General features: G+C 41.6%; 2 protein-coding genes across 3 annotated transcripts in view; one reads left to right on the top strand and one right to left on the bottom strand.

Moving 5' to 3' along the window:
* LOC125933102 (pecanex-like protein 2) overlaps positions 1 to 21,414 on the bottom strand; it is a 98,740-nt gene extending 77,326 nt beyond the window's left edge. The window contains exon 1 of the mRNA XM_049645982.1: positions 21,165 to 21,414. Coding sequence (XP_049501939.1) covers positions 21,165 to 21,317 — 153 coding nt within the window. The 5' untranslated portion in view covers positions 21,318 to 21,414. The remainder of the gene's footprint in view (positions 1 to 21,164) is intronic.
* A 26,712-nt stretch (positions 21,415 to 48,126) lies between these two features.
* Positions 48,127 to 109,391, top strand: MAP3K21 (mitogen-activated protein kinase kinase kinase 21). Of its 2 annotated transcripts, none has more exons than XM_049644996.1 (10): positions 48,127 to 49,182; positions 66,793 to 66,973; positions 72,830 to 72,978; positions 73,835 to 74,010; positions 83,209 to 83,449; positions 90,955 to 91,077; positions 100,138 to 100,288; positions 100,649 to 100,746; positions 104,496 to 105,281; positions 106,611 to 109,391. In XM_049644996.1, the coding sequence occupies exons 1-10, from the start codon at positions 48,360 to 48,362 to the stop codon at positions 107,003 to 107,005; spliced, it is 3,123 nt and encodes a 1,040-aa protein (XP_049500953.1). In that variant the 5' UTR covers positions 48,127 to 48,359; the 3' UTR covers positions 107,006 to 109,391. The 2 variants fall into 2 exon arrangements, with proteins under 2 accessions (XP_049500953.1, XP_049500951.1); XM_049644994.1 differs by having other exon boundaries at positions 106,608 to 109,391.
* The last annotated feature ends 34,788 nt before the right edge of the window (positions 109,392 to 144,179 follow it).

Genomic DNA, 144,179 nt, shown 5'->3' with positions numbered 1-144,179 from the left:
GAGCCCTCCCTGCGGTACCCTCAGAAGTAGGCCAGCCTTGCCAATATTTTTAAATGATGAGGTGCGTGGAATCGAGAAATCTGACTGACCGGTTCTCCAAAGACAGCCTTACTCCTATCTCTATCCTTCGGAGGAAGACGAATGGAACACGTTCTCTTAGGCCTACGACTTGACTGCTTTGGGTCTGCTGTCGGTCTTCAGATCTGCTCTTTGAGCTCCTGGGCCTCTTCCTTTGTGTGTGGCTTTCCTGGGGGAAACACTGGATAGAGAAGTGGCAAAAGTATGGATGGTCAAGGCCGTACTACAGGCAACGATAAGATGGAAAAACAGCCAAAGGTTGCAGAGGTAGATTTGAGGCAGGGGCATGAAAATAGGAATCTGTGTAGGCTGGAATGCTCTGAAAACCACTTCGAAAGCTGGTATCTGCAATTACCTAATCCTCGGTCTCTCTCTCTCCTCTTCTCATAAAGAATATTCATGGTGGGGGCACCTGGGTGGCTCAGTTGATTAAGCGTCCAACTTCGGCTCAGGTCATGATCTCATATTCCGTGAGTTCGAGCCCCGCGTCGGGCTCTGTGCTGACAGCTCAGAGCCTGGACCCTGTTTCAGATTCTGTGTCTCCCTCTCTCTCTGACCCTCCCCCGTTCATGCTCTGTCTCTGTCTCAAAGATAAATAAACGTTAAAAAAAAGAATATTCGTGGTGGACCGCTTAATCAATGAATGCCTAGTACAGTCAAGAAATCTAGATACATGTTGTCTTTTCCATTTCAGATGGTCACAGTAAGAAGTAACATTTCATTTACATGTTTAATGTTCACTGACCTCAACAGGATGAACCAATCAGTAAACTCATTGAAGGCAAAGAGATGTCTATCTCGACACAATGATAATCTCAACCGGGAATCTGTACCGATATTGAGTGTGGATCTCATTGAATATCAATGTCATTGTTGCCTAACAGAAAGAAATGTGTGATTTTGAATTTAAAATGAGAATTTAGGGGCATCTGGCTCAGTCGGTTAAGCGTCTGACTCTTGATTTGGGTTCAGGTCCGGATCTCACAGTTTGTGGGATTGGGCACCGCCTCGGGCTCTGTGATGTCAGCGTGGACTGGGATTCTCTCTCCCTTCCTCTCTTCTCCTCCTTCTATCTAAAGACAGATAGATGCACTCTATCTCTCTCTCAAAATAAATAAACATTTAAAAATAAAATAAGAATTTAATAATGTGAAAGTTTACAAAATGTAAACTATAACTGATCAATTCTATATTTGATACATAAATCTAAACTTGTACCTTCATTGTTCATAAGGAATTTTAAGTACCCTCAAGACCCAAATGATAGGAAAAATGTTTAGTGTCATGAAATTTCAAGTGTGTTTCAGTTAATATTTAAATGCAATGGATCAAAATATTACATTTCTTCATTCTTAAGCAATATTCTTCAAAATCAACTAATGAAAAGACTACAATCAGTCATTGCACAGTATGTTCAGCATGTCTGGCCCCCACTCCTTAAATGCTACTGTGACATTTAATTGAAATGCCACTGTGATAATGTCATTGAGATGGACCTCAAAATGCTCCTTACAAAAACTGCCAATGCTTCTTGGGGGCGGTTATCTCTCCCAGTCTAAAAGAAGTGGACCTACTTAACAATAATATAAGGAGTAGACAATATCACACTGCAGTGAAGGCCACTAGAGTCACGGACATCACCCACTGATATTATATAATGATCAACCTCCTTCTTTGAGCCTAGAGTTTCTCAACCCCAGTGCTATTGACATCTTGGGCTGAGTAATTCTCTGTTGTGGGAGTTGTCCTGTGCACCGCAGAAGGTAGAGGCATCCCTGGCCCCGGTTCCAGTAGCAAATCCTCGAGTGTGAAAACCAAAATTGTCTCCAGACATTGCCAAATGTCCCAGGAGGGGTTGCAGACTTGGTCTGCTCACTGAAAACCACTACTTAGCCCCATAAATATATATGTGATTACCTTGCACCAAACACAGAGATAGAAACCTAGTCCCTATGCTCACAGAGTTCAAAGTCGAGATAGAGGAGGAGACAGGTACAAGGTGGAGCGCCCAGTGCTGTAACTCTGGCCCACTGCAGTGCACCTGGCCCGAGAGGCGGGGGTGAGAAGCCGGGGAGAACATTCCAGGGCAAGCTGCTCTCTGTGAGAACTGGGAAGGATACTGAGGAAGGACAGGCACAAGGCAGCCCATGTGAAACCACAGAGCCTTCCAGGAAGAGACACAAGGCACACTCCAGGGGGGGCACAGCGGTACCACAGGAAGGGTGTCACACACCACAGGCTTAGGGATTCGATCTTCATCATGAAGAAAGGGCAGAGAAGGCTGTGTAAGTGTGGAAGGGAAAAGCTGGTGTCTGCACTCCACAAGGTCACCAGTGTGCACAGGAGTCTGGACGGAGTGGTGAGGAGACCGGAAAGGGGCTGACCTACTTCAGGACTGTTGCGGAGCTTAACGAAACCATCCGTGTGGATGCCTGCTGTCCCGCATAAACTGTGATTTTTTCCACAAAATCACCTCAAAAACCTGTAAAGTATGATATAAAGTACAACTGATGGCCCCTGCTCTCCTATGTCAGCATGAGAAACTCCAAAGACGCCTCTCGAAGAAACATCTGAGACGACCAGCATCTATGGCAGGATTCTCAGAATAAATGAATAATCCTGCAAGGGGACGACTACTGGGAAGGAGCTACCATATGGTAAGTTGCTATATTTTTTTTTATCTTAAAAAGTTATTATTTATGGAAAACAGTATGGCAGTTCCTCCGAAAGTTAAAAATAGAATAACCATATGATCCTGCAATTCTATTTCCACCCAAAAAAAAAAAAAAAAAAAAAAAAATGAAAGCAAGGTCTCAAAGAGATATTTGCTCATCCATGTTTCCAGCAGCATTATTCACAATAACGAGACATGGAAGGAACCCAAGTGCCTGTGGAAAGATGAATAAACAAAATGTGGCCCATTTATACAGTGAAATACTATTCGGCCTTTAAAATGGTAGCAAATTTTGATACACGCTGCAACCCAGATGAATCTAGGGGACATTATGCTAAGGGAAATAAGCAATCACACACACACACACACAAGTACTGTGTGATTATGCTTACATGACACAGGAATCAAATTCACAGAAAGGGAAAGTAACATGACGCTTACCAGGCACTCAGCAGAGGGGGGATCCGGGGAGACGCTGTTCAACGAATACAGAGTTCCAGGTTTGCAAGACGAAAACTGCTCTGGAGATTCGTTGCACAACCACATGAATATACTCAACACTACCGAAACCCGACTCTCAAAAATGATTAAGGTGGTAAAGGTTTGAAGTTATGTGCGTTTCACCACAACTTTTAAAAGTAATTATTATTTTATAGCACTTGAGATTAAGCACAGAATTTTCCACCTGGGAAATATGAACACATAGGTCCCTCTGCCTGAAAATAGAGGCTCAGCAGGACCAGTCCCTCAGAAAGCTCGCCGATTCTCCCAGATTTCCTCAAGGTCAAATTACATCCACTCAAGTGTCTGTTGCCCAGAGTAAGCGACAGCTCGAAGCCCCGCAGAGTTAGCTGGGCCAGAAGAGCGACCACGCTGCCACCTCTTATTCACTTAGCTCCTCACAAGGACGTGCTGGAGACACACGGTCCCAGTGCTGTGCCTGGCACCGGGGAGGGAGCCGAGAACCAAACACGCACACGTCTGTCTGTCTTCAAGGAGCTTTTGTTCTAGCACAGCCTAATGACAACTAATTACAAAATTAATTAACTTATTTATTTTTGCCCAACAAGGGGACCTAACGTAGTCTGGAGTGCCAGGGAATGATCCTGCGTGAAACTGGCATTTCAGTTGAGCACTGAAGAATGAACTAGAGGTAACTTGGAGAGGCGAGCGGGGAGATGCGAGGCCATGGGAACAGGTGCAAAAGCTATAAAGTGGCCTCAGAGATGTGAAGAAGCCAGTGCAGCTGGCTGCCCTGGGGAGGGGCTGGTGGAGAAACGATTGAGATGAACATGGAAATATGGAAAGAGCCGGAGGACACTGCCTGCTGCAGGGCCCTTTCAGACCTGCCGCATCCCTGCTGGGAGGCCCCTGGGGGCTGGCTTGCTCATCTCCCCTCTCTACTCCCCAGCTTCCCTTCCCAAGCCCCATTTTTACCACATCACTGCCCTATGCAGCTCTCTCCAGCACTTGGTGGATTCGTTACAAACCTTTTCACATCAGAGCCCTCTTGAGCCTGCAGCTTCTTGATCATTGCATAACAAGGGTATGCTGTGGGGCCCTCCACTGAAGGCAAAGCCCCAAACCAACCTGGCCTCAAAGAGTAAACTGTCAAGGCGGTAAGATGAGATGATCACACCAGGGTGGTGTACAAATAATACAGAATGGCGCACAACTGAAAGTCTCACTCAGATAAACTGTCCTACCTGAGCATGAGGTTGTCCAGTTAGAGAAGGTGGAGAAATCACAGAGAATGGGAGCTGTCATTAGGAGGCCTCACAGGGAAGTTGGGCTTCGAGCATGATGCCAGAAAGATCACATGGGACCCGGAGTGGGAATCTAGGGAATCTAGGGAATCTAGGAATCTAGGGAATCTAGGAATCTAGGGAATCTAGGGAATCTAGGGAATGGCGGGTGCCGGGCATGTGCCATTAGCACAGACACAACAGGCAAAGCCATCAGAGTGGCTTGGCTCTCAAGGGAAAGAGAAGACAATGAAATGCAGAGATAGACTGTTGAGAAGGCCCACATTGCAGAAGAAAGGGGGAAATGAAGCCACACACAGAACACTGAGAAGCAATGAATGACAAATGCAGGATGAGGAAAGCCAGAATACACCTTTCTCTGCAACATCACTGGTTATGTTTACCGTTCTTTATTGATCAGTTGCTGAGTAAATGGTTTAGGGTACACCGTGTGTTAAGCACTCTGATTTCCAAACCAGCTTATTATTTGTGCCACTCATAGAAGGTTATCTCACTTTTATGGACTCTCCTTTCCGGTAATTGTAAACTCCTTGAATGCAAGGGCTGAGTCCACTCTTTGCACATCCTGCAGTGCCTGACCCACAGTCAGCACTGTGCGCTTTCTTGGCTTCAGCAGTTATGTCAGGCCCTGGTCTCCCTCATTTTCAAGGCTCCCAAACAATGGCAAGGACAAACTGTGCTTTCCTCAGGAGCTGACAAAGCCAAGTGCAGGGAGAAGTCGCAAGTAGCTGACTCCTGGCAAGGTTGGGATTTCCACCCTGGGCTGCTTGACAAGGTATTCCTGAGATGACAGGTATGGGAGGTGTGGAGGGAGAAAGGATACCGTGGCAGAGACGGCACATCAAGGAAACCAGCACCTCAAGAGGCAGTTTGCTACCATGATGGGAAGGGGGACGTGGTCCCCAATCTCATGAGTCAGCGAGGAAAGGTCTTCAAGAATTGTGCCTGATGGTGGGAATACAGGGTGACTTCTGCAAGAGGAAGTGGAGATTTCTAAGAAGTGAAGGTTTTCTGACAACCAAGAGATATGAGTAGACATTCATCTCTTTTTCAGAGTCAGCTCTCCTCCAATCCTTTGCAGTTTGGGCACGTGGACGCCCTCCACTCTCTTCCATCCTGGAGCCAACCACAGTCCACTCGCAGGTCTGAGAGCAAGTCTTGCTAACACAGCAGCTACTCCAGGGAATAGAGACGAGCCCTTTCGGCATCCAGGATAGATCCCATATTCTGACATTAATGTCTGGTCCTCCTATAGGATGCATCCCACTCCTAAATGCACATCAGTATATTGTGATCTCACGGGTGCTCAAATTGGCCCATCTTTGACCAGCACCTACAAGTTTGCCCCCACATCCTTTTAACATAACTCTAGTATTTTTCAATAGCTTCTTTGACTTTAGAATCCTCTTCTACATTTTCTGGCCCAGACCGGGGATGTGTCATTTCTCCAAAGAGCGCTTGTTCCTTTTAGAAGGAACCAGAATGTGAATGTGAATCTGGTTTAGAGACCAGAATGTGAACATGAGATTTGCACATTCTTCTTGGGTTATCATTGCTTCTAGGTGTTTTAATAGAGCTAAAAAAAATATGTATTTTTTTAAGAAAAAAATAAATCATGGCTTCAGATGGGTATTTACAATTCATATGAAAGATGACAAGGTTCTATGTAACTTTTGTGATTTGATTTATATGTTTTCTCTTATTGTCAAAATCTTGAGTCCTAAAAATATTAACAGGATCTCTTATTTTATTTACCCATATAAATATAAAATTTCAAAATAATAATATAACATTTTATTGAGGGCATTAAGATAACTGAATTCAATTTAAGATTTCTTTGTGGTTCCTTTATCTCTAGGCTATACCCCTGTAGGCCTAGAAGCTCTGTGTTTAAAGTCATTTGAAATATTTTTTTAGTATGCCACCAAACTATGAAACAAGTTCATTTCTTATTTCCAGCTCTGTTGCCTTCGCCCCATTCTTTACCTATATATTACCCCATTCTTTACCATTCTTTCCCTATATATTACTTTTTAAAAATGTATCCTTTCATTGTGTCTTCTTGAAACATTAGCAACTGGATATATGCTTTATTTTTCCTTCCTCCCTTTTAGTCTATACATAGATCCTGCTTTTTTTCGACAATAGTAGGTCCTCAAGATTATTCTTATAGTAGCCTACTTCCTCATCTGCTTTTTTTTATAAGTCCATGGCACTCTGCTATGTGGATGCCCATAGTTCCATCAACCAGCTCCCTATCAATGAAGATCTGTTTCTAGTCTTTTGCTGTAACAAACAGTGCTTCAGTGACACATGTATGGAGTCCATACATGCCTCCAAATTTTTAAGAAGGGCTATTTAAAGTACATTAGGTTTTACCTTTTACATCTCTGCTACCTAGATATGCCAAAGTCACATTATTTTAATATGCACTTCTTGGATTCTTAATAAAATAATCATTCACATGTTTATATGGATGTATGTATATTTCTTTGTGTCAGCTTTCTATTTATGTCACTTTTCAAGGTGTTTATATTTTTTTATTTATTCTTACTTATTCATAAGAGCCATGTGAAGATGATAAGTCCCATGAGGACAGGAGCCAGGTCTGAGCTCCTGACTTGTTCTCCATTATATTCCCAACACCCAGCCTGCTATCCAGCCAACACTCAAAACTATCAGCGAATAAATGAATACTTACGATAGTAATGTATGTTTACATGCTTTAAATTTTTCTCAATTTCACAATTCGCAACTTGGGGAAGTTATGTAGCCTTTGCAAATCTCAGTTTTTTCTGTGAAATGGGAATAATAGTTCCTAACAGGATTGTTAATTGTTTTATTTAGTACATTTTCTGAAATGTAATAAGCACTCAAATGTTAGTGTCACTTATTATCATCAACCTCATCTACACATGATTTCATATTTTACCACGAAATAAAAACTTCAGATTTGGTGTTTTGAGATGGAGCTAACGGCAACGGAGCAAATGTTTTTATTGCCTGCATTGAGCATCAGGAATGTTCATCATAATACATAATAAGGAAAAAATAATTATGATATAAGCCAAGGCAGTTGTTTTCTTGGAAAACTATTTGTGTCAGGGATGGCTCAGGGATAATTCTTATATTCAGGGATTTTTATTCTTCCCTAATTATTTAGTATCTAGTTGTAGTCTTGAAAGGAAGAAGATGTTCTCAAAAGTGAGGAAGGCCAGTGGCAAATGAGCATCGGTTCTCTTGATTTCCTTTTGAAATGGTAAAGATTCGGAGGAAGGAATTAAAACACACACATGAGCCAATATAAAAAAGTACAAGGTCACTCACAATCCAAAACTTCTATATTTGCTCTCCATATGTAAGATCACTCAGTATCAATAAATGAGGTAAAATCATTTTATTTGATCCAATGGTATTTTTAAAGTGCAAGTATCCCATGATGCAGAAAAAAGTTTGTAATTATTCCACGAATGCCACGAAAATACATAATTGCCACATAAATAATAAAAGAAATGTCATCTTAGAAACAACAGCAATTCGAACTTTAAGGAAATCCAATATAGAGAGTAACACCTCGGTTTTCAAACTCCATTTTTAATGATCTGGATCCTGGCCACAACATTGCGGTGAGTCCATTGAACTGGGCCTGGCCTCAAACTGTATCAGCACAACCAAAACTGTGTCTTTTCTTACCAAGTTAGATTGCATCGGGGGAAAGAGCAGTCTGATCATCCCCTGTGCACGAAGCACCACACCAGGGACCAAGGGGGATTCAAATCGCATCCCCACCCTCAAGATTCTTGCAAAGTTGGTGGAAGGATAAACTTTCCCTGAATCCAAACCTCTCTCCAGATACTGTGCCATTTCTCTGCTTCCTGAATGGAAGAGTCATCTTTACCAGCTGTCTTCATTCTTTCACCTCCCATTGCCTCTTAAACCCTGGCTTCGACGCTCCAGCACTCCACTGAAAACGATCTCGTCAGTGTCTCTAAAAGTAAACATTTAATGCAAGACGCTCTCCAGCCTTTTCCTTGCCTCACTCATACTACCTCTTTGCCCTAGGTCTGTATGTAGAGCTCCTTAGACTTCACCTTCCGATATGTAATAAGCACCCAAATGTTAGTTTCACTTGTCATCACCATCAGCATCCTCTATGCATCATTCATCAATACCGCGGAACAGTAAATTCAGATACGGTATTTTGAGAAGAAGCAAAAAACAACAGGGCAAATGTTTTTATTGCCTGCATAGTCAGGTAAAGAGTTGGAGATCAAATCTTTGCTCCTTCTACACATTCTCTCTTGGAGTTCTCACTCAGTCCCTTGACAGTAAATATAATCTCTACATTGAGGATTTTCAAATCCTTATCTCTAACTACTCTTGATCCCTTAAGCTCCCCGCACCTATATCCAACTATCAATTGAACATCTCCACTTTTACATCTGAAAGGAAACTCCAAATCAACACATCTAAACCTAGATGTGTGGTTGCCCAACCCTTTCCACCACCTGTACTCTCCTACCTTTCCCATCTTAGGCAATGGTACCTCATGCACCTGGGCTCAAACTAGATAACCAGGTGCCACGTTTGATTCGTCCCTCATCCTCACTCCTCCACCCCCCAAGCCAACTTACCACTAAATCTTATCAAAATACGTTCACATTTCTCCATCTTAATGCTACCACCATCTCCTGGCTGGACTACTAAAAAAGCCTCTGAACCTCCCCTCTGTTCCTGCTCTTTCTCTAATCCACTTCCCACTCAATAGCCAGGGAAAATTTTTAATAAAGAAAAACAATGTATCTTTTACATGTGTTTTCTGAACCATGCCAATGTTTTGTACTTCCAAAAATTATTACATCAACAAGGAGGAAGGGGGAAAAAAACAGAATTACGTACCCACAGATGGACCGAAATGTATATGGAACTCATGGAATAACCACAAAAACAAATCAGAAAATAAAAACAAAGAAGGAATCCTGTACAAATATTGAATCATTATGTTGTACACCTAAAACTAATATAATTTTAAACCTCAATTAAAAAATTTTTTTTCAAAGAATTAATCCAAGTAACTTTAGAACACAATACACTCACAGCACATTATTGGTGTATTCTTTAAAAAATAATAATAATAGGGGCGCCTGGGTGGTTCAGTAGGTTAAGCGTCAGACTTCGGCTCAGGTCACGATCTCACGGTTTGTGAGTTTGAGCCCCATGTGGGGCTCTGTGCTGACAGCTCAGAGCCTGGAGCCTGCTTCCGATTCTATGTCTCCCTCTCTCTGTGCCCCTCCCCCACTTGTGCTCTGTCTCTCAAAAATAAATAAATGTAAAAAAATAATAATAAATTAAAAAAATAAAAAAATAATAATAACTAAAAGCAATCTTGAACTTTACTAAAAGATTTTGTTTGGTGGTGGTATAGGAGTAGTACTTCCTGTGTATATTTCAAGGCTGAAAAAATGATAGTTTGGCAACCAGAACTCTCCTTGTGGGAAAAAGTAGATACAAATATGGAAGGAGTAAAGGAGAGTTAGAATCCTTTGATTTGGATCAGATTAAAACTTTCAGAATAAACTCTCAATAGATGGATGGATGGATGGATAGATAGACAGATAACTAAGCTCTCCCAGGTCTGTCTACTGGAAGGACCCAGAGCAAAGACAATCCAGTAGTAATGAGCACAACTACTGTTGCCTTAAATCTTGCTTCCCGAAGCCATTCCCCACTAAAAGGATCCAGTCTCCTTAGAAAAATGGCTGCTTTTTTCAGGGCTGGGTTGGGAAAGTATAAGCTAAGCCTGACTACCGTGGTGGTCCAGAGAGCAAGAAAGTACTCTAAACCTGCTGGGGACATAGCCAAAGGATTAAAGAACTGCTCAAAGAGGGTCTTACTTGCCAAATTTTGTGTAATTTGAATATCAATAAGAATGATCATAGGAATAGATTCTAACCCATTGAATTAAAAAACATGAATCTAGGCGCACTAACCAGCACCACAAAACTACAGAGGCAGGGGGAAAAGGGAAAGGTTTTCTTTACAGAAGAATACCAATAAATAGAAAATCACTATTTTGCATCCACCATTGCAATAATTATTTTAGGCAAGAATTAATTTATGTTACTATCATTAAGTGACAGTTTGGGGGGAATACAGTACTATATACAGCCTCTAGGTTTCCCCTCACAGGTAACTTATTAAATACAAAGGGGAAAATAGGTACCTTTATAATAGAGAAATGTAGGCGATACCACCTTAACCAGCGACCACACTTAACAGCCCCGACAGTGGGGGGGATGATATCACAAGCGAGCCTACAATGTTATTCAGGACAAGGATACGTTACTTATGCAGATTTCATGCCAAAGTAAGCATAATCACACATCTAATCTCGAGAAATGATCCAAAATATCTAAATTAAGGAACATTCTGCAAAACAACCTTCAATGCCACCAAAGAAAACAAAAGGGCTGGAAGAACTCCTTCTGGAACAAAGTCCAATTATGAGACGCGAAAACTAGAAGCAAAGTATGATCCTTGATTAAATTTTGGTTCCAGAAAAACAAAACAGAAATCCCTAGTTATGTAGGGCACCACTGGGAACACAGGAGACTGGATAGGAATTATACATTAGATAACAGCATTACAGCAATAAAACTTCTTTTGCATGTGATAACTGTGTGGGAGAATGTCCTTTTCCTTAAGACATACCAGCTGATGTTTTTAGGAAGAAAAGGTCTCAATGCCTGCAACTTATTCTGAAATGATACAGCAGAATCAAAACTATATAAACATATAAAGAGAGCGATGAAGCCAATGTAGGAAAATATTCAGAACTGGTGAAGCTAAGTGAAGGGTAAATATTTTCATTCACTATTTCTGCAACTTTTTTATGCACAAGAAATTTTTCAAAAATAAAAATTGGGTAATAAAAAATCATATCCATTTGACCCAAAACACACACACACACACACACACACACCCCAAACGAAACAAACAAAACAAAAAAGCCAGCATCCATGTGTCTCACTGTACTGAGAATTATATATTCAAACTCCTCATGGTCTACCCATTTTTGCTTGGCTAACTCCTTAGGCATTTGTCAAATCTCAGATCAGAAGTCATTTCCTCGGGGAAGCCCTCCCTAAATACCAAAGTCAGGATAGGGTCTCCCATCTTTACTATATATAACATCTTGTACTTGCCATGTAATAACAATTATCATTGTTCTATTTATGTCTATTAACATTTATCTGCTAACTTCATGAGGAGAAATACCAATCTATCTTCTGCCTGTTGTTTTCCCCAAATCCATCAGAACACTGGCACTTAGTTTGCCATCATAGACATAAGTGCTGCCCAACAAGTATGTCCAATTCCTTCCTCACACATGATACAACTGCTCCTTCCTCTCCCTCTGGAGTTGGGTGTGGCCATGCAACTTGCCCTGACCAAGAAATCTGAGTGCACAAGTATTTGCCATGTCCAGGAAGGGGCTTCAAAAGCTACCGCTTGACCCTCACTCTCTCTCCCTCCATCACGGTGACTGGCAATGATCAGCCAGGGTGAGCAGACCCCCAGCCAACCCAAAATGGAGGTTCTATTAGCCTAGGTGCCTACATGCTTGCGACGAGGAGGACCCCCAGCTAAGCATGTCCCCCACCCCCTACTGATCATGTTGGACATATAATGTGAATAAAAAGCAAACTTGATAAAGCCAAAGAGATTTTAAGGTTATTTATTGCATCGGCACAAACTAGCACATCCTGATGAGTGCACATGTGTTCAAATACTCAATGAAACTTAATACAGATAGCTAAATACTTGCACTAGGTTAAAGATCATATGAAAACCTAAGCATTCTTCATAGGGGACAGGTTGAACAAATTACCCTTTACTCAAACTGTGTGAACATTAAAAATAATGATGCAGCTTTTTATGTACCAATCTCCAAGATGTTCCATGAAGTGGGAAAACAAGAATACGTACACACAAATGACTGCATTCTGTATACAACAAAATATTCATTTGGAAGTGTTGACCAAAAAGCCAAGATAGAAGAGAAATTAGATTCCAACCAATTTCTGGGTCAATCTAGAAACTTCTAAATGGGTCGTGAAAATGAACGAGAGGACTCCAAAATCTCTCCCTCAAAATGAGGGTGCAATACAATCCAGAATGAGAGGATTTGTGAAGATATTTGGAGGGAACTTTGGTATTCCGTGAGTCCTGTATCTCTGCCTGCCATAATCAAGACAGAAAGGCTTCAGTGGGACCACTCAGAGACTTAGTGTGGGTCCCCCACAATCTGGGTGGGGGAGTGGGAAGCACAGTAGACTGGTGTCTGACTCCTTCCCAGAAGAGCTAAAAGATGAGAGACCAGTCGGCTCGCTGCTCTGATCAGGGACGAGGGGGATGTTCCTACGCTTGAGGTTGGCCTTCCCTCCCAGAGTCTGTTGGGAGAGGGCATAGGAGAAATCATAGGAGGCTATGATTTCGAGCCTGCAAGAATTTGCTTTAGATAACGTCCAAAAGGGCTGCCAGTGTAGAAAGGCCCTGCAGAAGTCGCTGGGGTGGACTTCCCATTCTGAGAAACTGTGGAGGCGGGACGGAGATGAGGCAGCTCTCCTCGTGGAACTGAAAGGGACAAAATACCGGCACAGAGAACAGGGTCTGTGAAGGACATGGGGAAGGGCTTCGCCAGAGAGGTTCAGCTGGGGACATGTGCATCCTTGTCCCAGAGCCGGCCTACCACTGTGCCAGTCAACAAAGAGCTTTCCTGCTCATCGAGACTAAAGACGTCAGCAACATCGACCAACATGTTAGGGAGGAGTAGTAGGAAACAGCCCTCCTTCCTTTTACCCATTCCTGCCCGTAGAAATGACTGAGTGCTTGAAGCTTTGATTATCATACAGAACTGGACATTCTGAAATCTCAGTCAAGTCTGTGTCAAACTTTTATTTTTTATTTGTTGGACTTTTATTACTTGCAAGCTGAAATCCCGGGGATTGCAACTGCTTTTATCTAGGAGTAGAGAACAAACTCTCTAGAGAACAAACCAAATGGGCAACAGAGGACAAAGAAGGCTGCTTTATGATTCAGCCCAGTATCCCTCATACCAAATCTCCACCGGCCTGCATATAAAATATCCTCCGAACAACACACGAGAGACTGTGTGTGATGGTAGCCTCTCGAATGACGTAGTAGAGACAAGAGTCCAGGGAAATTAACTTTTCATTAGATGGTCTTTTGCACATTTTCAGTGTTTGTGTCTCTTCATGCCAACGTGCAGGACATACATGCCCATGTTGTGAAACAATGGCTGGGAGGTAAGAGTATGGACTGTTGGGACTCTCACTCTGGTTAGGTCACAACTGGCCACACATCCTCATGCATGTTAACCACCTTCTCTGTGCCAATGCCATCAACTGTAACAGGGGAATAATGGCAGCACCTCTCTGGGTTGTGAGGACAAGATGTCGGAGTGCAGGCAAAGCTCTCACAAGAGGGCCCACCTTAGATGTGTTTGGTGAGCGTTGGCTGTTGCTACTGCCTATTCCGATAGTATATAATAATAACATAATAAACGTTACAGGGGAAAGATTCAAAAGAAAACAAGGGAGAGGAGACGGGGGGGTTCAGTCAGTTAAGCGTCTGACTTCGGCTCAGGTCATGATCTCGTGGTTCGTGAGTTCGAACCCCCCGTCGGGCTCTGTGCTGACAGCTCAGAGCCTGGAGCCTGCTTCAGATTCTGTGTCTCCCTCTTTCCCTGCCCCTTCCCTGCTTGTGTCCTCTCTCTCTCTCTCTCTCTCTCTCTCTCTCTCAAAAATAAATAAACATTAAAAAAGAAAAGAAGGGGAAAATCTGAGTACCGCTAAGAACTAGCCCATTTTTTAGCTTCTATAAGATGTGGGAAAGACAAATGGGAATATGGTTGGGTAATACTTAAAAGTAACCATCTGAGGGACCAAGAGGTTAAAATCAGGAGAACAGCAGTCACTTGATAAGCATAAACTTCCCTACACATAAATAAATAAATAACACCAAGGGCATTAAAGTATTAGACATTACAATTGGAAAAAAAAAATATCTGAGGAGAGTGGCATCCAAATATAACTAGGTACTAATTGGGAGAAATCTCAAAAAGCTCTCAGGGAGGTGGAGGTGGGCTGGGAGACATAAATTTAACCACCAGAAAATTAGTCATGAACTTGAAATACTAGAACAGAAAGAAAGGGGGGAAAGGCACTATTTTTGGAGGCTGCTCCAGAGGCCGACATCCCAGGACCAGGCAGATGCTGGTTCTTTTGCCACAGAGACAAAACACAACCCGCCCACAACATCCATGTGTCTGAGTGGCAGAAGGCCAGGATAAGTAGGAGGAATTTTGCAGAAGGTGTCAATCATCACTCAGGAGAGACTGAAGATGACTGCCCTGAGCTACCCCAGGGATGGAGGGGCATCCCTAGTCCAAGGGCTTACGCCAGGAAAACAAAGCCCTCATGGAGCCAGGAAGCCAAGACCTTTGCACACATCGTCCAAACAGCCGTTGGGAACAGCACGATTTTAAAGACAACTGCATGGGATGGCGTTGAGCCCAAATCTAGAAGGCTTGGGTCTGCACTTCCGTGGAGGCCCAGGGCCAGGAAAGAATGCTTTTAAGCATCCATCCGCAAGATTTGGCTGCCTCACCTTGAACCCCAATCTGTTTCAGGCAGGTGAGGGCAGGAAGCAGGTGAGGGCAGGAGGCAGGTGAGGGCAGAAGGAAGGAAGTTCAGACATGCCAGTAAGTTATGGGAACGCGCAGAGGTTCATGCATCTCAGTGTGTGAATGAATACGCCCCCGGAGGTAAAAGCACCAAAACTGAAAGCATGGTCCATGTGATCCAACAGCAAAGAAAGCCTTTCTTTCAGGGACATCTAATATAAACGCTAGGACTGACCATGAGAGGGAACCTTTGAGAACAGCAGCCGGTGAAGTAGCCCAGCAAAGTAACAACAATCAAGCCAACGCGGCCAGGCCTGCTGTGTCAGGCTGGGCAAGCTGCATCTTGCACAAAGGCCTCCAGCTGACAGGATCCAATGGTGGCTGGAGTCTAGTCCCCAAGTCCTGAGCCAGGAAGAGGTGGCTTTTTGAACACACCATCTTCCCATAATTCATGCAAAGGCGTTTGATACGCTAGAAGTGGGAGTGGAAGGAGGGATACAAAGAAACAGAAAACCCAGGGAAAACTAATTATGTATCCAAATGGGCAAGTGGCTACAGACTACAATAGGAGAGTCCCCCACCAGGTGTAACAAGACCCCCTAGCAGGCATGGTTTGCTGACTTGCTCTCTAGTGCGATACTAGCACACGATAGGTAATCCCATTTGTTTCGTTTTGTTTTTAATTTTTCTCCTGCCTCTTTTATTTCCCAGTGTATGTTTTCATTGATCTCTTAAGAGTTCTTGGGGCTGGAATGGAGAACAATAGCCTCAGGCAATGCATGGTCTGACCTTTGCAGAGGTCTTTCCTTCTGCCTTTCCTGGTTGCATTGGGTCAGATTCCCATGAGTGAGCAGCACAGTCACAGAAGAATCTCGACTATAGCTGCTTATTGAGAGGAAGCCACGGAAGTGGGTGGTAGGGAGAATATCGGACTTGGAGTTCTACCACCTATGAGCCTAGAGGTCTTGGGTAAATCATTTTATTATTTTTTTATTGTAATTTTATTTTTTAAAATTTACATCCAAATTAGTTAGCCTCTAGGGCAACAATGATTTCAGGAGTAGATTAGTGCCCCTTACCCATTTAGCCCATCCCCCCTCCCACACCCCCTCCAGTAACCCTCAGTTTGTTCTCCATATTTATGAATCTCTTCTGTTTTGTCCCCCTGTCTGTTTTTATATTATTTTTGTTTCCCTTCCCTTGTGGTCATCTGTTTTGTCTCTTAAAGTCCTCATATGAGTGAAGTCATGTGATTTTTGTCTTTCTCTGACTAATTTCACTTAGCATAACACCCTCCAGTTCCATCCACGTGGTTGCAAATGGCAAGATTTCATTCTTTTTGACTGCCGAGTAATACTCCACTGTATATATATACCACATCTTCTTTATCCATTCATCCATCGATGGACATTTGGGCTCTTTCCATACTTTGGCTATTGTTGATAGTGCTGCTAGAAACACGGGGGTGCATGTGTCCCTTCAAAACAGCACACCTTTATCACGCGGATAAATGCCTAGTCGTGCAATTGCTGGGTCGTAGGGTCGTTCTATTTTTAGTTTTTTGAGGAACCTCCATACTGCTTTCCAGAGTGGCTGCACCAGCTTGCATTCCCAGGTAGGTAATCCCACTGGATAATCATAGCAATCAGAAATGAAGTGGTTCCTACCAAAGAAAGTCTCTAACACTAAATTAAAAAGCAGAACTGGAAACAGCAAGTCTGGCAAAAAGAAAAGGAAAGGGAACATAAAGCTATAGTCCTAAAATAAAAGACAGGCTTTCGGTGTGAAAATCATATACAATGTTGCCCTCCAACGGATCTCAAAGAATATCAAGTTTCCGACCCATTTTTTCCACTCTTCAACTCTTGTTCTACTCACGTTGGTCCTACCACCACCAGGATAATCAGAAGGCCACTTTTTGAGGGCCTACTGCTTCAGGGAGTCTCTCCTGTGTAGCAGATGTGGCCGCACAGTGCTGTGGAAAGGCCAAGGACTGGGATACAACAGGACCTCAGCGAAAATTCTGAATTTTACCACCTATAGTCTATATGGCCTTAGGCAGGTAACCTACTCCCCTCTGGATTTCAGTTGCTGAATCTATAAAATGAAACCCATACACCCCTTATTACAGAGGCTGAAACTGAGGCTTGGAGAAGTGAAGTGACTTGCACACTCACACAATTGGTAGGGGGTAGAGCAGGGATGCCTTTGGACACTAGCCTAGTGTCGCCAGAACAGGGTCAGCATCACGCCCAGGGTATTCCTGTTCTAACGCTTCACATGAATGTCCGTCTGTTATCTCACAAGAATAAGCACAAGCCCCCGTGTAGTAAATGACAGTTTAAATATCTCTAATGACAAATGCGTCTTTCAGTTCGTCCGAAAGAAAATCAGATCGGTAATAAATCAAAGTAAAACTCTTTCCAAATTACCCAAAGTGGCTTCATGTTTATAGTTCTGCATTTTTTAGCATTTCCCAAAAAGATGTGAATAACTTATAAATGCTAATAAATAATCTACTTTCCACATTATCAACCAGGCCTCAGGAAACTCGAGGGCTCAGAGATAAGTTTGCCTCAATAATTAATAATAAAGTTTTAATTTACATACTCCAAGCCCCTATCAAATTGAAAGCTATGGATTCTCCCTACAGCAGAACTACCTTAGTTAAACATGTTTAAACTCAAACTGCAAAACTCAGGAAAGTTCAGGGCCCCTTAAATAACAGAACTTCAAATAAGCCCCTGCTATCAGTGAGCAGTCAGGTAGTTTGTTTGGACTAAGTTCCTGTAAGCGGAAAAAACTGAAAAAGATGTTAGCAACCCCAGGCAGCCCTGAAGCTCAGAAGAATATATTTAAACCTCAAGACTTAGTGGCACAGAACCCTCTGCTGAGGAGGGAGGGTCTTTTATTGCTAAGGTCAAATTCAGAGACCAGAAGACCAGAGAAACAAAGGGATAACCTGCATTTTTTAAAAGATAGGATACATTTAAAAAGTAGCAGGACAACAAATGCATTCACATAAAATTATTCTATAATAGGTCAAAGCACACTGGCAAAAAGATACAAAAATTTTGGTATAACTGGTCTGATCCAAAAAATCCAATATAAGAGTAAGCTGATTTAAGGTATCAGTTTTTTACTTCCTAAACTCTTGAGATCTAGCCAAAAAAAAAATTATTTTAAAATAGCATTAAAGGGGCGCCTGGGTGGCGCAGTCGGTTAAGCGTCCGACTTCAGCCAGGTCACGATCTCGCGGTCTGTGAGTTCGAGCCCTGCGTCAGGCTCTGGGCTGATGGCTCCAAGCCTGGAGCCTGCTTCCGATTCTGTGTCTCCCTCTCTCTCTGCCCCTCCCCCGTTCATGCTCTGTCTCTCTCTGTCCCAAAAATAAATAAAAAACGTTGAAAAAAAAAATTAAAAAAAAAAAATAATAAAAAAATAAAATAAAATAGCATTAAAGAGGAACTTAATTAAGGGCAATTTCCTATTTACAAATACAAGTTAGAATCAAGCTACTCAATAAAGCATAATTAGATAGAAATTAAGGATTCTGATCGCAGGCACACATCAAATCTTATAAGAAGTTACGTAAAAATGAGCCCACATACCTAAAAAAAAAAAAATCTGTAGAAATATACATTACATGTAAATGTGGTTGTTGCTGAGGAGTGGGATTAGAGGTAGAATATATATTGCTTTAATTATCAGAAATACTGAAAATATACAGTGAGGTAGACAATATAATGTTGGATGGAACAGAAAGATACAGGTTGACTTCATTGCCACAAGTTTATTATATATGAGATCACGGTTAACCAAATGCAGGACACTTTGCTGGATGCACTGTGAAAAAGCAAGATGAATCAACAAAATCAAAACCCATGATCTAGAAGCAGAGGTACATGTTCCAGCAACTAAGTGCGAAGCAGAATTCAAAATGTGCTATTGTACCAACAGTAAATACAGAATGGGGTAAAGGCAAGAGAGAAGAGAAGTTAATTCTAGCTGAATGGAAATCAGGGAAACTGAGACAGAGAAGGATGGAGAGATTATGGAAAGCAAATGATGAGAAAAGGGCAGGGGGAGGGGGAGGAAGCCCAGCTCATATTGAACAGTCATTATGTGCCAGGTACTGAGAAGCACTTTCATTCATTCATTCATTCAACCCTCATATTTGCCCTATAAGGGGGGTACTATTATCCTTGCTTTACACACCAGAAAGCTCGAACTTGCTCAAGCTCACAGAGCTAGTAAGCACAAGAACCAAGATTGAACCCAAGTTTGTGTTCCTCATCACCCAGCTACGCTGCCCCTCCAGGCAAAGAGAAAACATCAAGACCTACGGGCCAGGGAAAAACGATGAACAAGGTCACAGAAGAAGAAGGAAACTTAACATGTTGAAGGGCATCCATGGATCAGCCTCTGCATCTCAATGCCTTTTATACAAAAATTTACTTGCTTTTCCTGAGACATGATCATTATCACATCCGTTTTAAGGCTGAGAAAACTAAGGTTTAGATAGGTTAAACATCACGCCAAGCAGCTACTCTGCAGCAAAACAGAAATTTAAAACAGGTCTGTGTCCATTCCTGGGTCAAGCCAGACAGATGGATGGCTGTATGTGCAGTGTCTCATTTAAGCCCCTAAACAACACCGTCCATCTGGTAGTATTGTTTTTCTCATTTTACAGCTAAGAAAATGAAAAATAAGATAATGTAAGCAACTTCCCCAAGGTCATAGTACTGGTAAGAGGTGGACCCAAAATTTAACTCGGGCAGCCTGATTTCAGAGTTAGAATTCTGACCCTCTGGATAAACCGCCAGAAAGAGGAAAACAGGAGCCAGATCATGGACAGCCTCTAATGTTGAACTTGGAATTCATCAGCTGTGCAAACTCACTGAAGATTTTTGCAGGGGAGAAGATGATTAAATTTCATTTTAGGAATAAAGTCTTTCAACAGAGCTATCAAAATTAGATTCCTTGGCCCAGAACATTGAATAAGACATGGAACCCTTTATCTGTACAGCTTCTCTTCAGATCGAAACATTGTTTCAATTAGGTATATTTAATTTACCCAAGAAGGTCATGATGTAGTTATTCTGCAAGCGCTCAATTATGGTAACCTATTAAAGTGGCAAGCCCCAGCTAGGTACTGTAATGCTTAGCGTAAACTACATTAGATTTACCCAGTAATATATCTTCCTATAGATTTCTTTACATAATGGTGTGGAAATCGAAAGTTGAGTGCTTGATCACTGAACCTGCCTTCTCAAAGCAAAACAGGAAAGGAGGGGAGGGGGCTTAGAAGACCAACAACTGAAATAGGTTTGTTTTTAACATTTCATTTTGCATTTTGGCCATCATGCCCAGCTAACCAGCCAGAAGGCCTAGGATTTTCCACCTACAAAACAGGTTCAACATCCCCCAGCCACAAGCAGAGTCTGACTCATCCTGACAGTCAGCATCAATTCTTAATGAGTCCCAGGGCCCCCAAAGTCCTTTCTACTTCTTTTCCTGCCGACGAGTCCCTGTCCCCCTTTCCCTGTACTTCCTCTGTCCCCAAATCCCGAGGGCCGTCCTCATTCCACCTTTTCTCTTTTCAATTGAGGTATAACTGGCATACAATGCTATATTAGTTCGTGGTGTATAACAGAGCGATTCGACATTTGTATACATGGCGAAACCGTCACCGCGGCAAGTCCAGTTACCGTCTGTCACCTTACAAAGTTAATACAATATTACCGACTGTGTTCCCCACGCCGTACATTGCACCCCGTGACTTACTTCTCTTATAACGGTACGTTTATACTTCTTCATCCCATCCCTTAAGAATCGCTGCCAGCCCTTTCCATCACGAGGCAGACACGCAGGTTGGGGTGGCTTTCTCCCCCTCTTCTCTCCACCCTCACGTCTCCCCGGCTCGAACCTCCCCACTCACCAGGTGCAAGGCCAGGGGCAGCAGCAGCAGGAACAGCCACAGGTAGAGGTGGCAGCTGTTGGTGAACTTGCTCTGCTCCGGGTCGTGGTACCAGCCGCCGGTGAGCGCGGCCCACACGCCCTGCCGGAGCAGCTGCAGCGCCTGGGACACCATGCCTGCTGCGCCCCGGGGCCGGCGGCGCCCCGCTGCGCTCCGCCCGCCGGTCCCCGGGCGCCCTCGGCTCTAACACCCAGGCCCGCGGGCGGCGCCACCGCCGCCACCGCTGCCGCCGCCCCCTCCCCCCCCTTCCGCCCCGCGACTGAAGCTCGAGCTGCTCTCCTGCCCGGACCCGCGAACCGCGGCGCCGGAGCCGGCTGCTGCCGCGGGGCAGGTGGGCGCCATGTCCGAGGGAGGAAGGATTTTCCCATGGTGCTCTGAGGCGGCCGCTCAGAGGATGCTCCAGAGGCCCCGCCCAGCGCCCGCCCAGAGTCCCTCCACAGGCCCGCCTGCGGGGTGGAAGGATTCCTGAGCCCCTCCAGCCGCTCTGCCTTGGCTCTGCTCTCTGCCCCTTCCTTTTCCTCCCCATCGTCTCACCACGGGTGAGAAGGGCTGAAAAATCAAAGATGTCCTCGTGCAGAAGAGACCATCCAAAACTTGTGCTTTTGCCTTTTCCCCTCCTGCTGCCTGCACCAAAAGGTTTATGTAACACAAGATCCTGTCACACATCACTCCTTGTAATCCGCCCCCCACCCCGCCCCGCCCCGCCCCAGCACTGGCACAGTTTCATTCTCCTGAATTAGCTGCTGGCCCCCGGCGTTCTAGTAGTCAGCCTAAGCCCCGCCTGTGCCTTTGGCACTGACCTTTCCCCCTCCCTGACCTTTTCCCCTCCTCCCCTCTGTTATCCAACTTGGCACGTCAAAAAGATGACCATCTTCCTGGAATCATTTCAGGAGCCTCGGTTAGACTTGTCTTTTTGTATTATGCCTAGAATATAATCCCAGTCATCAATCGACTATTCAGAACGATAGTCTAAGTCTTTCCATACTGTTTAGATAGGAAGCCCCACTAGAAGGTACCAGTGAACTAGTGATCTTTAAGGTTTTATACTGTTTTATAATTTACAGTAGATAAATTTCAAATTGTCTTCTGAAAACAAGCTTTGGACAAGAGACAGAGAAAAGGGAACTTGCCTTGCTTAGGAATAAGCAGAGGAAGCCCTGTGTTAGTTAGGGCCTTTGGGAAAGAGCAGGGATTGGAAGGTTCCATGGTCCTCAGATATGCCTTTCCTGTGTCATCTGCCCCAAACACATCCCATTTCGTCTCTGATATGGGCACCTGTGTGCGCCCTGGCCGTGTTCTGGTGCGCAGCAGCATTTGCTCGTGGCTGCCTTAGCCAGGTCCAGTAAAGGCATCCCAGCCTTCCTATGCTGAAATGAGATAATATGAGGTCTGTCCTAAGGAGCAAGTCTAGAACATGAAAGCCCACTGGGTTACAGCCAAAGTCTCACTAGTGTGTGTGCCGTCAGCCTTAACCACTTTTTAACCGACTCTGCATTCATCTGCAGGAATGACTAGCCAAAATGTAATAATTCTGCTTTTTGTATTGGAATGATAATTTTCTCAAAGCCAAGAGGATGCCTGTTATATGGCTCAATGCTTGGAACCTACCAGGTGCTCCATAAATAGTTCATGAATGAATCAATCAACCAACTCCACAGGAAGACCCACACTAAAGGATCACTTTCTTTTTTTTTTTTTTTTTTTTTAATTTTTTTTTTCAACGTTTTTTATTTATTTTTGGGACAGAGAGAGACAGAGCATGAACGGGGAAGGGTCAGAGAGAGAGGGAGACACAGAATCGGAAACAGGCTCCAGGCTCCGAGCCATCAGCCCAGAGCCTGACGCGGGGCTCGAACTCACGGACCGTGAGATCGTGACCTGGCTGAAGTCGGACGCTTAACCGACTGCGCCACCCAGGCGCCCCTAAAGGATCACTTTCATGTGCATGGCTCCAGGAGGAGTGCAACAGGTCCGTTCCCGCACTAAGGGAGTGCCCTTATTCATTTGTGTCTGCCTGGTTCATCAAATATTTATTGAGCACATTCTATGTGCCAGGCATTTTGCAGAAGACTGAGAAAGGGAACATCAATAAAACATAATTCTTACCATGAAGGAGTTCACAGACGACAAGAGGACTCAGGCAAACCAACACAGACTTGCAACAAAATATTCTGTGTGCTATAATATATACAATTGTATACATGTATCCTGTTGTGGGAGGTCACCAAAAGGACGTGATCCCTGATTGACCTGAGAGCTGGGCCAGGGCTACCCGAGGCTCTTAACCCCTCCCACACATACCCCAACCCCACCCGCATACTTGGAATATATGTTTCATTCACCATTTTTCCACTAGGACCCACATCAAGAATGCAGATTTGAGAGAGCAATGTGTTATTGAGACCATCTGGACCGTTTACACAACTGAACCAGGTTAAGGCGTGTGGATAAACTTAAGATTCTGGCGGGCAGGTGCAGATAGCTACCCATCTCGCAGCCACCCAAGACAAGCCATGTGTATAAGTTCCCTTGCTTATTAAAATTGCCACCTACCAATCTAGAGTGGTCTTGCCTCTTTCTTTGGTCTCTCCTTGCCCTCCGTGTATGGGGGCCAGCTTCAGATTTCCCCCTAGAACCCCCAAGGGTGCAAGGTCAGTTTCATGGATCATGTGAAGTTCTTCAGAATTTATCTTTGGTGGGGCGCCTGGGTGGCTCAGTCGGTTAAATGTCCGACTTTGGCTCACCTCATGATCTCACAGTTCATGGGTTCAAGCCCCACATCAGGCTCTGTGCTGACAGCTCAGAGCCTGGAGCCTGCTTCAGATTCTGTGTCTCCCTCTCTCTCTGATCCTCCCCCACTCATGCCCTGTCTCTGTCTCTCTCTCTCTCTCTCTCTCTCTCTCTGTCAAAAATAAATAAACATTAAAAAATTTATCCTTGGCAATAGACAGGCATTGAAAAGCTTTAAGCCTGGATGTGACATAAACAACAGTGCAGGGGGAAATGTTAAATACCTGGAACAGCAAAAATGAATGTGATATTGAGGGATTAAATGTGACTTAGGACTTAGCAACCAATTCAATGTAGAGATAAAAGAATAAAGTAACTTCCGGGGCACCTGGGACACTCAGTCGGTTAAGCATCTGACTCTTGGCTTTGGCTCAGGTCACGATCTCAAGATTTTGTGAGTTCGAGCCCCACATCAGGTTCTGCACTGGTGGCACAGAGCCTGTTGAGGATTCTCTGTCTGCCCCTCCCCCATTCTCTCTCTCTCTCTCCTTCTCTGTCTCCCAAATAAAATAAAACTTTAAAAATTATGTTAAAAGAAAGTAATTTTCTGTTTGGGGGTGGGGTGAAATTAATCAAGTTAGGGAATGTTAGGCTGTGTAGCAGGGAAAAACAAAAACCAAAAAATTACGGCTCTGAATTTTCCTGGGGACTTAGCGGGGGGGTAGTGTGACGATGGTCTTTGGGGCTTAGCAGAGGTGTCTCAAGTGGGGACATAGACTTGGGGAATTCCAGGAAAGGGAGTGACAGACTCCTGGAAAAGAGTGTGGAGTAGGAAGCGTGGGGGCTGTGGATCACAAGGGTTAAAGCAGGCGGAAAGAAGGAAAGAGAAGAGGAGACCAAGGAGGGCCTGTTATCACCAAGTAACTACAGAGGGAAAGAGCAACTCCAGAAGGAGATGGTTAATCGTGTCAAGTGCCCCAGAAGAGGCCAAATACAGAGTGAACATTGTCGTTAGGAGTAATCCATGCTTTCTGCAGCTCCAGGATTGAAGGTAGTGACATGGGCAGATACCTGATTCATTCTCTTTCATAAGAGTGAGCATGTTCTGAAGAAGCAGAAGCGACCAAAATAAGCAACTCTTTAGAGGACCTGGGGGTAGGTGTCAGCGAAGTGCTCCTTTTAACGAATTGGCTTTTAATACAGGGGAATGGGCGTCTGGGTGGCTCGGTCAGTTAAGCGTCCACCTCGGGCTCAGGTCATGATCTCACGGTTCGTGGGTTCGAGTCCCGCATCGGGCTCTGTGCTGACAGCTCAGAGCCTGGAGCCTGCTTCGGATTTGGTGTCTCCCTCTCTCTCTGCCCCTCCCCTGCTCATGCTCTGTCTCCCTCTGTCTCAAAAATAAACATAAACAGTTAAAAAAATTAAAAAAACAAAAAACAAAAAACACGGGAAAAAATAAGCATGTCTCTTCTCCACCACTCTGATTTTCTTGGGTGGCCTAAATCTACTCTCCTGGCTTTAACTATTATGCATGTGTTAATGACCTGAAGTCTTTATATTCGGCCCTGACTTCTTTCCTGAACTTCAGATTTATATCCCCTCGGAGGCCCCCCAACCTCAGCATGTTCACACTCATTGTTCACACTCAGCATGTGTCACTCACTGGCTTCTCCCTTATTGGCAATTCTCCTGTTGCACCTTCTGTATTTTGGTTTTTTAAAAACAAAACAAAAACAAAAACAAAAGATCTCACATATTTATTACTGAACCAACCTACTTGTCCAGAAGCATAGCAAGAGAGGAAAATCATTTCCCCAATAAAACATGTCTATTGTTCAGGTGGTGGCGGTGTTTACAGTGTGATAGGGTACGAGCATGAGCCCTCCTGCGGTATGAATACATGTGCCATCTCCTGTGTGATCCCTCACAGACCCAGCTTGGTTCTTCTCCATCCAGGGCTTCCTCCTGGAGTTGCACCTGATTTCATTACCACTTTTCATCCAAATCCCCTGGGGAATGGGACCATTCTGCTTTTGTTTCTCGGCCAGGAATTGCTTGATCCTCAAAGTCCTGTGAGAAGACACAACCAGGAACAATCAATCGCACATACCATGATGGCAGAGAAAAGTGTGCCTTCTGTATTTTGGATCGTAATCACTTAGAACTGGGGATTTAGAGGCACCTGGGTGGCTCAGTCTGTTGAGTGTCCGACGCTTGATCTCGGCTCAGGTCATGATCTCACAGTTTGTGGGATGGAGCCTTGCGTCAGGCTCTGTGCTGACACTGCGGAGCCTGCTTGGGATTCTCTCTCTCTCTCTGCCCCTCTCTCTCTGCCAAAATAAATACATAATTTTTAAAAAGAACCAGGAATCTACCCTAGATCCCCCTTCTCTCCCATCCCTCTTTCTCTTAGCAACTCATCCAGTCAATCATCAAGTCTTATCAATTTTATCTCCAAGAGACTATTACTAGATACGTTTCGCTCTGTCCCTACAACCACTGCTTCGGGTGAGGTCCTGAGGATTTCTCACTTGAACTATCTCAGTGGCTTCCTGATGGGTTTTCATTTCTCCAACTTAACCCCCTAGGTCAATTAATGTCCATCCGGGAAGAAAAGAAAAGAGTAGCTCTTGGCTTTTAAGCAGAGATGATGTGACAGGGCAAAGGGAAAAGCTGAGACAGGAAATGATGGATGATGAAGAACCTGGAGATGAGCAAAGGCAGAAGCAGGGCTCCTAGGACCGGAGGTGGTACTGTCCGAACTGAGAAGCCAAGGATTGGCAGCAGGAGACAGAGCCATGGCAGTGCAGGTTGGAGAGAGTCGGAGCCTGGAGGATGTACAGCTGCCTCAACAAATCCCACAACAGGCAACAGTGGGGGTAGGGATACATGAATGCCCTGACTTCTCTCCTCCAGACTTCCAATCTCTACCTCTCCCTTCCATTGACCAAACCTACCTGGAACTCATGATGCATGGAAGCCTGGGGAATGTGGTTACCTGCATAAAGAGTAGAGCAGGTGAAGGGGAAGCCTAAGTGATTTACATAAAATGTAAATCCAACCTCGCTACCCCTTCTTAAATTTTTTTTCCATCACACGCAAAAACAAACAAACAAACAAAAAGCAGTTAAGGGCCCCCCGAGCCTTGTCCTCACCAAATCCCCACGACCTCATCTCTGGAAACCCAAACTACTTATATATCTTTGCACACACCATGCTGCGTCATGCCTTTCTGCTTTTGCTGATACTGTTTCCTCAGCAAGTCAACATATGTCAACATACCTATCACACACACACACACACACACACACACACACACACACCTGTGCATGGGATTTTTATTGGGATTATAACTGAATCTACTAGTTAATTTTTAGAGAATTGACATCTTCTTAATTTTTTTTTTTATTATTTATTTTTGAGAGAGAGAGAGAGCAAGAGACAGCAAGCACAAGCTGGGGAGAGGCAGAGAGAAGGAGACACAGAAGCCAAAGCAGGCTCCAGACTCTGAGCTGTCAGCACAGAACTCGGGGACTTGAACCCACGAACTGTGAGATCATAACTGAGCCAAATTCGGACGCTTAACCAACTGAGCCACCCCAGTGCCCCTTGACATCTTCTTAATATTCAACTTTTCCGATGATGAACAAGATGTAGCCCTTCATTTATTAAGACCTTTCACTAATATTTTATAGTTTTCCATGTAGAACTCTTGTACGTTATTTATTGGCACCCAGTGTGGGCCATGATCCAATTGACTAGGGCTGAGGGAAGCAATGTAAAAACTGAAATATTAGGGAACTGAGATTAATTGGAATTGAAATACTAAAGTTTATATGGGAGCTGGAACACCACCTTTCCATGGCCAGAGGCATATCCAGGCTCCTCATCGTGTAGGAATGGCCTTCGAAGTGAAGTGTGTTTGTCTAGCCCCTAATGTAGGCAATAGAGCTGGAGAGAGGGCAGTGACTCAGCTGTGTTTGAGTCACCACAACATAAACAGTGGAGTTAGGTGCAGCAAGATGGCTTTGCAGAGCAGTAAAATTCCTAATGTCCTTGGCTTCCCGAGGCTCTTTCCCACTGCTTCCCCTGTCAACTGCAACTCTAAATGGATATCAGCACCCTGAGGATTTGCTCCAGCAGAAGATGACAATATGGCTACGCCAAAGAGCAGTGAACAAACATGAGCAGTCTAGAGCCCCGGGCAAAGAAAGGCTGATGGAGGCGTCCACGCCAGCCTGTACCTTGCTGTGCCCGCCCACTGACCCTAGTGAAGGGGTCCTTATGCTGCTCAATGGTCCATGCTCTTCATCTGCCAGTCTCCTTTCAGTTCATGGGCCCCGTTGAGGCTCATTCTTACTCACTAACTGTTATGGATGGAACACTCTTTGGACTCCGAGAAGGCTCTGAGTGTGGGCAAGTAGGAAGAGGTTGTATCTGCCAGAGAAATGAAATAGTGATTAAAGCATTTGTCATAGTCCTAGGAGATTAATCCTCATTAATTTAAAGAGCCTCATTTATAACTATGAGCAAAAAATAAAAAATTTTAAATTACCAAAATAATTAAAGATTCAAAAGCTAACCACTCTAGGAAAATGCCCCCCATGAAAATAGGGCACCTGAAGAAAATAATAATAAGAGGTCCTTAAACATTAGAATTCATATTCTCCATGAGATTCGAGGGAATATTGCATCGATTAAAAACAAAATAACAAGACATTATGAAAGAGGAGAAATTGGAAAGGAGAAGAGAATTTTGGCTATTAACAGAGCTTGTGATTATCATATACAAACATTTTCAGAAAAGAGAGAAGGAAGAATGCTTATGAACTCATTCTATGGGGCAAGTATTTCCCTGATTCCAAAACAGATGAAGACATGACAAGAAAAGAAAACCTCAGAATATTCGTTATTCCTCTATAACAAAAACAAAATCCTCAACAAAATATTGGCATTCTAAATCCAGTAACATATTAAAAAAATATTAGATACCATAATTCTGTAGGATTCTTCCCAGGAATTCAAGGATGGTTTAACATCCCAAAATCAAGCATTTGAGGGTGACCTTAATCTATGTGTTGCAGGGCACCACAAATGTCTACCACACTCTTGGGTACGCATTCTCAGAGTTACCAGAAAATGTGCTTCACTAAAATGAGTGACTATACTAGGGCAGAGAAAGTTATGGAACATGGGAACAAACTATGGAAAAAAGGAAAGGAAAATAAAAAAGAATTACTGTCTACAAGCTCACAAAACAGCATGCCTAGAGAATAACCCATCCAGACAAAGAATTAAGATGTATTTTGAATACAATGCCGGTGACAATTTTAGGTCTATTTGAATATTTCACTTCTTTTGACTTTTTGGTAAATCAAATTTTGAAAAAGTTTGTCCATCTCGTCTAAATTTTCTACTTTGTCAGCATAAAGTTGTTAATACCATGCTCTTGTGATTTTTTTAAGAGCTGGCATAAATACACAATGATGTGTGCCTTTTCATTCCCGAAATCCATTATTTGTGCCTCCTGTCTCCTTCATGGTCACTCATCAGGGATTGAGCAAATTAACCAGAACAAACATTTGACTGTGTTCATCTTCTCTATCAAATTTTTGCTATTTTGTTATTTTACGTTGTCAATTTGTTTTCCTGGCTTTTATTGTATTTGAGCGTAATTTGTTCTTTTTCTAATGTCTTGAGGTAGATGCTTGGCTCATTTGTTTTTTTGCCACAGCTCCTAATATATTGTTGAAACTATGTAGTTACATACAGCTAAACCTATACAGTTAAACCTATAAATTTTTCCCTAACCATTGTATTAGTTGCACTCTATAAATTATATATATACATATATATATATATGTATATATATAAATACACGTGTGTATATATATATATATATATATTGTGTGTTTTATATATAAAATATATATATATTTGCTATATATATTTTGTATATATATTCATTATATATATATATTTGTTATATATATTTTCTTGGGCATATATATGGACATATATATTGTATATACATATTATTGTTCAGTTCAAAATATTTTCTAGTTTCCATTGGGACTCCCATAACCCATGGGTTATTTAGAAATATATTGCTTTAGAGATATGTAGGTATACATATATATGAGAAATTTTATAATAATTCATGATTTCCCATTTAATTCCAGAGAACATACTCTAAATGATTTCAATTATTTGTTGAGACTTGATTTATGACAAAGTATATGGTCAGTTTGGTAAATCATTGTGTGTGCTTTAAAAGAATGATTTATAGGGGTGCCTAGGTGGCTCAGTCTGTTGAGTGTCCAACCTCAGCTCAGGTCATGATTTCATGGTTCACGGGTTCAAGCCCCGCGACTGGCTCCATGCTGACAGCTCAGAGCCTGGAGCCTGCTTCGGATTCTGTGTCTCCTCTCTCTGACCCCTCCCCTGCTTGCACTCTGTCCCTCTCTCTGTCTCTCAAAAATAAATAAATGTTAAAAAATAATAACAAATAAATAAATAAATAATTGATATGCACATTTAAGATTCGGTGTTCTATAAATGTCCAGTGATTAAATCTGATAATCATGGAGTAGGTTTTATTCTATTGTGAAGAAAGTTGAGGAAAAGGAGTTGGGGGGAGGAAGGATAAGAAGGAAAAAAAAAGAAAAGAAAAAGCAGAGCAGCTGTTACTTCTTTGTACCACTAGGTGGCGCTAGAACACTGCTGCCAATACAGTAAAATACAGTACACTGCCATTATTCTAAAGAGGCAAAGACTTTTTTTTTTTTTTTTTTTTTTTTTTTTAATTTTGAGAGAGAGAGAGAATGAGCTTGGGAGGGGAAGACAGAGAGGGAAACAGAGAATCCCCAGCAGGCTCCATGCTATTAGCACAGAGCCCAATGTGGGGCTTGAACTCAGGAACCGTGGGATCATGACCTGAGCTGAAGTCCGATGCTTAACCGACTGAGCCACCCAGGCGCCCCTAAAGAGGCAAAGACTTTAAACAAAAGGTGGATTCAGTAATCCAGAAATCCACCAAAATTACAGTTCTACTTTTCAACCTGTTTAGTTCGTTCATGTCTTGTGAAAGTCAGTGCGTACTGTGCGTGTGTTTTGTGAGTGAATATGACATATTTATTAAACTATTTTTTCTTGAACTTCTGTGCAAATTAGTGGCCCCGACGAACAGAAGAGAAACACTGAAACTCAAGGTGTATTCTCAATTACTTAAAGACATTTTCAGAGATAAAGGAGGATTTTTCTTGGACATTAAAATGACACATCAGGCCCCTACCCCAAAATGACCAAGAACAAAAAACCTGACATTAACAGGGATCCTAAGGCAGTCGACATCTGCATTCCCAGAGTAAGGACTTTGGTCAACTCACTCTCCCACAAAACTGATGAAAATAGAGGCACAAGCAACATCAATCATTTCAGAACCCTGGAAATTAACCAAAGCCATGGACTGAACAGCAAATCCTCTGTCCACGAGAAACTATTGAACTTAGGTAAGACAGTGGGGTCTGTGACATTTTAACAGAGGCCCTTGCCATCCTTCCTGCATCCCAGGCCCAGTGACCTGCAGGTATAGACAAGAGTGTCTTTTAGGCTGACGTGAGAGGACACCAGACAATAACTCGAATCCACACAGAAAAATAAAGGACGCCAGCAAAACTAACTACACAGATAAATATAAAAACATTATAAACATGCTTTTGTTTATAATTTCTTCACGCTCACATCTATTTTCAAAGGCAACTATATAAAGCAAGAATTACCGGGGTGCCTGGGTGGCTCAGTCGGTTAAGCATCCGACTTCGGCTCAGGTCAGGATCTCGCAGTATGTGAGTTCGAGCCCCTCCCTGCGTCGGGCTCTGTGCTGACTGCTCAGAGCCTGGAGCCTGTTTCAGATTCTGTGTCTCCCTCTCTCTCTGCCCCTCCCCCGTTCGTGTTCTCTCTCTCTCTGTCTCAAAAATAAATAAACGTTAAAAAAAAATAAAGCAAGAATTACAAAACTGTGATGTAGAGCTTATCATACTATAAACATGAAATGTGCATGAAAAGAACAGCATAAAAGAAGTGGGAGGGAACAGAGTTATATGAGAGCCAAGGTCTTAAATAATATTGTAATGAAATTAATATTCATCGGACTTAAATTGTTTTAAGTGGTGATTTTAATCTCTACTATAACCACTAAGAAACTAAAATTTAAAGTTACAGTAAAAGAAAGTATAAGGGAATTAAAACGGCATACTAGAAAATATCTACTTAGCAATAAAGGAGGCAGTAATGGAGGAATAGAGACACAAAAAAGACAGAACATATAAAAACAAATAACAAAATGGCAGATGTAAATCCTACCTTCTCAGTGATTACACTAAACACAAATCGATTAAGCCTGAAATCAAAAGGCAGATTGGCAGAATGGATTAAAAAGAATTAATCAAATGATATGTTGCTACGGAACACACCCCTGATTCAAAGATACAAATAGGTGGTGGGGCGCCTGAGTGACTCAGTTGGTTAATTGTCCAACTCTTGGTTTCAGCTCAGGTCATGATCTCACAGTCCGTGATATGGAGACCCATTAACAGTGCAGAGCCTGCTTGGGATTTTCTCTGTCCCTCTCTGTCTGCCTCTTTCCCATCATGCTTGCACTCTCTCTTTCTCTCTCTCTCTCTCTCTCTCTCAAAATAAATAAATAAACTTTTAAAAAAAGGTACAGGGGCACCTGGGTGGCTCAGTTGGTTAAGCATCTGATTTCAGCTCAGGTCATGATGCCACAATTCATGAGTTTGAGCCCCGCATCGAGCTCTGTACTGACAGCTCAGAGCCTGAAGCCTGCTTCAGATTCTGTGTCTGCCTCTCTCTCTCTTTACCCCTCCCCCACGCTCTGTCTGTCTGTCTCTCTCTCTCAAAAATAAATAAACATAAAAAAAATTTTTTAAGGTACAAATAGGTGTAAAATAAGAGTTGAAAAAGACACAAATGCAAACAAAGAGAGTCTGAGTGACCACACTAATATCAAACGCAATAGACTTTGAGACAACAGCTGTTACTAAGAAAAAGAACATTTATAATGATAAAGGATTAATTTATTAAGATTTAACAAATATGAACATATATGCACCTAACAAGACAGCCGCATAACAGGAAATAAAGACTGACAGAATTAAAGAGAGAAATAGGCAATTCAATAAGTACAGTAATGTACTTTCAGTAATGGAAAGAATAACTACACAGAAGATCAACAAGTAAACATAAGTCTTGACTTCTGGATACGTTGTGGACATCCTGTATAGGCAGTGGCGACTTCCATCCAGAATTTGCTTTAGATGTCCAGATTCATGATACCTCACAAACACCAAGAAGGTATGAAAATTTTATTACTTCTCTAATTAGGCTTTCTGCAGAAAACCTTAGGTCTCCCCAAGCAAATCTGTAAAGGGCTCAAGAGAGTGGAGAAAGGAGGGGTGCCTAGGTGACTAGTTGGTTAAGTGTCCAACTCTAGATTTCAGCTCACGACCTCACAGTTTGTAAGTTCGAGCTCCACATCGAGCTCTGCCCTGGCAGTGTGGTGCCTACTTGGGATTCTCTCTCTCTCTCTCTCTCTCTCTCTCTCTGCCCCTCCCCTGCTCTCTCTCTCTCTCTCTCTCTCTCTCTCTCTCTCTCTAAGTAAATAAATTAAAAAGAGAGAGTGGAGAAAGGAAATTGCTTTTGGGTTTTTTGTGAGGAAGGAGTGGGACCAGGGTGAGAGGCCCCACATATAGGCACAGGTTTGCATGGTTTGAATCTCCTACTGGTTCCAAAGAAAGGATGCCTAGCCTTTCTTTACAGATTACCTGAATGTAGGAAAAAGAGACAGTGAAGGTAAAGCCCAAAGGCTGTGAGCAGTCAGTAACAACTGCTGGTGAGGATGTGGAGGAATTGTAGCACTCATACACTCCTGGCGGGAATTCAAAATGGTGCAGCTGCTTTGGAAAACAGTCTGGCAATTCCTCAGTATTAAACATTAAATACCATACAACCCATCTCTTCCACTCCTAGGCTTATACTGAAGATGAATGAAAACATATATCCACGTAAAAACTTGTACATGAATGTTCATAGCAGGATTATTCCTAATAACCAACAAAATGGAAACAAACCAAATGCTAACTAACAGATGAATGGATAGACTCAATGTGATATGTCCACACAATATTATTTGGCAATAAAAAAGCATGAAGTACTGATACATGTCACAACATTGATGAACTTTGACACAGTGTTGTTATACAAAGTGAAAGAAGCCGATCACCGCATGTTGTACGAGCCCAGATCCAATGATACGAAATGTGCTGAATGAGCACACCTATATAGAGACAGTGAATTAGTGGTTGCTGGGGGATGTGGGTATGAGATCAGGTAATGGGAACTGAACGTTAATAGGTACAGGGTTTCTTTTCAGGGAGACTAAATGTTCTAAAATTAGATAGTGGTGTTATTTGCACAACTTGTGAACATAGTAAACACCTCTGAACTGTGCACTTTCAATGGGTGAACAGAATGGCATGTGAGTTACACTCAACAAACAGATTATTTATTTTTTATTTTTTTAACCTTTTATTTATTTTTGAGAGACAGAGAGAACACGAGCAGGGGAGGGCCAGAGAGAGAGGAGGACACAGAATCCAAAGCAGGCTCCAGGCTCTGAGCTGTCAGCATAGAGCCTGACGCAGGGCTCGAACCCATAAACCATGAGATGATGACCCGGGCTGAAGTCAGACGCTTAACCAACTGAGCCACCCAAGTGCCCCTATACTCAATAAAGCAGAATAAAAAGAAACACATAAAACCAAACCAAAATATATGCCACCTTTACACTATAGTGAAGGGTTAGTTTAGATTCTGAGGATTCATTTTCCTTTGGGGTGTTTACCAATGCTGGCAAAAGTTAACTTGCACTGAGGACGCTGTGATGGTAAAGGGCACCCAGAGGGCTTCTGGGATGTGGAAATGTTCTGTATCTTTAACTGGGTCATGACTGCAAGGGTGTTTGCTTTACAGTAATTAATTAGGCTGTGTATATATGTTTTATGAATTGCTCTCTCTGAGTGCTCTATCTTAAAATAGTAATCTTTAAAAAGAGATAGGTTCTAGTAAAGTTATAAACTTCAAAGATGAGGAATCTTTGGGTAACCTAACCAAAAAAAAACAAAAACAAAAACCCAAAACAAAACAAAACAAAAAAAAAGTCACCTATTAAGGGAAAATATTAGATTAGCCTCAGATTTTTCTTCAGAATCATATAATGTGAAAAGTTGATGACATCATGGTTACAAAGTTCTTTGGAAAAGATCAGTGTAAGTTTTTGCTACTATTATGGTAGAGCTCAGAATTTTATAACAGATAGTAATGGTTTCCACCCAATAGTCTCCTTGGGCCAGGCACTATTATTAGCTTTTTATATGCATTAATTCATTTAGTCTACAAAACAACTCTTCAAGGTAGAAGCTACAATTATTCCCCCTTTTATAAATGAGAAAATAGGGGCATCTGGGTGGCTCAGTAGGTTAAGCATCCGACTTCAGCTCAGGTCATGATCTCACAGTCCGTGAGTTCAAGGCCCGTGTCAGGCTCTGTGCTGACAGGTCGGAGCCTGGAGCCTGTTTCAGATTCTGTGTCTCCCTCTCTCTCTGCCCCTCCCCTGCTCATGTTCTGTCTCTCTCTGTCTCAAAAAAAAAAAAAAAATTATAAATGAGAAAATAAGCATAAATAGCATAACTGATACTTATCAACCATGTACCCCATTTATATAGAATATATCATCATTTCAGACATTCTGGTCTGAATTTGGTCATATATTCATAAAAGAAAATATCAATAAGAAGAGGAACAATACAAATAATATTTTCTGATCAGAATTTAATAAAAGTAGAAACTAACAACCCATCTAGGAAAAAACAAAACAAAACAAAACACAACCCCTATCATCTAGAAATTCCAAAAGTGATTTCTTAAAATCCTGTTGGTTCAAAAGAAGAGGTAAAGGTCACCACAATAGAATACCTAGAAAATAATAAAAACATGGCCTATCAGGACCAACAGTTACAAAAACAGGTAGGGTTGGGGGCGCTTGGGTGGCTCAGTCGGTTGAATGTCTGTCTGACTCTTGATTTTGGCTCAGGTCATGATCCCCGGGTCGTGGGATCGAGCCCCGCATCAGGCTCTGTGCTGAGCACGGAGCCTGCTTAAAATTCTCTCTGTCTCTTCCTCTGCCCCCTCTCCCTCTCACGTGTGTGTGCGCTCTCTCTCTCTCTCTCAAAAAGTAAAAAATAAAAAAAGTACTATTCAAAGAAAATTTTACAGCTCTAAATAATTATGCTACTAAAAGTGTTTACAGGAGCCCCACTGGTAGCCTATGATCAATGGCTACTGTCCTCCTTCTGAAACAGTCAATGTTACACATAGATTAATTCTTACTGAATTAATTTATAATTCTCACTTCATATTTAAGACACAAAGATAAGTCATTTAACATACACAGACCCCCTAAAAATCAACACCAAAAGGCCAACCAGAAATGGGTAAAGAAAAAAGAACTCATAGTTCACAGAAAGGGTAATTCAAATGACTCAAACATCTGAAAAGATGTTCAGTCTCAATCACAATAAGAAATACAGTTAAAAACTATGGAAAACAAATGGTCCCCATCAGCTTCCCTTGCTTTTGGCAAAGAGCAAAGTTCCATTTTGCACTGCGTTGAGGAGGGTGTGGGGAACCCCATTGCTGGTGGCAATGCAAAGGGGTACAATCTCTAGGAAGGACCATTTAGCCAAATCTATCAAAACAGATAGTGAACACCCTTTTGTTCAGCGAGCCACTCCTGGAAACTTATCTTATTTGTATGCTGGCACTCCTGCGAATGGCAAATGTACAAGGATAGTCCCTGCAGCACTTTTCGTGACAATAGAAAATTGGAAGCCACCTAAATTTCCATCAAAGGACATCATTAAGGTACAGTATACAGTGAGGACTATGTAGCCGTTAGGGAGAACGAAGCAACTTTCAAAGTTCTGCTACGACATGATCTCTAAGATATATTAAGTGCAGGGGTGCTTGGGTGTCTCAGCCAGTTTAGCATCCGACTTGGGCTCAGGTCACGATCTCCCGGTTTGTGAGTTCAAGCTCCATATCTGGCTCTGTGTTGACAGCTCAGAACCTGGAGCCTGTTTCAGATTCTGTGTCTCCCTCCCTCTCTGCCTCTCCCCTATTCACGCTGTCTCTTCTCTCTCTCTCTCAAAAGTAAATAAACATTAAAAAATTTTTAAGATATATTAAGTGAAAATAGATATAAAATAGTGCATAAATAAATGTATATGTGTATGAATCTATCCCTGGAGAGGTACAAATTTAACTCTTAGGCAAAGAGATGGATGGCTAGGGGTTGGAGGGCATGTAGGAGAGAAATTTTGCTTTTCAAAGTATCCTTTCATGTACATGATTTTTAAAAAATACATATGCAGAGCACCGGGGTGGTTCAGTCGGTTAAGCGTCCAACATCAGCTCAGGTCATGATCTCAGGGTTCATGAGTTCGAGGCCCCCTAGGGCTCTGTGGTGACAGCTTGGAGCCTCCTTCGGATTCTGTGTCTCCCTCTCTCTCTGCCCCTCCCTGCTCACGTTCTGTCCCTCTCTCTCAAAAATAAGTAAACATTAAAAGACTTTTAAAAATTAAAAATAAAAAAATATGTATGCAAAAAATAATTAGAACACACACAGAAGATTTCTAGGATCCTAAATATGGAAAATGTGAAAAGATAGAGGTGTCTAATCAAAAGAACAATAAACTGCTAAAAGAATATTAATGTCACTTGAAAAACCAGGCTTGGAATCCATCCAAGAAGGGGAAAAAAACAAAAAACAAAAAAACAAGGTTTCTCATACAAAGGTTAATATTAGGGAGAACTAGTATCCAGGACAAGGAGAAGCTGAGACTCAGATTTTACCTGTTGAATAATAGCATAATTTGTCAGTATTTTTTCAAGACGCTTAATTTCAAATGTTTGAAAGGCTGAGGTTTCTTTTCTTTTCTTTTCTTTTCTTTTTTTTTTTTTTTTAAGGGCATTCTTACTGTTATTCTAGAAAACCAGTTTGCCCAAGAGCATGATCAGATAAGAAAACACCCTTGAAAGAGATACTTACTGGAAGTATTCCCTCACTGAACCCTCAACTAGAAGAGATTAGAAAGACTTCAAATAATCCGGTGATTAAGTAGCAACCACAAAACAATACTTTGCATTGATCTGGCACAAGACCGTCTTCAAAGTCTTTTATATTCATCAGGTCCTTCAGGCTAACAGCACCAACCCAGTAAGGTAACACTAACGCCCTTAAAATCAGGAAGTCCACACCATGACGCAGATGCTGTGGCTTTAGGCCCTGGAAATTTTTGCAGACAATAAAACTAACATTGAGGCATGAGAAAGAGCAGCAACAAGAAGGGATTAAACCGGAGTAGTTACAACTGGTAGGTTCCACACTTGCGTTTACAGCAAGGGAAGGTCAGCTGGGTTAATATAAGAGTTCTGAAGAAATTTCTGCAGAGATTTTTTTTTTTAAATGTTTTTATTTATTTTTGAGATGGAGAGAGCCAGAGCATGAGCAGGGGAGGGGCAGAGAGAGAGACACACACAGAATCCGAAGCAGGCTCCAGGCTCTGGGCTGTCAGCACAGAGCCCGACACAGGGCTCGAACTCGCAGACCGTGAGACCATGACCTGAGCTGAACATGACCTGAGCTGAAGTCCGACGCTTAACCGACTAAGCCACCCAGGCGCCCCTGCAGAGGTTTTAAAAGACTGAGAGTAAGTCTTCACTTCATGAGAGGAATCTAAACTACATAGTTCAGTACTGAATTAGCCTATGCTTAAGCATTAATTAGAAAGAAACGCTTGCATTTACTTAGTGTTTTTCTTCGAAGAATTTCAAAAGAGTTGCTTAGTTTAGTTACTCCATTAATTCTCATGGTATTCATCAAACTCTTTTTTTTTTTCTAATTTTTTAACGCTTATTTATTTTTGAGAGGCGGCTGGGGTGGCAGGACAGGGGGAGACAATCCAAAGCAGGCTCCAAGCTCTGAGCTGTCAGCACAGAGCCCCATGTGGGGCTTGAAGTCACAAAGGGTGAGATCGTGACCTGAGCCGGGGTCGGAGGCTTAACCGACTGACCCACCCAGGCGTCCCTATATTCATCAAACTCTTAACAGTCTTCTGATTTTATATATAGATTTTAAAAATTGGCGAGTGCAAAAGCAGCTCAAGGTCACTACCAGGATCAGTAGTGTCTGTAGGCTTTTGTTGTGTATCCCAAGCTGGTTTAGGTAGTTTACACACCAAAAGTAGATCTGATAAGCAGGAAACCATCATTTTCAAAATGAGTAAGATAAAAGAGGCTAAGTTTGTTCAGAGTAGAAAAGTCAACTCACAAAAGCAGACCCATGAGTCCAAGAATCAGACATTCTGATCAAGAACATGAACTTACTGTATGTTCTGTAATGTATGTACATAACAAGCTGCTGGCACATAATAAAAAGTAAACAGCAAAAATAAACCTATTATTCTATGGTTTTTTTCACTAGTATCTTTCACTTAGATCTTAGTGAAAGATCTTTTTCTAAAAAAATCATCTCTGTTCTTTGTGTCCCCTGTTTAATATTTCTAGCAGGTTATGAAGAATCAGCCATTATATTTGAAAAGAGTCCAGTAAACCACAAATGAGACGAATTTTGGTGGGACAAAATGTACAAAAATGGTTACTCAGGCTGGAATGGAAACCTTCCTATCTCAGGCCCAAGGTCACGAGCTTTGTAGCTTTACCTCAGAAGAGCTATCTCTGAGGGTTTAAAAAAGACCTTGGCTGTGTGAAACGACTCGGATTTTTACATTGTTGTATTACTCAGTGAAGTCGTTCATTGTCCATTTGAGCAGCCCCGACCGTAATCTGTAACTTTAAGCGCGGACAGGCAAGGCTCCAGTCTTGTCCAGTGATTAAAGTGCCAGAAATTCTAAGACATCACGATTACTCTAAAGCTGAAAGCCTGCTGAAACTTTGAGAATGTTTAGGAACCTGACACACAGACTGAAAGCTTCAGTCCAAAGCTTCAACACTGACCATACAGGCCAATAAATGTTACCTCGTTATGGTTTGCTGTGTCATCATCATCACCATATTGCTATTATTACTCGTTTAAGCCCGCATCTTTAAACTCACAGACAAGAAGCCAGAGAGCCAGATGCGAGAGAAAAATGCTAATTTACCATCTCAGCACATTCACAAAGTACTTCATGCTCCTTTTTACTCACACTACATTCATTTGTGGTTGCTCAATGACAATTTTGAAGCCATGAACTGGGCCTTCATGAGAGCGTGAAAGTCAAAGTGTACTGTGAACTCCCTTGTAGTATATGTTCAACTGATCTGTCTTCAGATAATTGGTGTCCAACTCCTTGATCTCTTCCAAGTTTTGTTCGATCTCACCTTCTCAACAACAAGGCCACCCTGACCTCCCTACTGAATACAGCATGCACTTACTCATTGTGGCTTTGCCCCATTCCCGATCCATATTTTCCTGTGCTCTTTTTTTATTTTATACTGGAGTTATCAAATCCTAATAGACTATGTAATTTATTTATTCTATTTCCCGTCTACTGATGTTAAGATATAAGCTTCATCATGACAGAGAACTTTGTCCTGTTCATTTTTATATCCCAAGTACCTTGATTACTTCCTGACACTCAAAAAAAAAAAAAAAAAAAAAAAAGGTATTGAACGATGAGGCTATTCACTCTCTGTATTCTCTCCTGTCTTTAACCGCAACTTATTTGTACCGTTACTTGGTTTAACTGTAGCATAATTCATGATAGATGAATAAGAAATCTGACGATACCAGAATAAAATTACAATAATTTGTCACATACATGCATAATTTGGTTTGCTCAAAAAGCCCTATGTTTTGAGATGTGACAGGCCCAATAGCCTTGGCAATGACCATTCCAAATTTTAACTCCGACCACCTTGTGCAAAACGTTTATCTTTTGTTGGCAGATGAAATTGATTTTTGGCATAGGAAAATAAACCAGATGCACACTGGTGAAACACCACACAAAAGATCTCCGAAATGTAATCCACGTAAGTCACAACAGCTGGCATTGGCAAAATTCCAGGATATCAATCAAAACGCTTTCTGTCTTAAAAAGACTGGCGCACTACCAGATACGAGCAATTAAATTGCACTGTTCATCGTCTTCCTAATGTTCTTTATTTCACATCTAGAAGTATAAAGTTCTGAGAAAAGAGAACCAAAAATGCTGGGAGACTTTTTTTTAATCCCAAATATTTTTCCATTTTTAAAAGAATTCACACACATAGTTCTTGAGGGAACATATTTTCCTTACCCCTCCTTCCCACCTCTCCAGGGTGTCTCACCTCTGGTCATGCGCAGACACCACGGCCCATCTTTAACGTTTTTTCTAATCTGTCTTCCTTTCGCTGCTCTTCCCAAGAAAACACCCTTTCCTGTGTCTGGAAACCTGGGAGAGCTGGTCACCTTGCAAACAACCTCGCCTCTCACTGATCCCCACCATCTTTCAACTGTTCTGCCACACCATACATTCCACAAATTTGGCCCTCTCTCAATATGGCTGTTTCCTCGTATCTGTTAGCCTTGACTCTAAGATCCTCGATGGCAAAAGGGCCTCTAAATGTACTTTCACCACCATCCTTCTTCAGCCTTCAAGGTTTTCAGCACAGACTACATCTCAGATCTACTGAAGCTGAATTTTAAATGTCAGCAACCTTCTCTACATCGATTCCTCTTGGGTCATGGCTACCCAGTGGGTAGATTAGGCACCCCCCTCCCAAGAAAGGGATGATATTTTCCGCTATTTGCTACTGAAGTTCCTTCAAATGGGAAACTGGAAGTCAAAGCAGATAGGAGAGTCAACATTACTCTCTCTGCTTTTTGTCTTCAAGTCTAAGTCAAAGCCCATGAGAAAAAGCCAGATTTTCTGGTTTAATGTGAGGGTTTTCTGCTTGTTTGTTTGTTTGTTCCGTTTTGTAGACTTATTGACTTTACTGCCATGTTGCTGAAATGTCCTAGCTTCATCTGTACCAGCCAGCACTATACCAGGATATCGAGCAAAGGGTCTTATGCCCCTATTTGAATAAAAGCCTAATCAGCAGAACTGATTTTTTTTTAAAAAATCCTCCCATTAATTTAGGACAATTCTAAACTTTTCAAATCTCAGGACCCCTTTACATGCTTACAAGTTATGAAGACCTCAAAGAGGTTCTGTGTATCTTTCTGTATATATTTGGTGTATTTGTGTTCTAACTGTCAGTAATGTCTATAGTGGAATTAAAACTAAGAAAATTGTAAAATATGCATTTATAGCTTTATTTTAAAATAACAACATGAAACCCATCACAGGGTAACATGTAACATATTTTTATGAAAAAAAATATTAATGTTTTTCCCCAAACTAAAACGTATAAATAAGTTGACTGGCATTGTTTCAGGTTTTTGTAGATCTTTTTTCTACCTGGCTAAATAGGAGATCGCCAAATTCTCTTATGTGCTTCTTCATTCAGCTTGTTGCAAAATATTGTGCTGGTTGAAACATATGCAGAAATTCCAGTCTCATACAGATGAGTGATTGGAAGAAACAGAAGTATTTTTTTAACTTTTGATTGAGATAATTATAGATTTGCACACAATTGTAAGAAATAATATGGAGAAAGCCTGTGTGCCTCTCTCCCAATTTCCCTAGCATAACTATAGTATATCACAACAAGGACATCAACACTGATACAATCCAGCGAACTTATTTGGGTCTCAGGTTTTACATGCATTCATCTGTGTGTGTGTGTGTGTGTGTGTGTGTGTGTGTGTGTGTGTAGTTCTGTGCCATTTTTTCACATGTGCACAATTGTGTGACCAGCATCCCAGTTCAGATACGCAATAGTTCCATCACACAGGTCTCCCACACTAATCTCTTTCTCCATCTCCCTAACTCCTAAACACTGCTAATCTTTCCTGAGACAGAAGTATTTTTCATAGCCTTTACAGGGAAATCATGGACTTCTCTAATACTATCCCCAAACTGGACAAGTGGTGGTCTTTTAAAGACAAGTTACAATGTGGAATCTGAAATCATTATGGAATGCTCTTTTTTCCATTTATGGTTTTGTGATATCAAAAAGATATTGGTCTTTGGGAAAATACTGGCTCACTGAGCTAAGCAGGCCTTTCAAATGATGGCTTATTTCATTGTACAATACCAAGAAATCACATTTCTTAATATTACTACCAACCCTATCAGAAAACGCTTTAAGTGTCTGGGAAGTTATGGAGCTAAGGAAAACAGCTACAAGTTTTGCAAAATCCTGACTTTTCTTGCAAGCTCCAATTTTATCATTGGCAACACATCCCTTCAGTGGTTTTTCCATGAGATAATAGTCCTGCTGTGTTCCTTTTCTAGAAAATGTCTTCCAAATATTCAAATCTGAATAACTACAATTTATCACTCATTCTTTCAAATAAAAATGGTATCGATGAAAAAAAGTGATCAAAGGATCACTGAAGTGCTTTTTCTTAAACGGCCATCATATTTGGGTATGCAGCACAATTATTTATATATATTTCCCATTATGTCACAGAGAATGTTAAAGACCTATACTCAAAAGTGAAGATTTAATACAATTACTAGTTTTTACTGTTTTATCAAGGGCATTTCAAAGTGAACCTGGCATTTTTTTTTCTTTTACTACAAGTGTGTGTCATTGAAGAACACAGTCACTACTTGTGCAATTTGGTGTCACTGCCTTGATTCGCTGCACTAACCATCAGTGCAAATGTCAACACAGTGAAAAAGGCAAATATTTTGGTATAATCATGAAAATAATTTTGACCTTGTGGACCCCCTGAAACAGTCTCAGGGATCTCTTGGGGCCCACAGACCACACTTTGAGAACAGCTGACCTAAGATAAAAGGGGTAGTGATAATTAATTAGAGGAAGATTCTCCAAAGAGAAGATGATTCTTGAGGGTTGATTCTCCTTCCCGAATCAACCGCAGACTGATACAACTTTTCAAGAGAACAATTCCATAAAGCCATTCTCTGGTTTCCCTAACACTAATGTGTTGCCCTCTTTGTCTGATTCCTTTTAATTTTTTCCCTTGGTTCTTCTTTTTATCAGCTTCCATTTACATGTATTTGTCACCAAAGTTCTGTCTTAGCACTCTGCTCTTGAGTTACGATGGTCTTCCTGGTAGAATGTGCTGGGCTAGACAGAGGGGGGGATGGTTATAGCACACATCTCTAGGTAGTGCTATTTCCCCAACTAAAGATTTGGGGGGGGGGCAGTAAGAAAAAAGACACAAAAGTAACAAGTGATGAATTTTAGGATCATCCAGTCCAGGCAGACACCATCAGGACAGTTTGCTGCTCAGAGGTCCGAGATGGGGAAAAGGTCCCAGGGGATCACATGGCTGGTGGTTCAAGGAGGTCTACAGGAAGACTCTGGATTGTGGTATTGAGACTTATAATCACTCAGTACTCCTGTTAGTATCAAGTGTGTGAGTCAAGAGAGATCTCCAGTTTAGCCAAGTTAGAAGGCTTCACAGACTGATCCGTCTGGAACTGGAGAGGAGGGGGGAGTCCTGGCAGGTAGCAGAGTCCCTGAAGGTTACGAGGAGCCTGCCAGGGTAAATGAAACTGTCACACTGCTCAGACAGGCACACACGGGGTCCCCCTGCTCCCTACATGGCCTAGAATAGTTCCCTACAGTGTGAGACATCACCTTAGAGAATTACTTCCAAAATTCAATTCCCTGCACCTCTGATCTCCTTTCTGAGTTTCTCATTCTCTGACATTCCAGCTGTAAAACTCAGTACCCCCAAACCATCCCAAATTTAAGAAGTCAAAGAATAACCATCTCCTAAAACCATTTCCTAGGTCATTTGACATCATTACCTTTCACCTACTTCCTTAAGTTAGAAACCTGGGTGGAGTTATCTTGAACACTTCCCACAAGCCCTCATCCACAATTCTAAAATCTGAGAAGCTCCAAAAACCAAAACCAACTTTGTCAGGAGGCATTAGAAGTCATTTGGCAACAAAACTTGACATGAAATGACATGAGGCTCTTTTGGGCTTTATTTATCTCACTTGGTGAGTTTTTTGTTTTTTGTTTTTTACATTTTGGGGCAGAAATATCCATGTGTTTGATTTTGCAGTGCTGTCCCATCCCGAATTGAAAGAGTCAGTATTCAAATATGTACTATATTGTTAAGATTCTAAACCCTGGCACTAAAATTCTAAATCCCCAAATTCTAAATCCTGGCACTTTTCTAGACCCCTGAGTTTGGGATGAGGTCCTGGGGGCCTGTAATTGGTGATGAAGCACTTTTGATTCTTCTCTGCATATTGTGTCTGGCACTGGGCTGTTTCTTTCCTGATGCCAGGGCCGTGGGTTCCAGCCCCCCCTGCCCAATTCTCCCTTTTCCTGTCTCAGTGGTCTCTCTCTTTGTTCTCTTGCTTCTCACCTCGCCCTAGTCACACCTATTGCTTCCATGTTTGCTAATCTCATCTTTACACAGTTTCAATATAATCACATCACGGCTCTGTCCTGAAACATCAGGGCTCCCCAGCACCCCCAGCCATGTATTCCCAACCTCGGTCATTCCAGTACAACTTTCTTGATAGCTGCTATATCCATGTGCCAACTGTACTATTTTAATTATGTTTCCTTTTGAGTTGACTTTTTGTGTGTGTGTGCTTAATTTGTTTGGGTGAGAACCTTAATTTCAGTGCTGCAAATGGAAAACCCATGATGCTAGTCGTATATAGAAGACAATCATAAATGTGAGTACTCAAAAACCAAAACGATTAGAAACTATGTTTGTCAAAGGGACCAGAGACTGGCTTGCTCTCTTTTTTTAAAAAGGGATATTAGGGGCGCCTGGGTGGCTCAGTCGGTTAAGCGTCCGACTTCGGCTCAGGTCATGATCTTGCGGTCCGTGAGTTCGAGCCCCGCGTCGGGCTCTGGGCTGATGGCTCGGAGCCTGGAGCCTGCTTCCGATTCTGTGTCTCCCTCTCTCTCTGCCCCTCCCCCGTTCATGCTCTGTCTCTCTCTGTCTCAAAAATAAATAAAATGTTAAAAAAAAAATTAAAAAAATAAATAAATAAAAAGGGCTATTAATAATAAGAGGACTATTACTATTATTGGGCACTTACTATGTGCTAAGCACCTTCCACACCTTTACATCCATTATCTCCTTCAGTCTCCCCAACCATCCTATGAGGTAGGAACTATTTGTTATTATTCTCATTTTACAGATAAGGAAACTGAGCTGCAGAGAAGTAAAGTGACTGTGTTCAAAGTCACACAGCCAGTAACAGTATAATTGAAAAGACCATGACTTTCTCATTATATATATAGCGATATTATTATGCCCTATCCTCCTCAAACCCAAATCGTCTCTTCATTTGCTGCTGGTAAAGGACGCAGACTTCAGGCTGGCCTACAACAGGACCCTCTCGTTCCTTTAGAATTTTTATAATTGGGCTTTCTTCTTTCTAGTCTCATCGCTTGCCATAGTAACCTCTTGACCTCTAGCAGCGCCCTGAGCGTAGTATTTATTTGTTCTCTCTTGTTTATGTGGACATGGCCTGAGATGTCCTTGTTCCTCTTTGCTATTAATCCCAGCCATAGTCGGCTCAAATAACACACCACAAGGCATTCCCCAGTGACTCCAGGCAACAGGAAGTGCTTCTTCACCTTGAGCCCAGGACAACTGGTTTATTCTTCTCTTGTGGAGCTTTCTTTATTCCCTTATCATTCTCTAGAGAAGGGGCTTTGTAACTTCCAATCTTTAGCATAGGGGCTTAGACCGAGTAAGTGCTCGTTAATCATTAAATGAGAAATATTGACACCTGGAAGGTTTCTTCCCACATCTCCATCAATAGAGACAGGAGACCCACTTCTGTCTAGGCCTGTCACCATCAGGACAGAAACTGTAAAAGGGGGGTAGAACAGGGGTGGGGTGGGGTGCCAGGGTAATGGGGCAGAGAAGGGAGTCTGTGAGTCTGGGCAGGGAGAGAAGGCGGGCTATGTCTCACAGTGGCAGACCATTTCATGAGAACTCGTCATTTTATTCCTTTCCACAGCCCTTCTGACCCAGTAAACTCTCGAAGATGATTTTCTTAAATAATGAAAAAATTACAGAGAAAAAAGTATGTTCATACAGGAAAATCTCAAAGTTCCTCCTTATCGCTAGCCTTGACATGCTCCCTGCCCTCAGACATAAAAGCTTCACTTTCCATCTCTTATGAGCTTATCTATCCTTCCCTGCACAGAGCGAACGGATAAGGGTGGAGGCCCTGCTTCCCAGAACGTTTCTGTACAGAGTTCGTCCCGAGCGAAGCGCCAGTAAACACCTGTGAATGAACAGTCAGCACAGCAGTGAAGGCTGGAGCTCTGGGCACAGACTCCCTCGCTCTACTCGCCTTTTCTGGGAATGTCTGGCCAACGCTTCCTAAACCTGAAACTGTGGGTTCACAGGGGACAGGGGGTTCTTTCCCACTCGAGGGACCAGTAAAGAAAGGCAAATGCGGGACTGATTATCTGTCAAGAAGAATGAGCTTCGGGGCCTCTACAACCTGCAGCTCACTGCGCGGGGGATCCGTAATCTGGTTAGTTCTGGGCTGGGCGGTGGATTTCCAATGCTCGCAGTCCGGGAACTGATATGGAAAGGCTGATACGGATTTGTTCTGCGACCTGTTCTGAGATGCACTGTGACTCTCCCAGAACTGCGACCTACTCCCTCGCGTCACGCCCCAGCGCCCCGGATCCTCCTCAGCCGCTGCACTGCTTTTTGGAGAATTGTGGCCTCCCCGAAGCCTTACCCTTGGCTTGACTTTTCTGGAAAACCTCGTGCACCCACTGCCGGCTCCGCCTCCCGGGCCAAGTGGGCGCGGCGCACCCAAGCCCCTGAGCGTCAGCGGCGGGGGCGGCCCCGGACCCGGGGTCTGGGCGGGCCGCGAGGGGGCGTGACGGGCCAGCGCGGTGGGCAGGTCCCGGCGGGGCGGGGCGGGGCGGGCCCGGAGGGGCGGGCCCAGGCCGCGGCTAGGCCCAGCCTGCCACAGGCCCGCCGCAGGCCCAGCGCGCCACCATGGTGCGACAGCGCCCGCCACCGCGGGGACCGCTGCAGCAGCACAGGCGACCCAGGCGGGACGGGGACCGACGTCGGGGCCTACGGGTGGTGGGCCCGTGAACCCCCGCGTCCCGACCCCCCCTCCTTGCCGGACCATGCGCGCCCCCAGCCGCCCCGGAGGCTGAGCCCGTCGCCCCGCTCCGCCGTCGCCCTGCCGGCCGCCCCCCATGGCCTTGCCGGGCTCCGAGGGCGCGGCTGACAGGCCGGTGTCCCCGGCCCGGGGCGCCCCCGCCGGCTCCGCGTCGTCGTCGTCCGCCTCCTCCGGCGGCTCGGCCTCCGCCCCGGCCGCGGCGGGAGCGGGGCTGTGGGCCGCTCTGTACGACTACGAGGCGCGCGGGGAGGACGAGCTGAGCCTGCGGCGCGGCCAGCTGGTGGAGGTGCTGTCCCAGGACGCCTCCGTGTCGGGCGACGAGGGCTGGTGGGCCGGCCAGGTGCAGCGGCGCCTGGGCATCTTCCCCGCCAACTACGTGGCGCCGTGCCGCCCGGCCGCCAGCCCCGCGCCGCCGCCGCCGCCGCCGCGGCCCGGCTCGCCGGTGCACATCGACTTCGAGCGGCTGGAGCTCAAGGAGCTCATCGGCGCCGGCGGCTTCGGGCAGGTGTACCGCGCCACCTGGCAGGGCCAGGAGGTGGCGGTGAAGGCGGCGCGGCGCGACCCGGAGCAGGACGCGGCGGCGGCGGCCGAGAGCGTGCGGCGGGAGGCGAGGCTCTTCGCCATGCTGCGGCACCCCAACATCATCGAGCTGCGCGGCGTGTGCCTGCAGCAGCCGCACCTCTGCCTGGTGCTCGAGTTCGCCCGCGGCGGAGCGCTCAACCGCGCGCTGGCCGCCGCCAACGCCGCCCCGGACCCGCGCGCGCCCGGTGCGCGCCGCGCGCGCCGCATCCCCCCGCACGTGCTGGTCAACTGGGCTGTGCAGATCGCGCGGGGCATGCTCTACCTGCACGAGGAGGCCGTCGTGTCCATCCTGCACCGGGACCTCAAGTCCAGCAACAGTAAGTGGGCCGGGGAGGTGGTGGGCGGGGAGGGGGGCGGGAGACGCAGCCTGGCTCGGCGGAGCCCACCGCGCGTGCCAGCCCTGGGCGGGCCCCCGGGCGTAGAACCAGGTGGAAGGAGGCTCCAGCAGCACCTCCTGAGCAGGCCTTTCGGGGCCCAGAGATCCCGCTAGACCTTGGTTACTTGCTTTGGGGCAGGTGACGCACTCACCTTGACTTCGTTTTGCTGCTTTTGGATGCCTTTTTTAAAAAGGCAGCTCTGTCTTGCTTGATGACTAAACAGTTGTTAAATAGCTGGATCTCCTGGAAACCCCACGGTGCCGTTTGGCCTTGAGGTACAATAAGTGGCTCATTTTATGGAACTGCAAACCGGGGCCTCATAACCTGGGGAACCCATGGCCCTCCTTGTCGGCTTCATCAAACTCCTCCTTTCCTTCCGCTTTACGAGTGCTGAATTGAAGTCGCTCTTTACCACTTTGAATATGGCTTCGTGTCCTTTGACAGTTTCCAAAGAGTTTCATTCAGACGTCTCTGCACAGAAAGTGGGATTTTATCATTGGTTTGGTAGCTTGAGTGTTGATGACAGGTCTCCAGAAAATAAACACCGGTTTGTGCCATCATGCACGTTTAGGCTACCAGCAAGCGCGTTGTCCTTGCACACGTACTTGAAATCTTGAAGACCTGGCCTGTGTCCTTTACTTTGTTTATAAATCAAGATGGATTTTTCTAGCTGTCCATAGAGAACTGACAAATGGGCTAACCCCGAATCCTGTGAAATTTCACCTTATAAAACTGGGAATGGGATCGCTGTTGAAACTTGGTTCTTTAGCATTGAAGATCCCGTCATATTCTTAGGATGGGATGAAATCTTGTGAAAGATTAAAGATGCAGCCAGAACTGGCATTGGCCTACCGCAGCCGCCTGTCTTTCAACCTGGTAAAACCTGCTGGGACAGGCGCTAACCCAAACGGAAACATTGTCCTTCCCCAAGTCTGCAGAAAAAAGAGTGACAGGAAGAAATGATGTATTTGTTTCATGTGTGTGGATTCTTTTTCCTATTCAGAATTCTTCCGCACTGAAAGTTATTTGAAAATGACGAATATCCGACTTTCATTATGGGAATCAGACTATTTAAAGTGTTGGTACCTGCAGGCAAGCATTGGATAGTTTGTTTTAGTTTTTGTTTTTTTTTTTTTTAGGACTCCTGCCAACCCCCGATACAAATTATAGTCTTATAGTTTGCAACTACTCAAGTGTCAGAAGCAAATTCAAACAAGATATGGCATAGAAAAATGGCAGTGGTCTTGTGTTCTGAGTTTGGACAGAGGTCACATGGAGGACCTAGGATTATTTACTTTTGGACTACATGTTACAGTAAAGACAACACAATTTTCAATGTACTTACTTTTGTAAATGCTTCAAACCTGACAGCGTTCACTACCAGTTGGTGCTTATTTCCTGGAATATGCTTTCCTTGAAGGATAGATAGGTCTAACCTGCTGCAGAACAAGGTGTGTGTGCACAGTCTGTGGGTTCCATAAGTTCTCTCCTCCGTGATGTCCTGCAAGTCCTTATCTGCTGGTTATTTTCTGCAAAACCTGGTGTTTTAAGGACAGCAAAAAAGAACATCATTGCTTGCTCTGCCTGGGCATTTGCTGCAGTTCTGTGATACACGTGGAACCTGCCATTCTACAGGCTTACTTACCCTGTTGAAGGGCGTCAGTTACCAACGCAGGCAAATAGTTTGGGTTAGGTTGATCCTTAGACCAAAAAAGTAAAGGGCCTGTAACTATTACTTTGCATTATCCTTAGTTTGTCTTGTCTTGTTGGATGGTGATAATGCTTGAGGTCTTCATGAATCTGTTCATAAAGGTAGAGTACGTTTGCTAGTATTTGTCAAAGCATAGATGGGGAGAATAATCCATGTTCCAATCACCAACCTTTTTATATGAATTAAAATCTTTCATAGAGCTAATACTATTAAGTAGTAAAAAGAAATAACATGACCCTGGAATAATAACATGGTTAAGTGGTTTTTAATGACAGCAGGAAACTTGAACAGTGGCACATAGACTCCTGCACAGGAGTGGATGTATCATTTGGACGTGGTTATATGCTGCAACTTAGTTTTTGAAAGCATTTTCACTCTCAGAATAAATTGCCAAACTTCCTGGAGCATTTTAATTTCTGTAACTGTCAGGCAACGCTGTCTTTGCTTTAAATTGTTGTACTTTGAAAAAGATGTGATTGGCTTGGTCGTTAGCCTAGCCAAGTACTTGTTACAGTAGGACCATTGCTATAGTTTTTAAATTACTATAATGTGGATATTTTTAATAGGTCCCAAAATGTGCAAATCACAGTGCCTAGCACATTGCCTTATCCTCACTTTCTGGTCTTATTTATTCAATGAATAAATGCAGATACTTTGGGAATTCTCTTGTGATCTGTGAAGCCATAACTTTTTTTTTTTTTAAGTTTATTTACTTTGAAAGAGAAAGAGAGAGCATGAGCACAAGCAGGGTAGGGGGAGAGAGAGAGAGAGAGAGAGAGAGAGAGAGAGAGAATCCCAAGCAGGCTCTGCACTATCAGCATGGAGCCCAGTGCGGGGCTCAAACTCACAAATCACGAGATCATGACTTGAGCCAAAACCAAGAGTTTAACTGACTGAGCCACTCAGGCACCCCTGAAGCCATAACTTCTTGTTCAGACGTTTGAGTGTTCTCAAACGTGAAATTCTATTACAGTGTGTTTTGTTTGAATTTATTGGTTATTTGCTAATGGTGGTAGTGAGTTAATGATAATGTAAACAAGGTTTTAAAAATCAATATTGAATTTTATCTTCATTCTGGAGCCTACAAAGAGCCAGTGTAAAACTACCTGGAACCAAGTTAGTTGAAATTATTGTTTAAAACAAATGTTTAAATTTGTCATAGGAAGATATGGCTTTTGTTTGGTATTTTTTCTTTCCTCTTTTCTCATTGGTCTTTTTAAGTTTTATCATATATTTGAGGTGGGGTTTATGTTGAAATCATAGCTGTGTTGTGTTGGAATCAACTACTTTGTTCCTTTTCTAACAGCCAAAGATTGAAAGTTGAGCCAAATTTAGCGCGTTTTAAGCATCATTTATGTTGTTAAAACATGCTAGGCCCTGTCACTCCTGGGGTGCAAAGCGTGTAGAAAATGCCTTGCCAAGTCTGTATGCAACAACTAGAGAACAGTATGAGGCAACATGGGGTTCCTATGAACTTGGCCAGTTTTCCACCCATGCAGAGAAGGGAGAAAAATCATTGAGCGTTTATTCAGTAAACCTTGAGCCCTCCCCCTCCCCTTCCCCAGTCACTACTGGGCCCTAGGGACACAGTGGCAAACCCGATGACAATATCCCTGCTGGCACAGGACGCAGCCTAGCGAGAAAGAAAGACGGTAGCCATGCAGTGGCAAATGTGAGTGAGTACGGTCAAGAGGATTAAGCATGGTGATAGCAGGCAGTGATGGGGCGGAGGGGGAGGGTGTCACTCAGACAGGTGGTCCAGGGAAGCCACTCTGAGGAGTGACACAGAGACGTGGGTGAGGAGGAAGCATGAGTCAAGCAAAGATCCAGGCAAAGGGAGATTGAAGCAGCCCTGAGCCTCCCTTCCCAGGGAGAGGGGGGAAGACCAGAAGGCTGAGGCCGAGGGTCGAGCAGGGGTAGGCATGGTGGGGCTTGCGGCCGTGACCCATGGGGGGGTTCCGCTCTGAGTGCTGACTGTCTGGAGCCTGGAAGCATTCTGTGCAGAGGAGTGTTGGGATCGGATGGTGTGTTTACAGGATGACTCTCGCTGCTGTGGAGAACGGACTTGAAATTGGCCTACGCGGAGGCTGTGGAGGTTGCTCCTGCCAAAGAAGGCATTGGTTTCACCCAATGGAAGTCGTTTTCAGGGAAGTTACCAAGGAGGAGTGGAGACAAACTAGTACAGTACACGAATCACTGAGGATTGCTTGAATTATTGGGATTGAGTCTGTGTTTTGTTTATTCTGGCGTGATTCAGGATTGAAGACAAGATTATGTGGCATAATTTATGTCTGTCGGTTCGTTTTTTAATACTGCTTACCGAGTTGTGGTGGTGGTGCTCTTAGCAGAAAACAAATATCTCGTGAGAAACTGAGCCACAGATTTTGGTAGCTACTTGCTTTTATACTTTTCATTTCAGTGATTTTTTTTATCCTGATCTTTTTTTTTTTTTTTTTTTCTTTTGTGGGGACATTTTTTTTTTTTTTTTTTTCAGTGGCATTTTCTATTATATAATAACTGATAATAAAGTTTTTTACCAAGGGCAATTTAGAGCTCTCCCTAAAACAAACTACAAAAGGAATTTTTTTCTTTTCTTTCTTTTTTTTTTTTAGTTTTTCTTATTAGTACGGTGTAAATAAAGGAACTATTTGAGAAAATTATAGGAACTGTCATCTCCAGATAAGGTGCTTAAATAGCTCATCAGAGTGATTTGGAGGAGCTATTAATTACGCTATTATCAGTTAAAAGACACGCATCTTCTTCCTTCTCTCGTCTGTTCTTTTATTCCAGACGTGTAGCTTCATGCCACAGCCTCCTTCTACTCCAAGGGGCGCAGGAAGATGAGTACAGATACCCCAGTGGTGGCAAGGGCTAATCTCATTCTGAAACAAACAAAAAAAAAAAACCAGGTAAAGGATATATTTTTAGAACAATAGCAATGATGAAGGGTCCCCACATCTTCCCCTACCATTTTCAGACTTGCATATTAAAAATAACTAGGCCATGGGGCGCCTGGGTGGCTCAGTCGGTTGAGCATCCAACTCCAGCTCACGCCATGATCTCACAATTCGTGAGTTCGAGCCCCATGTCGGGCTCTGTGCTGTCAGCAATGAGCCTGGAGTCTGCTTTTGGATTCTGTGTCTCCCTCTCTCTGCCCCTTCCCCGCTCATGCTGTCTTTCTTTGTCTCTCAAAAATGAATAAACGTTAAAAAAAATTTTTTTTTTAATAAAAAAAATAACTAGGCCAGCACTCATTTTTTTATAGCTGTTAGGGTTGTGGGGGGGCTGTCAGGTATTTGGTTCTGGATCATGCAGGCTGACTCCACTCTATGCATCTGATCAGATCATGCTTGTAGTCGTTGTCAAGTGGATCAAAGCCTAGTGAAGGAAAGAAGAGAAGGGAAGACCACTCCATCCATTTCAGAAGGTGTCTGAAAGCCCTGTTTGCACTCAAGGGTTGAACTTCTCCAGGACAGCGTAGCTACTGGCGGGAGCATTGCCTTCCACCTCTGTCAGACCTGGGTTCGATTATCAGTGTTGTCATTTAGGAGCCGTGTGACCTTGGGCAAGTTGTATAACCTCATTGAGCCTGAATTTCTAGATTTCTGATACGGTCTGCTGAATTCCTCTCTTGGATGCAGACAGAGTCCTGGAGAGGAAATCTGTTTGATGTTTCTTTTACTCATCAAAGGCGTTTGTGGAAAAACTGGCATGAAAACAAAGGACATTTTTAGGGAACCAAGGGTAGTCAGGTGCAGCTAGAATGAAGGGCAGTCAAGGAGTTTCGTGGGAAGGAAACAGGCATTCAGCACGTGGCCAGCAGTGAGTGAGGGCCTTGAACGCCATACTAACATGTATAGACTAACAAGAGGCAGCCATTAAAAGTTTTCAGGAAGAACGTGGTCTGGTCGGCTGAAAGGTTAACATTTGTACGGAAAAAAGAAACACGAGCCTGGGATAATTTGCTTTATGACTGTCCTATCCTAGCTTATCAGCAGGGCAGTAAAAATTAAAATACTTAGACACTGGTTTGACGTAAATTGTTTATCATTTATGACTGGAGCCTGGTTTTTATAATCACTGTTTATTTGGTGAGTTAGTTGAGAGCATTTTCTGTCTCTGATTCACTAGAGTTAGGAAATAGTGACCAGATTTACCATGCCAGGCTGATGATTTTCATTCCAAGTGTCAGTGACTGTCCCCAAACCCTCCCCAGCCTTGAGGAGCTCCCAAAAGGTGAAACACCTCAGTAAGGAATGTCAGGGGGCAGAGCAAGGGTTCCTACACAGGCTGGCAGAACTGTGCTGGTTTTATTTGGGAGCCTGAAGCAGATTTTTACAGTTGACTTCCAATCAGTATGAATTTAGTTATTTTTAAAAATTCATCTTGGGGTGCCTGGGTGGCTCAGTCATTTGGGTGTCTGACTTCAGCTCAAGTCATGATCTCGCGGTCAGTGAGACTGTGCTAACAGCTCAGAGCCTGGAACCTGCTTCAGATTCTGCGTCTCCCTCTGTCTCTCTGCTCCTCCCCCACTCGTGCTGTCTCTCTCTGTCTCTCAAAAATGAATAAATGTTAAAAAAAATTTTTTTTTAAATTCATCTCTCTTGGGGCGCCTGGGTGGCTTAGTCAGTTAAGCGTCTGACTTCAGCTCAGGTCATGATCTCCTGATCCGTGGGTTCGAGCCCCACATCAGGCTCTGTGCTGCAGCCTGGAGCCTGCTTCAGATTCTGTGTCTTCCTTCCTCTCTGCCCTTCTCCCACTTATGCTCTGTCTCTCAAAAATGAATAAATGTTAAAAAATTTTTAAATCATCTCTCTCAAATGCTGCTTCATCTCAAGTGCTTTAACTAAGCAATGGCCCTGGGGCATCTCAGTGGCTCAGTTGGTTAGGCGTCTGACTTCAGCTCAAGTCGTGATCTCAGAGTTCGTGAGTTTGAGCCCCACGTCGGGCTCTGTGCTGAAGCTCAGAGCCTAGAGCCTGCTTCAGATTCTGTGTCTCCCTGTCTCTCTGCCCCTCCCCCGCTGATTCTCTCCCCCTCTCTCTCTCTCTCTCTCTCTCTCTCTCTCTCTCTCTCTCTGTCAAAAATGAATAAACGTTAAAAAAAACAAAACAAAAAAACCACCTAAGCAATGGCCGTAATAGGAACGATGGCTCACACTTATCTAATGCATCCAAAGTACTGGCACTGCCCAAACCTGATTCTCATTTATGCCTCACAGCAACCTTTTGACTGTCCCCATTTTACAGATGAAGAAACTGAAGCCAGGGTTTACTTGCCTTTGTCAAGGTCCCTTGTTGAATCCAGAGCCTCTGATCCCAGAACTTGAGCATTTATCTTCTCCATCTACTGCCTGGATGAACAGTTCTCAAATGTTTATCATCAGGACCCCAAAGAGCTGTTGTTTACGTGGGTTATAGCTACTGATATTTACCAAGTTAGAAACCTGAAATGATAAACTTAAAAATATTTAATAATAGGGGCGCTTGGGTGGCTCAGTCGGTTAGGTGTCCAACTCCGGCTCAGGTCATGATCTCATGGCTCGCGAGTTCGGGTCCCGTGTTGGGCTCTGTGCTGACAGCTCGGAGCCTGCAGCCTGCTTTGGATTCTGTGTCTCCCTCTGCCTCTGCCTCTCCCTCTCCCCTGCTTGTGTTCTGTCTCTCTGTCTCTCAAAAATAAACATTAAATTAAAAAAAAATATTTAATAATAGAAGAATAGCATACCCATTACATAAAGCATTTTTAATGCGGGGGAGGGACCTCTTATTTTCCAAGACAAACTGAGAAAGGAGAGAGCGGCATTGTTTTACGCTTTGGAAGCCACTTTGTGGCTTCTGCAATCTCTTGCCACCGTGAGGATGCCCAGGGACCCCTGGGCCATACTTTGAGACCCTCTAGGCCAGACGATCGGTTCTGTTGGTAACGAATGGCACTCTGGAGCAGCTGTTCGTACACCAAATGTGGTATCGGAAGCTCCTTGTGAGCTTTTTTTTTTTTTTTTTTTTCAACGTTTTTTATTTATTTTTGGGACAGAGAGACAGAGCATGAATGGGGGAGGGGCAGAGAGAGAGGGAGACACAGAATCAGAAACAGGCTCCAGGCTCCGAGCCATCAGCCCAGAGCCTGACGCGGGGCTCGAACTCACAGACCGTGAGATCGTGACCTGGCTGAAGTCGGACGCTTAACCGACTGCGCCACCCGGGCGCCCCTCCTTGTGAGCTTTTAAAAAGTAAAATCCCTGGTCTCGTTTTTGGATATTCTGATTTAGTTGACCGTAGTCGGGAACAAGCAATGAATTTTCTTCTACCATTTTATTTCAAACATCTTGAAATACGCAATTGAAGGAACTTTAAGCGAGCATTTATACACTCTCCTGCCATTAATGTTTTGCTAACTTGCTTTAACACAAATTTAACTCTGTCCATTCATTAATCAATCTGGGCTTTCGATGCAGCAATATGTTTTTTAAAAGGCTTCTGGATGATTTCAATGCGGCACCAAGTTCGGAAATTGTTCTCCGGGCCAGATTTGTGGGTTCCTTCTTGGTGGTTTTCTGGGTTGATCTATAAATTCTTCCATGAATACACACTACATCTCAAGTCCAGTTCACTGTCTGATGAAATTGGATGGTTGGTCATAGAGGACACCGGGTGAGAGTCTGGGTGTCTTCTTCTGGGCTTGTGTCTCTGGGGAAAGGAATATCTTTAAGCATTTGGCCTTTGACGTTGGGTGACAAATAGTGTCCTTGTGGTGTCGGAGGTCTGCACCCTGACTCCACGGCTCACCAACTGTGGGCTCACGGGCACTGACTTCCTGAATAGGGTGATGTGAGGATAAAGCGAGATAGTGTACTCCTGGGGTCGGCGCCCTTTTCCTGTGAAGCCCCAGACAGTAAATACTTAAGGTCTCTGTTGCAGTTGGTCAGCTCTGCTGTTGTAGCTGAAAGCATCCACAGACAGTATGTAAACAAATGAGTGTGGCTGTGTTCCAATAAAACTTTATTTACAAAGTAGACATTGGGCTGTCTACATGGGCTGGACTTGGCCCGTGGGGTGTAGTTTGCTGACTCCTGGCATATGTCAAAGCGTTGAGGAAGTAAGCTGTAAGACACAGTCTAAGTGTAAGCTGGCGAGGAGACTCGTTTTTGTATGTTACTTGGAAAGACTTTGAGTGCTTTAAATACTTCCCAAAGTTGTTGTGCGTGAACTCCTTGATGCCTAAAAGTTTTCTACAGCCTCAACATCATTATTAGTCATTCTGCGGTGTAGAGTATCGTGTAGTCATGTATTTATTCATCTTGGGGGGGGGGTCTTTTTGATTTGGCTGATTTGCTTGATTGGGACGAGCCAGCAGCAGGAGGACACAGTCTGGAGCTTTGTTCTCTGTACAGGTGCTGCCATCTGCGTGCCGTGGCAGCTCTGCTTGCAACTTGGGTTGATAAGTTGAGGGTCAAGGAGGAGGCACGAAGAACTGTGTTGCTATTGTAACCGTTTCACCACCGGGTTTCATTCCTAGTCCAGTTCTCTAAGCTATTGGCCAAAGACCAAATCACGTGCCATCTGGGGGAGAGTCTTGACCGCACGCAGGAATGTTTGAGTTCTTCCTGGCATAAGGTGATTTGAAGGAGCGCATTGGGTTTCTGCTTTTCTGCAAACGTTGAATCCAATAGTATGAGATATGTGACTTTCTGTTCACTGATATGTCAGTGTAGCATATGGTGGAAGAATTCCTCCCTCCGTTTGCTTTGTCACCTACTTTGTGAAAAGACCAAGGTGACACAAATACTGAGCTCGATTTTCACACAATGAAATGTAGGAAGTTTTCTCATTCAAACTGAGTATCGTATGTGTCCAGGAAAGGGGCTGTACGGTGGCTTTTGGATTGGGCGCCAGAGCAATGAGAAACTCTATTTTCGCTGACCACATCTGCATCTTCTTTATAGAAGTCCATCTTGTATTCAGTAAGCTAATGCACTCTTTTATGCAGCAGTTATTTATTGGTTGTGGACTCTATGCCAGGAACTTTCCGAGAGGCTCTTGGTGTTCAATAGTGAGCAAAGCAGGAACGCATTCCTCCACTCCTGGAACTTCCATTCCAGTAAAACAACGCAGATGTTAAATAATAAATCATAAAGGATGTAGCATGCTGGAGAGTTGATAAACCTCAGTTTGAAGAGGGTGAATCTGTTGAGGTGAGAGGTTGAAGTTTTAGGTTGGATGGGTAAGGAAGGCCTTCCAGAAAAGGTGGGTTATCGGGAAAACCTGAAAAAGTGAGGAAACGGGCCATCTGGAAAAGAATACTCTCACAGAGGGAACAGAGCCTGCAAAATCCCTAAAGCAGGAGGCCAGTGTGGCAGGAGAGGACTGGAGCAGAACAGTAGGTCGTGAGGGGGTGGCGACAGGGTCGTGTAGGTCTCCCAAGACCTTTGACTTTACTATGACCCTGGAGGGTTTCTAACTGAGAATTGGGATCTGACTCATCTTGTAACAGGACCTCACTGGCTGCAGCTTTGAGAACAGATCGAAGGGAAACCAGGGCAGAGGTAAATACTTGGGAGTCATCCGCATGGAAATGGTATTTAAAGCCCTGAGGTGGGCTGAAATTATCTGGGGAGTGAGTAGATAGAAGGACCACAGATCCAAGACCCTAGTCCTGGAGGTCTGCAGTAATTAGAGATCGGGGAGATGAGCAGGAACCAGAAAAAGGAGCGGCTGGCAAAGAAAGGGAGCCCCAGGGAGCGGGGGATGCGCCGGAGGTCAGCGAAGAACACGTTTCAGAGGAGGACCATCAACCGTGTCAAATGCTGCAGACGGATAGGAATTCAAATAACCGTCCTGTTGTAATTCTCTGTAGAACAGTCTTCCTTTCCTAACACTGTTCCAGGAGTGTGGAGGTTGACTTGGTTTTCTGCGGTAGCAGCTGACCTCACGTGAGAAAGCTTGTAACAGTTCATCTCCCTCACATTCATTTTCCCCCCATACACTAGGTAGCTGTTCATTTAACAAATACCTACCGAGCATATAAAAATGCCAGTTGCTGTGTGTGCAGCATAAGTAAGTAAGTAAATAAATAAATAAATAAATAAATAAGGTGAACCAGGTGTAAATTCTACCCTCCAGTCACTTATAATATCATCAGAGAGAGGAGAGGGACAAGTACGAGAAGACCTTAAGTGTAACGAGAGCGGCACTAGAAAGTAGAAACTTCTAGCTGAGGTCTTGCAGGAAGAACCCAAAGGCCGTTATTTACTGACTCCTGTGCGATCTGAGCAGGAGAGTGAGGGAGTTGTGCTTTTTTTTTTTTTCTTGCTTTTTTTTTAGAGAAGGGAATTGGAGATTCCAAAAGGGTTATAGACTTGGAAGTGGTCTCCCAGTGGAAGGCAGTGCTGGTGCCCTGATGCTTATGCAAAAAGTGGGGTGCCTGCCCCGTGTGGTTTTTATGGAGGGGAGGAGGGGAGGGCATTCCGTACAGCAGGTGCTAGGGTGCTGTGCTGTGTTTTCCAGAGGTGGGCACCAGTGCCCAGAATTGTTAGGATGCGGGGTTCATTTTAGAGGGCACCAGAAGAACTGGAAAGGTCAGATGAGGTCCAGAGGGGGCTTGAAGGCCAGGGGGAAATTTTAGATTTGCCTCTGCAGATCTAGGAGTGGCTGAGTGGTGTGTGTGTTGGGGGAGGCGACAAGGTGCCAGTGGGGGAATAGATGGAAAGAAATGTGTGCAGATGTGGTCCTACTTGGTAAGCTTAGAAAGTCATCACTTAATCCCTCATAGACGGTTGGTTTCGGACTTGAAATTCTCAGTCACCTTCCCTAGGCTGACAGAAGCAATGTGTATTAATGCTATATTCTTTCACACTTTGCTTTTGTCAACCTGTTCTCTTTCTTAGGACTTTTGTTTTGATTCTACATTTCTAGTTAAAGATTAATTGAGACTACCCCATTTGGCTCAAATGGAATTTGGACACAGCAATCCCATAAGTGGTGAGAGAACAGAATGGATACAGTGTAATTGCTTTTAAAAAAATATACATTATATGCGATAATTCCGAAAATAGCAATGTGAAACTTCAAAGGAGCCGGAAAAAATCAAGTGCCTCATGGTCGAATAAGTAGAGTAAGTACAAGGTTGTAAAGGCTGATTGTTCACGAACAGGGCTAACAAGGGTCAAAAATCTTCACTCAAGTCTCACAAAAGGGGGCTCAAACGCTCGTCGCTAGGTTACTAACAAGAATTTGCCATTTCTGGGGCCAAAATGTATTCGCCTGGTCCGTACATTCTTCTGGCGGCTGGCTGGTGTGCTCCAGACCCTTCCCGGGGCATGGCAGGAAGCGGAAGCTGGCCGCCGACCTTGAGGCCTTAGGCTGAAACCTGGCCAGGTGCCCGAGTCCACCTGTCGGGACACTGGCTATTTTTGGTTTCGGTCACTTTGCCCAAAAGATAAGGAATTTCAGGAATTCTGCTGCACACCTCTGAAACAGAATCCAGAACAATGGGCCTTTCATGGAAGTCTAAACGTTTGACATTCAGAATGTTATTTTAACTTGTTTTCTGTTCAGAGTGTGGAGGCACTTAGCTCCCGTGGAGACTTTGGACTGGAGGCCGGGTGGGGGGAGGTGCCCTCAAACCTTCACTACAGAGGCTGCTCAGGGCACATTCAGCCCTGACATTTACTTAGAATGCAATCAGTTTTAAATTCTTAATTTTTTTGACATTTTATTTAATTTTGAGAGAGAGAGACAGAGCACAACTCGGGGAGGGGCAGAGAGAGAGGGAGACAGAGAATCCGAAGCAGGCTCCAGGCTCCGAGCTGTCAGCACAGAGCCCGACAGGGGGCTCGAACCCACGAACCACGAGATCATGACCTGAGTGGAAGTTGGAAGCTTAACTGACTGAGCCACCCAGTGGCCCCTAAATATTTTGTTTTTGGTTCTCACTGTTCTGTTTTCAGTTATTCTCAAGGGTTGCCAAGCTTTCCCTGGGGTCTGGGAAGGTACAATCATCTTTATGCCCGTTTTCATCAGTGCTCCCTTGTGCCTTCCAATGTGGATGTTTGTAAAAGTGAAGACGTGTGTGAAAATGTCTTAGAAGCCAATGTTTTATAGAACTGCAAGCCATTTTGATTATTAATTTGGGGTCTTTTTGGTGCTAAGAATAACCATTGTTTAAAAGTGAAATTAGTGGTATTAGAAGCAGAAAAATGAAATACTGCTGATAAAGTAACTGACTAACTTGGTTTTTGGTTTGTTTCTGTGGTTGAAGTATTTAGGGTTTTAAGGGATCCGATATTTATTTTTCTTGATATTCGTGGGGAATAAGGACTGAGAAGTAAATATACCCTAAGCTGATGTGGGAGGAAGGAAAATTAAAAAACCCATCTCTTAAGCAGTCTACAAAATGAAATTTCTGGTTGTTTTGCCCCCTTCTTACAACCGGTAGCTTTCTCAGTAGAAGCTTTCGCAGAAGACTGGGGAAGTAGCCCACAGACAGAACCTGAGATCTGGCCCTGTGTTGTAGGCGCGTGCTCTTGGATAACATTTCTAGACTGTACACTCGGGATAATGATTCCCACTCCCTAGAATAGTGTAGAGATGAACTGACTCTACATAGGAGAGGCTCTGTAAATGGTAGGCAATTTTCTTCGTATTAGCACTGGTGATAATTATCATTAATATCAGCTAGTCCATTGAGCATTCAATGTAGAGGGTACTTTGTTAGGTGACATTGGGGGATACAAGGGAAATCTATAAAATTCATTTCCTAGGATTAAGTAGCTTTGCACGTAAGTTAGGGCCATAAGTCTCAGGTGAAAAGATAATGGGCAGAAGAACATGATATGTGGATAATGGATGATTGGAAAGATGAAATGGTCATTATCTTGTAGGATGCTCTAGAAGGTTTTCCTCCGGAAGCTGGACCTTGAGAATAGGTACAGTCTAGATGGACAGAAGGAATAAGAGGCTATATTCCAAACAGAAGGGAGTCTCTCCCCCACCCTTCCATCCTTCACTATATAGTACAACATCGAATTTAAAAGTAGGGAAAATGGTAGAATTTTGGTCTTGCTGCTCACCGTCAGGTCATGATCTCATGATTCATGAGTTAGAGCCCCGCACCGGGCTCTCTGCTGTCAGCGCGGAGCCCACTTGGGATCCTCTGTCCCCCCACCAGCCCCGCCCCGCCCCTCCCCCCTCACACCTGCTCTCGCGCTCTCTCTCTCTCTCTCTCTCTCTCTCCCCCCCTCCCCCCTCCTCTCTCCCAAAAATAAAAGCCCTTAAAAAAAATAAATCTAGTGTTGGCTCTCTCCATTTGCATGAACTCTTTGACTTTTAGGACTGTTTAATTTTGTAAACATTTGATGATATGCAGATAAAATGCAAATCCACTGCAAAGTGAAATCTCAAGTCTTGAAAAAGAGTCGAGGTTCCCTGAAGTCCATGAAGGTGATTTTGAAAAACTTACTAAAAACATTTTCAAACCCATTGATAAAGGCTGTGTGTGTGTGTGTGTGTGTGTGTGTGTGATCTTTACAATATGTTCCAGTGGTCTTAGCATCTGACGTTCTCATCTCTTGCTTATTGCGACCTTATGGTGTACCTACTGCCCCCATTCCCATGACAGGCAAAGAAACAAAAGTGCAGACTCCAAAGCAAGCAGTCTGGTCCTAGAGTGTGCACGTTCTTCCTCGCTGTGCCAGACCGCCTCCACCGAGATCTGTTGATAATTAGCCACTGATAGGAAATCAGAAAGAAAAGAATGGTCACCTGAATGGAGAGAGATTTCTAAAGGATAAAGGAAGCTCTTGTGAAAAATTGATAAAAGCTGTCATCTGAGCTATGTGGTTAGTAGTCAGGAGTGTGTTTCCCTGGGTCAGACTGCTGGAGCTTTGCTGCTCCTTTAGCCACCTGACAGATTACCCAACACCTGTGTCTCAGCCTCCTTATCTATAAAGTACGGATAATAAATAGATTCTACCCATTGCACTGCGGGTGTGGATTTTATGATTAAAATACCCGTAAATGAATCTGACGAATAGAAGGTACTTGGTAGACGTTCGTTGTTCTTGTAACTGTTTGGGAAAATGGTCCTCTTTATGATCATGTTCTACAAATCAAAAAAGAAGAATGTCTTATGCTGGTCTCCGGTGTTGTTTGGATAGTTGATTCTAAAAGACCTCCATACATACTTGTTTTACATTTATCCCTTTAAGAGTTAGCACATGGTTGCAACAATGTTACACAAATGTCCTTTTTTTAAAAAAAAGATGAAATGGAATTATTTTCATTTTGGTTTTCAAGGTAAAACCTGAGTAACAATTCCCCCCCCACCATGCCCTGTTTACTCTGAAATTTGATTACTGTTTAAATGGATTCGTTCTGTTGCTTTGTTGTTGTTTTTTTTTTTTAACACTAATTATCCTCTGATAAGGCCCATCTCTTGGGATTTTTGTGAGGCTTGAATGAAGCAATGGATGTGTGCAAGCTGTATGGGAAAACTCAGCACTTGTTAGGGACTCTCTTATTTGTTGTTACTTCTGTTAGGCGGGAAGGGCACCTGCAAAGGGCAACTATAACAATGTGCGTGTTTTGTTCATCTGTAAACGTGAAGCACCTGCCTTGAAGAAGACCAGACGCGGTGTAGATAACATGAGTATGAATGTGAATTGAGCGTGTCTGTCCCCCTCTTCCTCTTCTCCCTCCCAACTTTCTCTCTGTCTCTCACTCCCTCTCTTTTCTTTCACTCCCTAACTCACACACTCGCTCTCTCAGAGCTAGTAGTCTAAGTGGAGAAGTCAGAGGTGGAAACAAATATTTCTAGTACCCTGTGTTTTATAAGGGCCGTAATAGAAACACAAGGTTCGTGTGAGTAAGGGTGGGGGAGTAATTTTCTTTTGCTTAGAGGTATTTGGAAGGTTCCACCAAGAGGACACTGTGGGGGCTGGATGAGGAGTGTAAGTGGAGGAAACACATACAGAGGAAGATGATGTCGTCTGAAAGGTAGGTTGCTGTGCAGAGGTGGAGCTCTGGTGGCCCACATGTTGGAGTGTGGACATCATCTCTGAGGCATCGGGAATCACGGGAGTTGGTTTTTGCTTTTTGCTTTTTGTGTAATGCAGGTTTACCACCCTGTAACTTACATACAGTAAAACTCACCCTCTGAAGGAGTTCAGTTTGCTGAGTTTTGACAAATGTGTATAATCCTGTAACAACGACCACCCCCACCACCAAGATACAGAATTGGCATGACCCCAAAAAGTTCTCTTGTGGAGCTTAGCAGTGAAGCCTATGCCATCAGCCTCCGCAGGCACGGATCTGATTTCTGTCCCTTTTCCAGAATACGAATGGAATCATAGTATGTCACCTTTCATGTCCAACTGCTTTCACTTGGCGTGACGGTTTTGAGATTCATCCACGTTGTTGCCTATATTGGGAGTTTGTGTGCGGAAGGTTTAAAAATAAAGGAATGCTATATATAACACTTTAGGAAGGTGAATCTGCTGGTAGATGCATTATCCTGGCCGGTTAGGACGATTGTAATTCTGTGGCAGGGGAATTGGAGAAGGTGGGGGGTGGAGGGGGTGCTTTGGAAAAAGACCAGTGGAGCTACAAGGCAGATTGCAGGTTTTTAAGGAATGAGATAAGTTAGCAAAAACAGTAGGTTTAAACTCTTCCCCTTGTAGCAGATGGGAAGGAGGAACCGGGTAAGCAGCTACATTAGTGTCGCGTGGAAAACCTCAGGAACGTTTCTGCATGGGTATAGGCAGAGGGAAATCAAGCAGGGGGAGAGAAGAAGCCCAGGTTCTTCAAAGGGCAGGGTGTGCGGGGTGCAGGTGGGGAGAGACTGAGCAGCATGTTTGTTTCAGCTACTGTTACACGAGAGCTCAGGGGCCGACTCTGGCAGTGACCTCAGCTCCTGGAAGTTGCTCTGTACATTCTGTATGTTGACAGGAGGCTGAGGGCTAGGAAAAGCAGCATCTGCATAATATTCATCTCAAGCTTTTACTTTTTGCTCTATTTTGAGCTTCAGTAAAGCAACACAGTTCATCAAGTATCTTTAGGAGTTAAAAACCTGTAAGCATTTTGCAAATTTACTATAAGATAGTGTTTGCTAGTAACGATTTAGGGTGACAGTCCATCTGTTTGCTGTGTTTTTTAATACATTCAGTAGATGGGGCACCTGGGTGGCTCAGTCGGTTGAGCGTCTGACTTCGGCTCAGGTCATGATCTCGCAGTCCATGAGTTTGAGACCCGGCTCAGGCTCTGTGCTGACAGCTCGGAGCCTGGAGCCTGCTTCAAATTCTGTGTCTCCCTCTCTCTCTGCCACCCCCCCCCCCGCCCCCCGACTCATGCTGTGTGTCAAAAATAAATAAAAACATTAAAAAAATTTTTTAAAACATTCAGTAGAGGCTCTGCCTTTAGATCAGGACCTACCTTCTAGGAAGAAAACAGTGTATTCTTTTCTTAACGGGGGCGGTTGGGGGGGGGGGGCGGAACTCACAGACTTCTGATCCTGTGATACCTCAGTAAATGTTTCTTGCCCCTAGAAATCATTTACTTTCTCATAAAAGGAAACATTCATAAAGAGTGCTAAGCTGTGTTGTGCCTGTGGATTAAAAAAATAAACAACTTGTCACTGCAGGCACTAATGAGCCAGTAAAGGTTATGACATAGGTGATGGAAGTAAGGCAAGGTGGTAAAATACAAGCCCATTTCTCACTTATCTTCCAGCTGCGGTGAAGGTTGTATCTTCAATACCAAAGAAACATTGGGATCAGAAAATTAGAAGAATGTGAAAATACTCCACCTTTGATTCTTTTGATTCTTTTTTTTTTTCTTTTTTTTTTAAGTTTTGCTGCTCGAGAAGATAGAGCATGACAACATCTGCAATAAAACGTTGAAGATCACAGACTTCGGGTTAGCGAGAGAATGGCACAGGACTACCAAAATGAGCGCCGCGGGCACTTACGCTTGGATGGCCCCGGAAGTCATCAAGTCCTCCTTGTTTTCTAAGGGAAGTGACATCTGGAGGTGAGCACCAGGTCTTGCGCGATCGCAGACGTCTGCAGAAACTGGTTGGTATGCTTCCTTTAAATGAGTCCCAAAGTATTCAGCACCTGAGCATAACAGAGAACACAGGCCTTTTTTGAAGATTTCATGGTTTGGGTCAAGATGTAATCACAACAGAACAGGTAACTTGAGGTTTTTTATCGTCATGACTTCATAACTTGGTAGGAGAACCTTCTCGTTAAATCCGAGGTTTGATTAAAACTGATTATAACTTGAACTAATAGTAATGCCTAGATTTTGTAAGGCTCGTCAGTAAAGAATAGTATATTGTTACTTTTTTTTTTAAGTAAAATTTTGATTTCTCATGATTTACAGACAAGAGTAGCATGGAAGGAGTTTGAGAAAATAATCGAGATCTGCTCCTTCATTTTATAGATTGCATCATCTAAAGATTAAAGCTTCCATTTTGAGGATGGAGGGCTGGACCAGATAGGATCCCAGGTTAGTTAGCTATGTCTGATTGGGGCATGAAGACATTATCAGTAATAGAACAACAAAGAAAAATCAGTATGTTTAATAGCTACGATGCCCAAGAGCTAACTTGCCTTTATTTAAAGGGCATCTTCTGTAGCTAGCATTAAAATTCTAGATTTTTTGCTGTTTCGTAGCAGTTGTTTTAGATATAATTTACATGTCACACAGTCTGCCCATTTAAACTGTACAGTTCAGTGGCTTTTAGTATATTAATAGAATTGTATATCCATCACCACAGTCAATTTTGAGAACATTTTCATAATCCGAAAAAGAAATCCTACGCAGCGCAACCATCACTCCCCACACCCATCCCTCCCAGCCCCAGGCAACTGCTATTCTACATTTTGTAGCTTCAGATTTGCATATTGTGGGTATTTCCTATAGGTGCAGTCATACAACCCGTGGTCCTTTGTGACTGGCTTTTTTGGTTAGCCTCATGTTTTCAAGGTTCAAGTTGGAGAATGAGTCAGGATATCCTTCTTTATTGCCAAGTAATATTCCATTGGGCGGATTGCCACATTTCATTTGTCCGTTAATCAGTTGATGGGCTTGAGTTGTTTCCGCTCTTTGGCAATTCCAAATAAGGCTGCTATAAACATTTGAGTTGTTTCCGCTCTTTGGCGATTCTGAATAAGGCTGCTATGAACATTCATGGACAAGTTGTTGTGAGGACATAGGTTTTCAATTCTCTTGGGTCTGTACCTAGGCAGGAAGCCGCTGCACCATGTGGTAATTCCGTGTGTGGTCATCGTTCGAGGAGCTCCCAGACCACTTCCCAAACCACCTATTTGCACCCACGATCAGTGTATCCGGCTCTCGACAGCCCCACATCCTCACCAACACTTGTTGTTCTCGGACTTTTTGACTCCAGCCATCCTTGTAGTTTGCAAAGTGACTAAAACTCCAGTTTTTTTACACAAGAAAAAACTCAGGCCGAGAGAAGGGTCACTTGCTAAGAGTTTGTATCTGTTTGGTAGCAAGACCGCGAGTAGAACTCAGATCCGACTTCCAAATTGGGGATCAACAAAAGTTGTTTTCCCCCTGTCATCACTGGATGCTGCAGAAATTCCTCTCTCCGATTCACACATCCCGTTAGTGGCAGAGCGTCTGTTGGTAGAAGTTCCAAGAAAATTTCTTTAAAGCTTATCCTCTGCATTTTCAGTATGACCTAACTGTTCTACTTATGGCCTTTCAGAAATTTATCAACTGCATTGGGGTTCCAGAGTGTCTTAGGACCGTTTTTGGAAAACACAAGTGTTTGAGTCTCATCCCTTACTTAAGAAATTAGATTCTCTGCTGGTGGAGTCTGAGCAGACGTTTCCCTACAAAACATTAAATGTGCTTTTCTTGATTGACCCACGGTAGTTTTTTGGCCATACGATAATACCAAAATACTTCAGGGAAACAGGTGATTCTTGTGGGAGATTGTACTTCAAGACTCTAGAAACTGATACATACACCAAGGACCAATTTTATATTCAAAGTAACATTACTTAAGACTATAACCCTTCCATTTTGTGTGCTTCTTTTACAAACTGTGTGATTACAAGCTGTATAAATGCTGGACTATCTGTATAAATGCTTTATAGCAACTTTTCACCTATTGTAAACAGAGAAGAATCAAGAGATAAGCAAAAAGAAAAGGAAAAAAATCTAAAGCTAGCCAAAATAGGGCTCCTTGAGTCCATATACTTCTTGGACACATCTTCTCTCAAATCTGCTTATTTCTAACTCTGTTTTACATGTTCGATGATCTGATTTTCAATAAAAGCAGCTAGCTAGAAGGGGGAGAGGGATGCTAAGCTGGTAAAAGTTAGCAGCTGAAAACAAAGTAGGTGATAGGAAGAAAAACATGAAGTGCTACGGAAACGACTAGAAACTGCTGACCTCTAGAGCCACCTAGTTGTGGAACCAAACATCCCCACACACCTGCAGAACGCATTAATACATCAAGCATACTCTGAGTCCTTGGATGTCAGGATGCGGAGGGGTGGGAAGGCCCCCTCTCTGAATTTCGCATTCCTTTGCCTTAGAATCTCCTTTTGTAATATTCCCGTAAAAATAATTTCATTCAGGGGTGCCTGGGTGGCTCTGTCGGTTAGGCGTCCGACTTCGGCTCAGGTCATGATCTCATGGTCCGGTCCATGAGTTTGAGCCCCACGTCCGGCTCTGTGCTGACGGCCCGGAGCCTGGAGCCTGCTTCAGACTCTGTGTCTCCCTCTTTCTCTGCACCTCCCCCACTCGTACTTTGTCTCTCTCTCTCTCTCTGTCTCTCAAAAATAAATACTAAAAAAAATTTTAAAAATGATTTCATTCAAGAGACATGACTTAACTCTGTGCAGTAGACTAGCATTCTAGCATATTGATGAGTACGTTAACTAGTGAGTGCATTGATCATCTCTCGCAGTCCTTCCCCCTTACTGGCTATTACACCGGAAAGTAACTTAGACAGACGTTGTCATTGAATTTTCACAATATCTTCTGCGATCACTGCACTTCCACAGAATAGGTAACCAAGACACTGAGATGTTAAGAAATCTCCTCAAGGTTGTAAAGCTGGTAAGTAGTATTATACTCACATCCCAGGCCTGGGAGCCAGACCCCTGCTACCATCACTCTGGCTCATCAGGCCATTGAACTCTCAGGAGACAGCCTTATTTATACTGTCTCCTACCCATTTGCAGCGGACAGAAGCATATGCATTACATTCTAAAGATAGTCCCATTGAAATAGTTCCATTTCTTGACATCAATTCTTAACATAAGCCCTCTGCTCTCCAGAAAAAGGACCTGTCTTGAATTACTCCTTTGCGGAAACTCCCAAGAAGCAAAGTTATATTGTTGTTCTTGTTTGTTTTAGTTTTCTTATGTGCTAATGAGAATAGCAAGATATGGCTTTGAATTTAGACAGTTTCCAGTTATTTTAAGGTTTTTGTTTTTGTCTCCTGCTCTGACTTGATTTTTGTTGATTGGTCTGTAAATTAAATTTACTTCTTCTTGGAATTAAAGTATCTCTGCTAATGCACCATAATGTAGATAATTTTTAAGGCACCAAACAGGTCATTACCTTTGGAAAATACTGGTTTCCACTTAATTGCTAATAGTTATGGCATTATATAATTTACAAGTACTGCATTATATATTCCCCTTTTTTCAATATAAAACAGTATATATATACACAGTATATATATGTAAAATAGTATATATATATATATACACACACACACACACAGTATATATATATATATATATATATATATATATATATACAATATATAAAACAGCTTTGGGATGGCAGAACAGATATCACTATTATTTTATAGATCAGCTAATTCACAATCAGCTGTTAAGGGCTTTGTGAGTGGAGACACAGCTAGTAAGCAGTGATACTCCCGAAACTCAGACTCCAGTCTGCTGAGTCAGGATCCAATTGTCTTTCACGGGTGCCCTGTTCCTCGGCCTCAGGGAGCCCTGGACTCAGGGGCCTCGGGACTCAAACATCTTTACTTAGAGCTGGTAGAACGTCAGCTGGAGGATGCCCAAGGCCCCATTGATTGGGCACATTCCGCCATGGCTACGTTCTTATTCTGAACGTTTTCGGTATAGTGTCTAGAGTCCAATAGACACTAACAGAGAAGTGTGTAAATGAGAGGTTATTGTATCCGGGATGATCTGAGCCTGGAGTCCAGAGAGTTTCCAGCTTTTTGCAGACCACGCCTTCATGAAGGGCTTGTTCTATTATATTTATGATGCTCTGAGTCCCCCACATCTCTTTAGATCAGAAAATAATCTAATGAGACTCAGAAAGCAAGTCCAAAGCCAAAGTTAAATGCTTTTTTGATGCTGTTCTGAGCTGTGTGGTCTTTTCTTTAGGCATGTTTTTCTACCTTCTGTCTGCTGTCTTTAAAACTATGTCTACACATTATATATAAGCAACAAACATAAGAAATGAGAATCAAGTTACCACTCTAAATTTCAAATGGTTTTTTTAAAACGTAAAGGTAATGATTTTTTCAAAGATTAGAAAAGTAAATAGGACCGTACTTGTTATGTCAGTAGAATTAAAAAAAAACAAAAAAACATGACCATCCCTTACCTGCCTGTGTGTTTCGATTTAAAATCAAATGGGATGTCTGGAGTGGCTGATATTTCATGTATTAACAAAAGCTAATTTGTACTTCATGTTTTGCAGACTATAAAGGGAAACTAAGGTACTAATGTATACAGAGTTACAAAAAAGAGATGTTTTGTCCCACTAGTGGGCACAGGGAGGCCCATGCTGATTTTTTTTTGTTTTTTTTTGTCCATTACTTTTAAGCAATATGGTAGAAATATTAGGAACACAACTCTTAAGATATAAAGGGAGAGGCAGAAAGATGAACAATTTCAAAACAACCATTTAAAAATAGTCAACATGGTTCTATCTAAGTCCTATGGTGCATAACATGAGATTTCTGTGGGGCTAATGTCTTCAGCCCCTGACCATCCTCAAGAGGTTTAATCCCAGTGTGGAAAAATGAGATAGAAGGAGAAACGTCAAAACACCACATCAAAGTGTGGCCTGGTTCTGGATCCGTTTAGTTCAGTTATGTACTGCTTCTATGCTTCCTATTCATTATATAGTTTTAATTCCTGTAATTAATGCATAACTGATTCCTGGGAAGGTGTGTACTTGTGTGTGTTTAAACAGGGGATTCAGTGGAAGACCCCACCTCGCACCTTGGAATACGTGCCACTAAAGGGTTTGTTGGAAGAGAAGGGTCTTTTTTTTTTTTTTTAGAGAGAGAGTGCATGAGGGAGGGTGGGGGCAGAGAGAGAGGGAGAGAGAGAATCTCAAGCAGGATCCATAGCCAGCGTGGAGCTCCACATGGGGCTCGAACCCACAAACCATGAGATCATGACCTGAACCAAAATCAAGAGTCTGACGCTAGGGGTACCTGGGTGGCTCAGTCCGTTAAGCATCCGAGTCTTGATTTTCACTCAGGTCATAAACTCACAGTTCGTGGGTTCGAGCCCCACATTGAGCTGTGTGCTGACAGTGCAGAGCCTGCTTGGGATTCTCTCTCTCTCTCTCTCTCTCTCTCTCTCTCTCTCTCTCAAAATAAATAACAACTTAAATAAAATGGGAGATCAGTTTTTAATAAATAAATAAATAAATAAATAAATAAATAAATAAAATTAAGGGAGTCTAACGCTCTACTGACTGAGCCACCCAGGCGTCCCAGAAGGGAAGATTTTTAGTCGGGGCTGAATGAGGGCTCATATGCATTTATACCACCCCTTGTGTTTGAAAGAAAAAGACACCCTTTGACCCATTTAACTCCATGGCAATTTTGCTTTCCAGCTATGGAGTCCTGCTGTGGGAGCTGCTCACGGGAGAAGTCCCCTACCGTGGCATCGATGGGCTTGCCGTGGCTTACGGAGTAGCCGTCAATAAGCTCACTTTGCCCATTCCTTCCACCTGCCCTGAGCCGTTTGCCAAGCTCATGAAAGGTATCTGTGCCCCCCCCCCCCCCCCTTTCGGTGGGTCTGTGGAGGCAAGGGGAACCGCTCAGGAGAACATCTGTGTATTTTGTATCCAAAAGGGTACGTTTGGATACTTTGGGTACAGCAGTAATTCTAATTTTCAGATGCTTTTAAGCAACTGTACCATTTTATGAATCCGAAACCTTGTCTTCAATCTGAGACATCAGGTAAAGCATTGATGGATTAAGTCACTTTTTAAAAAACAATCCGGTTTTATCAGTGACTCATTTATGTACAAAATCCAACCGAATGGTAATAAAGTTTTCACCAAGTACAGCACTAAAGTTCAAAGACAGAATTTAGTTGGCTCCATTCTGCTATTTTAAATTCCACCTAATGATCAAAAATGTTTTACGATCTTAACCGGCGTGGTTTTGCCGTGACCTTATCTATTTGATGTTTAGCTTTTAAAAATTAACTGACTCCTTTTGTAGGCAGCTAGTTACCTTCCTTCATTACGAGGCCATTTCTTAGAACCTCTCATGTGATTATAACATTTTAGAGATTTTGGGTTTCTTGGGCCAAGTTCTAGAACTCCATACCTGTAAACCACCGGCCGGGCAGCTTAGGCCCCTGATACACACAGTTCATGATGAAGCATGGAGCACACACATCCAGTATTCATGTCGTGTAAGAGAAACCACAAGAGCCTTACCTAACAGCGAATATTGTATACGTGCCACTGGCCTGGATGCTGTGTAAAATAAAATTTTCAAAATCGTCATCAGTTGATTTTTCAGATCTTCAGTAGACACCATCAGCATGGGCTGAAAATCTGGGCTGTGCTAAGAAATGGAATTAATGTGGTTCTTGTTTATTTTAGAGTGCTGGCAACAAGACCCTCACATTCGTCCATCATTTCCCTTAATCCTTGAACAACTGACTGCTATTGAAAAGGCAGTTATGACTGACCTGCCTCAGGAATCTTTTCATTCCATGCAAGATGACTGGAAGCTAGAAATTCAGCAAATGTTTGATGAACTGAGAACAAAGGAAAAGGTGAGAGAGATATAGTCATCGCAGAAGATACCCACATTTGCGAGGATTATGGAAAACATGAGTCAAGAACACGGTTAGCACTATTGCAAAAGATTTTCAGACATGAATAGTTACTGATTCTTACCTTCCAGCTAAAACGAAGCAAAACAGAAGTGTCCTCAAAATGTATCTTTGGAAAAGAAACAATCTTTTGTTAGGGAAATTTTCAAAAGTAAAAAAAAAAAAAAAAAAAAAAAAAAATTAGAAGAAGAGAGAACAGCATACTGAGTCCTTGGTATAAATTAACCAGCTTTAGTAACTGTCAGTTTTTTGTCATTTTGTACATCTCTTAGTCCCATTATCATCTTTTTTTTTTTTTTAAAATGGAATACTTTAAATTAAATCCTCGATTCATGTCCTTTTACCCTTAAATCTTAAAACAGGCATCTCCAACTGGTAAGAATTTTAGAAATAACTTTCTTGCCATTATTATCTCAAAAAGTAACAGTAATTCCTTGATGTCATGTAATACTCTATAAATGTCACAGTTTGTCACAAAGGTGTCTTTTTAAAGTTTTTGACTGTATCTTTTAAAGCCTTTCTTATGCTAGACACCCCCCCATACACACACACACACACACACACACACACACACACACACCCTTTTATCTCCAAAGCAGTGCTTTGCTGGAGAAACTGGGAAAGTATAATTTTTGAACCTTTTAGTATGTTGAGTTAAGTTCCGGTTGGTTTGTTTATTTTAAGAAGCACTAAATAAACATCTATGTGAAACATACCTGAGGCTGCATTTATGCCACGACATACACAGTGAACTAGGAGAAGTAAAGGTATACCCAATTGGAAGGCAGACTGGTTGGGAAGTGAATGCAATTAGCATGGTCTCCTTTGGCGACACAGTGACTTCACGGCCCCTAAGAACCCCAACTTTACAGCATGGTTCTGTGCTATAGGTTCAGCACTAATTTTTTGAAGACCCTTTTGTAGTACTTGAGCATTTTGATGAATCAAGCCTTATTCTGCCCGTCCAAAGTGTATAATTATCCGAGAGGTTAAGTTCTGTTTGTATGTGCAAGAAATGTCTGGGCTAAAGTACAACATCGCAAGTTTTTGATAACCTTTACAAAGCCATGCAGTTGTCCAGGAAGGAATTTTTATACCTCATATATTTGTGATTCTAAAATAGTAGAATTCTTTTTTAAGAGGGCAGTAATGCTTTGCTAAATAAAGAGCCCACTTGCTGATTCAAATTTACGACATTAAAACATGGCTGAGAATCATTCCCTCATGCTAGAGTAACTTGGACTGAGGCAGAGAGGCTCTGTATTACATGTCTAGACTTTTATATTGACTGTAATACTAAAGGTCTATGGTCAACCCAAGTGCAAAGAGGGAATAACAAGCTGTGGTTTGAATATATGTGCATAAACATTTTTTTTTTTTTAACGTTTATTTATTTTTGAGACAGAGAGAGACAGAGCATGAACGGGGGAGGGTCAGAGAGAGAGGGAGACACAGAATCTGAAACAGGCTCCAGGCTCCGAGCCGTCAGCCCAGAGCCCAACACGGGGCTCGAACTCACAGACCACGAGATCATGACCTGAGCTGAAGTTGGACGCTTAGCCGACTGAGCCACCCAGGCGCCCCATGCATAAACATTTCTTGACCTGGTTTTTATAATACTGTGCGTGACACCAAGACGTCGCATGCCAGATTCTGTCTTTGAGAAGCTTAGGTCTACTATTGTCTTACTGAATTGGGAATCACTCCCAGGCATGTCACAGGGTCTCCCCAACGTGTAAATTGTTTTCTAAGAAATACATACAACTTAAAACCGTGTCCATGGGGAAACTGTTGTGAGTTTCAAGGTTATGTTCTGTTTTGTGTTTTCCCAGCAAACATGTACTGACTATGTACTGTGTGCTGGGAGCAGTATTAGAGTCCTGGGAGACAAATATAATTACGACAGTCTCTTTTCTTGAGGTCCTTAGAATGGCAGGCTAGGGGTCTGGGATCTTGTGGACAAGTTTTTCAAAGGGGCTAGACGTGGATCTTGGCACCATTTCCAGCCAAACACCGAAGTCAGAACCCACCCCTCACCCCTACCCGATCTTCCTTCATTCTGCTTTCTTCTTTCTGTGACGGACAGATTACTGTTCTCATTGGTACCCGGCCTCCAAGGGCTTTGAAGATGTTTCTGGTGGTCTCCTGTGTGACAGAGACCATCAGTGGGAATCCCTCCCCTAATCCCTGTTGTCCTCGCTTTCCCACCTGCGTCACTGCAACAACATCCCACCTGGTTGTCCTGCATCCAGTCTTGCTCCCCCAGTTGGTCCCCTCACCTCCAGTGGCCCTCCTACAATGCAAATCTGAGCATCCTTCTTCAGCGGCCAATTTCTTTCCCTTATTAATTTCCTTTGTCCTTCCATATGTAGCCTCACTGTGTCCCAACCGTCCTGAATTCCATTCAGTTCCTTTGATGCCACCACATTCTTGACCTTTGGTCTCCAGATACATGCTCTTGTGGGTCCAGAATACTGTCCCCTCCTTAGCTTCTCGCCCCACCTCACAGTTGCTGGCTCCTTGGCTGTGAGTCCTTTGTAGCTCCCTCCCCTCACCCAGATGCACCAGATAAGCTGTGTGTCACAGCATCCCACACTCAGCTGGCGCTGAGTCTGACTTCAGTATTAGCTTGCGTACTTATTCTTGGTTTGCCATTTCTGCTAGATAATATATTAGTCAGCTACACTATCTTATTCTTGGTCGTTTTCATCCACGGCATTGAACAGAGTACTCAGCACATGGTAGATAGTGAATAAATACGTTACATTAACCTACGCAAAGTTTCTTAATATCCTGAATGTATTCTAACCTGAAATGTATTCTAGTAGGTGAGTGATACTAGCGATTATCATTACCTCCATTATTACTCAAGGGAAACAGGGAATTTAGATGTATGTATTGGAAATCTATTCTGAATCTTATGCCATCGAAGAGGTTTACAACTCAGCTGTTTAACTTCTACTTATATATTCTTGAGGGACGCCCACATGTGTGCCCGGGGAAGTTTTGGTTGTTCACTGAAGCGTGGTTTGTGATAGTGAAAACCTGGGATTGGCCTCAGTATCCATGAACAGGGAACAGATGCCCAAACTGCTGTGTATTGATCCAGTATATTCAGTATTGATTCGGACTGGAAATCTTCAAACCAGTGGAAATGAATGAATTCTAGCTACATGTTGCATCGAGGATAAATCTCAAATGTAAAATTGAGTGGAAAAAGTGAGTTGCAGAAGGATAGTTACGCTAGATACCATTTATGGAAATTGGTAAAACACATAAACCAGTGCCATTCAGATGTACCGAAAGTCTGAAGGTCTGGATGAGGGAGGGTTACGGGGCAACCAAGGAACCACAGACAAGAAGAGGGAGAGGAGAGAGTTTAGAGTGTGTGCTGCATATGAGACTTTAGCAGATCTGAAACGGATGAGGTAAAACCTTAGCATCTGTTAAATATTGACAGTGAGTGTGTGGGTATTTGCTGTTCTCTCTGATTGTAGTGTATTTTAAATATTTCCTAATTTTAAGTGATTAAAATAAAGGTTAGAGAGAAATATGTAAACTGCTGAAGTCACTTATTTTTTCCTGAAGTCATTTTTTTTTCAAGTAGTAGGCTTAGGTAATTCAGCCCCTTCTTAGATTTTTCAGTATTTTGTAAGTTGGAAAATGCAAAACTGGCAGATGCAGCCTTAGACAGTGGGTTTGACTGTTGGCATCAGGTTTTAAAGAGCCTCCCAAGGAAGATGGCCTGGAAGGCAGAAGGAGGACCTGGAAATCAAGTCTGGACAAAGAACAGAAGGGGTGCAGAAGGGAATGGTAATTGCAGGGGCTACCCTGGAATACTGGAGGAACTCAGGGGGTTCATGTTGCAGAGTTTGGAAGTAGGGCCTCTTGGGTCAAAGCTCCAGGGATTAAAATGTGGTCTGATGGGGCGCCTGGGTGGCTCAGTTGGTTGAGTGACCAACTTGGGCTCAGGTCATGATCTCGCAGTTTGTGAGTTCAAGCCCTGCATCAGGCTCTGTGCTGACAGCTCAGAGCCTGGAGTCTGCTTTGGATTCTGTATCTCCCCTTCTCTCTGCCCCTCCCCTGCTCATGCTCTGTGTGTGTGTTTCTCTCTCTCTCAATAATAAATAAATGTTAAAAAGAATTTTTTTAAATAATAAAATGTGGTCTGGAGAAACGGGAACCCTCTTGCGCTGTTGGTGGGAATGCAAACTGGTGCAGCTGCTCTGGAAAACAGTGTGGAGGTTCCTCAAAAAATTAAAAATAGATCTACCCTATGACCCAGCAATAGCACTACTAGGAATTTACCCAAGGGATACAGGAGTGCTAATGTATAGGGGCACTTACTTGTACCCCAATGTTTATAGCAGTACCTTCAACAATAGACAAATTATGGAAAGAGCCCAAATGTCCATCAACTGATGAATGGATAAAGAAGATGTGGTTTATATATACAATGGAATACTACTTGGCAATGAGAAAATTGAAAATTTGAAAGAATGAAATCTGGCCATTTGCAGCAGTGTGGATGGAGCTGGAGGGTATTATGCTAAGTGAAATAAGTCAGGCAGAGAAAGACAGATAAGATACTACATGTTTTCACTCATATGTGGATCTTGAGAAACTTAACAGAGGACCATGGGGGAGGGGAAAGGGCAAAATTACAGAGAGGGAGAGAGGCAAACCATAAGAGACTCTTAAATACTGAGAACAAACTGAGGGTTGATGGGGGGTGGGGGAGAGGGGAAAGTGGGTGATGGGCACTGAAGAGGGCACCTGTTGGGATAAGCACTGGGTTTTACAAGGAAACCAATTTGACAATAAATTATATTTAATATAAGAAAATGTGGTCTGGGAATCAACAACTTTCTGATGCTTCGAGCAGACGGTGGCTCAGTAGACTGCATTCAGCTTCCTTCCCTCGAGGGAGCCACACAGACGAAAGGGGATATCGAAATGGGATTCTAAAAACAACGATAGACCCCTTCCCCCTCCCTTTTTTTAATACAAGTTTTTAGCAGAGTGCCAAAATCCATAGCAGTCTAGCGAAGCGGTTACGACTGGAGCCAGACAGCTGGCTGGACCCGGGGCTCTTCCCTCCCTGCTCACCTCCTCCCCCTTAAAGGTCACAGTCACGCTGCCGGCTCCCTGGGGTGGTGTGGGGCTTAACCCCGTGGTGTGTGCACAGGGCTGAGAGCAGTGCCCATTACTTGGCAAGTGCCAAAGAAAGCGGTGGCTTTGATTGGAACCAGAGCAGCTTCTAACAGCCGCTGCCAACCCCTGGCCCAGTCGTTCGGGAAACTGGGCTCCTCTGAGCAGGAAAATGCTTGAAAGTGACCGGCCAGATTAGCTTTTACATCTTGTATTTCATCGAAGGATTACTTTCCGCGATATTATTAATAGTTTCTTGGAAACTTTAATACATTTTCGTTCACTTAACATGGTCGAGAAAAATACTGATTTGTTTTGTTTTGTTTTGTTTTGTTTTGTTTTCACACTTCCCCAAATTGTTTTCAGGAATTCTAAGATTAGATGTTTAATAGCAAAAATTAAAAAAAAAAAAAAGATTTTGGGGAATGGGAGTGAATTTAGAGGAAAAATAAAAGAAGTCACAGGATTTAAAATTTAGAGGTGGTGTTATTAATAACGATGATTTTTATCTAATTTACTTATTTTAAATTATTGATAATTATTCATGACACTGCCAGATAGAAGGATATCCAGTGAATTAATTCTTACTTTACATTGTATAAAAGTCAAAAAGCATCCTTCAAGAATGCGTGTCTTCCCTTTCTCCATGTGGGGGTTTACAGTAGTTTCTTTATTATTCTTTGGAATCATTTTTGAGCTGTCCTCTCATGGCGTCCTTGCTTTCTCTTTCTATGTGATATCTGTGCAGTGCTCCTTGAAATACCACATTTATGGTATCTTACGAGCCTTTGACTCAAAATTGAAGAGAATCTATAATGCTTTTTGGGGTTTTTTTGTTCTTGGATTTTGCTCAAAGGTTTCTTCTACTTGTGTCTTTCTCGACAGAGTCGAGAGCAGGGTGTACGTGCACTATCTCCCTTTCTCGTTCACTGATTGCTTAAGGTAGGAGGCGTCAGACTTGGAATTAATGGTCAGTAACTTGGCTGTGCTCTGCGTTACTCAGTAAACTGTAGCCTCCACGGATATCGGTTCCTCCCTAAATTCCTGGCTGCTTATCTTTGTGTGTCTGTCTTTGTGCACTGGGTCCATGCACCTGTTTTTGAACCACTATTGGAAGACATGCTGCCATTAATGATTAACATCTGCCAGGAATCTGGATTTGCCATTACTAGACTGGCCTGTGCCAAGCAATTAAACAAATATTACTGCTTAGAAATCTCAGCAACCAAAAGAATTTTTGTGTATGCTTCATAATTTCAAAGTATTCGAAGGGGTTCTAATACTCCAGCCTTTTTTTTTCTTTTACTTTTGAATGTTTTAAAATGCATTCAGAAAGAAGAGTACTTTGGCTGTTTTCTCTTTGATCTTATTTTTTTTCTCTTAAGTCTCGGGCAAGTGTTTGTTTGTTTTTAACTTATAAAGCCATGGCCAGGGGATCCACATTTTCGCCCGGGACCCGGAATTAAAAATGGTTTCTTCTTCAATTATTGTAGTAGTAACACACAAAAAGCCTAATTGAATTTGCTGGCCTTATCTGTACCTTATGCCATTTCATTCCATAATAGCTAATTGGATTGATATCAACACCACTGAAAAGTAATATCTTAACAAAAGGGCAGACAGTAATGAGTTAGACATTGAAAGTTGACTGGAAAGTATCTTTTGTCCCCAAATACACGATGGTAAGGTCTCCAGTTTGGACAAACTGGTTGGAAAAAGCCATCAGTTATATAACAGATTTCAGAATTTTTTTAATATGTAGCATTTTCTTCATTTTCTTTTCCTTTCACGTAGTATATAGTAATTTACGTCCAGCATAATGTAACGAAGAAATACTGATCTGCTTATAAATAAGAATCAGCTGGTACATATTAGCAGAAGTGACTTGAATATCAACCGGTGTTAAGTAAATCTTTTGCAATTTTGTGAGCTTTGTTTAGAAAAAGCAAATTTTAAGAATGTTTCAAAGGTGAATTTCAGCCCACTTTGTAAATTAACAATAAATTCAGAATTCATTTGATCTGAATAAATAATTTTTTTTGTTTTTTTTAGAACTCCTCCGTCTCTTCTTGATATTATTATATTTATTTATGGAATGAGGGTCTTCTGTTTTTCCTCTGTGATAATTGTACTGACAGCCTCTATGTATTCATTGAGCCCTTCTATAAAAAGTCCAAGGGATTAGCAGACTTGAGTTGACATTTTAATCCCATGCCTCAGCTCTGGTTTCTTCCATGAGCCTCTATTTTAGAGTGTTTTTTTGTTTTGTTTTGTTTTTTTTCTGTATCAGTATTTTTGACATGGGCTGTATCAAGTGTGGCTGCTTATATAAAGTGTGATATGTTTGCCCAGTCCTCGGAGCTCTCACAGCTCCTAGCTCAAAGCTGCATCTGAGATGGCATCTATAGTTTCTAACAAAGCTTCTGGTGTTGGGACAGTCTAAGATTAAATTTTCTGGAGCAGTGTAAATAAAAGTTTGCAAATGCCTTGATTTCAGTATGACTGCTTGATTTAGTAGCAGGGTAATCAAGAAGAGAAAGAAGTTCAGCACTAAAAGGAACATTTATGTCTCTGGTAAAGAAGAGAGCATTTTAGGGGCGCCTGGGTGGCTCAGTCGGTAGGCAGCCGACTTCGGCTCTGGCCGTGATCTCATCGCTCGTGAGTTCGAGCCCCGCGTCGGACTCTGTGCTGACCGCTCAGAGCCTGGAGCCTGCTTCCGATTCTCTGTCTCCCTCTCTCTCTGCTCCTCTCCCACTCACACTCTGTCTCTCTCTCAAAAATAAGTAAACATTAAAAAAAAAAAAAAAGACACACATAACATTTTATAGAAATGAAATAAGAGTGGAAGTGTGATTTTAAAACTTGGTAGAGTTCTTGGTTTTACTGTTGAGTACTTTTTTCCTAATAGGAGCAGTCAATCTTTGAACAACGCAGGTTTAAACTATGTGGGTCCACTTATATGTGGCTTTTTTCAATAAATACAGTACAGGACTGTAAATATATCTTCTCTCCATTATTATTAAACATTTTCTTTTCTATAGCTTTGTTTATTGTAAGAATACACTCTGTAATACATGTAACATACAAAATACGTGTTAATTGACTATGTGGTTGGTAAGACTTCTCAGCAACAGTAGGCTATTATTAGTGGTTATGTTTTGAAGGCTCAAAAGTTATATATGGATTTTCCATGGCAAGGTGGGGGTGGGGAGGGTCAATGCTCCCAACTCTGTTCTTCAAGGATTAACTGTATTCTTTAATTCATGGGCTTTCTATGAAGCTAAATAATTCTGAAACCAAAGCCAAGTTTTGGAAGTTAGACTTTAATTGTGACAGAGCGGCCTTCATGAGCTAATTCATGCGATCTGTGTCAGAAGTGATACTTCTCATTCATCCATGGGGTCCTGAAAAATTCATTTTCCAGCGGCTTACAATTTTAGGGATGCTCATTTTCATTTCTCTTGGGCCTTCCGCTGCCTTCTGACCCATTAGCTTTGTTGTTCCTGGAATCTCTCCACCAGGATGTTTTAACCCCTAAGCAAATCCTTAAATAACCCAACGAAGTTCTTCCCAGGTAGAGAAATCTGAACTGTGGTCTTTCATGAGTAGAATGATTCTCCTTTAATCAGTCAAGTCTTACCGTTTGGCTTTATTTGGGAAATGAGTCGATCACCTCTGTCCTCTGTTGCTCTGTGTTACTGAACACTTTCTGTGTCAGGTGATCATGAGGGCCAGCGATGAGGAGGGAGAAGTGTTAAAATCGGGTTCGAAAAATTGGTGACACCTTTTGGGGACCGTGAGACTCAGGACGCAGAGCGCAGGCGGATTGCTTGTAGTCTGAGTCAGTGCTGGGCCGGGGAGGTCTTAGCTCCTGCAGTCCTGATTGCCAAGGCTGCTGCCCCGAGAGGACCAGGGCGGCGGGGGGCTGAGCTTTGGAAGAGCCACCCCCACTTGCTTCTTGCTTACACCGCGTGCTCTGTGCCCCAGGAGCTGCGGTCCCGCGAGGAGGAGCTGACCCGGGCCGCCCTCCAGCAGAAGTCCCAGGAGGCGCTGCTCAAGCGGCGGGAGCAGCAGCTGGCCGAGCGGGAGATCGACGTGCTGGAGCGGGAGCTCAACATTTTGATCTTCCAGTTAAACCAGGAGAAGCCCAACGTCAAGAAGAGGAAGGGAAAGTTCAGGCGGAGTCGGTTAAAGCTCAAAGACGGACATCGCATCAGCTTACCTTCAGGTATGCGCTCGTCTGCGTGTGTCGCAAGAGTTTTGAATGTCATCTGTGTGATGGGCTTTGTTGTCTCCAGCCCGGGAAGAGACGGAAGGATGAGATTTTTTTTTTTTTTTTTTAACACTTACTTATTTTTGAGACGGAGAGAGACAGAGCATGAACGGGGGAGGGGCAGAGAGAGAGGGAGACACAGAATCTGAAGCAGGCTCCAGGCTCCGAGTTGTCAGCACAGAGCCCCACACGGGGCTCCAACTCCTGAACCGCGAGATCATGACCTGAGCTGAAGCCAGACGCTTAACCGACTGAGCCACCGGGTACCCCAACAACACTTTTCTTTTATATAGAGTATGTATACATTGTCTCATAAAATTACTTATCACAAACTACTGGAAGCCTCCCAACATAATGTGACTTTTTGGATTATTGCCAATGCCCTCAGTCAGAAAATCGCTGATATGTGGCCATGGTGAGTACACAGTATACGTTATTGATTATTTGGTTTGATATAGTGGGAGCAGGCTGTGTGTGGTCCTTCCTGCCTTTACCTTTGACCTCTCTGGAGGAAAAAAAGATCTTTTTTCAGGATCTCTTCGGATGTTTGCTTTTTAGCCAAAGTGTAACTTGGGGGACCACTGACTGTGCTGTCTTGTGGGTCCCACATAATTTAAAAGAAACTGTTTTATTTATGATGAGGCTTCTGCTTTCATGTGTAGATGATAGAAAAATTCAGAATTTCTCCAGGTCTTGGCTCTATCAACCTTCTATCTGTGTTGTGACTAGGTTATGCTAATTAATATTCACCGATTCCCTGGGAGACTTGGGAGGGGCATGGCTAATGAGAAACTGATGGAAAATAAACTTGGAAGAAAAAAATTAAATCGTTCCAGTGATTCTTTACTCTTCAGTGGTAAAGTGATGAAAGCAAACGTCTCAGGATTCCTGAGGTCACTTTCACTCCTGCTTTTCTTCTCAAATCGTGTTTCCGCAATATCTTGTCTTCACTTGTAGCAGACCAAATATGAATTCGATTATTTTTGCTAGATTTATATTGTTCCTGGATTACATTCTCTCTTTCTGAGAATTTGTTCTACATTTATTTGCCTTACAGCATTCAATAAAAGATTTCCCATTAAAACATACCCCCAAAATCTGCTATAGTCCTAATCCATTTTCAAAGAATGAAATTGTTTCTTTAATTTAGCATGGGGTTTACCTCTTCTGGCCACAAGGTGTTGCTACATTGTTGTCAGATTGTTACTGCTCTGGAAACTGATTCTCTTTAGATTCCCCCAACTTCCCCCCCCACCACACACACACATATACACAGGTACACACACACACAATTTACTTGCATAGTGTCCCAAAGTAGGATACATATCCAAAGAGAAAAATAACTGTAACAATAGTGACTTATTTCCTCCAGGAATTTTGCTTAGTATAGAAGAGAAAGCAATTATTTGCACCTCCAATGAACTTATTGCCTTCTAGAAAATTATTTGAGTTACCAAATGTTAGTACTGTTTAGCAGTACACTATTAAGGAAGAAACATCTGCTAGACAGCAGCTCAAATGGCGGTGGTAGTTTCTTTTCAGCATACAAATCACTTGAACCCCTTTTGCAGGAAATTTTCCCTATGTGTAACTAGCTTAAAAATTTTCTCAGAAGCATATTGGAGACTCCTACAAACTGACCTTTAATATTTGTGCCTCTCCCTCTTCCAAAAACTTGTTATTAAATGTGAAAAATTAGCTCATCATAATTTTGTCCTTCAGAATCACAGAGGATAACTTTTAATCTTATGACTATTTATAGCTGTGATGACTTAACCACTAGAAAACTCCAACGTAATCCTTCCGCTGGCAGTCCTTTATGGGCAGTCCCCAAACAAGGGTGGATGCTTATAAAATGAGACGATATAATCTACAAAAGTGTAGACGATATCATCTACATAAAGTATAAATTGTACTTTGTGAATTCTTGGAACTTGTTGGAATCTCAGAGTGATCATGGTAGATGTATTTCTATGGTGACCACTTTGTACCACGTGCTCTGCCTTATGTTTATCTCAGGCCAAAGTTGTATGTTTAGAACCTATAAAATAAGGCAAAGAAGGTTTGAAGCCTTCAAATTTGGTATCTTTCAAAAGCAGTGGGATCCTGATTTTAACCACTTCGGAAATGCCAAAAGCCAGCCACAGTCATCTTCCTTCACATGTGCACATGTGAGAGTGTGTGTGTGTGTGTGTGTGTGTGTGTGTGTGTGTGTGCGCGCGCGCAAATGCTACTATTTGCAGGGTCAAATGATTATTCCCACTGATACTGTCATGAAACATCAATATTGCCAATAAAAACACAAGTATAGTTTTATGCGAAAGTCTGGGGACCTCATGGAGAATCTGCCATGAGAAAATTATTCTCTCAAGTAGGATGAAAAACTGAACATCAGCCAGTTTTCCTAAATGTAGAACTGGGACAAAGTCAACCTTTCCTCAACTCACAGGGACAAGGGTATTTATAATAATATTTGGGGGGCCCTTGAGTAGCTGAGTCAGTTGAATGTCCGACTTTTGATTTTGGCTCAGGTCGTGATCTCACCGTAGTGAGATCGAGCCCAGAGTGGGGCTCCATGCTGAATGTGGAGCCTGCTTGGGTTCTCTCCCACCCTCTGCCCCTCCCAATGCGTGCGGTCTCTCTCTCTCTCTCTTTCTCTCTCTCTCTCTCATTCTCTCTCCTCTCTCCACCCCTCTCAAACAAACAAACAAACAAACAAAAAGAATATTTTCTTTATGTTTAAGACATAAAGAGTCCAGGGGCGCCTGGGTGGCTCAGTCGGTTAAGCATCCAACTTCGGCTCTGGTCATGATCTCCTGTTTCGTGGGTTCGAGCCCTGCGTCAGGCTCTGTGCTGACCGCTCAGAGCCTGGAGCCTGCTTTGGCTTCTGTGTCTCCCTCTCTCTCTGCCCCTCCCCGCTTGCTTTCTCTCTCTCTCTCTCTCTCTCTCTCTTTCAAAAATGAATAAACATTAAAAAAAAAAATTTTAAACTTAGAGTCCTTTTTTTGTGATAGAGAAATTATTTAGACTTTTCCAGGAGGTCACAAGCACTCTGAATCTTAGGTATTGTTAAAATCCAGTTTGGTACTTGTGCTACTCCTCCTTGGCCTTACAGATGTTCTCTGCTGGTCACCCGGCCATCCCTTGTTCCACCTGGTTTATCGTTTCCATGCTGTGGTCTGGTTCCGGGTTCTAGTTCTGAGGGCTACAAGAACACAGCCGCCTTCTGCTCTACTCTGGGCTGGTGGCTCCTCCTTCTGCAGAACTCATGGGGAATTTGCTTCCAGTGTTATGACAAATCATGGGGCTAGCTGAACCTTTATAAAGCACTTCAATCTAAAATAAACTCTTTCATACCTACGGGTAAGACTGTTTCTCTTAACCTTCCCCCACCCGCCAATCAGTCCAATCACCTGCTGAACTGTTCTCTCACATCCGATCTTTGTTCAGACTGCTCTCTGCCCGGTCAGATCTTGGTAGATGGAGGAAGCCTCCCATCTGCTACTTCGTTTCCACTTGTTTTGTCTTCCAAACCACCCTACACCCAGCTGTGTATTTTTCAGCAATTGACTGTAAGTGAGCACCAGGCGGATTCTGTCGTAAGACCTTACACCATTTTCGCCTTCAACAAATACTTGAGGATTTACCGTGATCAAGTAATAGGGATTGCGAAAAAATAAACATGATCTCTGCCCTTACATTACTTACAAACGTAAACAGATAAAATATTGATTCAGCAGAGATTTACTGAGTATCTTTCATGGGCGAGGCATTTCGCCAGCCTGCGCTGGGGTCGTACTGTGATGGAGTCTATATGGCCCCTGCCAGCGTAGAGCTGACACTGTATTGGGAGGGGAGCGAACCTTAAGCTAATAATTAAATACTTATTTACTTGATAAAATTATTAACTGCTATGAGGGAAAAGTCATATGACAGTGAGTAGTGGAAAGGTGTCACCTGCTTTACGAAGATCAAGAGAGTTGTCCTCAAGAAGTAACATTTAAGTTGAGATTTGGGGGCACCTGGGTGGGTCAGTTGGTTAAATGTCCAGCTCTTAATTTCGCCTCAGGTCACAATCCCAGGGTTGTGAGATCGAGCCCCTCGTATGGAGCCTGCTTGAGGTTCTCTCTCTTCCTCTCTCTCTGGCCCTCTTCTGCTCCAGGTGTTCTCTCTCTCTCTCTCTAAAAAAAAAAAAATGAAAACAAAATAAAAGGATTCACAAAAATTTTTATTTTTTTTAATGTTTATTTTTGAGAAAGAGAGACAGAGCGTGTCTGACAGCTCTCCCTCTCCACTTTCGTGAGTGGGGGAGGCGCAGAGAGAGAGGGAGACACAGAATCTGAAGCAGGCTCCAGGCTCTGAGCTGTCAGCACAGAGCCCAACACAGGGCTGGAACTCACCAACCACGAGATCATGACCTGAGCTGAAGTCAGATACTTAACCGACTGAGCCACGCAGGTGCCCTGGCAAAAATTTTAAATTGAGACTTGAAATAAGACTTGACTGAATACAGAGGGAGAAGGAAGAGAGCACATGCAAACAAGGCTTGGTTCCTGCCAGGAACTGAGAAAGACCCGTGTGGTTTGTCCCGGGCTCAGCAAACTGCACACTGTGGGGCAAATCTACCCTACCACACCTGTTCTGTGCAGCCCACAAGCTAAGAGTGGCTCATGCACTTTTAAATACTTGAAAAGAATAAGAAGAACAATATTTCATGGTACGTGAACATTACATGAAATTTAAATTACCATTTCCATAAGAAAGTTGTATTGGAACACATTTATGTCTATTGTATGATTGATTTCTTGCTAAATTAGCAGATGTGAGTAATTGTGACAGAGGCCATGCATTTCCTATGTGGCACTTTACAGAAAAAGTTTGCCGACCCCTGGTTCAAACCATAGCAAGTGACGGGAGAACAGGGCAGGATGAGGCTAGAGGCACAAAGAACCCCGAGTGTGTTAGCATTTTGATCTCTGTAACTTAAGAACTTAAGTAACTTAAGGGCGTCTGGGCGGCTCAGCCCCTTAAGCGCTGACTCCATCTCAGGTCATGATCTCATGGCTGGTGAGTTTGATCCTGGCATCAGGCTCTGTGCTGACAGTGCAGGGCCTGCTTTGGATTCTGTGACTCCCCCTCTCTCTCTGCCCTTCTTCCTGCTCATGCTCTCTCTCTCTCTCTCTCTCTCTCTCAAAAAAAAAAAAGCAAAGCCTTTGAAGGGTTTTCAGCAAAGGAATGGCATGGTCTGGCATACGTTTTTAAAATGCATCTGACTGCTGTGAGCTAGATGAGAGGGGCCCAGGGGAGAGGTGCAGGAAGATCAAGAGAAAATGTGGCAGGTTCGGCGTGGAATGATGGATGCCGTAGAGACGGAGAGAACAAAAAGAATCACTAACCTGTATCTACTGAACAGGTATTATGCCAGGAGCCCCGAGCTAAATATTTTCTGTACTTCTTTGTATTTAATTTCTCATAGCTGTCCTACAAAGTAGGAATCATTATTTATTATCCAGTTTTGTATATGGAGACATCGAGACCCCAGGAGGTTAAGTCACCTCCCGAAAATCCACGTGGCTGGGAAGTGGTAAGCTGGGATTCTGATGTGGAGTTGGCTGCTTCCAGAAGCAAGAATATAAATTTCTCAACGATAGCTCTGACATGAATCTGTAACCCCAAATTTACAAGCTATTTTGTGTTTAATTGGATATGGAGGGTGGGGGAGGAGACGGTATTAAAAATTTGCAGGCATCTAACATGAATGATTGGATGGATGTCTGGGCTACCAAATTCCAGCTTCCCCTCATTCCAAACACTGGGTGGTTCTTTAAAGTTCTTTAAAGCAGAAAGTATAGGGGCGCCTGGATGGCTCAGTTGGTTAAGCATCCGACTTGGGCTCGGGTCATGATCTCATGGCTCGTGAGTTCGAGCCCCGCGTGCAGCTCTGTGCTGACAGCTCAGAGCCTGGAGCCTGCTTCGGATTCTGTATCTCCCTCTCTCTCTGTCCCTCCCCTGCGCGCTCTCTCTCTCTCTCTCTCTCAAAAATAAACATTAAAAAAATTTTTTTTAAATAAAGCATAAAGTATAGTTTTCAGAAAGGAAAATTATAGCTCTCTTTCAAATGTGAAATGGACACGTGTCCAAGATTTTTATTCAACTCGTTAATAACCAGAGAACCAGTTACAATTGGTTTCATTGAGAATTTGAGGAGCTAAGTATGTACGGACAATTTAATAAGGGGACGTTAGGGTTAGATTGCTAGGTTAAATACAACTCTGGTTAGTGCCCAGGATGGCAGTAACCAGAACCTTGGGGATTGTCTTTCACACCAGACAGAAATTGTTGGTATTGCCACCAGATAGAATCTACAAGTTAACTTCTGCCCTGACAGAGTTGTAAAAATTAGCCCTGTCAAGAGAAAGTCAAAGGTTAAGCTCAGCTGTGCACTCTGAAAGAACACCCAATAATTTCCTTTACCTGGGTCTAAGGTTTTGATAACTTTCTTACAGTTGACAGAGTTTTCCCAGACTCCCTCCACTTCCCTCTGGTCACATTACCCCTTCTGTATATTCCCATATTGTCAACATACTCTTCCGTGGCAGCTGCCCATATTAAGGTTGGGTCAGATTAACTGTGATTTGTAGGGTATGTTGACCACAAAATGCTTTTAACTGATACAGAGTTGGGGAGTTTTCCTTGACCCTCTTAGGGTCCCTGTCTGGGTCTGAAAATCAGACTGTCAAGGACAGATTAACAGGGGGAAAAAAAGCAAAGCAATTATTTAACGTACATTTTATACAAGGAAATGAAGACCCCTAAGGAAATGAAGACCCCGTAAAAACAGAGCAGAGTATTTTTATGCTAGATTTGATGAAGAGTGGACAGTCGTGAAGAAATGTGATAGGTTAAGGGGGAGTATTGGGGGGAGTGTTTTGTCCTGAAACCACCACCCCCCCCCCCCCCCCCCCCCCTAGCGTTAACTGCATTTTCTGTTTTAATCACCACAGCAATCTGTGCAATATTGGTTGTTTCTGTCTAACAGTTGAGGAGACCAGTTCAGAGAGGTCTGAGGTCCAGACTGGTCTGAGGTCCAGAGTTTGCTAGTGACAGAACCAAGGCTCATTTAAGTCCAAGGCGTCTCCTCTTCTAATTTTGTTTATAACCATATCAGGCTACACAAAGGTAACTCTTCTTCCCAGAAGATGGTTCGATTCTGCAAGTACTCAGTGTCTCATTGTTCTGCATGTGTCTGACCGTACCTAACGTATCGTAGGCTCCGAGTCATTTATTGACTTGAACCCTGAATGGAAGAGAAGAAGGAAACCAAGCAACAGAGCCAGAGATACCTGCCTTCTTACCCTTGGGCAGTTTTTGCTTTTGTTGCTTTGTGCTGATGAAAGTGGCCATGAATGGAACTTAAAAACTACGAAACCTTAATTCTTCCTTGTTTCCATGTCCAACAGATTTCCAGCATAAAATCACCGTGCAGGCCTCTCCCAACTTGGACAAACGGAGGAGCTTGAACAGCAATGGTTCCAGTCCGCCTAGTAGCCCCACGGTGATTCCTCGGCTTCGAGCAATACAGCGTAAGCTTTCTCCCCCAGCCCAGGGGCTCCTGGGGGGATTTCCGTCGTGAACCGACTTGGATTCCATCCAGCCCGAGGTGTATTAAAGGTCCTTGTAACGAACACGTGACATTCATAGATGTCACAACCATTCAGAAAACAAAATTTGGTCTGACATTTCTTAGTCTAATTTTCTTTTTCTTTTTTGAATTGAGATGTAACTGATACGTAACATTATATTAGTTCCAGGTATACGACGTAAGTATTCAATATTTGTATATATAGTTGCTCCTTAAACAACATGAGGGTTAGGGCCACTGAACACCCACCCACCACACAGTGCAGTTGAAAATCCACATATAACTTTTGGCTCCCCAGAAACTTAACGGATAATAGTCTACTGTTGACTAGAAGTCTTACTGATCACATCAAGAGTCAATGAACAAATATTTTGCATGTTACATGTATCATATATGGTATTCTTATAATAAAGTAAGCTAGAGAAAAATATTATTAAGAAAATCATACATATACCAGACTGTACTGTATTTATTAAAAAAAAAAAAATCAGCATGTGAGTAGACCTACACAGTTCAAACCCATTTGAAGGGTCACATGTTTTGCAAAATGATCACCACGATAAATCTGGCTAACATCGGTCACCATACATAGTTACAAAATTTATTTTTATTTTTCGTATGATGAGAACTCTTAAAATCGACTCTCTTGGCAACTTTCAAATAATGTAATACCTTATTAACTATAGTGCCCATGCTCTACATGACACCCCCAGGACTTACTTATTTTGTACCTGCAAGTTTGTGCCTTGTGACCCCCTTTACCCATTTCATCCACCCCCTGCCTCTGGCAACCACCAATCTGTTCTTTGTATTTATGAGTTCTTTTTTCTTTTTTTAATTTGATTCCACATATAAATAAGATCATACAGTATTTATCTGTCTAACTTATCTCCCTTAGCACAACGCCCTCATGACCCATCCATGTTATTGCAAATGGCAAGATTTCATTCTTTTTTCTGGCTGAATAATATCCCCCTGGATAGATATACCTCATCTTCCTTATCCATTCGTCTGTTGATGGACACTTAGATTGTTTTCACGTCCTGGCTATTGTAAATAATGCCACCATGAACATAGGGGCACATGTGTATTTTCAAGTTAGTATTTTTGTTTTCTTCAGCTAAATACCCAGAAGTGCAATTGCTGGATCATATGATAGTTCTATTTTTTTTCCAGTTTTATTGAGGAATAATTGACACACATCACTGTATAAGTTTAAGGCATACAGCATGGTGGTTTGACTTCCATATATTGCGAACTGATTACCTCAATAGGTTTCCTGCACATCTTTCTTCTCCGATAGGTAACAATAAAAAGAAAAGAAAGACTAAAAAAGGTAAAAAATGTTTCTCCTCGTGATGAGAACTATTAGGATTGACTCTCTTAACAGCTTTTCTTTACATCATATGGCAATGGTAGCTATAGTCATCATGCACATTACCTCCTTAGTACTTATTTATCTTTTAATTCAAAGTTTATGCCTTTTGACCACCTGCCTCCAATTTCCCCCTTCCTCCACCCTCCACCTCTGGTTACAAGTCTGATCTCTTTTTCTATGATTTTTTTTTCTTTGTTTTTAGATTCCACATATAAGTGAGATCAGATAGTATTTCTAGGTCCATCCGTGTTGTTGCAAATGGCAAGATCTCCTTTTCTGTGGCTGAGTAACCTTCCATTGTATATACACACCTCCTCTTCTTTATCCATTCATCTGTCGATGGGCCCTTGGGTTGTTTCCATGTTTAGGCTGTTGTAAATAATGCTGCTATGAACATCGGGGTGCAGGTATCTTTTCAGTGTTTTCATTTCCTTTGGATAAATTCCCATAAGTGGAATTACTGGATAAAATGGCGATTCTATTTTTAATATTTTGAGGAACCTCCATACTGTTTTCCACAGTGGCTGCACCAATTTGCAGCCCTACCAGCAGTCCACATCCCTGCCAGTCTTTGTTCTCTCATGTCTTTTTAAGGGTGGCCATTCTAAAAGGTGTGAGGCGATATCTCATTGTGGTTTTGATTTGCATTTCCCTAACGATTGGTAACGTTGAGCATCATTTCATGTGCCTGTTGGCCATTCATATGTCTTCTTTGGAAAATGCCTGTTTAAGACATTTGCCGATTTTTTAAATCTGGTTACTTGATTTTTTGCTATTGAGTTTTATGGGTTTGTTAATATACTTTGATGACTAGCCCCTTCTCAGATGTATGGTTTGCAAATTTGTTTTCCTATTCCGTAAGTTGTCTTTCCACTAGGTTGTTTATGGTTTCTTTTGCTGTGCAGACATTTTTTAATTTGATTATGTTTTGTTGCTTGTGCCTATGGTGTCATAGCCAAAAAATCATTACTAAGACCCATGTCAAGAAGCTTTATTCTTATATTTTCTTCTAGGGGTTGCATGGTTTCAGGTCTCATATTTAACTCTTTAATCTACTTTGAGTTAATTTTTATGAATGGTATAAGATATGGTTTCAGCTTTATATTTTTGCAGGTGAATATCCAATTATCCCAGAACCATCTATTGAAGAGTCTTTTCTCCATTGAGTATTCTTGGCTCCCTTCTCAAGTATTAGTTGACAATATGTAGTTTGGTTTATTTCTGGGCTCTATTCTGTTGGTCTATTTGTCTGTTTTTATGCCAGTACCATATTGTTTTCATGACTATAACTTAATAGCATAGCGTGAAATCAGGGAATGTGGTACCTCCTGCTTTCTCAGGATTTCTTTGGCTATTTAGGGTCTTTTGTGATTCCATATACATTTTAGGAGGGGTTTTTCTACTTCTGTAAAAAAGGCCATCGGAATCTTGATAGGATTGCATTGAATCCATAGGTGGCTTTTGGTAGTATTGCTATTTTAACAATATTAGTTCTTACAATCCATCAACACAGGATATTTCCATTCATTTGTGTCTTCTCTGATTTCTTTCATCAATATCTTATAGTTTTCAGAATAGAGATCTTTCACCTCCTTTGTTAGTTTTATTCGTAAGTATTTTATAGTTTTTGATGCCATTGTAAATGGGATTTCTATATTTCCTTTTCAGAAAACGTGTTGTTAGTGTATAGAAACTCTACTGGTTTTTGTATGTTAATTTTGTATCTTGAAACTTTACTGAATTCATTAATCAGGTCTAACAGGTGTTTTCTTTCAATCTGTAGGATTTTCTATATATAATTTCATCTCATCTGCAAATAGAATTTTACTTCTTCCTTTCCAATTTTTATACCTTTTATTTCTTTTTCTTGCCTATTACTCTAGCTAGGACTCCACCACTATGTTGAATAGGAGTGGTGATAGTGGGCACCTTGTTCCTGATCTTAGAGGAAAAGCTTTAAACCTTTCATCATATAGTATGATGTTAAGGGTAGGCTCATCATACATGGTCTTTGTTGTGTTGAGATACATTCCTTCTATTCCTAATTTGTTAAGACTTTTTGGCATGAATGGATATTGAATTTTGTCAAATGCTTTTTCAGTGTCTATTGGGATGACTATATGATTCTTTTCTTTCATTCTATTAATGTGATGTATCACATTGATTGATTTGCGTATGTTGAACTATCCTTGCATCCCAAGGATAAATCCCACTTGATCATGATGTGCTGCTGAATTTTGTTTGCTGGTATTTTATTAAGAACTTATGTGTCTATATTGATCAGGGATATTGGCACATAATTTTCTTTTCTAGTAATGTCCTTTTCTGGTTTTGGTATCAGAGTAAAGATTGCCTAATAAAATGAGTTTGGAAGTGATCCATTCTCTTTGATTTTTTGGAAGAATTTGAGAACGACTGGTGTTAATTTTCCTTAATGGTTTGGTAAAATTCACAAGTGAAGCCATCTGGTCCTGGACTTTTCTTCTTTGGGATATTTTTGATGATTAATTCAGTCTCTTTACTAATAATTGGTCTATTCAGATATTTATTTCTTCCTGATTCAGTCTTGGCAAGTTGTAAGTTTAAGAATTTTTCCATCTCTTGGGCTTGGGTGGCTCAGTCGGTTAAGTGTTCGACTTCAGCTCAGGTCATGATCTCACAGTCTGTGAGTTCGAGCCCTGCATCGGGCTCTGTGCTGACAGCTCAGAGCCTGGAACCTGCTTTGGATTCTGTGTCTCCCTCACTCTCTGCCCCTCCCCTGATCATGCTCTGTCTCTTTCTCACAAAAATAAATAAATATTAAAAAAAATTTTTTTAAGAATTTTTCCATTTCTTCTATGTTGTCCATTTTGTTGACACATAGTTCTTCCTGGTACCTCTTATGATCCTTAGAATTTCTGCGGTATCAGTTTTAATGTCTCCTTTTTCATTTATAACTTTGTTGGTTTGGGTTCTTTCTCTTTTTCTCTTGGTTAGTTTAGCTAAGGTTGTGTTCATTTTATTTATCTTTTCAAAGAACCAACTCTTAGTGTGGTTCATCTTTTCCATTGTGTTTTTGTTGTTGTTGTTCTCTATTTCATTTATTTTTGCTCTAATCTTCATTATTTCCTTTCTTCTACTAACTTTTGAATCACTGTTTTTTTTGTTTGTTTTGTTTTGTTTTGTTTTTCTAGTTCCTTAGGGTGTAGAGTTAGGTTGTTTATTTAGGATATTCTTTTTTTAATAATATAATAATCTGGTTAGTGCCCAGGATGGCACTGAATCCCAACTCTGGCTCTACTCCACTGTGGTTTTGGACAAGTTTCTTAAACTCATCGTGCTTCAGATTCTTTTTCTGTAAACTGGGGACGATAGTTGTTTAAAAAGGTCAAGTATATACACGTGGTAAGAGCTCTGTGTGTACTGGCAGTTGTTTTGATCATTATCTTTATTATTATTCTTATCTGAAGCTCTTAGTGGCCTTCGAGCCTCTCACTGTGGTCTGCCTTTTATAGCATTAGCAATTATTCATTGCGAGGATTTTCCCTTTGGGTGGATCAAGTATGTCGATCTGCCCACCTGATTCAGAGGAATGGGCTTCCTTTCACTGTGAGTTAGAGATGTCATCTGGCACGTTTCCTCTGGACCAGAGATGGGAAAATGTGAGTAAACCTGAGAAAAATGTGTTGTGAAAGCATTGTAAGAAGAAAAGCCCAAAACTTCTGAAACTGAAGGGAAGAATAATTATAGGTATTGAGGGAGATGAGAATCATTTCACTGAAACTGAACATAAAAGAGATTACCCCCAAATTGTGTAAAGACTACCAAAGTAAATACCCAAATAAAAATACACTATGTAAATTTGACTTTGGATAAAACCATGAGTATGTCACCATCATGCAGTGAATCACTTTCTGCTAAAGAGAACACCATCTAATATTTGCAGAAAATATTTTCTTACTATAACTTCCTCTGGCTTACTCTAACGACTGGTATTGTTACACGATACCGTATGTCAGGCACACTTCTCTCTGGGAATAAGGGAGAAAATTCACTAATCCTCTGCAAATGTAAGTTTCAGGGTATATCTTAAAGCAAGAGTAAAACACATCTTTTCCGTGTTGTCAAATAGAATCAAATGATGGAACAGCCTACCACATAGCTTCCTGTGTCCCAGTAATCTGCTGCCATTGTACATCCTTGGCATGTTTTTCCGTAACTGAATATAATAATAGTAAAATTAGTGCACTATTTTTCCAAAGAGATGGTTGATACAAGTGGAAAATGTCAGTAACCCTCCCTCATTCCACCATGTCCTACTTACCAATCCGCTTAACAAAAACCAAGAAAGTTCTGCTAGCTGAATCTAGGATTGGCTAGTCTATGAGGGGTTATTGAGGCAGAAATAGCATACCATAAACTCCGTACGGCCAGAGACCCTGGAACCCAGCACCTAGCACGACTGTATTAACAGTTAACCTCCACTGGGCACTTGCTGTGCCCAGCACCATTCTGAGCTGTCTCTGTGTGTAAACCCATTGAATTCTCAAAGCAGCCTCATTAAGTAGACACTATTGTGATTCCCCCAGTGAGGCACAGGGAGCTTATGAAACTTGACCTAACTCAATGGCCATGAAGCTGTGCCACTGAATTCAATCTCCAAGAGCATGGACTCTTCACCATACCCTTTCCAGCCTCTTAGGACAGTAAATGTTCAGTTAATGTCGAAACAGAAGAGACAACAGAAGAGCAAATCAAGACAAGGAGGAGGAAGATGAGGGAACTTAAGCCTTAAGGTTGTTGCTAATGCTGGGGCCACAGGCTGGGGAACTGTACAGGTGACAGCGAGTCCCGGGTAGCAATCTGGTAACCACAGTCCTGCTCCACCTGGCTGCTCTTGTGGCCGGCAGGAGCGCCCCCCCACTCCTCAGACTTTCCTGGGAGACCCTTCATGAGAAGAGTGAACAACTTGTTCAACATTGCCACATACACACATACACACAAACACCTCTGTATGCATAGATACGTAAATTTTTAAATGTGGAAAATATTGAAACACACAAAACAAATCAAACATCTCCCATAATGCTGCCAATTTAAAAAAAAATGATTCTCAAAAACTTAAATTTCCCTCTTTCCATAAGCAGTCATCTCCCTCAAAGGTAAACACTTCAATAAAAGTTTGATATCTAGAGGCACTTAGTTAAGTGTCTGATTCTTGATCTCAGCCCAGGTCTTCATCTCAGGGTTGTGAGTTCAAGCCCCATGTTGGGTTCTATGCTGCCCATGAAGCCTACTTAAAAAATCATATATATATATATATATATATATATATATATATATATATACACACACATACACACACACACACACACACACACACACACCTACCTACCTATATATTTGTATATTTATATACCTAGATATTTATAGAGAGCATAAAATGAAAGTTTGATACCTATGTTTATTAACTTCTCTGTATAATGTGTGTTTATATGCACATATGCATAAATACTTTTTAATAAAATCGGTTCGGGGGCGCCTGGGTGGCTCAGTCAGTTAAGCATCCGACTTCAGCTCAGGTCACAATCTCATGGTTCATGAGTTCGAGCCCTGTGTCAGGCTCTGTGCTGACAGCTTGGAGCCTGGACCCTGCTTCTGATTCTGTCTCTCCCTCTCTCTCTGCCCCTCCCCTGCTCATGCTGTCTCTCTCTCTCACAAATAAATAAATGTAAAAAAAATTAAAAAAATAAAAATAAAAAAATGTAATAGGTTCTATATATTCAATACAGACATTATAATTAATTTTATCTGAACCTCATTTTTTTACACAGAGAGAGTGCAAGTAGGGGAGAGGGGCAGAAGAGGAGAGAGAGAGAATCTTAAGCAGGCTTCAAGCTCATCCCAGAGCCCAACATGGGGTTTGACCCCACGAACCTGGGATCATGACCTGAGCCAAAAGCAAGAGTTCAAAGCTCAACCAACTGAGCCACCCAGGTGCCCCTGAACCTCATCTTTTTTTTTTTTTTATGGTCGTAGAGTATTCCACTCTGTAGACAGGTCCTAATGCTTTAAAACGTCTTTTGTGCTTTCAAACGTCTACTTACAGAATTGTTTTCCCAAGTGTGCAGTCACAGCAACCATTTCCCCCAGTGGTTTCCAAGTCAGTTGCAAGTGCACTTCAAGGCTAGAGGGATAGCATGGAAGTGTGTCAGCAAAATGTGGATATTAAATGTGGCCACGGACCTCCCTGTGAGGCCATGAAAAAAAGCAAGACGGGGCAACTGTTAAACAATCTGAGATTTTGGGGTGCCTGTGTGGTTCAGTCGGTTAAGCGTCCAACTTCGGCTTAGGTCATGATCTCATGGTTCGGGAGTTCCAGCCCCACATCAGGCTCTGTGCTGTGACAGCTCAGAGCCTGGAGCCTGTTTCAGATTCTCTCTCTCCCTCTCTCTGCCCCTCCCCTGCTCATGCTCTGTCTCTCCCTCAAAAATGAATAAACATTAAAAAAAATTTTTTTTTAATTTAAAAACCAGTCTGAGGTTTATTTATTTATTTATTTATTTATTTTAATATATGAAATTTACTGTCAAATTGGTTTCCATACTGTTGATGGAGCATCCCAGTGCTCATCCCAAAAGGTGCCCTCCTCAATACCCATCACCCACCCTGCCCTCCCTCCCACCCCCCATCAACCCTCAGTTTGTTCTCAGTTTTTAACAGTCTCTTATGCTTTGGCTCTCTCCCACTCTAACCTCTTTTTTTTTTTTTCCTTCCCCTCCCCCATGGGTTTCTGTTACGTTTCTCAGGATCCACATAAGAGTGAAACCATATGGTATCTGTCTTTCTCTGTATGGCTTATTTCACTTAGCATCACACTCTCCAGTTCCATCCACGTTGCTACAAAAGGCCATATTTCATTTTTTCTCATTGCCACGTAGTATTCCGTTGTGTATATAAACCACAATTTCTTTATCCATTCATCAGTTGATGGACATTTAGGCTCTTTCCATAATTTGGCTATTGTTGAGAGTGCTGCTATAAACATTGGGGTACAAGTGCCCCTATGCATCAGTACTCCTGTATCCCTTGGGTAAATTCCTAGCAGTGCTATTGCTGGGTCATAGGGTAGGTCTATTTTTAATTTTCTGAGGAACCTCCACACTGTTTTCCAGAGCGGCTGCACCAATTTGCATTCCCACCAACAGTGCAAGAGGGTTCCCGTTTCTCCACATCCTCTCCAGCATCTATAGTCTCCTGATTTCTTCATTTTGGCCACTCTGACTGGCTTGAGGTGGTATCTGAGTGTGGTCAGTCTGAGGTTTAAAAGGCAACTGTAGCCAAGCTGTCGTGATGGCCGGAGTAAAGCGGCAATGACTTATGAAAATGGGATTAAATTGCAATTTAAAAATATATACTTTCTTTCCTTAAGTTCAGCCTGTCTTTTCTTTAACTCATTTCACTTTTTTTCCCCCTAATTTTATGGTAAGAGAAGGAAGTTTGCTGTCAATGGGCTGAAAGAAATAATTTTTATCATTTTCATGTTTCTCCACTGCCAACATGCTTTGCATAAGGTAGCTGTACAACTGGTTTGATTGGCTTAAGTTTTTTTTAATTGGTAAACGTGTGATGCTCTCTGCCTAGTGACTTCGGATGAAAGCAACAAAACTTGGGGAAGGAATACTGTCTGTCGACAAGAAGAGTTTGAAGATGTGAAAAGGAGTTTCAAGAAAAAAGGTTGTACCTGGGGACCAAATTCAATTCAAATGAAAGAAAGAACTGAGTGCAAAGAAAGGTATGTGTGTGATATCGTGGTGGGGGCGAGGGGAGGGAGTACTTCAGCATTTACCGTGACAGATACAGTGCCTTTTGTAACATCACTTTGGCCAGACTTCACTTTCAAAAAGCAGTTGGAAAAATACAGAGCTACCCAATACTAATTTAATTTCCTGGATGAGTTTATCCTACTAAATTAGTTACTGTATAGTTATGCAGTTAAAAAAAAATTTCCAATGTACTTTGTGTCCCATTTCAAGGTTTTATTCGTACGTTGTTAGCCCTTCAAAACACTACAAATGTGCTGTTTCCTACTTAAAAATTTTGTCAGCGTATATCTGTCAAAACCTAATTTTGTTTCTGTTACATTCTCCTTTAGAATAAGACCTCTCTCAGACGGCAACAGTCCTTGGTCAACTCTCTTACTAAAGAATCAGAAAACCATGCCGTTGGCTTCGTTATTTGTGGACCAGCCAGGTAATTGTGCTTCAGGAAATGGAATTTGTTTGAGGTAGACTTCCCATCTGAATGTTCTAGAAGCTCTGCTTTAATAGTTCCGTGTGGTCGTTCAAGTAGCATAGGGAAAGTTAGCAAGTAGTAGCATTTACTTAAACTCATAACTTATTTTCTGTCCTGGAAGTCTTTTTGGTGAAAAGTAATGAGGCGCCACATTGTTTATTGGGAATTTGTAACTCCTGTTGTTTACCAGAAAAAAGTGGTATCCTAATTAATTCTGTAGACTCAAATTAATTTCGTATAGGATGTAGTAAATATGAAAATATAGACATGCTGAAATTCTGCTGAGATTAAGGGGTGATCTCCTGCCTCCTGCCTGTATCTCCACCTCTTGACATGATGAAATCTTACCAAGCAGGTTATCTGTGGAAAAGTACTGCTTAGAGAGAATTGCATTGCAATCTCTATTTAACTGAAGTGAATCATGATTATTTTCAGTATTTAGTATGCCTATTCAAAATTCAGATAGTAAAAAGTTTAAGAGAGGGGCGCCTGGGGGGCTCAGTTGGTTAAGCGCCGACTTGGTCTCAGGGCATGATCTCGCGGTTCATGGGCTTGAATCCCCACATCGGGCTCTGTGCTGACAGCTCGGGGCCTGGAGCCTGCTTCAGATTCTGTGTCTCCTTCTCTCTCTGCCCCTCCCCCATTTGTGCTCTGTCTCTCAGAAATAAATAAATGTAAAAAAAAATTTTTTTTAAATAAAAAAAAAATAACCCTTCACGTGAACTTCAAGAGGTAGCTTAACAGAGACTGAGTGGAGTCAGCCAAATATATCCTTGTATTTTCTCCACCAGTCCTTTGGAGGACTTATTAAGAGGGTCAAAACATTCCATAGATAAATAACTAAATAAATAAATAAATACATAAATAAATAAGTAAGTAAGTAAGTAGGTAAATAAAAGAATTGAGAAAAAAAGGGAAGACTTCTCTAATCTATTTAGTCACAAATAATGAAAAATATACTATAGGAATAACAGTTTTATTACAATTAATTGTTCTTCCTTGGTACTCAAACTGTATCTGACAATAAGTCATAATGTGTAATAAGAGGAGAACCTGTTGCCCTTACAGCAAGAGTCAGAATACAATCATGAACCTGACTAGGAAGCATTTATGCAGGAATGACAGAACACCTGTCCTGCATATACCCAAATATACTTGTGCAGATATTTATACCAAAACCACATCCTCATGACAGTGCAGAAGAGGAAGATTGAACATGGGCGGTGAGTGATAAGTTGCTTATAAAATTAAGCACAGCACGGATAGTAAATTCAAGAAATTTACCACCGTGTTCTCCTGAAACAGCTTTAACTTGGTTATAGCATCAAAGGGCTGTCTTAGATTGTCAGGTAGAAAGACCAATTTTCTTTTCTTTAGTGATAACAATCCCTGAAGGCTCTCTAACAATTTTCCTACCTCTGAAACTTTTTAAAAAATTTTTTTCAATGTTTATTTATTTTTGAAAGACAGAGAGAGACAAAGTGTGAGTGGGGGAGGGGCAGAGAGAGAGGGAGACACAGAATCCGAAGCAGGCTCCAGGCTCCGAGCTGTCAGCACAGAGTCCGACGCGGGGCTCGAACCCACAAACTGCGAGATCATGACCTGAGCTGAAGTCGGATGCTCAACCGACCGAGCCACCCAGAGCACCCCTCACATGAAGGGTTATTGAACAGAAGGCTTACACTTGTCTGTCCTATCTGTGCCCCCCACCACCACTCCTCTGTGTGGTCCTGTCCTTCTGAGCATTTGTGTCTCAGCTCAGATGTTTCCTGAAAGCTTTTGCTTCCAGCTGCGCTGAAATAGCATCTCACCCCATCCTGGTGTCTCATTACCCATTCTTATTTATCCATAGCTCTTATCTGAAATTCTTACTCGTCTACATTTGATGCCCACAATTTTTCTGTTCTGTTTCGCTCCCAAACTGGAATGTCACTGAATTCATCAGTTTTGTTCACCACTCCCAATGCCTGGAACACACCAAGCATTCACCATCTATCCAGTGCCTAAATGAACCCTAAAAGGACATTTTGATCTTAGGTAGATATTTACCTTGGTTTGGGGACTACAGATACTTGTCATCAGTCATGAGAAGGGAAGATTACGATGGACCAGTATAAGTTCATGACCACTTCAGGGGAAAGTATGTTTTACTTATCAGGAAAGGTACACATAAACACACATTAGGAAATTCTCAGTATACTTTTTTTTTAATGTTTTATTTCATTTTTGAGAGCGTGTGCGTGCGTGCGAGAGAGAGAAAGAGACAGAGCGTGATCAGGGGAGGATCAGAGAGAGAGGAATACACAGAATCCGAAGCAGGCTCCAGGCTCCAAGCTGTCAGCACAGAGCCTGATGCAGGTCTCAAACCCACGAACTGCAAGATCATGACCTGAGTTAAAGGCGGACGCTTAACCAACTGAGCCACCCAGGTGCCCCGCTCAGTATAGTTTTAAATCTATGAATTTCACTTGTCAGTATCATCCCCCACTCTTGTTTTGTAAACTGTGGGTTGATCATTTGCTATCCGTTACATGTACTGTGCATATATGTAATACATGTTCGTTTCGCCGAAATGCATTTCGTGCCTACTTGATGAAGGTACTATTCAGGGAAGACTCCTCCAAATTTAAAAAGACATGGTCAGAAGCTTACCAGCTTGCATGCACATTAGATTGTGATCTAAAAGTACAGAAACTGAAAGATGTGGGGTGGGGGAGCTTTGGAGGGAGCCGAGACTGAACGTTGGGGGGGCATGGGCCGTGTCAGGCTGCATTAGCATCAGGTGGTACTTTGAGAGAGGGCTTTCTGAGGTGAGAGGGAACTTGGGGCCACTGGTAGAATGTGGAAGGAAGCCAGACGGAGGAAGAAGAGGGCTGTCTGAAGGCAAGGCGGTGATAGAAAGAGCACCACCGGATCACTGGAAGAAGCTAGCCTCTTGACTTGTCTGGACTAATATAGAGCACGTTGCACGAATAATAGGACATAATATTGGAAAAGTCACTGGAGCCTCTTTGTGGATTGCTCTGAATGTGGATTAAGGAGTTTGTCGCTTGGCTGATTCATTGTTAAGCACCCAAGTAATAACAATTACCGCTTCCTCTTCAGCTGATACAATTTGTTACCCTGTGGGACCTCTTCGGAGAATCTTCCTTTGTTCCAGTGGCTCCCAAACTTGAGTAAAGGCGTGTTAAAACACAGACCCCTGGGTGTCAGCCTTAGAATTTCTGGTTCCTGAGTCTGGAGTGGGTCAGAGTTCACATTTCTGCAGGTTTCCAGTTTCCACACTGATCTGTGGCCTAGTGGTTCTTGTACACACAGACGAGTCATGGATGACGGGGCCGGACACATTCAGAGGAGGCAAAGGGCACGCTGTGTCTGATACATTACAGTGCCCACGTATATGTGTGTGCATTTCTGTATCTTGATGACTTTTTTCTATACTAATTTTATTTTCCATGCCAACAAAGAGCCATTTCCTGAAGGATAAGGAACAGCAGGTGATGTGCTTGCTGGGGAACCTTGAGTTCTGTGTCCCCGGCTCCCTTTCCTTAGGGTCCTTCTGGATGAACTGTTTGCTCAACGGAAAAGACTCCATGTGCTTGGACTTAGAATATTTATTAGATTTTAGCTTTATTTTATAGTATCGTTTAAATAATTTTTACTGTAAATTGTACTTATCCTGTATATTTATTTACATCTTTATTCAGGTGTTTCTGAAGAGCCAAAACTTTCCCTGGACGGATCAGAACACAGAAAACCAAAGCAAATAAAATCACCTAGTCAAGGCTATGTGGATCTACCTCTTTGGAAAGATGGCCAGAGAGAGAATCCAGTGGAACCTGGAAGCTGGGAGGAGGGATTCTCCACGAACCCTGCTGCTGTCACTCCTCAGGTGACCCCTACGAATAGCCTGAGCAGATCCCCCCAGAGAAAGAAGACAGAGTCTGCCCTGTATGGCTGCACCATGCTGCTGGCATCCGTGGCTCTGGGGCTGGATATCAGAGAGCTCAATAAAACACAGGCTGCTGAGGAACCGTTGCCCAAAGAAGAAAGGAAGAAACGCGAGGGAATCTTCCAGCGGGCTCCCAAGTCCCGAGGCAGTACAAGTCCTTCTACAAGGCCACCGTCTACAGGCGAGGGGGCCGGCAACCCACCCGTCTTCCCTCCAACAAGTGCCCTGAGCCTTCTGTCCATGCCCTCTCTCTCCACGAAGTGCTTGCTCCAGACCGACGGTGAAGATGCATCTGAGGGCAGCACCCACATCACCTGTGACCCTGAGATGCCCACTCCAGATTTCTGCCCTACCGTTGGGGGAGGGAGTCACAGACTGCCCTCCACGCCAAGACTTGAGACTGATCAGAGGATGTGGAAAAACCTGCCTCCTCCTTTCTTGGAGCCGACATTTGGGAATGTGCCTTATTACCCTTCTTCGAAAGAACAAGCGTCGCATCACAGACGCACCCTGTCTGATGGAAACGCTTCTCAGACCCCAGGTAGGTTGCGTTAGCTGGGTCAAAGTACAGAACACGGCTGTTGAGATTAGAATGTCAGATCGCTTGGATATCTGATTGTATATCTTCCAAGTGGCTACACTTACAAGTTTGTTTGCACAGTGAATACAGATCTTTGAATTTTACCCTCCTCTTTTGTTTGACTTTATCATTTGAATTCTAGGAAAAGCATGATTGGATTTCAGCAACGTATATATATAATAGCAAATTAAAACCGAGCAAACATGTAGAGAATAACTGCCCCAGCTCCTCACAGTATGGAGGACAGGTCATTTGCCCAGATCTGAACCAGTAATTAGTGGGAGAGCTGGAACCCCATAACTGATCACCCAGCCTCCCCTGTGATACGTGTTCTTCTGCGTCCCCCGGCTTCACTGCTCAGTTGACGACCAGGTTGAATTTAGCAAGGGTTAAGAGTCAAACGGTGCACACCATGCTGTGCTTCTTTTGTATGTAAAGATAATTACAAACATATGCCTTGAGTACTAAGCGAGGTCATGTGTATGAAAAATGCCCTTTAGGTTGTAAAAAGTTAGTTAGTTTTTACTAACTAATAACTAACTAACTAATGGTTAGTTATAAAGTATATTAAAACTGAAATGGTTTTCATTCTTTTTCTTTTCCTCTGCTCTTTTAAGGACTATACCCCCGACATGATTTTTTTTCCAGCTTATTGTCCATTGTCTTTAGATACATTTATTGCCCTTCTGTAATGCAGTAGAGTATTAGTAGTTTGTAATTGCACAAGGAGAAATTCTAGGACAATAATCCCATGAGAAAGCATTCTTTTTCTTTTAATTATAAGCCAATAATTATTTGCTGGAGTGGTAATGAGTCAGTTGTGCAGAACAAGAAAGAGAAGGGCCAGCATGTAGGACCTAACTGCCTCCCAGTTGTCATCCATTTTTTCAGATCATAATCTGAAAGTGAAAGTTCATCATATTAACCATAATTTAAAAAACACACACACAAAAAAACAAACCTCTATTCTAGTCTTATCCATCTTGAAGCCTCTCCTGTTTATGAAACAGTTGCGATGATTGACCACAGTGCTGTGACAGTGATGTGGCTGTGTTTATGGGTCGAGTTTCCTTGGTAGAAACACTCTTTACAATCTGGCAGGGCTTTTTCATAAACAAACATTGTATCCCAGTCCTTCTAAAAGGTTTATTTATGTCCAGGGTTTTTTGTTACTGCTCACTTGAAAGTGATTACCGAATCCATGTGCCCTCCTGGTTATTGGGCTGGATGTTGCTTGTTTTAGAAGTCACTGTCCCTCTAATTGTGCACTGTCTCTGCTTTCTCAAGCAGCTGGGACAACTCTACCAGTCCCCGGAGTCTCTTACCTGCCCCCTGAGCGGGTTCTGGGGATCCCCCACCTCTCACATGGGCCTCACGGTAATCTGCCAAAGGAGGCCCCGCCCGAAAAACAAAGAGCGGTCAGCATCATGCCTCTGCCTCGCCCTCCCTCCTCCAGGAGCCGAACAGAGTCTCAGCCCACACGGGCCGACTCTGCCATGCGTGGTCCGGGACCCACTGCTAACTGTTCCCTCGGTGCCCAGGAGAGAACTAAACCCCATGTGCCTTCCCTACTGGACGCAGATGCCGAAGGCCAAAGCAGGGACTGCACGGTGCCTTTGTGCAGGATGAAGAGCAGAACTAGCCGACCATCCATATATCAACTGGAGAAAGAATTTCTGTCTTAAGTGCCTTACTTTGTTTGAGCCTTTTTTTTTTTTTAAGGTGAACAAATTAAAACAATGTGTCTACCTTTGAACTGTTTCATGCTGCTGTGTTTTCAAAAGCTGTGGCCATGTTACTAAAAGTAGTAATGGATGTCAACCTTTGCAGAAAAATATATGTGATTGCTCTTAGTGGTCTGTATCATTTTTTCCCCACTGGATTCTTACCTAGTAACCTGAAACACACACACACACACACACACACACACACACACACAAATAAAACAAGAAATGTGCAACAATGTAAAACTATGCTGGGCAGAGTTACCTTGAGCATAATTTTAATGCTTTCTCTGTCCTCATTTATATCCTTGTCTATAACACCCAAATTGTAATGAAGTGTACCCTTTTTGTCCCTTCCCCTTCATTTTCTTCCTGTTTGCCTTCTCTTTTTGCTCTTTTTCATCTCTTTCTTGTTATTTGTGCAACAAAACAACAGGAATAATGTGATATTAGTAAGTAAAGGTATCTATTTAAAGAGATATATTGAAGACTGGAATAGACAGAGGGTCCCAATGAAATCCCCTGAACTCAACATAGGCTTGTAATGTATAGATCTGCCCAGATCTCACATAAATTATGCAGTATTTCTCTCTTTGAGGAAACTTAACTGAATGTAACTTGCAAACATTGTACAGAATGTAACTTTAAAAAATTTCTTATCCATTAGAACCCCAAGACAGATTTTTAAAAGGTCAGTCATTGGCATTTGGCTAGGACCACATGATGTCCACATGAGCGAGGCCAAGCTGTAGGCTCTTATGGTAGAAAAGTTTCTTCTTCCATCAGTCACCACATAGTTGGTGCCCAGAGTGTAAAGCTTTTCCATTTTGTAGGATTTTTAAAAATTAAGTGGTGACTTGTATATCACGTGTCAGAAACAGTCATGTCACTTAATTTTATTTTTCTGTTTAAATATGTGATTATTCTGATAACCCCCAGTATAGTCAGAAGAACCACCAAATCAAGAAGCAGCAAGCAGCATTGTTAGAATTTAAGTATTGCATAGTTATCTCATGTTTCAGTAGTTGTGGATAAATGGTAGATAGACATCAAAAGATAAGCTGATAATGGTACAAATGACAAATACAGATTATTTTCAGATAGGGGTTTTTAAATGGATTTGGGGTAGCAGATCAGGATTTTAAATGGAGTCACTTTTATAAAATACTACATCTATGATACAAATAGACTGTTGAGTTATTAAACTACAGAAATGAGTATCCAGGAGCTTGTATATTTGTCTGGGTTTCTTTTAGTACATTCATTATGCTTCCCTTCCATCACTAGAATGTGACTATTTGGGATGACAATAAATACTTAAAATTTTGCATACAATGAAACACTAAATTGCAAATATCACTTGACATTTCATTTAAAATTTTACCTGGGTCAGGGTTTACCCAGTAACTGTAATGACAGCAGTTTAAATCAGCTGTGATAAAATATCCACCTAGAGCAGAAAAAAAGAAAATGGTATTTGGCCATTTGGGAACATCATAGTCACTTGGCAGGTATGCCCCAGCAGATGGTCAACAGAGCATGAAAGGATTACAATAATTTAAGTGCATTTAACCCCAAGGAAAACATTCTTGTGTTTAAAATTCTTGCAGCAAAATCTCAGGTGTGTATCCACATTTTGTTGTATTATGGTCCATTCTATGATTTGGCTTCACTTTTGGGAGGTGGTTGAAATACGTAATCAAAATCGGGTTTCCTCAAGACTTTATCACATTTGAAACTGTGGTTGGCTGCTTTGTAGTCAGTCATTTGGGGGCATGTAATTTCCAGCTAAAAGTGAAGGAAATACATGCCTGAAATAGTACATGAAAAAAAGCATAGAAACTCTGTTCTCAGTTTTGCTTCTGCCAAAACATTATGTGTGTGCACACGTTTGTGTGTGTGTGTGTTTGTGTGTGTGAGTAAGGGGTGGAGGGCAGTGGCAGGTGTCCTGTCTTTTCCTTCTGCTCTGTTCCTTCTCCCATCTAGCTTCATTGCAGTCAACTTTACATCACGATGAATTTAGAAGTGAAGATACGTTAAAGAGATAATTGCAATACGAGGATTTAATGTCACGTTACTGCAAAGAGTTGGTTTTTGCTGAGATCTGTTGTATATTTATGATTTTCTATATGTGTCTTTGTTATACTTAGCAGAATCTGGTTATTTATTTTCATATAGACTTAATAGCTCATTGAAAGAGAAATTAAGCTGATTACTATTAGTCAACATTTAAGGTGCTCCCACTGCAGAAATTTAAGGCCTGAGCCTGAAATGCTGTATTATGAAGCCTTGTGACTGAAAAAGATGTTTACATATGTTGTCTATTTTTTTAATAAACTTTTTTTTTTATAGCTAGTCTACTTGCTCAGTGGCTTTGATCTGATAATTTTGACTATAGTTTGTAATGGCTTATTTTGTATTTAATAAGGAAAGGAACATTAATAAGGCTCATCAATGTTTAATAAAGCCAGGTATAGGGGCGCCTGGGTGGCGCAGTCGGTTAAGCGTCCGACTTTGGCCAGGTCACGATCTCACAGTCCGTGAGTTCGAGCCCCGCGTCAGGCTCTGGGCTGATGGCTCAGAGCCTGGAGCCTATTTCCGATTCTGTGTCTCCCTCTCTCTCTGTCCCTCCCCCGTTCATGCTCTGTCTCTCTCTGTCCCAAAAATAAATAAACGTTGAAAAAAAAAATTAAAAAAAAAAAAAAGCCAGGTATTAACCTGCTAAATTCACTGATCTGAAGATCACTAAGTGAGTCATGGGATTAAATACTTTTTAAAAAGTATAGTGAAATATTCTACTTAAAATATGTTAGGTTTACACATGCATTGAAGAGTTGCGTTTCATCGTGAGAACTTGCAACTCCAGCTTTTCAGAAGGCATGCCTCTGCAACGTGGAATTAGTGTATGAACTGAATCTCCGTTGATGCTGCAGGATTGTGGTTAATGAGACATATTCATTACTAACATGCTTAAATCAGAAAAATTTGAAGAACCATGAAGCATCTGGTAATTCTCACTAAGCAATGAGAGCTTGGGTGGAGTATGAAGCAGATAACATCTCATACAGATCCAAGAATTGCCCTGCCACACCAGAGGGACGGAAACTTGGCATCCGTGGCCTATGTAAGTGGTGAGGACCCTCCTAGGTGCGTATGTGAGACACCTCCTGTAATTACCTTTAATACAATTGGTAAGGCAAGTCGTAGTATCCCTATTAGGAATAAAATAGACCCAGAGAAGTTTAGTAGATTTCCAAAGACCCAACCTGTATCTAGTCCCTGTTCACACCTATTGTAACCATACGTATAGTGCAGAGTAGACATCTGAAGTGTGAGCTTTGTAAATGGAATCCAAAGCTATAGTAATGTTTCGTCAAAAAGTTCAGAAGCCTAGAAATGTATGTGTACCTAAAAGCAAAGTAAGATCAAAACAAAGAGACAAACCATAAGAGACTCTTAAACGCGAAGAACAAACTGAGGGTTGCTGGAAGGAAAGTGGGTGGAGGGATGGACTAAATGGGGGATGGGCATTAAGAAGGACACTTGCTGGGATGAACACTGGGTGTCAGAGGTAAGAGATGAATCACTGGGTTTTACTGAAACCAATACTACACTGTATGTTAACTAACTTGAATTTAAATAAATAAATTTTTTTAAAAAGCCAACAGTTAATGCAATGGGAAACTTTTTAGGTAAACATGAAAGGGAACCACAAGTATCAAAACATGCATACCTAATAGGTCAACTCAGAAAAAAATGGCATATTCTGTTCAGTGGGCCTATAAATATAGAATTACTTAACTGCAATATAAATGTATAGTAATTAGGCATAAGCTGTCTATACTCTTTTGAAAAGGCCAACATGCTAAACAACAGTGAAAGATGAAGCTTTTATAAATGAAAAAAAAATTAATAGTTACCATACAGTGGAGGAAACATTAGCTATGTTTTTACATCCTAACAAAGCAGGTTAAGATGAATTGAGCTTCCTTAGGCCGACAGCCTCATTGAGTGGCTACTGAGGTAGGCTCTGGGAAAGACTAAAAGGATTTAGTGGTGAACAAGAGAGACACCACATGTGGACCTTGCCTTCATGGTTCTTCAGATCTAGCAAGAAAGACGTTCAATGAGAAACTAACCAGGACCAGCTTCATGGGCGAGCGAATTGTGCCACTCAGGGCTCAGTGCCCAGAAGTTCCTGAGCTTCACGGTAATGCTCTGTTACCATCTTGAATTCCTTAACAAGTTTAAAACAGGGGTCCCTCATGTTTGCACTGGGCTCCACAGACTATGTGGCCAACCCTGAGTACAAGTGAAATGAGTTGTAAAAGGTGAAGTAGTTGGTGCTTTGTTAGCACTGGAAGAGCCAATCTGAGGGATTCAGGGAAGGAGGAAGGAAGCCTCCCCACAGTCATTAGCTTATGGGAGGCCAATGAGTCATTTTTCTCTTGCTGCTTTCCAGATTTCTCCTTGTTATTGGCTTTCAGCATTTTTATCATGATGTAGATCTTTTTCTAGACCGTGTATCCAACTAGGAGTCTGTTTAATTACTTGGATGTGTAGGTTAATGCGTTCAGCAAATTTGGGGTTTTCAGCTATAATTGCTTCAAGTAATTTTGGGGCTCCTTTTCCTCTCTCCTTCTGGTACTCCCATTACACATATGTTGGTATACATAATGGTGTCCCACATTTCTCTGAGGTTTTCCATTCCATCTTTATTCTCTATCTCTCTTTTTTTCCAGATTACATAATCTATATAGATCTCTCTTCAAATTCTCTCATTCTTCTGTTCATATCTACTATCAAGCTCCTCTGGTGATTTTTCGTTTTAGTTACTGCATTTTCAACTCCATAGTTTCCATTTGATTCCTTTTTTTATAATTGTCTGTCTTTATACTCTTTTTGATAAGAATCATCATACCTTCCTTTATTTTAAAACGTGCTTCCCCTTAGTCCATTGCACATATTTAAAAGGACAGTTGTGATGTCTTTGTTCAGTCTGAAATCTGGGACCTTTCAGAGGCCATTTCTGTTGCTTCCTTTCTCCCCAGTAGATAGATCACACGTTCCTGTGTCTTTGTATGTCTCATATTTGTTGTTGTTGTTGTTGTTGTTGTTGTTGTTGTTGTTAAAAATGACATTTTAGGGAATACATTGTAGCAAACGTGGAAAATGATTTCCCTCACCCCCTATCCAGGTCTTTTTGTTGTTTTTGTTTGTGTGTTTGTTTAAGGATTTGGATAGACTATTTTAATAATGTCTCTTTTCCCCTACAGTGCAAAGCCTTTGGTGTCACTCCTCAGAAGGTATAGCTTTAGTGCACACACAGCTACCCTGCAATAACACAGTTTTAGCATGCTTCCCTTTGACCATCGCTTCCACTGGTCTCTGTTAAGCTCTGTGCTTCATTTGGTATTACACCCAGTTGTTAGTCTCCAGTGATTGCTGACTGGTTGCTCAATTATTTTTTTATTATGCCTGGGGCATAAATTTCTCCACCGTCTATTCCAATTAATTTCAGACAGGGATAATTTGTGGGCCAGTCTTTAAAGTGTGTTCTGATCCCAGGCGGGATCTTATTAGATGCCTTTTTGCCTGATTCTCTCTGGTAAAACAGCTGGCCTATGATTTAGCTTGTTGCTCTTAATTAAGAGGAGCCATGGTTTTTGAAAATGCTCTTATGCTTGAACTTCCCCCACACTCTTAAATAAAATTAGTCCCTTTGGTGAAAGATTTGCAGTTCTGTTCTTGTGTAACACCTCCCGACCTGAGCAAAATATCTGAGCCATATTCTGGGCGCTGGGTGGAGTAGTAACTTGCAATCTTCTTTGCTTGGTTCTCCCAGAGAGAATGACTGCTCTCCGAGTGAACTTGTGGGGTGAAAGCATTTTGGAATCCAGTGTTTTCACTGGGGTAGAGCCTCATCCTGTGAGTGGGAGCTGGGTGGAAGAAGGGAAGCCTTCACCTCTCACTTACACTCAGTAGGAATTTAGCCTCTTAAACGCAGAGTTGGAGAAGATGTGAAATGCTGATGTCCTGTGCCTCTGATTGAAATATACACTGCTTTGATTGGGAGCTGACTGGGAGGGAGTCCTGTCTCCTGGGCCAAATCTGATGGGAATGGAGCTTCTGTCGAGCTGAGCTGGGTGGGGGTGAGGTGAGGCAGAGGTTGTAGGCCATAGCTCAGATGTCACAGACTCTCACTGTTCTTACCAAGATTTAGTATAGTCTTCTTGAATAAATACTTCTTTATTTGTTGTATGCCCTTAAGACAATTTCCAGAGCCTTTAAGTCTTTTTTAAGGTAGTTGTCACCAGTATGCTCCCTATACAGCCATCCTATAAGTGGAACCTCTGGTTATATTTCACAAAGCAGGTCACTAACTCTTCTGGAAGCATTTTCTCCTGTTGGCTCATGTAACACCACACATCTAAAGCTATGTTTTTTTTATCCTATGGCCCTAAATGCATTTCAAGGCACTTCACGCTCCATTTTCTGTCTCCAGCCTTGTCCTAATCTTAGAGCTCCATTTAATATATATTCTGCTGCTTACTTCTCATCTCCTCTCGGATGTCTCAGGGGCATCTCAACCAGGACGTGGCCCAAATAACATTCTTGATCTACTGCCTTTCCTAAATCTGCTTTTCCCTCAACCTTCTTCTCAGTAAACAGCACCAGCACCTAGGAGTTAGAGAACTCGCCTTAACAGCCATTCTACAATAGTAATGTCATGAATGTACCTACGTCACCTACAGTTGTTCAATAACTCTTTGTAGAATAATTGGATGGATGATTCCCATTTTATAGATGAAGAAACTGAAGCTTAGGGAGATCAAGGAAATTGCTGGATTTGAATCCAGTCTGAGTCTAGTCTGTGCTCTTAAACCACAGGAAAAAAAGCTTGTTATCTGTTAAATCGTTGGTTTTCAATAAATGTTATGGTTAACATGTTGATGAAAGGATAGTTGAAAGAAAGTAGTATAAACTATAGTTGGAATGCAACTTTGGGGCATTATTGTGGAGGACTTTGACTACTAGTCTAAGGATTTGGCAGTGTATTCTGCGTTATAAAGGCACAATGATAGGTTTTATTTATTTTTCTTAGTTTAAATCTAAGTTAACATATGCTGTAATAATGATTTCAGGAATAGAATTTGGTGATGCATCACTTACTTATAACACCCAGGGCTCATCCCAACACGTGTCTACCTTAATACCCCTTGTTCATTTAGCTCATCCCCCCCACCTCTCTCCACCAACCCTCAGTTTGTTCTCTATATTTAAGAGCCTCTTATGTTTGTCCCCCTCCTTGTTTTTATGTTATTTTTGCTTCCCTTCCCTTCATCTGTTTTGTATCTTAATTTCCACATATGAGTGAAGTCATATGATATTTGTCTTTTTCCAACTGACTTATTTCATTGGGCATAATACATTCTACCTCCATCCATGTCATTGTAAATGGCAAGATTTCATTTTTTTGATAGCTGAATAATATTCCATTGTATGTATGTGTGTGTGTGTACACACACACACACTTACACACTTCCAACACTATGTTGAATAACAATGGTGATTGTGTTTACCATTGTGTATATATATATATATATATATACACACACATATACATACATACACACAAACACACACAATGTATATACATATACCACATCTTTAACCATTTAAGAGTTGATAGACATTTGGACTCTCTCCATAGTTTGGCTATTGTTGATAATGCTGTTATAGACATTGGGATACGTGTATCCCTTTGAATCTGTATTCTTGTATCCTTTAGGTAAATAACTAATAGTGCAATTGCTGGATCGTAGGATAGTTCTATTTTTAACTTTTTGAGGAACCTCCATACTGTTTTCCAGAGTGGTTGCGCCACTTTGCCTTCCCACCAGCAATGCAAAGATTCCCTCTTTCTACACAACCTTGCCAACATCTGTTGTTGCCTGATTTGTTAAGTTTAGCCATTCTGACAGGTGTGAAGTGGTATCTCATTGTGGTTTTGATATGTATTTTCCTGATGATGAGTGATGTTGAGCATCTTCTCATGTGTGTTAGCCATCTGGATGTCTTCTTTTGAAAAGTGACTATTCATGTCTTTTGCCCATTTTCTTCACTGGATTATTTGTTTCTTGGGTGTTAAGTTTGATAAGTTCTTGATAGATTTTGGATACTAACACTTTATCTGATATGTCATTTTCAAATATCTTCTCCCATTCCATCTGTTGCCTTTTAGTTTTGCTGATTGTTTCCTTCACTGTGCAGAAGTTTTTGTCTTGATGAAGTCCTAATAGTTCATTTTTGCTTTTGTTTCCCTTGCTTCCGGAGACATGCCAAGTTGCTGGGGCCAAGGTCCAAGAGGCTGCTGCCTGTTTTCTCCTCGAGGATTTTGATGGCTTCCTGTCTTATGTTTAGGTCTTCCATACATTTTGAGTTTATTTTTGTGTATGGTGCAAGAAAGTGGTCCAGGTTCATTCTTCCATATGTCACTGTCCAGTTTTCCCAACACCATTTACTGAAGAGACTGTCATTTTCCCACTGAATATTCTTTCCTGCTTTGTCAAAGATTAGTTGGCCATACGTTTGTGGGTCCATTTCTGGGTTATCTATTCTGTTCCACTGAGCTCTGTGTCTGTTTTTCTGTCAGTACCATACTGTCTTGATCACAGCTTTGTAATACAGCTTGAAGTTCAGAATTGTGATTCCTCCAGCTTTGGTTTTCTTTTTCAGGATTGCTTTGGCTACTCAGGATCTTTTCTGGTTCCATACAAATGTTAGGATTTCTAGCTCTGTGAAGAATGCTGGTGTTATTTTGATTGTGATTGCATTGAATATGTAGATTTCTTTGGGTAGTATCAACATTTTAATGATATTTGTGCTTCCAATTAATGAGCATGGAATATTTTTCTATTTTTTGGTGTGTATAGATTTTTCACCTCTTTGGTTATATTTATTCCTTGGTATTTTGTGTTTTTTGGTGAAATTGTAAATGAGATCAATTCCTTGATTTTTCTTTCTGCTCCTTAATTATTGGTGTACAGAAATGCAACTGATTTCTGTACATTGATTTTATATCCTGCAATTTTGTTGAATTCATGTATCAGTTCTAGCAGTTTTTTGGGGGGGTCTTTTGGGTTTTCCACATAGAGCATCATGTTGTCTTCAAAGAATGAAATTTGACTTCCTCCTTGCCGATTTGGATGCTTTTTGTTTCTCTGTGTTGTCTGATTGCTGAGGCTAAGACTTCCAACACTATGTTGAATAACAATGGTGAGAGTGGACATTGTTGTCATGTTCCTGACCTTAGGGGAAAAGCTCTCAGTTTTCCCCATTGAGGATGACATTAGTGGTAGGTCTTTCATATATGGCTTTTATGATCTTGAAGTATGATCCTTCTATCCCAACTTTCTTGAGGGTTTTTATCAAGAAAGGATGCTGTATTGGGGCGCCTGGGTGGCGCAGTCGGTTAAGCGTCCGACTTTAGCCAGGTCACCATCTCACGGTCCGTGAGTTCGAGCCCCGCGTCAGGCTCTGGGCTGATGGCTCAGAGCCTGGAGCCTATTTCCGATTCTGTGTCTCCCTCTCTCTCTGTCCCTCCCCCGTTCATGCTCTGTCTCTCTCTGTCCCAAAAATAAATAAACGTTGAAAAAAAATTTTTTTTAAAAGAAAGGATGCTGTATTTTGTCAAATGCTTTTCCTGCATCTATTGAGAGGATCATGTGGTTCTTATCATTTCTTTTGTTAATGTGATGTATCACTTTAATTGATTTGTGGATATTGAATCAACCCTGCATCCCAGGAACAAATCCCACTTGATCATGGTGAATAATTCTTTTAATGTATTGTTGTATCTGGTTTGCTAGTATCTTGTTGAGAATTTTTGCATCCTTGTGCATCAGGGAAATTGGTCTGTAGTTCTTCTTTTTAGTGGGGTCTTTCTCTGGTTTTGGAATCAAGGTAATGCTGGCCTCGTAGAGTTTGGAAGTTTTCCTTCCATTTCTGTTTTTTGAAACAGCTTCAAAAGAATAGTGTTAACTCTTCTTTAAATGTTTGGCAGAATTCTCCTGGAAAGCTATCCAGCCCTGGACTCCTGTTTGTTGGGAGATTTTTAATTATTAATTCAATTTCTTTCCTGGTTATGTGTCTGTTCAAATTTTCTATTTCTTCCTGTTTCAGTTTTGCTAGTTGTATGTTTCTGGGAATTTGTCCATTTCTTCCAAATTGCACAATTTGTTGGCACAAAATTGCTCATAATATTCTCCTATTATTGTTTGTGTTTCTGTGGTGTTGGTTATGATCTCTCCTCTTATATCTGGCTAGGGGTTTATCAGTTTTGTTAATTCTTCCAAAGAACCAGCTCCTGGTTTCATTAATCTGTTCTACTGTTTTTTGTCTTTTTTTTTTTCCCCGATCCCATCAATTTCTGCTCTAATCTTTATTATTTCCCTTCTCTGTTGGTTTTGGGCTTTATTTGCTGTTCTTTTTCCAGCTCTTTTAGGTTTAAGGTTAGGGTGTGTATTTGAGACCTTTCTTCCTTCTTTGGGAAGGCATGGATTGCTATTTACTTCCCTCTTATGACCTCCTTTGCTGCATCCCAAAGGTTTTGGGCTGTCGTGTTTTCCTTTTCATTGGCTTCCATGTACTTTTAAATTTCCTCTTTAATGTCTTGATTAACCCATTTATTCTTCAGTAGGATGTTCTTGAATCTCCAAGTATTCATGGTCTTTCCAAATTCTTTCTTGTGGTTGATTTCGAGTTTCATAGTGTTGTGGTCTGAAAATATTCATGGTATGATCTCGATTTTTTTGTACTTGTTGAGGGTTGATTTATGTCCCAGTATGTGACCTATTCTGGAGAATATACATGTGCATCCGAGAAGAATGCGTATTTTGCTGCTTTAGAGTGAAATTTTCTGAATATATCTGTTAAGTCCATCCAGTCCAGCGTATTACTCAAAGCCATTGTTTCCTTCTTGATTTTATGCTTAGATGTTCTGTCTATTGTTGTAAATGTGGTTTTGAAATCCCCTACTATTGTGGTATTATTATCAATGAGTTTCTTTACATTTGTGATTAATTGATTTATATATTTGGTTGTTCCATGTTGGAGACATAAATATTTATAATTGTTAGCTCTTCCTGGTGGATAGTTCCCACAATTATGATATAAAGTCCTTCTTCGTCTCTTGTTACAGTCTTTATTTTAAAATCTAGATTGTCTGATATAAGTATGGCTACTCCAGCTTTCTTTTGAGGACCATTAGCATGCTAGATGGTTCTCCATTCCCTTAGTTTCAATCTGAAGACACCTTTGGGTCTCTTGTAAGCAGCATATTCAATGGATCTTGTTTTCTCATCCATCCTGATACCCTATGTCTTTTGATTGGAGAGTTTAGTCCATTTACATTTAGAGTGAATACCATAAGATATGAATTTAGTTCCATTATGTTGCCTGTAGAGTTGGTGTTGTTCTCTCGTCCTTTCTAGTCTTTGTTACTTTTGGTATTTTTTGTTTTGTTTCCTCATTTCTCCATTCAAAGAACCCCCTTAAGATTTCTTGCAGGGCTGATTTGATGGTCACAAGCTCCTTTAATTTTTGTTTGTCTAGGAAGGTCTTTATCTCTCGTGTTTTGAATGACAGCCTTGCTGGATAAAGAATTCTTGGCTGCATATTTTTCTAATTCAGTATGTTGAATATAACCTGCCATTCCTTTCTGGCCTGACAAGTTTCTGGGGATAGGTCTGCTGCAAACCTGATCTGTCTTTCCTTATAGGTTAAGGACTTTTTTCCCTGTCTGCTTTCATAATTCTTTCCTTGTCTGTGTCTTTTGTGAACTTGACTATGATATGCCTTGGTGTTGGTCAGTTTTTGTTGAATCTAATGGGAGTTCTCTATGCTTCTTGGATTTTGATGTCTGTGTCCTTCCCCAGATTAGGAAAGCTTTCTGCTATAATTTGCTCACATAAACTTTCTACCCCTTTTTCTCTCTTTTCATCTTCTGGGATGCCTATGATTCAGATATTACTCCTTTTGAATAAGTCACTGAGTTCTCTAAGCCTTGTATCATGCTCTTTTGCCTTTGTTTCCCTCTTTTTTTCCTACTTCACTATTCTCCACAATTTTGTCTTCTCTATCACTGATTCACTGCTCTTCTTTGTCCATTTTGCTGGCGCAGCATCCATTTGAGATTGCATTTCTGTTATTTTTAATTTCATAATTTCATAACTAGATTTTACTTCTTTTATATGTCCACAGAAAGGGGCTGCATGCTTTTTCCAACCCCAAATAGTATTCTTATTGTTACTAGTTCTAAATTCTAGTTCAGACATTTTATTTATATCTGTGTTGATTAAGGCCCTGGCTGTCATTTCTTCCTGTTCTTTCTTTTGTAGTGAATTCCTTTGTTTTGTCATTTTTAAGGAAGAAAAAATTACATCCAACTTCTGTGGATCAAGTTATGCAGAATGCTGTATTAATCCTCAGGTCAATTTCCTAGGTGTGCAACATGATTTGTGCTGATCTAGCTGCATTTCGGGGACAAGACAAGCTGAGGGTCCCCATGCTGCTCCACCATCCTGATCATCACCACAATGATAAGTTTTAATTTGGAATGTGTATTAGGGTTCTCCAGACAACCAGAACTAATACACATACACACACACACACATACACAACACACACACACAAACACATGAGATTTATTTTAAGGAATTAACTCACATGATTTGGGGCTGGGGAGTTTGAATTCTGCAAGACAGGCTGTCAGGCTAGAGACCCAGGGAAGAGTTGATGCTGTAGCTTGAGTATAGAGTCTATATGGAGGCAGAATTCTGAGATCAACTTGTTGGCAGTGTTGGTTTCTTCTGAGGCTTCCACTTGGTTTGTAGATCTTCCTGTGTCTTCATATGGTCTTCCCTTTGTAGATGTCTGTGACTCAATTTCCTCTTTTAGTAAGGACCAATCATATTGGATTAGGGCCCACTCTAATGACTCCTTTTGATCTGATAACCTCTGCAAAGACCCTATCTCCGAATACAGTCACATTCAGAGATACTGGGTGTTAAGGTTTCAACATAAGAATTTGTGGAGACACAATTCATTCCGTAACGGACTGGAACACGTTTTGAAATATTGAATAAGACAGTTGTGTGTAAAATAGAGGGCATAGCTAGAGTCACAGAAAAGATTTTATCAGATATACTAGCAAGAGCAAAGAGTAAAAGGAGCATGTGAGAGCAAGTTTCCAATCTCCAAATTGGAGACTACCATTTGCAGAGGTCAACAAAGAGCAAGCGGTCAGGTGAGGCAGAGCAGTTAGTCACATGGGAGGTTGCAGGACATCCACAGAACTGAGGCACAGAGAGGAGAATTGGCACTTAGAAACATTGACAGTGATTTTTGGATATGCACAGTTTGCGGTTCTGAGTGGCAGAAAACTCTAGAGACATCCGAATGGGAGGTGGAGCTGGAGCTGGAATTTGACACAGAGGCTGGAACCGGAGAGAAATTCCAGAGTCATCTGAATTTTAGTGATAGCGGAAGGTGCTAAGTGGCTCTGATGAAGAATGTGAAGAGAAGCAAGCTGGAGAAAGCTTTCTGGAAAGAGAGCAAAGAGGTCAAACAACTCATGTGTTAAAAAGACCTGGACAGTAGAAAGCAGAGGAAGGTCATGTCACAGCTTCTCAAATATCTTCCCTGACCCATAAGAAAACTTTCTAGGTTAGTATTATCTGAGAATAGGCCCATTCCTGGGAGCCATCAGCACGGTTAGCACTCCTAACTGGCAGAGGACGCTTATCCATTGTACTGGAAGAAACAGCCCTGTTGGGTTCTGTCTACGTACAAAATCCCAAAGGGGCTCCAACAGAGAAATACAGTACCATGACCCAAAGCCCACTGCCATCTATTACCTTTTCTCCTTTCTGTTCTTTCCTAGAATGCAAAGATATGGCATAATGGCACAAACTACATATAAAAGTTCTCTTTCCCGAGAGCTGTAGAATAGGGAACTAATACTATTTTTACTCGATGGCCATTCTGCCTCTTGCCACTCCCTACAAAGAGCCGATGGATCTCTGTGGATTGTGGTCTTCCTCCTGGTGATGGTCCAGCCTAGCATTGTTTGTTTCGTAGCAGGAGATACCACTAGGACACATCTGTAGAGATTGCCGAAAATACGCTACTGACAAGGATCCAGGAGGTACAATTTTCTCACTCTGAATTTTGAAAAGTCAGAACACATTCTTGTATCTCTCTAAAAAATTTTAAGTCTATTAAGGAATGGTTTCTGCAGGAAATACGTATCTAATTTTATTTCATAAGTCTATAGGAAAATATTTATTCAAAAAAAGATTCTGCTACAAGAGCAGAAGATATTTTTTAAATGTGTTTGATCATGTGAGTTATAGTGACCCATGGTTGAGTGTAAGCTCTAACTAAAAACTGGAAAAATCTCTATGTCTTATGGTTTGTCTTTACTGACATCTTCAATAAGCCAAGTCTTTTTCTCTGAAACAGGTAGTTGTTTATAAGAGATGCAAATGTGACTCAAATGAATCAAAATTCAAGCAAATTTGGTAATTTTTCCTGCAAACTCTGTATCACCCAGAGTCAAAGAGCCTGTTTCAAAAATTAAAGAATCCTGTTTGAATTATTTGCATTGGATTTTCTGCTTTCTGCACACTAGATGGCACTATATTCATAATATTTCACAGACAAGGAAAATCAACATAGCTTGATTCTTTGAAAAATTGTAACCAAATTTATACACTTAGAAGAAAAAGGAAAAATAATGGATGTGATTTGGGAAAGTACTGGCAAGATTAAGGGATCTAAGGAAATAGATTTTTTAGTGATGGTTGAGCAAGAACAAGAAGATGATCTTTATAAAGTGATCTTTAAAAAAATTTTTTTAATGTTTATTTATTTTTGAGACAGAGACAGAGCATGAATGGGGATGGGCAGAGAGAGAGGGTGACACAGAATCCAAAGTAGGTTCCAGGCTCTGAACTGTCAGCACAGAGCCCAACGTGGGGCTTGAACTCACAGACCACGAGATCATGACCTGAGCCGAAGTCGGACACTTAACCGACTGAGCCACCCAGGCGCCCCATAAAGTGATCTTTTTAAATATGTCTTTTCCATGTAGGGAGACAAGGAAGTTTTACAGCTGCAGAGTACATCAAATCTCCAAATTTTAAAGGGGCCCAGGCAGAATTGAACCAAAATGTCTCAAGTAGGTGTCCCACCATCATTAGACACTGGCTAAAAACAGAATTCCCCTCTGCTCAAACCCATCTAAAACTCATCAAAAATACCTTCTTAAAACCCATCTAAAAATATCTATTTAAGAAATGTTCCCTATTGAATACCTGAAACTAATATAACACTGTATGTTAATTATATTTCAATTATTAAAAAATACCCTAATACTCATTTAATTAATACAAACTAACCACATACTGTGTCCTCTGTAATGGGCACTGTAGGAGCACACAACACACACACACACACACACACACACACGCACATTTAAGTATATACAACACACAATATACTTATACACACAACATGTACACAGTTACACACCTGGGACACACAACATACAACATACACACAATACATACTACATACAACACACTTGGCATTCACAACACACACTTATAACACTTAAATACAAACTCAACACACAAATACAAAACTCATACAACATATACACACAACACACACTTAAATACATAATGCATACTCACACATAAATACAACACACACTTATACTTACAGAACACACATTTATAGACACACTCACAACACATACACACCCATACACACACACACACACAAAACACATACACTAATACACACACACACACACACACATAAACTCATACACCCAACACCACAGTGATTTAGCTTAGCAAAATGATTCACCTTCAAAGGAAGGTAGCACCCAAAACAAAAGAAGGGTACAGAGGGGGCCCCCTAGACAACAACTTGCCTTGGACTCTGCTCATTGTGTCGTGCTTATATGAAACAGAAAGGGTGATTTGAAAAACCTTTAATTTTAACATTTTTCTCACTAACAGAGTAAGAGTAAAAATAAAGAATACCCTAATACTTCATATGGTTTAAAGACTCTAATCCCTTTTAAGCATCATAAAAATATGAAGGAGATCATGGTAGAAATCTCTCTCAGTTGGCTTCAGTCATGGCACTGTGTTTATAATACTCTTCGATGCATTAAATTATTGCAAATGATCCTGAAATGTTCTGGGCAGAGGTAGTTCCTTTCTCTGTGGAAGTTAATTTTTTTTAGAAGCATGTCCAGGGTTAAAGCCTATTAAAGTTGGTGTCCAAGGGTGTTTTAATTGGTGGTATCACCATTTTTTTAGGCCAACATCTCATGTCCTATGGATCTGAATCTGACCTTATATAAACTCTTTTAATCCCATTATGTGTTCTGCAGAATTTTATCACTATTAAATGTAAAGTCAACAAATGCATTTCTTTTTTTGTTGTAACGTTTAGTTATTCTTGAGAGATAGAGGGTGAGTGAGCAGAGGAAGGGGAGAGAGAGAGAGAGGAGTACAGCATCCGAAGCAGGCTCCAGGCTCTGAGCTTTCAGCACAGAGCCTGATGTGAGGCTCGACCTCACAAACCGTGAGATCATGACCTGAGCCAAAGTCAGACACTCAACCAACTGAGTCCCCCAAGCACCCCAAATACATTTCTTCTCTTAAAGATAAATATTGGCTTATATGTGTTAATCATACTCACTTTCCTGTGTTGGACATCACATATTAAAGGTCTATGCCCATACTCTTTCTCTAAACCCAGAAGTTTTGGATAGTGGCAGAGTTGCATAAACCACACTTTAAATGTGCCATCTTGTACACACTCATCCCAACTGTCCACCGAGATGGAGGAATTTGTGAAGTAACACTGTTGGTGTGTGCTATGACTTGACTGGCAATCTAAAGCCCAAGTGCTTAATAAGCTCTTCATAATTACAAAAGAAATACATGTTTAACCGAGAAAACATGGAACTCATGGTAAAACAGAAGGAAAATAATTCACAGTCATGTCACCCAGAGATAATCTACCAGTAAGTCTGAATTTTCCAGTTTTCTTTCCACTTATGTATAGGTACACGAACAGGTATATAAATACAAAACATACTATAATTGCTTTTTCAGGCAGCCTTCCAACAAGAACATTTCCATTGTCAATAAATGGTTTCCTACAACATGAGTTTCATTTTTTTTAACTCATTAATTTTGAGAGAAAGAGAGAGTACAAGCAGGGGAAGAGCAGGAGAGAGAGGGAGAGAGAGAATCCCAAGCAGGCTCCGCACTGTCAGTGCAGAATCTCATGAGTCGTGAGATCATGACCTGAACCGAAATCAAGAGCTGGATGCTCAAATGACTGAGCCACACAGGCGCCCCCAACATGAGTTTTAATAGCTGTATAGTACTTTCTACTATGGCTGTATCATAATTTGCCAATTATCATCATTACATAAGACAATCTGATGAGCATCCTTTTTTAGCATCGTGTGATTGTTTAAAGTCCAGTTGTAAAATGGTGCTGGGAGAACTGGACAGCAACATGCAGAAGGTTGAAACTAGACCACTTTCTCACACCATTCACAAAAATAAACTCAAAATGGATAAAGGACCTGAATGTGAGACAGGAAACCATCAAAACCCTAGAGGAGAAAGCAGGAAAAGACCTCTCTGACCTCAGCCGTAGCAATCTCTTACTCGACACATCCCCAAAGGCAAGGGAATTAAAAGCAAAAATGAATTACTGGGACCTTATGAAGATAAAAAGCTTCTGCACAGCAAAGGAAACAACCAACAAAACTAAAAGGCAACTAACGGAATGGGAAAAGATATTTGCAAATGACATATCGGAAAAAGGGCTAGTATCCAAAATTTATAAAGAGCTCACCAAACTCCACACCCGAAAAACAAATAACCCAGTGAAGAAATGGGCAGAAAACATGAATAGACACTTCTCTAAAGAAGACATCCGGATGGCCAACAGGCACATGAAAAGATGCTCAACGTCGCTCCTCATCAGGGAAATACGAATCAAAACCACACTCGGATATCACCTCACGCCAGTCAGACTGGCCAAAATGAACAAATCAGGAGACTATAGATGCTGGCGAGGATGTGGAGAAATGGGAACCCTCTTGCACTGTTGGTGGGAATTCAAACTGGTGCAGCCACTCTGGAAAGCAGTGTGGAGGTTCCTCAGAAAATTAAAAATAGACCTACCCTAGGACCCAGCAATAGCACTGCTAGGAATTTACCCAAGGGATACAGGAGTACTGATGCATAGGGGCACGTGTACCCCAATGTTTATAGCAGCACTCTCAACAATAGCCAAATTATGGAAAGAGCCTAAATGTCCATCAACTGATGAATGGATAAAGAAATTGTGGTTTATATACACAATGGAGTACTACATGGCAATGAGAAAGAATGAAATATGGCCCTTTGTAGCAACGTGGATGGAACTGGAGAGTGTGATGCTAAGTGAAATAAGCCATACAGAGAAAGACAGATACCATGTTTTCACTCTTATGTGGATCCTGAGAAACTTAACAGAAACCCATGGGGGAGGGGAAGAAAAAAAAAAAAAAAAGAGGTTAGAGTGGGAGAGAGCCAAAGCATGAGAGACTGTTAAAAACTGAGAACAAACTGAGGGTTGATGGGGGGGTGGGAGGGAGGGGAGGGTGGGTGATGGGTATTGAGGAGGGCATCTTTTGGGATGAGCACTGGGTGTTGTATGGAAACCAATTTGACAATAAATTTCATATATTGAAAAAAAAAGAATAAAAGAATGAAAAAAAAAGGAAAAAAATAAACTACACTTACTCCTTCCTAATAAATAAATAAATAAATAAATAAATAAATAAGTCCAGTTGTAAAATCAAATTGCCTGGCTTCACATCTTCATAATACCACACACTAACTAAATGGGTGCCCTCGGGTGAGTTTCATGAACTCCAAAACCTTGTCTTCCTAGTCTGTAAAATGATATCTAACAATAGCCGTACCTAGCTTATACAGTTCAGTGAGGATTAAATGAGATAACGCATGCAAATGTGTATCACAGTAGCTGGCACAGAGTGAACTGTCAATAAATGTTAACCGTTATTATTATTAAACATCCTTTTGCATACACGGAATGCTTGCCTTTGGATAGATTGATAAGGATGGGAATTACTAGGTCATAGGTATGCACAGTTTATAATTCTCGATACCTATTTGAAAGCTATCTCTTTAATGTTAAAAAGTGAATGACACCTAACATTCAGGGGCACTGCCTTCTCTGAGTATCTGATGGAATCCATGGGCCCTTTCCCCCAGAAAAAGTATACATATACACAGTATTTTGATAAAATTGGGGAAACTCTGATGTCCATTTATGGATCATCAGCTATTTCTTAGATCTCATATAAGGATATATTCATTATAATGTATAATCAGTGTATCTTTTCTGATCTGTAATATATTTCATTTTTTAAAGATTTTTAACGTTTATTTATTTTTTGAGAGACAAAGAGAGACAGAACATTAGCGGGGTAGGGGCAGAGAGAGAGGGAGACACAGATTCCGAAGCAGGCCCCAGGCTTTGAGTGGTCAGCACAGAGCTCGACATGGGGCTTGAACTCACAAACCACGAGATGATGACCTGAGGCGAAGTAGGAAGCTTAACCAATTGAGCTACGTGGGGTTCCAACTCATGAACCATGAGATCATGACCTGAGCTGAAGTCAGACACTTAACTGACTGAGCCATCCAAGCGCCCCTGTAATATATTTCTACGGAATTATCTATCTTTATTGTCTGAAGGCATTTACGTGACATCAGCACAGTTGCTTTTAGTAACTCTGAACCATCAATGCTATTTTTCTCCTAATTTCAGCTGAGCGTTTTGTGATAACAAAAAATGAGATCCGTAGAGGTACATTACAGTTGATCCTTGAGCAACATGGATGTAAGCTGCGTGCATCCACTTAGATGCAGATTTTTAACAGTACAGTACTGTAAATGTATTTTCTCTCATTTATGGTTTTCTTAATATTTCCTTTTCTCTGGCTTAATTTATTGTAAGAATACAGCACACAATACCTATAATATACACAATATGTGTCAATTGACTCTGTTATCAATAAGGCTTCTGGTCAACAGTAGGCTATTAGTAGTTAAGTTTTTAGCTAGTCAAAAGTTAAATGCAGATTTCTGAAATTAGAGATTCCTAAGAAAATAAACTGAGGTTCCATATTTTCTTTTTTTTCTTTCTTTCTTTTATTTTAGAAAGAGGGAAAATGTGCCAACAGGGGAGATGGACAGAGAGAGAGAGAGAGAGAGAGAGAGAGAGAGAGAATCTTAAGCAGGCTCTATGCTTAAGACAGAATCTGACGTGGGGCTCGATCCCACAACCCTGGGATCATGCCCTGAGCCAAAATCAAGAGTTGGGCACTCAACTGACTGAGCCACCCAGGTGTCCCAAGTTTCCATATTTTGTAACTTTTTTGTTTCAGCAATGAGACCTTTTATGAAATGAAATCTTATTTAGAACTTTGATAATACAGATTAAAAATTTTTTATCAGTGAAAATATTAGATATGTAAAATTACAACATTTATTTGTTATAAAACCAATGGACAAGAACTGTAACTCCTCCTTAAAGAACACAAAATTTTAAGCTGGAGTTTTAATGTCAGTCACTATTTTTATTAGTAATAGTATATAATTTATCTCAATAGTTTATTTTGGTTGAACAGAAATTGAGAAAATCTTCATTCACACATAGGTGGCAGCAAATGGAAATTTTTTGCCAAAAGTAAGCCTTGCAATCTCAGAATACATTTTTTATTTTAATTCTTTTTAATTTTTCAACATCTATTTATTTTTGAGAGAGACAGACAGTGCAAGCAGGGGAGGGGCAAAGAGAGAGGGAGACACAGAATCAGAAGCAGACTCCAGGCTCTGAGCTATCAGCACAGAGCCCAATGTGGGGCTTGAACCCACGAACCATGAGATCATGACCTAAGCTGACGTCGGCGCTTAACCGACTGAGCCACCCAGGTGCCCCTCAGAATACATTTTAATTAACCTAGCCACCTAAGAAAGGAATAATAGAAATTATTTTACTTTAAATTGGCTTACTAATATCTAATAATTTCACATATTTCATATGATAAATAAAAAAGATAGGCCCAAAAGAAACTCCAAAACTTACAGGAAGTGCTGAAGCTATACTTTGGATACTTTTACATTGATCAGCTGACTTTTCACTTTAATGAGAACAAGAGCTGTGTAGATACTCACTTTTCTCAAGCAACGGTTTAAGCATAAGGCACATGTGCCATAATAATAACCCACTTGTACAATTTTATATCAGAAGATATGCCAAAATTGACTTTAAAAATATATAGTACATGATCATAATCCTCCCAAATAGTATAACAATTAATAGAAATTCAAGTATAGTTGCATTGATGTCAGCAGTTTATTCCCAAGCACAAAATAAGCTAATTTACATGTAGACTCCAAACTCCTCTTGAGTTTTGGTTAAATTTCAAAGTTTGCACACTCATAGAATAAAGCTCTATGAGGTCAGACTAAAAACAACTTCTGGGAAAACAGCAATTGCTGGGGAGCTGTAAGCCTAATCATCCCCAGGGCACACAGAGAACTAAGGCTAGGAATCAATTATTTTCCCACCATCTACAATGGAGAGACCTTACAGAAAACAAAGACATTCAGTAGAGATGGAGGAAGGGCCATCCTTTAACTAAGGAGCTGAACTAGCTAAAGGTAAAGGCTACTGTAGAGCCACCCTAACCATGTTTAAAAACAAGTCTCCAAAGGACCAAAGTGATCTGCACATGAAGACCTGCCAGGACAAAGCTCCAAACTCTAGAAATACAACAAAATTCAGGGTTTAGCAATATAAAATCCACAATGTCCACAATCCAACAAAAGGAAACAAATTAACACACATGCTAAGAAACAGGAAAACACAGCCCATCACCAGGAGAAAAAATAATCAATAGAAACAGATGCATAAATGACAGAGATGATTGAGTTAGCAGATAGGGATGTTAAAAAGATTTTATAAATATAAATATGCTCAGTGACTTAAAGGAAAACATGGGCATTATAAAACTATAAATAAAAGATATAAAAAATACACAATGGGGGTGACTGGGTGGCTCAGTCAGTTAAGCATCTGACTCTTGGTTTCAGCTCAGGTCATAATCTCACATCAGGCTCTGCACTGAGAGCACGAAGCCTGCTTGGGATTTTCTCTCTCCCTCTCTCTCTACCCCTCCACTGCTCATGCTCTCTCGCTCTCTCTCAAAATAAATAAATAAACTTAAAAAATACATAATAGACACTATCAACAGAGTGAAAAAGCAACCCACATAATAGGGGAAAATATTTGCAAATCATATATCTGATAAGGGGTTAATATCCAGAATATATAAAGAACTCCTACAACACAACAGCAACAAAAAAAAAAAAAAAAAAAAAAAAAGTTTAAAAAAAGGATACAAATCTTGAAGAGATGTTTCTCCAAAGGAGATAAACAAATGACCAATAAGTTCATGAAAAGATGTCATTAGGGAAATATAAAACCAAACCAGAGTGAGATTTCACTTTATATCAATTAGGATAACTAGTATGAAGAAGAAGCAGGGGGGGGGGAGGAGGAGGATAGGGAGGAACAGCAGGAGAAGAAGGAGAAGGAGGGAGAGGAGGAGGAGGGGGAGGCTAGAAAAGAAGAAAAGAAGCGTTTGTGCAAATGTGAAGAAACTGGAAGCCTTGCATACGACTGGGAGGAATGTAACGTGGTGCAGTTGTTATGGAAAACTATATGGTGGTTCCTAAAAAAATAACAAGTGGAATTACCATATGATCCACCAATTCCACCTCTGGGTATTATCCAAAAGAATTGAGAGCAGCTGGGGCGCCGGGGTGGCTCAGGTGGTTAAGCATCTGACTTCAGATTAGGTCATGATCTCACGGCTTGTGAGTTCAAGCCTCGTGTCAGGCTCTATGCTGACAGCTCAGAGCCTGGAGCCTGCTTCAGATTCTGTGTTTCCCTCTCTCTCTGCCTCTCCCCCACTCATGCTCTGTCTCTGTCTCTCTCTCTCTCTCTCAAAAATAAATAAACATAAAAATTAAAAAAAAAAAAAGAATTGTGGACAGGGACTGGAACAGATATTGCACATCCATACTCATGACAGCATTATTCACAATAGTCAAAGTGTGGAAATCAATGAAATAGAAAAAGATAACATATGGAAAATCAATAAAACTAAAGCTAATTTTTGAAAACAAAAAATAAATAAAATTAATGAATCTTTTGAAAAGTGAGATGAGAAAATTACCGATATCATGAGTGACCTAGGAGATTATAGATCTGAGATATTAAAACAATAATAGGAAAATATTATGGATTACTGTATGGGAATAAATTCAACAGGCTAAATGAAATGGACAAATTCTTTGAAAGTCACAATTACCAAAACTGACTCAAGAAGAAATAGAAAACCTGACCTATATCAGTTAAATAAATCTAATTCGTGATTAAAATCTTCCCATACATAACCTCTAGATTCAGATATCTTTATCGGTGAGTTTATCAAATATTTTAGGAAATATTTTTTAAAAACACTGAGCAGTAGAGAATATTTTTCAATTCATTTTGTATAAAAGATGTGCATTCTGTCATGCAAAAATCAAAGACTTTACAAGAAAATTGCACACTGATATTCCTCATTAAAAGCAGCACAAAAATCTTTAACAAAGTACAGTAAAACCTTGGATTGCGAGTAACTTGTTCTGCAAGTGTTCCACAAGACAAGAAAACATTTCTAATGAATTTTAACTTGATACACAAGCAATGTCTTGTAATATGAATAGTACATGATGCTAAATGTCACATGATCACAACTGAACCAATACAACTGAGCTCTGAGAGACAGAACCAACTCTGTCTCTCTCTCAATGCAGGATTGTGGGTAATCACCTCCCATGCTCAGATGCTTGGTCTCAGGCCATGGTATTTGGCAGAAATCAGTGACTTTTCAGAACATTGGAAGGTGCCCACAACTGGGACTAGTGTACTTTTTGTCACTTCAAAGCACCTATGGACAGTCCTTTGCTTTTCCAGACAAGAGTAAGCTTAGGAATGCTTTGCTTCCTTCTAGGTCAGGCTGTCTGCAGATATAGACCCTTTCCTCTGCTGCCTTATTGACAGTTACGTGAAATACAGTATATGAAAAGAGTTTATTAATTCCGTACTATAGTCAATATCCGTGTGAGTATACAATGGCCCCAATGCAGGAAAAAGGTTGAAAAGAAAGGCGGTAAGAAGAAGGAGATGATTATGGTGGAAGTTAAGAAGGAATCATTGAGAAGTATGAACAAATGACTGAAACTGCAAGATTTTTAAAGAAGTCTACATCTACATCTCATCTACAGAGGAGGAGGAGAAAAAGGTAGAGGAATCCTTCACTTCAAATGAGATTAGGGAGATGTAGACAATGTGGGAAATAGTGCAAAATTTTATAGAAAAGCACCATCAAATAAGGCGGTAGCAGTGTGAGTGATGAATCTATTTAATGACAATACAATGTCATATTTCCACAAAACCCTCAAAAGGAAGCAAAAGCAAGTGTCATTGGAGAGGTTCCTTGTTAAAATTGCGCAAAAAGAAAAAGATTCCATTGAGCCAATAGATAGCAGTGATTCCGTTAGTGATAGTGAAAATCATCCTACACAATAACCCCCCTGTTTAGTCTCCCTCGCACCAGCCACAAAGGTTTTCAAAGGTAAGTGTAGGTTAATTTCTTTATTTCTCTTTATATTTTATATTTTCTTTATTATTTTGTATTATATTACAGTATTATAATCATTTTTATAGGAATACTTTTGGGTTGTGGAATGAATCATCTGAATTTCTGCTATTTCTTATGGGGAAATATTTGATGTACAATTTCCAGGATGAATTATGCTCACAAACCAAGCTTTTACTGTATTAGCAAATCAAATCCAGCAAAATAACAATAAGATAATATGTCAAATAGGGATTTATCCTAGAATTGCAAACATTGGTTATTTTGAATAACCAATTCAAACGTTGGTTTGAATGTTGGTTTAACGTTCAAACATTGATGACTGTAATTTACAATATTAATAGAATTACAGTCTGTACACCCCATATGATCATCTCAATAGATATATAAAAAGCATTTGACAAAGTTCATCACTTGTTCATAGTGAAAGCTCTAAGCAAAGGAGGAAGAGAATGCCTCCATCTGATGGTGGCTGTCTATGCAAAATCCACAGCTAACATTGCAGTTAATGGTGACAGCCTGAGATCAGCAAAAATGCAAATATGTTCACTCTGGACACTTCTATTTGGTATTACCTAAGAGATCTCAGTTTGTGCAGTATGACAAAGAAAGGAGGTAAGAACCTCACCTGCTGGAAAGGAAGAGATAAAACGTCTTTTTTTTTAGCAATAACATATGTTGAAAGGAAGAAAACAGGCAGAGAAAGGTATAGACTCCAAACTCTAGACCAGAGGTGACAAGTCAGGTTCCCTGTTCCTCAAGCTGGTGTGGGGTTGGACTGAGAAGCAGCACAAAGTGACAGAAAATGTTCTGCATCTTTATTTTGGTGGTGGATACATGGATGTGTCCATTTGACCAAATTCATGGAAAGTGGGTGTACTTAAGGTGGGCATGTTTTACCGAGTGTAAATGACATCTCTGTCCGGATCTGCCCTCCAGCCAAAGACCAGGATCACACCTGTAGTTGACCAAGCTGGGGTTGTGACTCATGGCTGGGAGAGAGAAGGCCTCCCAGGAGGAACTGTGGGGGGTTAGAAAGGTTTGATGGCATATGGTCTGGTGATGGGAAGGGTTTGAGGAAGCAGAGCTTTGTTCTGGAGCGCATGCTGACAGGCCACGGGAGGAGTTCTATTTCTGTGGCTTGAACAATGTGCCTGTTTGTGTGTGATTATGGAATAGTCTTCTTTAAGTCACAATCCATCACGGTCACAGATTGGCCTTGTCCGATGTTGCTGTTCTGGGAAGTTGTCCATCTTTAACCAAGACGGAGCCCAGAGCGTGGGCCAGCTGGCAACACGTCCTAGGCCAGAGCCAGAGGACCAGGCAGGCCCGTGTTGGTGGTGGTGGTGGTGGGAGCGGGGGTTCCTCCCTCTAAAATACGCAGAGCCCTCAAAGCTTCCTCAGACTACAACCTGAAGCCATGTGCTAAGCCTCTGTCACTTGTTTTATTGACTGGGTTATATACACTGTGCAGACTCACACAATTACCATTTCTAACATTGGAGTCTGAGTTCCTGATGCTACTTAGCAACTATCAGGTTGAAACTGCTTGGCTATGATGAGTATTTTTCTTTTATAAACACACACAGGGGCACCTGGGTGGCTCAGTAGGTTGAGCGTCTGACTTCGGCTCAGGTCATGATCTCACAGCTGGTGAGTTCCAGCCCTGCTTTGGGCTCTGTATTGACAGCTCAGAGGCTGGAGCCTGCTTCAGATTCTGTGTCTCCCTCTCAGTCTCTGTCTCTCCCCCACTCGTGCTCTTTCTCTCTCTCTCTCTCTCAAAAATAAATAAACATTAAAATAATAAAATTGGGGCGCCTGGGTGGCTCAGTCGGTTGAGCGTCCGACTTTAGCTCAGGTCATGATCTCGCGGTCTGTGAGTTCGACAGCTCGGAGCCTGGAACCTGCTTCAGATTCTGTGTCTCCCTCTCTCTCTGCCCCTCCCCCGCTCATGCTCTGTCTCTCTCTCTCTCCCTCTCTCTCTCTCTGTCAAAAATAAATACACATTAAAAAATTAAAAATAATAATAACAAAATAAATGCACACACTGTGGGTAACTCATCCTTTGTCTAGTTTTTGCCTGTAACATAACTCCTGGAAGTTTTTGAAGGCCAAAATGTATTTAATTTCATTTCTCAGACCCTTAAGGGGAAATATTGTTTTCTGGCATGCAATTTATATTCTTTTTACAGAAGGAATCTTTGAGAGTTCATGCAACCATAAGTTTCCTGCTGAATAGCTAAATGTGTATGTAAGAGCCTGCAGATATCTGGGATGTTGTTCTTTGAAATTTCACTACACTGGGTTCCGAATACTTTGATTTTTGGCTAATTGCTAGAATTCTCATTCTTTAGATGAAATATTTAAAATCCTCCCATTGTCATGTATGGATAGAGTCTTGTCCACATTTTTTTATATGGAAGTCAGGGTCTTGAACATTTTGTTCATTTACCTGGGGGAAAACATGGTAATTGGTAATAGGTTTCAGGAAAAAAAATTTATTTGAAAGTCTGTATCAATTTCCATTTCAAAGCTGATATGAAAATAATTTTTAATATCATGTCTAATCTGTAGTTTCAGAGAGTTTAGTAAATAATATGTGAACTTTTGTCTTAAAAATATTTCTTTTAATTGTTTAGAAGCAAAAGATAAATTTCTTTGAGGGGACAGAATTTGATAATACACAATGTAGTGGAAAATATAAGCTATGTGGGGCAGCTCTTTCTGCCCATGGGTTCTGTCCCTGTGCTTTAATAAAATCACCTTTATGCAGCAAAAAAATGTGTGTGTGTGTATATATATATATATATATATACACACACACACACATATATGTATGTATACACACACACATACATATATACGCAAGTTATTTTCAATAGATCATGCATTTTTGGATGCTTCCATTACTTTTGTTGAAACCTTATGAATATCCTTATTCTTAGCATATTCCTCACTTGAAACTCAAATAAAGATAATTCTAGTGTATTAGTAACCAGAGTGTAAGTAGGAAGCAACTTTATTCTTTCTTAGAGTTTACTATTTCAGCCTCCTCTGTCAACTCATTTTTCCAGCCCTCAATGGGATCTCATGCCTATCATATGCATGTGCCGTTATTTTTTAAGTATTAAAATGTCTTTCTGAAATTTCTCACCAATTACCTGTTTTGCCCTTCCCCCGGATCAGCACCGCGCCAGGCGGGAGATCTGCATGGCTTCCTCCTCTTGCCCCAACCTTGCTTACTTCTCCCACTCTATTCCCTGCTGGCCCCACAGGACTGGCAAGTGGGGAGGGAGGAGACAGTTTCCTCCATAGGCACATTTGTAATTAGCACTGGTTGTCTGGTTAGAATAGCAGTATTTAAAGCTGACCTTCTCATCATAGGAGTCTCTTGTGGCTTCCTCTGAGATGGCCCTGCTGGACCTTTGATGGCATTTAGCTGGCACCAGAGAAGCTTCCTTTGACTGACCACCACTGCCTATCCCTGGTTTCCAGCTATGGACTCCCAACTCTCCAAGAATCCATTTGGAGAGTCTCTTTCAAGATGGCTCCAGAAGGTTTCATTTATAGGTTTCATATCTGGTTCATGGAACATGAAACTTTGTCTCCTGTAGCCAGGCACAGTGCTCCAGCCAGGTTCCCATTATTTGGTGTTTAGATAAGTACTATTTCCCACAGTCCCCAAACTTCAAGGATGCATGTCAAGCTGCATACATCTTTGAACGCCCCCTCATTTAAAATGGGGAGAATCCCCATCCCGATCTCAACAGAAGACAGGCAAAAAAGATGAAGAGGATACCCTCAACTCTTTCCAAGGAAGCCTCACCCCATAAACTCTTCACCTCAACCATCTCCAGGCTTCTCCTTATATACCCTTAAAGTATGGAATGGGGTCACCACTCACAGGCTCTTTTAGGGGGTCATCTTTCGGCAATTGATGGACCAATAATCTGCTAGTAATTTGCCTTTGGGCCCCAGCCAAGCCTGAGACAAGAAGAAAAGTCCATTTAACTTTCAGGGATGTATTTTGAAGTCAAGGTAGCTTGAGACCCAAGAGATGAGCAGATCTGGTCATTCTCTCATACCTCTCTAGTGCCCCATTTAAGAAACTTGGGGAACGAGGCATGAGAGGAGCATCTTGATTTCTGTATCTCTTCTACTCCTCACCAGTCACAGTCTGCTTCACATTTCTCTGGTTGCTCTTGGCCTGGTTTGGTGAATTTTCATCCCAAACATGCATATCTTAGTATTCAGCAAAGATTCAAGTGATTTGGGAGCTCTTTTATTATTTTTTTGCACAGCCCCCTCCTCTTTAGCTTAATGCCCTCCAACTTCCTGCCACCTCAGCCTCCATGAACTCCTTTCTTCACCTCTGAAACTCAAAAAGATTACTATGTCATGATAGGGATCTACCTTTGTGCTCTACAGTCTTGGGTGTACCTCCAGGCAAAATCCCAAGGGATCACAGACTTCCTTAATTTGTTTCCCTTCTGTCAGGGATCACAGACCAATACCACTTATTGGTCAATGTCTACAAACAGGAGTTTCATATTTGAGGAAATTTCAAGTGCATGTCGGGAGGGTAAATTAGGTTCCTGTTGTCCCATCATGGTTGGAAGCACAGCAATGTGAGTGTGTGTGTGTGTGTGTGTGTGTGTGTGTAATTTTTTTTTTTACATAACTGTATTTTCCAAATATTTTAGATATTAAAGGCCTTCTCATTCTTTTGTGGTCTCACAATATTTTCCAATATTTCAAAGCATCTCATTCTTTCGAGACTCCTGTTTTTGAAGCTTGCTGCCTTTGACTTCAACTTCATTTTAATAAAAGCTGAATCAAAGACATTTTAGGCTTATGCCTTCTGAATCTACATGTATAGCACCTGTATTATTTTCACATATTCATTATTGGTCTCCCCGTTTTTAATCTCCTTTCTTCTTCAATGCCAAACTTTAAGGCCAGCCGTTCTTTATATGCAGCTTTAATGTGCAGATAAATCACCGGAGATCTTATTAAAATGCAAATTTCAATTCAGTAGGTCTGTGGTGGATTCTGGGATTCTGCATGTTAACTAGCTCCCAGGTGAAGCCAATGCTGCTGTTCTGGGAACCAGACTGTGAGTAACAAGATCTGGGTCATTCTCTAATTGCCTATGAAATTACTCTTTAAATATATAAGAAACTTACCCAAAGAGTGAAAGTCCCATTTTCCACCCTGTTAATATGGTGAGGTTTGGAGGAAATAAAACTCAAGATACAAGAAGTTTTTAATTTTTAAATTTACTTACAAAATATTATTTCAGAATCTGTCTCAGCGATTTAGCTCACTACCAGTTCCCAACTTTATCCACTATACTTCCCATGTTGTACCAACAACGTATTTTATTTACTCACTGAACAAATATTTATTGAGCAACACACATTATTGAGGACAGAATAATAATATCTTCCCAGTCATTACTCATTGTACATATGAATGTCAATGAAATAAAAGATCCACAAGGATCTTCAAACAATAGTATCCCAAACAAATACAGCTGACCCTTGAACAAGACGGTTTTGAACTGTACTGGATTCAGTTACACGTGGATTTTTTTTATATGAATACAGTACTATACTGTAAATGTATTTTATCTTCCTTATGATTTTCTTAATAACATTTTCTTTTTTCTAGCTCACTTTATTGTAAGAATACAGCATGTAATACATACCACAGACAAAATATGTGTTAAGCAACTGTTTAGGTTATCAGGAAGACTTCCAGTCAACAGTAGGCTATTAGTAGTTAAGTTTTGGGGAGACCAAAAGTTATACATGGATTTTCCACTGTATGGAGGGGGTCAGTTCAGCATTCCTAACCCACACATTGTTCAAGGTTTAACTGTGTTATTTAATTTGAAGTGAAAGCAAATTGCTTTGTTGAAGACACTTCATTCTAACTACTATGACATACTACTTGGATCCTTAACCTAATCAAAAGGACTTTTCACTAAAAAAGTTTCTACTTAATCTCACTTATTTACCCTTAAATAATAATATTCCTATATAGAAGCACACAGCACATGTTTTTATCAGATAGTATGTAGCCATTCTGAAATAATGCTTGAGAGAAACTAGTGATTAGAACAGACCCATTCACAACAACTGCTCTAAATGGCATTTCCCTCATATAAAAACGTGTGTGTGCAGGTGTGTGTGTGTATTATAATGAAAAGTTACCAAGAACAATTCACTCCTGGGTGTTTCCTTTCTAGTATTTTTCATACTATCAACTACTGCTTGTTTAAAACTCTTGGGGGATTTATCAGGCAATTAAAAACCCAAAAGTGAGTCAATATTGGGAGGAGTTAAGATAGTGGAGCTGCATAGAGACCCTGAGTTTGTCTCATCCCTGAAATCCAGCTATATCAGCAACAAACCATCTTGAACACCTAGGAAATTGATCTGAGGATTAACACAACAATCTGCATAACTTGAGCCACAGAACTCAGCAGGTACATGGTGCAGAGAGGTGGACTGGGGGAGAGAAAAGATGCGGAGGGTAGGGAGCCATTTTTGCAGAGAGGACGGGGTAGGGGGAGACTGTGGCACATTGGGATCATGCAAGAAAAGCATTCCCCCTGAAAGTAGCAGAGAGAAAGAGCAAGAGTGAAAACACTTGCAGGGGACTGAACAAAATATCTGTTACCCCAAACTATTGATGGGGAGAAAGGAGAGGGTTCCAATACCACCAGGACTCTATAAACAGTGGAGTACAGTTTGAAGTTCTGGAGCTTAGTGCCTGGTGGTGCTCCAGTGAGGATATAGGGAGAATCCCCAGGAGCAGGCAGCAGGGTCTGAGGGGTCCATGTGCCACACAGGGAGAAGCGGTTCCTCTGCTGGGAGTGCATTTGGTAGAGACCATAATCCTCCCCACAAGCAGAGGTTCCAGTGGACCCTGGAGAGCAGCCATGTTTGCTGGTATTGGGACAATACCAGAGTACAATGAAACATGGTGCTGGCTGTGTGTTGTGATTGGCCGTAATCTCAAACCACTGCCACTGTGTGATCAAATGAATATTTTCTGGGGCAAGCCAGCACCGGGCCATTGCTCAGTAGGAGCCTCCACCAGAGAGTTGGCACAGGTCCAAGACATGGGGGTCTCTGAAGTGTGGGGTTTTGAAACATAACCCCATCTGAGATAACACTGAAGGGAGGTACCACCTGACAGGCGGACAGCTTGGACATGGACAGGGAAGAGGTGGGGAGTGGATGGAGGCTTCAGACAAAGGAGGTGTGCTTGATCACGGGTCTATGGGAGAAGGTAGTTCCTGCGCCAGAGACTAGTGTGAAGCCATTTTCACCTCTCTCACATGTGCGCCACATGAGCATGTGCACCACCCCAATAAGCTAAGCAGCGCCACCTAGTGGAGAGTAGAGCTGTTATACCAAGTTCCACGCAACCGCTCCCTCCAGGCACATCTGCCAGAATACCAGCACGAATCACTCCACCTGCTTAGCCTCCGGACTAGACAAGCTTTCATAGTTTCACTTCTAGGGTAAACTGGGTGTAAGTTCATTTGGGTTTCCTTCTGTTTTCTGGTCCATTTATTTGTTTTCTTTGCTTCTGTTTTTGCTTAAATTATTTTCTCTTTCTTTCTTATCTTTCTCTTGGATACAGAAAGAGAAAATTTTATTTTTCTTAGTTTATTTTTTATTTTTTTTAATTTTTGTTATATTTCATTTTCTTTATTCTATTATATATATATATATTTTTTTTTTTTAATTTTAATTTCTTACCTTTTTTTCTTTCCTTTCCCTTTTTTCTCTTGTCTATCAAGCTTCTTTCAACCAGCAGACTGAAACACACCGAGGATCTAGCTTTCTTTATTTGATTTTTTGTTTGGTTTATAATTTTTTAATTTTAATTTTTTATTTTATTAATTTTTTTTCTTCCTCCAAAATGACAAAATGAAGGAATTCACCCCAGAAGAAAGTACGGAAAGAAATGACACCAGGGATTTAATCAACACAGATATAAATAAGATGTCTGAACTAGAATTTAGAACCATGATAATAAAAATAACTAGCTGAAGTTGAACAAAGCATAGAAGACACCAGAGAATCCCTTTCTGTGGAGATAATCCCTTTCTGTGGCCTGTAGTCAAGCCAAAATTTAAAATGCTATGACACAGATGCAATCTCAAATGGTTGCCACAATGGCAAGGATGGATGAAGCAGTGCACCAGCGATATAGAAGATAAAATTATGGAGAATAATGAAGCCGAGAAAAAAAGGGAAACAAAGGCAAAAGAGCATGATATAAGACTTACACAACTCAGTGACTTATTAAAAAGGAATAACATTTGAATCATAGGAGTACCAGAAGATGAAGAGAGAGAAAAAGGGGCAGAAGTTTTATGTGAGCAAATTATAGCAGAAAACTTTCCTAATCTGGGGAAGGACACAGACATCAAAATTCAAGAAGCACAGAGAACTCCCATTAGATTCAACAAAAACTGACCATCACCAAGGCATATCATAGCCAAGTTCACAAAATACACAGACAAGGAAAGAATTATGAAAGCAGCAAGGGGAAAAAAAAACCTTAACCTATAAAGACAGACAGATCAGATTTGCAACAGGCCTATCCACAGAAACATGGCAGACTGGAAAGGAGTTTCAGGATATATTCAACGTGCTGAATTGAAAAAATATACAGCCAAGAATTCTTTATCAGTGAGACTGTTATTCAAAAAAGAAGGAAAGATAAAGAGTTTCCCAGACAAACAAAAACTAAACCAACCCTGCAAGAAATCTTAAGGGGGACACTTTTAGTGGAGAAAAGACAAAATAGAACAAAAGCAACAAAGACTAGAAAGGACCAGAGAACATCACCAGAAACCCCAACTCTACAGGCAACACAGTGGTATTAAATTCCTATCTTTCAGTGCTCGCTCTAAATGTAAATGGACTAAATGCTCCAATCATAAGACATAGGGTATTAGAATGGATAAGAAAACAAGACCCATCTATGTACTACTTACAAGAGACGCATTTTAGACCTAAAGACAACTGCAGACTGAAAGTAAAAGGATAAGAGAACCATCTATCATGTTAATGGTCTTCAAGAGAGCAGGAATAGCCATACTTCAGATAAACTAGATTTTAAAATAAAGACTGTAAGAAGAGATGAAGGACATTATATCATAATTAAGGAGTCTATCCACCATGAAGATCTAACAATTATAAATATTTATGCCTCCAATGTGAAATATCCAAATATATAAATCAATTAATCACAAACATAAAGAAACTCATCTATAATAATACCACAGTAGTAGGGTATTTGAACACCCCCTTACAGCAACGGACAGATCATGTAAGCAGAAAATCAATAAGGAAACAATGACTTTAAATGACACACTGGACTGGATGGACTTAACAGATATATGCCAAAAATTTCATCCTAAAGCAGCAAAATACACATTCCTCTTAGTGCACATAGAATGTTATCCAGAATAGATCACATACTGAGACACAAATCAACCCTCAACAAATACAAAAAGATCAAGATAATGCCTTGCATATTTCCAGACCACAACGCTATGAAACTTGAAATCAGCCACAAGAAAAAATTTGGAAAGACCATGAATACTTGGAGATTCAAGAACATCCTACTGAAGAATTAATGGGTAACCCAAGAAATTAAAGAGGAAATTTAAAAGTACATGAAAGCCAATGAAAATGAAACCACGACAGCCAAAAACCTCTGAGATGCAGTAAAGGCAGTCATAAGAGGGAAGTAAATAGCAATCCATGACTTCCTAAAGAAGGAATAAAGGTCTCAATTACACGACCTAACTTTACAACTAAAAGAGCTGGAAAAAGAACAGCAAATAAAGCCCCAAGCCAGAAGAATATGGGAAATAATAAAGATTAGGGAAGAAATCAATGATATTAAAATAAAATAAAAACAAACAGAACAGATTAATGACACCAGGAGCTGGTTCTTTGAAAGAATTAACAGAATTGATAACCCCCTGCCAGATTGATCAAAAAGAAAAGGAAAGGGCCCAAATAGATAAAATCATGAATGAAAGAGTAAAGATCACAACCAACACCACAGAAACACAAACAGAAAGAGAATATTATGAGCAATTATATGCCAACAAATTGCACAGTCTGGAAGAAATGGACATATTCCTAGAAACATATAAAGTGCCAAAACTGAAACAGGAAGAAATAGAAAATTTGAACAGACCCATAACCAGAAAAGAAATTAAATTAGTAATAAAAATCTCCCAACAAACAAGAGTCTAGGGCCAGATGACTTTCCAGGGGAATTCTACCAAACATTTAAAGAAGAATTAACACCTATTCTTTTGAAGCTGCTTCAAAAAACAGAAATGGAAGGAAAACTTCCAAACTCATTCTACGAGGCCAGAATTACCTTGATTCCAAAACCAGACAAAGACCCAACTAAAAAGGCGAATGACAGACCAATTTCCCTGATAAACATGGATACAAAAATTCTAAACAAGATACTAGCAAATCAGATCCAACAATACATTAAAAAATTATTCACCATGATCAAGTGGGATTTATTCCTGGGATGCAGGTCTGGTTCAATATCCACTAATCAATCAATGTGATACATCACATTAATAAAAGATAGGATAAGAACCACATCATCCTCTCAATAGATGCAGAGAAAGCATTTGACAAAATACAGCATCCTTTCTTGATAAAAACCCTCAAGAAAGTAGAGATAGAAGGATCATACCTCAAGATCATAAAGGCCATAAATGAAAGTCCCACTGCTAATGTCATCCTCAGTGGGGAAAAACTGAGAGCTTTCCCCCTAAGTTCAGGAATAAGACAGGGATTCCCTCTCTCACCATTGTTATTCAACATAGTGTTGGAAGTCCTAGCCTCAGCAATCAGACAACACAAAGAAATAAAAGTCATCCAAATCAGCAAGGAGGAAGTCACACTTTCACTCTTCACAGACGATATGATACTTTTTATGGAAAACCCAAAAGACTCCACAAAAAACCTTCTAGAACTGATCCATGAATTCAGCAAAGTCCCAGGATATAAAATAAATGTACAGAAATCGGTTGCATTTCTATACACCAATAATGAAGCAGCAGAAAGAGAAATCAAGGAATTGATCCCATTTATAATTGCACCAAAACACACAAAATACCTAGGAATAAACCTAACCCAGGAGGTGAAAAATCTATATACTGAAGACTTTAGAAAACTTATGAAAGAAATAGAAGAAAATACCAAAAAATGGAAAAATATTCCATGCTCGTGGATTAGAAGAACAAGTATCATTAAAATATTGATACTACCCAAAGCAATCTACATATTCAATGCAATCCCTGTTAAAATAACACCAGCATTCTTCACAAAGCTAGAACAAACAATCCTAAAATTTGTATGGAACCAGAAAAGACCCCGAATAGCCAAAGAAATCCTGAAAAAGAAAACCAAAGCTAGAGACATCACATTTCCAGACTTCCAGGCTGTATTGCAAAGCTGTGCTCATCATGACAATATGGTACTGGCAGAAAAACAGACACAGAGATCAATGGAACAGAATAGAGGACCCAGAAATGGACCCACAAACATATGGCCAACTGTCTTTTTTTTTAATATTTTTTTAATGTTTATTTATTTCTGAGAGAGACAGAGTGTGAACAGGGGAGGGACAGAGGGAGAGGGAGACACACAATTTGAAGCAGGCTCCAGGCTCTGAGTTGTCAGCACAGAGCCTGATGTGGGGCTCAAACCCATGAACCACAAGATTATGACCTGAGCTGAAGTTGGATGCTTAACTGACTGAGCCACTCAGGCGCCCCTATCTTTCACAAAATAGGAAAGAATATCCAATGGAAAAAAGACAGTCTCTTCAGCAAATAGTGTTGGGAAAACTGGACTGCCACCTGCAGAAGACTGAACCTGGACCACTTTCTTACATCCTACACAAAAATAAACTCAAAATGGATGAAAGACTTAAACATAAGACAGGAAGCCATCAAAATCCTAGAGGAGAAAAGAGGCAACAATCTCTTCGACCTCAGCCACAGCAACTTCCTACTTGACATGTCTCCAGAGGCAAGGGAAACAAAGGCAAAAATGAACTATTGGGACCTCATCAAGATAAAAAGCTTCTGCACAGTGAAGGAATCAATCATCAAAACTAAAAGGCAACTGACAGAATGGGAGAGGATATTTGCAAATAACA

The sequence above is a fragment of the Panthera uncia genome, chromosome D2 (genome assembly GCF_023721935.1).
Source record: "Panthera uncia isolate 11264 chromosome D2, Puncia_PCG_1.0, whole genome shotgun sequence".
NCBI classification, from domain to species: Eukaryota; Metazoa; Chordata; class Mammalia; order Carnivora; family Felidae; genus Panthera; species Panthera uncia.
This window is presented reverse-complemented; position numbering and strand designations above follow the sequence as displayed.

Excerpts from the sequence above, each read along its gene's own strand:
- MAP3K21 (XM_049644994.1), top strand. The coding sequence starts at position 48,360 with ATGGCCTTGCCGGGCTCCGAGGGCGCGGCTGACAGGCCGGTGTCCCCG. Across the intron at positions 66,974-72,829 it reads AAGGGAAGTGACATCTGGAG|CTATGGAGTCCTGCTGTGGG; the intron begins GTGAGCACCAGG and ends TTTGCTTTCCAG. Across the intron at positions 100,289-100,648 it reads AGAACTGAGTGCAAAGAAAG|AATAAGACCTCTCTCAGACG; the intron begins GTATGTGTGTGA and ends ATTCTCCTTTAG.